The following is a 129143-nucleotide window of genomic DNA, read 5'->3' as shown; positions in this document are numbered from 1 at the left end:
TGGTTGTTTGGCACGAGGTGTCCAGCACTGGAGCCTGTCGGCAGTTGGGTGGAGCTGGGTCTTGGTGTTGAGATGGAGACCTCTGGTAGAGCTCACACCAATTAATATTCCCTGGGGTTGAGAATTCTCTGGAGGTCCAGCATCTTGGACTCCGTGCTCTTAACCTGGAGGTTCAGGCCCAACCTCTGGCTAGGGAACCAAGACCTGAAAAGCTGCATGGTGTGGCCAAAAAGAAAAGAAAAAAAGAAAGAAAGAAAACAAACAGGTAAACAAAACCCAAGACCTATGGTAACAGCAAAATCAAACAACAACAAAAACAACAAAAAACCCAAAGAAAACAAAAAACAAGAGAACAGCCAAACAAACAGAGGAACCCCATAACCAAAACAAGCAATAAAAACAAAATTAACAAAAACCAAAAACAAAACAAAAACAGGAAGCAAACTAAAATAAAGAAAACATAAAACAAACACAGAAAAATGAACAAAAAAGCAAAAAACAAAACAAAGACCGTAAACAAAAACAAGAATAAAACACAAAGCAACAAAAAAATAAAATAAAAATAGAAAAATAAAAATCTAATAAAAATATTAAAAAAGAAAAGAAAAATAAATAAATAAACCCAAAACCAACAACAGAACAAAATGAAACAAAACAAAACAAAATAATGATAGTAATAATAATATTTTCCTGAGGCCTCTGCTGTCAATATCCTTGCACCCACAGTGAGCCACAGCCAACCCTCGCATCCACTCACGGCCCTTAAATACCTCTAGGTCTCTGGAACTGTTATGAGCACTGTGGGCGCAGAACAGACTCTAACCTCGCCCAACTCCCATGTGTACTTGTCCACAGAGTCAGCTGCCAAAGCTAGTCCAGTGTCAGTTGTGGGAGCACTTGTTATCTATTCAAGTATTCCACAGACATAGGGTTTACCAAGCAGATCATGGGGATTTAATCCATGGCTTGTACAGCTGCACAGAGAGATTTCGGTTCCTCTTCCTTAGTTTCACAACCCCTGGGGCGCAGCTTTGGCTTTGGCCCCACCTCTGCATGTGCATCACCCTCAGGCCTCTGTTCCCCACCCAGGCAAGAGCTGTCAAAAGCAGCAGCTCATTGGGGCACGTACTCACTCAGGCTGGGTAGGGATAAGGTGGGCACGACTGGGGTGTGCGTGAAATGCCTGCGACAGAGACTGGCAGGAAGTTGCAACATACTGGGGAGCACTCGCTCTCTTGGGAGTACCTCTCAGTGCCCGTGAAGGCAGGGGCTGGTAGGTCAGGAAGGGGGTCGCAGTGGCGGCGCCGCCCCTTGAACACCACTCAACAATAGCACCTCATTTCCAAGGCAGACCATGCTTCCTCTAGGAACATTCCCAGCTGCAGAGCCCCTCACTCCCATCCCCTCAGGTTGTCTCTGCACAGCCAACAGTGGTCCTCTACTTGGATCTGCTCTCGTAACCCCACACTTTAGCACTCAGCCCCTGCCAGCACTGGCGGCTTCCCGTCTCAGACTGGGGTGCCCAGGTCTGATTCTGGAGGAGGCCTTGGCATGGGCAGCATGTGCAAGCCCGCTGGAGCCTGTACAGTCAGAGGAGGCCTTGGCTTGAGGGGTGCCCCTCCCCATGCCCATGGGGCTAGTGGGTGGAGGAGGGGGTTGCAATAGCGGCCCCACCCCTTATGCGCCACTCAACAATGGCACCTTGCTTCGATAGTGGCCCGGGCTTCTTCCAAAAACTTTCCTGGCTGTAGAACTCCTTACTCCTGTCCCTTCAGACCGTCTCTTCACAGCCAACAGTTGTCCCCTCCCTGGGGGAGTACTCCAAGTACTACTTTCCAGCACCCAGTACCCCTCCGCACCAGGAGACACATGACTCAGGCTGGGAGGTGTGCAGGGCTGTGGCATGGACCATATGTGCAGTTCTTACTTTGTCCTGCCTTCCACAGACTGATTGCTGCATTCCTCTCTGATCCCCTGAAGGTCCTTTGCTGTCCCAGCTGAATTCCCTGCTGTGAATGGGCTTTTCAGAGTGTGGGGACCTCTCCTCACCTTCACTTCCCCACCAGAGGTGCTGGTCCCTTCCCATTTCCTCTTTTCTTTTTTTTTTTCTTTCTTTCAGCCCACCCAGTTGTGTGGGAATTTTTCTTGCACTTTTAGGTGTCTAAGATCTTCCACTAGTGTTCAGCAGGTCCTCTGTGAGAACTGTTCCATCTGTAGATGTATTCTTGATGTACTTGTGAGGAGAGGCAAATTTGCCTCCTCCTATTCTGCCATCTTGACTCCTCCATCCAGAAAGTCTTAAAAAATTAAAAGATAAAAGAACACTTCCCAATTAGTTCTATGATGCCAGTGTTATCTTGATACTAAAGATGGACAATGACACAGCAAGAAAATTACAGAACAATATGCCTTATAAATATAGATGTAAAAAACCTCAATAAAATACTAGCAAACTGAATCTAGTAACTTATTCAAAGGAATCAAACACTATGAACAAATGGAATTTACCCCAGGAATACAATTTTCATTTGACACACAAAAATCAATCAATGTAATCCACCACAGTAATAGAATAAAACCAGGGCTTCCCTGGTGGTGCAGTGGTTGAGAGTCTGCCTGCCGATGCAGGGGACACGGGTTCGTGCCCCGGTCCGGGAAGATCCCACATGCCGCGGAGTGGCTAGGCCCGTGAGCCATGGCCGCTGAGCCTGCGCGTCTGGAGCTTGTGCTCCGCAACGGGAGAGGCCACAACAGTGAGAGGCCCGCGTACCGCAAAAAAAAAAAAAAAAAAAAAAAAAAAGAATAAAACCACATGATCATCTCAATAGATGAGAAAAAACATTTGACAAAATCCAACGCTCTGTTACAATAAAAACACTCAACAAACTAAGAGTTGAGGGACTTTCTTCAACCTAGTAAAGGGCATCTACAAAAAGTCCAGAACTAAGATCATACTTAAAGGTGAAAGATTGAAAACTTTTCCACCTAAGATCAGGAGCAAGATAAATAGATCTACTCTCACGATTTCTATTCAACATTGTACTGAAGTTTATAGCCACAACAATTGTTAGGAGAAATGAATAAAGGCACCTAGATTAGGAAGGAAAGAGTAAAATTGTATTTGTGGGTGACACAGTCTTCTAAATAGAAAATCTGCAGGAATCTGCAAAGCAGACAAACAAACAAAAATGTTAGAGCTAATAAATGAGGTCAGCAAGTTTGCAAGAAACAAGATCATTATACAAACTCAATTGTATTTTATACTCTGGCAATGAACAATGCAAATATTAAGTTAAGAAAATAATTCCATTTACTATAGCAACAAAAAGATAAACTACGTAGAAATAAATTGAATAAAATTAGTGTAAGACTTGTTCACTGAAAACTACAAAACAACTTTGAAAGTAATTAAAGACCTAAGTAGTTTGAAAGATATCCTTTGTTTATGGATTGAAAGACTTGACAGCAATATTTCCTAAACTGATCTGCAAATTCAAGGCAATTCCTATCAGAATCCCAGTTGCCTTTTTTCACAGAAATAGGCAAGTTAGTCCAAAAATTTATATAGAAATACAAGTGATCCAGAAAAAAAAGAAAAAAGTTGGAAGGCTCACACGTTCTGATTTCAAATCTTACTACAAAGCTACATTAGTCAAGACAATGTAGTATAAATATAAGGATAGACAAATTGAATAATGAAATAGGATTAAGAATTCAGAAATAAAACCACATATTTATTGTCAATTGGTTTAGACAAAATGATGAGACCATTCAATGGGGAAATTTCAACAAACGGTGCTGGGACAACTAGATATCCACATGCAAAAGAATAAATCTGGACATTTTCCTCACATCATATGCAAAACTTAATGCAAAATGGATCAAATGCCTACATTTTACAGCTAGAACTATAAAACTCTAAAAGAACCCATAGTCATAAGTCTCCATGACTTTTGATCATGCAATGGTTTCTTAGATGCCATATTCAAAACACAAAACGATAAAAGAAAATATAGATAAGTTGGACTTTATCCAAATAAAAACTTTTGTGCTTCAAAGGACACTATCAACAAAGTGAAAAGCCAATGGACAGAATACAAAATATGTTTACAAAGCATATATCTGATAAGGAACTAGTATCCAAAATATAAAGAAGTCTTACAATTTAACAATAAAAAGACAAATAACTCAATTTAAAATACTGTCAAGGTATTTGAATAGACATTTCTATTTAATTTTGACAAATAAAGCCCATTCTGCACTCTTAAAAAAAATCCATGCACTCACTTGTCAGAATGTCAGAGTCTCTGTTTTTGCCTTCTTCCTTCTGCCTGCTGTTTTCATTCACTCATTTAACTATATGTCAGGAATTTTTACCAAGAACTAACAGGGTCAGAGAGGTCAAAATGAAATTGTTCAATTTTTCTACTTACTGGAAAGAGAGCCCAAGACTTTAATACAGTCAGAAAGTAATTATTCAAATGTGTTTGAGTCACCATATGGACCCTGACTCTTCCCGTCGCTCATTATGTGAAATAGATAAAGTGTACGTAAATCTTAAAGCTTTCCGTAAATTATAACTTGACAATGTCTTTGCTGACAAAATAGAAATGTTATGTATACGCTATAATTGAGATACAGTTTAAGTGATGAAAAATTGCTCTTGAAAATGCAAAGTGAAAGTGTCACAAGTTTCTTACAATTGGGGTCTCTGTTATTGGCACAATCAATGACTTTTCATCTCTGTTTTTCCCCACTTGTGGGCAAGAGACAACTTGGGTTAAGAGTGTGGCTTTGCAGTGGGTAGGTCTAGGTTTTACTTTTGGCTCCACAACTTTCTCCCTTTGCTGGGAAAAGTGAAATATGACAGTTACATAATTATTGAAGGACTGTGGTGGGAATTAAATAAGATACTGTATGTGAAGTGCTTAGGACAGGGCCTGACATGGGATGATTGCTCAGTGAATGGCAGCAATAACCTTGCTGTGTTACTGTGCATACTAGTGGCTCCAGGAACAAATATGCTGACTTCATTTACCTGTTCAACACAATCAATAGCGAAAATTTGTTTTTCTTTGAACAATTAATTTGGCTCTACACTCATGAGAAGAATTTAGTAGAATAATTTAATTATTAGGGAGAGAGGGATGAACGATTTAATGAAAGGGCTTTGTAAGCTTTTTCCCACAGTGAATGGATGATCATGAAAAAGGAACTTATTTTTCATCACCTTGCCAACATCAACTAAGATATAACAGAAGAAAAGATTCAGATGATTGTATCAGATTTCCTGAAACAAACGTGGAACAAAAGTCATACATAAAAGTTTGTTTAGAAACAAGTCATCAGTACCCAACACTATCAGAGAAGGCAAGCCAATTATTTTGCCTCTTTTAAGAAGGCAAACCCCATAAGAAATGGGATTCCTTGTTCTATATAACAAAATTTTAAAAAATCAGAACAATCTTATTTACTTTTAAAAATATATATTTTTTTAAATTAAGGAACCATGAGCTAAACATGTCTTTAATATTGGCTCGCTCATATTTAACTTTCTCATTTCATTGAATAATTTATTCTCAGGTCTTTCTTCATTTTGGATTATTAAATTTATCAATATATTTTATATAAGATTTATCAGATTTATTATCTATATATTTAATATGTGATTTTTCTTTTTTCTTTACTATTTAACTTGTAACTATTTTTCATCACATTTGTATATTCTTTGTTCATCAAGTGATACTGATATACCATTTTCCATATTGATATAATCTTTAGAAAATAGTTCAAAAAGCTAATCTAAATAACTTACTGAATAAACTATGATAGATAACATCAAGGTATATTTGAATGACAGAAACATGATAAACTTTTAAAATCAGGTTTCAAAGACAATGTTTATTCTTAACTTTTTAAGCTCAAGAAAAAACAGACGTTTAAAGGGTCGCAAGTATTTTTTTCACTTATTTAGCTTTGTAACTAGCTATAACGTTGAAGAGCATTATCCCATTTTGCCTTTAAATTACCACACATTTCAGTTATTATTTATTCACACAGCAACTATGTTTTCACTGATTTTTCCTTTAAATCACTCTGATACTTGCAAATAGGAATAGAAATGACTATACCAATAACTGCTCTCAAAGTATTGACAATTTAATAGTGGAGGCAGACACACAAATGCATAACTGTAATAAAAAGAATGGATTTTTGAGTTGTGATAGATTTATCAACAAAGTGTTGCAGCAGTCCAAAGGAGGTTAAAAAAAAATATGTAGCAGGGGGAACTATACTCTGGTAATAACCTATAATGGAAAAGAATCTAAAAAATAATATATATGTATAACTGAATCACTTTGCTGTACACCTGAAACTAACACAACATTGTAAATAAACTATATTTCAATAAAAAAATTTTTAAAATGTTATGGCCATAAGGGAAAAAAAGAGAGAGATCCAGAAGACTAAACAGAGCTGGTGACATTTGATCAGAGGCTTGAGGACTGAGAAGGTAAAATGGTGGTGGGATGAAGAGTCCATGCATACAGAAATATATCAGCAAAGCTCTGGAGTGTAGAAAGTGCAGGATATGTTCAGGAATTAGAAGTCTAATATAGCTGTGCACAAAAACATGTAGTGGAAAATGAGTCTGTGAAGAAAAAACAGTCCTGCCTATCAAACTAAGTAGTTTAGACTTTATTCAGAAAATTTATTAAAACAGTGGGTGAAAAGTTTGGTTACTGCATCTGCTTAACATCATCATGTGCTGCAGTTCACATACGTGGAGCCAAGTCAGTTTTAGAGCAAATACACCTTAAGTCTCTTGGGAGAAGGAGTAAATGCCAAGGCCATTGGTCATTGTTGCATCTCCGAAGCCATAAAATTGGAACTACAGATATACTGAAAGACTTTGACTTAAAAAGAAAACTAACACAATTAAAGCAAGTATTAGAGAGAGTAATCGATGGGACATTTGCCAACTTTGAATTAATTAGATTCAGCCTTAATTTTTAAAAGTGCTGCTTGCAGCAAAATGAAACCATCCTTCTCCAACAGAGTGAGATATTAATGTACCCATTATGATTCATTTCAAATTTGAGCTCTTCCCAGCTCAAATCTATTTGGTTGGTTAAAAATGAAGTGGTGCTTGCAAATAACATTACTATCCGGAAGACCACATTTGGCTCTAAATTAGCCAAATGAAGGGCATTGTTCCCATTTCATTTTTATGAAAAGCTAACCCACAGGTCTCTAGTCCCAGTCTTTGCTTTATGCTATGCATGTGTTTGAGTGCGTGTGCATGCATAGGAATGCATGCTTTTAGTGAAATGGGCAAGTATGAGATATATTGATTCGGTTCTTCTTGTCATTGACTGAGTAGCAAACCTGTCACTTCTCCAAGTAAGTGAATCATGTTGACAGGGTGCACTACATTTTATAAGCTTTTTTTCTCTTTGTCCAGATCATTTGTAGTAGAAGCACATTTGCCACCTTTTAAACGTGGTCTCTGAAGCATTCCAGAGCCATTAAAATATTCGTCTTGACCTGGATAGTCAGTTTTTCTGCTAGCACAGAAGATTTTTAACATGAACAAGATCCTCTCAACCACTCTTTGTTTCGGACTCTTAACTTTATCTGTAATGTTCTTTTTAGAATCTGTGCATGGGCTGCCATATTTTATCCAAGGTATGTACATACGAATCTAAAATCCTACAGGTGGGTAAATAATCCTTATCTTCCTGTTTGCATTGCTTTGATTTTTCTACCACTATAGCAATAATGTTTTAAACATCAATATGATTTAACCAAACAGCCCTTCAGTAGTTGCTGTTTTAAATTACATGTAATCTGTGATGCTGTTCTTCTCAAGTAAATTAATTTCAACTGACACTGTACTAAATTAATTTCAACTACATTCTTTTTTTCTAATCCAGGGGCATCTGTTTCTTATTTCTATTCCATGACCAAAGATGGGAATGTGTAAATAGTGATAGTGCTATGCATATTTCAAAAATACATCTTGAGGAAAGAAAAATGAGATTTTCATCCAATGAGATTATTAATAAGTTACTTTTGAAAGGAGAGTGGTTCCTAGTAGAACACATCAAGAAATAAACCTGTGTGTGAAGAGATTTGGGGAGAGTAATGCATGGGGAAATTTACATAGTACTTTCAGGAGGACGATGCTAACAGCCACATTACGCATGGACTGTATCAGATTTCTAACATACTTAGGGTACTTATATTAAATGAAATAGTTTAATTTATGATGTCTACAAACATATGCCACGATAAAGTTAGAGAAAATAATTTTCTGCTCTTGTAATATGGTAACTTGATCTTTCTTTAAAATTTTCAGTGCATTCTGTAGTGGAAATAGCTTTTAATCTGGAAATCAGTGGAGCTAGATTAAATGCTGATTTATTAGGCAAACAACTTAACCTCATTGAAACTTTTATATATTTCTTTACATTTTAAAGATAGTAACTTAAAAATATTGCTCTTTAATATCTCTTCCAGTTTGAAACTCTGAGGTGATCTATCATCTAACTGATCTCCTTGTCAGGAAGAGGGAGATAGCCTTTTACTTTTGTCTTACTTGGGGGAACCAAGACAGAATGTAATAAATTTTGTTTACATGACACTGGGTTGAGAAAAGGGATTAAGTTTCCCCTTTCAGATCTAATTCAACTTTACTAGACCATTTTGCTTCAAATGTGTTTTAAAAGTCAATGAAAATTAGAGCAGTTCTTTTGACAGTGGAAATAAAATTGCATGCAGAAACCCTTATTATTTATTTATAGGGATTTTCCCTTTGAAAAACAAATACAAGCCTGAGACCTAAATACAAGCCTGGGAATGAAAGATTCTGGATTTTATCCATGACGCTCACATTTTGTCTTTGGCCAGTCAAAATCGTTGTACTTGGTAGGACTTCATTGTTTTTCCTGTGAAATAATGGGATTTTCAGTGTTCTTAACACAGTGTATATGTGTGAGGAGGGAAATATCTGGCCATTCATAAAGGACTTTGCAAAATTAGGATGTTAGTGTTAACTGTAACTTGTGATATCATGTGTATATGAAATACAGTAAAATCCAACTCAAACATTTTGCTAGGTTATAATTAGATAACAACTCTGATCCCAGAATAGCACATATTGGTATGTATATTTCATTGGCAACATACAGGAAAGGTTTCTTTCTGGGACCCCCTTTGACCTCAGTTTCATTATATATAAATGGAGAAGATTAGTTATTGGGAAGATTATTTTCTAATCTAAATTGTCGATGATTAGAGTGAGCTTCTCTCCATGTACACATTTTTCAAAGCAACTAAGTGTTTGACTTACTTTAGTCTTTTAACACATTGTTTTCAAATAAGCATTTGTCTGCTGACAGAACACCAAGGGGTCGCCATCCTCTGTGTTAGACGTCACGCAAGACCAATGGCACAATCTGTCAGCTTTTATTTGCTTGGGGCCATATGAAAGCCTGCCTCAGTGCATAAACTTGAAACTGGACAAACTGTCTACCACAAAAGGTGAAGGAGTGAATATTGTGACCAGAAAGACTACGGCAATTTAAGTTTTTTGGTATATTATCATTTGAGGGGTTTCCAGGCTCTTTCTGGTAAAGTTTCTTGTCTATATCCCTTAAAAATCTTCACATTCAAATGACAAGCAGGAGACAACTGTCTTTTAAGCTTCAGTATCTCAAGTAGTAATCAATCAGTTTTTTCCTGTGTATTTGCAAAAGTAATCACTCTCTCATGTCTGAGCAACTTTGCCATCATTTGTGCTAAAGAGGTATCTGCACTTGGGTATTTTTTTATTCAAACATCTCCTTTATCAACACTAACTTTTAGTTCAAAGAAAGATGAAAAGTACATTCATTTTTTTTTCTTTTAAAGCTGTATGTGTTTTAATACTAAAAATAAAAACAAGACTTATTTGCTATTTTTCTTAGGCAATATCTTACTTAACTTTAGAAATTAAAAAAAATTTAATTTCTTGAAAAAACTTTTTCCTCAGAGATTCCTACAAAAGGTGGTTTTCTTAAAAGTTAGTGACAAGAATTTTTGAGGACAGTCATTCAGGTGTAATTACTAGAAACCAAACTGGTAAAGAATGGTAAATACATTAATTGTCTTTTTAAAAAATGTTCCACTTAAATATGCAGAGAAGTGGGCTGTAAATTAAGCAAACAAAAGCTTCAGATCATCACTTTTCTAGTTACCTTCCTCCTAGTCTTATAAATTCCCTAAACTGAAGGCAATGAATCTGTCTCTTTAACACAGTTCTCTTTCTGAAACAAATAATCATTATCACCTGGCTACACAATGTTCCTTATTTTTTTCAATTAAAGCATTTTAAAGATTGTAATTTAACATTTTAGTGAACAGCTATAATAAAAAATTACTACACTATTGCATGGTCACGTCTTTCTCTTAAACTAAATTATCTCCGAGGGTCCTTGTTTAATTGATGTTAAGCAAAAATTCCATTGCTAGTCTATTATTTTAACTACTCAAAGAAAAAAATAACCTAGAATTTCACAAATACTTTCTATGTCTGTGAAGTAATGGAAATTGAGGAACTTTGAAATTGAGGAAATTGAGCAACAATAAGTGTTTTTGGTCAATGCAGAAAATTTTGACGCTGCCACCTACCCCAAGTCATTTATTTTCTTTCTCAGCAAAGCTTTCATTCCTTTAATTAGCCACTTAGTTTCTTGAGTTCATTAGTTGACATTTTGTAGACACAGGGAAAGAGAAACAATTTAAAGGAAGAATCTAGCTAAATTATGAGCCATTTCTCTAACTGAAACCACAATATTCCCACTCCTAAATTTTAAACTCACTAATCTACCTTTTGTCCACACAATATCAATTATTATGAGGAGATAGAGGAAGAATGATCCTATAGAAATTGTACCATAAAGGTTTGATTTTTTAGGCCACCTCACAAAGTTCATTTTGTTTATAACACACTAATTATTATTTTGTTTGCATTAAAATCTTGTTGACTCTTCATTTTTTTATAGCTTGAATAAAGTCTATTGTCCTGACTTCTACTCCAGAATTAAAGTATTTATGAAAATTTGGGTGATTTTTCTGTTTTTAGAGTGCTGAGATAGCTGGGCATCTGACCAATGAGTAGGCTGGGAGGTAAATGGGCAAAGATGGAAAGATATCAATATGCAAAAAGTAGGCACTGTCTTACCTCTTCCACAGGGTTGCCTTGGATGATTCAAAGGCAATTCCCAGAACACAAAAAGGCTCATATTTTAATGTGTATCAAATAAAATCTCAAAATCAAATGTTATTTTTTCTTTTAAAAACAACTTTTAATTCGTATTTTTATGTTAAACACAATAGTAGAAAATTTAAAAAAAACGCAGATGAAAAAACAGAAAGTAAAATTTACCTGCAATTCTACTAACCCAGAAATAATTACAGGTAAAATTTAGTCTGTAACCTTCCAGGTATATTCTCTATCTCTGCCTCCCTCTCTCTCTCACAATCTCTCTTTGAGTGTTCACGTACATTCAACGATTGTGAAAACAGCCCATCTTTTGGGATTACACACCTCTCTCTATACACATTTTATTGGTGAGTATACACATTGTTAGTGCATATAGTGATTGATAGTGATTATAGTTACCTGTAAAACATATTTAATCAGAAACATGTTCAGTGACACAGACTGAAAATGGAGGTTTCACTACATTGAGGTAATTATTACAGGAAATGAATTGTTTCCAGATAAAGGAGATACAGATCGCGAAGAGCTATTGCTGGCTCTACTGAATAAAAATTTTGATCTCCAAAGACCTTCCAACACTGGTGAGTTAAGAATAAAGTCAAACTTTATTTATTCCATCTTCTGACCTGTTCTTTCTACATGTTAATTTATATTAAATAAAATAATAATTACTAATTTTAATGCTGCATTGAAGGCTTAAATGTCTTTCTTATCTCGTATTCACGCTAAAAGCAATGGCGTTATTAAAAAATATTAAAATCTTATTTTGTTCAGTGTGAGAGTCCTAATGAGATCAGTAACTATCTAGTTACTCAATAGTAATCTTTAGTCATATTTTCCTCTCACCTAAGCAATTCCCACTGGTACAGTTAATATTATTTTTTACTAAATGCTTCAAGAGTATCACTAAATGTTTCAAAACAGGTTTCCACTAGAAATTTCACAAGTTAACTGTGGTTTTGTGGCAGTTAAGTTAGCACTTTTTTCGCAATCAAATTCTTTCAATTTGGGAAATGATTGGAGTAGAAACCATTGGGTAATTTAGGCTATACCAACTGAGAGTTTTTTTTCTTTGAAGAACAGGAGAATATGATTTACAATTATGCATCAGACTGGTCTCCAAGAAATGACAAATATTGTCAGAAACTTAGCAAGTCTAACCTGAGAGACAGTGTGACAATATGATAATGTGGTACCCTCTCAGAAAACATCTGTTCTTATAAAAAAATTGTCTATTCATGGGACAGTGTACCAGTTAAAACAATACCTTAATAAATACTTTAAAAATACAGGATTTTAAAATTAATAAGATATTTTCATTGAAGAAAATGAACACAATTATTTAAAAAAAAAAAGCTATACTCAAAGTGTAAAACCCAGAGGGAGTTGATATTAACATTTCTGGAAATTTCCTTCTTGATGGAACTATATAGATAAGATTTGTGTCCTGCTTTTTTTACTTAATATCATTTCATGAGAATTTCCCCATGTCAGTAAACTAGCTTATTTCTAAATACTAGTCCTTGTTAGAACTATGGTTTATTTAAAAAAACTCTGTGCTTATTGATAGAAATTAGGTATTTGCTCATTACATTACTGATTATATTTCAATATTACAGGCATTGAAAAAATGCTTGGACCTTTATATTAGGGACAGGTAGGTGATCTCAAATCATACAAAAAAGACCTTTGTCTTCCTTGAATGTATGACCTGAAATGAATTAAGTATTACTTGCAATGTACATTTTTCATATGATAAATGTGTCTTGCAGATATAGAGCTGGCTAACAAATTGGAAGAACTTAACCAGGTGAGAATGTGAAATACTTAAAATTTCAATTTTAATAATAACCAAAAGACACTTTCTTTTGACATAATAGTTGTTACAATTATTAATACTCTATTATAAAACCTTTATTCCTGCTAGAGGAAGAGTGAAGTAATTCGCTAGGGAAAAAATAATCAAATTCTACTAAAAAATAAAGAGAACAGAACAGAGCCATAACTGAAGTGATCATGGGATAAAATGTCTAGAAATCTGGATTCTAGACCCAGCTATCCAATTACCTATGAGACCATGGAAGAATTAAAATTCTCTGGACCTAAATCTCCTCATCTGTAAAATAGGAGGCTATAACTAGATTGGTGGTTTTCAAAAGTTATTATTATTTTTTAAAGTGGAAATTTTTTTTTCCAAACAAAATTGTATGTGGTCTCAGTAAATGAAATATACAAAAGTGGAGGGCTTCCCTGGTGGCGCAGTGGTTGAGAGTTCGCCTGCCGATGCAGGGGACACGGGTGCGTGCCCCGGTCCGGGAGGATCCCACATGCCGTGGAGCGGCTGGGCCCGTGAGCCATGGCTGCTGAGCCTGCGCGTCCGGGGCCTGTGCTCCGCAACGGGAGAGGCCACAGCAGTGAGAGGCCCGCGTACCGCAAAAAAAAAAAAAAAGTGGAGCTGCTCTGTTTGAAACAACTAGTTTGGTGAGGGAGGGGCCCAAAGTGCTGCTTTCTTGACCTGCATTTGGCTTCGGTACAGAAAGCCCCTTAGCAACCTTATCTCCTGACTCCTTGCTATGAAGAAAATTGGAAAATCATTGGATTAGATGATTTCTTAACTCTCTCAAACACAACTGCATGCAAATCCACTATTTTACAAACTGTATGGCTGTTTGTGAGAGAGAATTATGCCCCATCAATTCTTAGTATCTAGGACACAGACGCGTGCAGTAGCTCAGGCTGAGTTCTATTTTGATAGAGTTAGGTCTTTAGGGTTTAGGCAATCAGCGAGCTTGCAAAAAATTAACATGGCTTACACTCTGGGTGGAAACCCTAGGGCATCAAAATACTTCTCACTTACTGCTAGAAGGGACAAATATTTCAGGAAATCCAAACATTCACATAACTCTTCGGAACTCCTTGAAAAGGACTGGTTATTATAGGTGACTTAATATCAAGACCAGCTACACAGGTTGTGTTTACAGGCTCCCCATTAATGAACACTCAGACTTGACTTCCTTCACCATAAGCCTGTTTGTTCCTGATCACCTGTTAAGTCATGGACCTTTCCCAGCCAGTTTCTAAATGCAAGTTTCGTTTTATTTTTCTATTTAATTCTTTTTGTTTATTTTCATTTTTTACTTTTATTTCCTTTTATGTTCCTTTGTCTCCTTCCTTTCTTCCATCTTTCCTTCTCCCTTTCTTTGTCTATCTTTCTTCTTCTTCAATAGAAAAAAAAACATTGCTGTTATTAAAGATTAATACTTTTCATACTTGATTTTTAACAGCTGGAAAAACTGAAAGAGCAGCTCATGGAGGCAAAGGATGCTGAGATGTCTTATGCTATAGGTGGTCTATCTTCTTCCCATCCTAATAAGCGAGGTAAGTTTGGTGGTAGAAAAGAGTTGAAATAGAGATTTGCTGGACCTTTCCATAGTTAGTATAGCTTAGGCTGTGATGTGTTACCAATTATAATCTAAATCTCAGAGACCTAATATAATAAAATCCAATCATAAAGTTCAATGTACATAGTACAACCTTCTTCTATTTTGTGGCTATATCATCTAGATTATTGCTGTAGCTTGACTACCTCCAAGATTACCAAGACACAGGAAAGGATAGAGGATGCATCCCAGCTCTCAACTGCCTCAGTTCAGAGCTCAGTTTTGTGACATGCAGCACTTCTACTGAAGTCCATTGCCTAGAATTAATCACTTGGGCTGCCACCAAAATATTGGCAAGACAGACTAATAAATGTTAGAAAGCACGTACAGTACTTGGAGAGTACTGCCTCAACCACAGTCAATCCTTTGATCTTTTCTTAACCACAAAGGCTATATTCAACCGTCTCCCATTAGAGACAACTCCAAACTCCTTTCACTGCTGCACCCAGAACAAAGAATAAGCCCTCCAGGAGATACTAATCTGTGTCAAATACAATGTGGCTCCTCTTCATTCACAGACCTATCAGCTAAAAGGACAAAATTCAATAATTGGCAGAGGAACAGGGACTGGATTATCACAATCAATAATCTTATTCACAAAGGAAAAGAACAAGAGGCACACAACATCAAGAATGCTGGCCTCCACCAATTCTGAAATCTCACTGGGCAAATATTATAAAAGTTTCTTGATTAGGTTTCTTGATTAGGACCTGCTAGTGTGTAGGTGGAGTGCTTTTTCCACTGTGTTATTTCCTCTGGCTTCACCCTTTCTGAGGTTTTTGCTTTTTTGGCTTTTTCATGTTCATCCCTGGACACATCATATGGGCTCCTTGGGGAATATTCCCTTCTTGAGGATTGCACAGTTTTCTCAGGTCTCCTCCTACTCTCACAAAGTTGGAGGCCCAAGGTTTATTTGGTCTTAAAGTGTCAAAGACATTTTTTATTCTAGGGTTTATGGTTTCTTTGCCAATGGTGTTCTTGTAACAATTTAGAAAGCTTCTCAGCTATTTCCTACATACAACCTTTTTAAAACAATTTTAACTCCTTTGCATTCTCATCCGCAACTGAGTTGCCTTGAAGACATCTGGAACATACTTTGAAGGCTATACCTATAATCTGATTTGTGCCCTGAGCCCCTTATTCCAATTGATATTTACCTGGCGTCACTCACTTAGAGTCATTTTAAATCCCATTTTATAGTTTTGGGATCCAGAAACAGCTCTTGCAATATTTCAAGATCTTGTATTTCTGAACTCTTTTTATTTATTTGCAAAGACACCATTTTCTTCTTAAGCTCACTATTTCTTGCAATACCTGTCTAAGTGTATCCAACAGCAACCTAAAAATACTGCCAATATTTTGTTTCCCTAGTTTTTCTTCTAGAAATTCAAGAAGAACACAATCTGAACCTGAACTGTTGCAGACGTCAGTTTTACCACATACTATGCTACTTTGTAAAATGGTTCTTCGTGTTTCCAGCCTATGATATCAATTTCCTTGTCTGCCATTAATCAGCTGCTGAGACTGTGCCGTAACTTAGGTTCTTCTTAGAGTACCACCCTCCTTCAAGTTTTCAAAGTGTACTTTGGGACAAATTAGGCAAAGCACATCAAGAAAATAACCTTATAATCTCAGTGGTGTAACTTGGTTTAAGATTTATTTTGTATTTACATGAAGCCTTAGGTACCTTGGTTATTTTCCTTCACTTTGTCCCTGCACCGTGTGTCATTGTAGCAGGATAGGAAAAACATGGAGGTAAATGCACCCTTACCTACCAAAATTAGGCACATGATCTCAAGCTAACTTAGCGGGGTTGGGGAAGCCCCTGGAGAATGTGGAGAAATGCAAGGAACAGTTGGAGAATCTTACCTCTACCATAGATATTTTGAGCTTGTTATGACATGTATAACAAAATCTTCCCAGTAATGATTTAAGTAAACCACTGAGTATATAAATTTGAGTTTAGGGAAGTAACTCAGATTGGAGATCTAAATTTGACAGTTATCTGCATATCAATATTGCTTGGTATTGTGATGAGACTGTCTAGGGAATCACTCTAGACAGATATAAAACAGAAGACATCCAAGGCCAAGTCCCAGGCCACACCAAGGTTAGAGACTGGGCAGATGAGAGAGAATTAGCAAAGGAGGCTGAGAAGGAGCAGCTACCGAGGAAAAAGGCAACAAAGAAAAAGATGCCTCAGAAGTCAGATAAAAAACTGTTTCCAGGAAGACATAGTTCAGCTGTTCTAATGCTATAATAGGTCCAGTAAAATGAGAACTGAGATTTTCCATCTGACTAGCAATGGGAAGGGTTTTAATGGTTTTGACAAGAATTATCTGGTGGACTTATGGTTAAAGAGAATATGACCAAACAACAGGAATGACTAACAACAGACAACATTTTTGAGAAATTTTTTCTAAAGGGTAGTAAAAATTGGGATATTAGAGTAGCTTGAGGGGGTCAAGGAAGCTTTATGTTTGTTTGTTTTTAAGCAAGGAAATATTAAAACATATGTGTATGTAGTAGGAACAAAGTAAATATTTATGGTGATAAACATATGAATTAGATGCCCAGGTTAGGTGACAAAAACAACCCACATCATATCTGAAGTGTGGTGTTTATTGGCATAACTAGAAACAGTCCACCATAAATAGCAATGTATGATGGTAAAATGGACTCAGAGATTCAGCTTAAAGCAAGAGTATCTTACACTTACTGTGAATTATTGTAATTTGTTTAATTATTTAATATATAGTTGACCGACCGCTGCTAAATTCTTCCATTCGTTAAAAATATAACTGTCCAACACCTAGCATCATGCTAAAAATGGGGATTACAAGACTTAACCAGATAGACATCAAGAGACACCAGAATGCTGGCTAGGGTTTTCCTTCACATAAATGATAAATAAGCATTGAGGAGTTGGCTCTACTGGGGATACCATTCATGAAAGTTCCCTTCAACTGGTCCAGAAAATTTCCAAACTATGTTCCAGTGCATACTTAATTGAGCCGCTCTTGTGGTATAAATCTAGGATATGTGTAGATTTCTTTTTCCTTCCAGACTGAGATATTCAAAGATATCCAGAGGGCAGAAAGGGACTTTCCAAAATACTATAAAAAGAAGATTGGATTAGCAGGCCAAGTTCTTCCGTTTACTGTCTGAAAATAAACTTCTGCTTGCATAGGATTTGAATGTGGTTTTGTTTAAAGAAAACGCTGGCTCTTTTGGGAATGAAAAGTAGACTCTGAGTGCTATCATAACACTCTATGTGTTTGCACTGATGAGCGCTAGGTTCACAGTTTACAGAATGAGTGGAGGTAGGGAGAGAAACCTAGGCAGGAAGATAGATTTTTTTTTTTTTTTTTTTTTGCGATACGCGTGCCCCTCACTGTTGTGGCCTCTCCCGTTGCGGAGCACAGGCTCCGGACGCGCAGGCCCAGCGGCCATGGCTCACGGGCCCAGCCGATCTGCGGCATGTGGGATCCTCCCGGACCGGGGCACGAACCCGTGTCCCCTGCATTGGCAGGCAGACCCCCAACCACTGTGCCACCAGGGAAGCCCGAGAGACTTTTATCATTTATGGCAAAGAGTGTCTTTACTGAGTTTTTCAACTCATTTTTATTGTGCATCCTATTAATCAATAGTGAATTGAAGACCCATCTCCCCAAGGTCTTCATTTTATAAACTATTTAGATTGAAGGAAATTAGAGAAATTTGTAATTAATTAGATGAAGCTAACGTAAGTTGGACAATTGATTGGGAACAGCCCACAGAAGATTTAAAATGACTCATTCATTCATTTGAAGATTAAAATGCTGTTCAAATTGGTTTGATTTTTCTGAAACATCCCTTTATGATTAGAATGTGAAGACTCAATGTGATGATCAAATTATTTAAATATCATTTGGTGGTCTGCAAAGTAAACTTTAAATTTTCTTCCTTCTTTTTTCTCCAGTAAATAGAAGCATATTTGTCACTGATTTTACTTATGTGACTTCCCCTTTGGGACTTAACTTACCCCAACTCTTAAATAGAAGGGTGTGTCTTACTGTAGTCTCTGAACTGCGTTATATGCATTATAATGTGGAACAGTGCTGTCCAATAGAACTTTCTTTGATGATGTGACCATTCTCTAATTTGCACTGCCCATTACGGTAGTTACAGGCCACTATGCATTACTGAGCACTTGCAAGTTGGCTAGTGTGATAGAGAAGCTGAATTTTCACATTTGATTTAATTTTAATTAATTTAAAGATCCACATGAGGCTAATAACTACCATTTGAACATTCGTTTTAGAAAACTTTCTCTCATACTCAGGTGTACATAAACTATTTTATTCAAATGTACCATTTTATCAAAAATCTTCCTAATAAAGATTTTGTTTTGTTTATTTTTTAGCTTGCTTTTGGAAATACTGTGTCTAAAGTTTTTCCTCTGGATGCCAAAAAAGATAAGAACATTAGACAAAATTATATATCTACTCACTTTACTGCTTAAAGATTGTAGCTATTTCAAGCATAAAGAAACGGTGGCAGAATTTATTATTAAATAATATTACAGCATATTACATGCTTAAAACTTATGTTGTGAATAATGATGACAAATCAGTTGCACTTTTGAATGGCATGGGACGATCAGAATGGCTTTGTAGACCTGAAGTTGGGAGTGCTGTTATCTATTGTATGCTTTTCATAAATTCATTGTCTACATATAGTTTTGTCCAGAGATGACTAGGCTGTTGAGCTATCAATTAAAATATTTTAGACAGTGTCTTTGAAAATTAAATTATATTGTCCCAATTTATATGAGAAATTATATTTTATTAAATTTATTTAAAATATTTTAGAAAATGTCTTGGAAAATTAAATTATATTGTCTCAATTTATAGAAAATGTGCATCATTGTCTTTTCTCTTTTTTTGTGATTATGCTGGCTACTATCTCTTTTCTGTTCATCAGGACAATTGTCACTGAGACTACTACAACCAAATGAATACATTACTAAGAAGCAGAAATCTATTGTTTATCGAACTCTAGGAGAAAGATGTATTAGAAGTTTCAGAGATAGATATTAAGAAAATTTTTGTACAGAACAATTTGCTTTTGGGTCCTTTAATTCTCATCTCTGCCTCCTCCACAATATCAGAAATTATTTGAGGTTCTCAGCATGTCTGTGAGAGACTAGACTCAGTGTACCAAAAACGTCAAGTAAAACAAAACAAAAACTCATTGGATTTTCCTTCATTTTTTCCCCCACGTTTTCACATCAAACTGCTCTTGTTTACATCTCGTCTGAGCAAACTTATTTAATCAATTCAAGGCTGGGAATCCAATTTCATTCTTGTTTGCCACCTGTTGTGGCACAGAAGCATAGTCGAAGTAACTTTATAATTAAAGAACATCAATGACTAGCTGGCCAGATGAGCCTACTGGCATTCCCTTACGTCACAGAACAGGGGAAATGCAGTTTATCTACATGATGTTAATTGTGTGGTGCTTAAAGATAAGACTATCTCATGAGCTAGAATGAACAATATTGCTTAAGCTTAAAAAAAAATTAAAAAATACATGAAACTGACCAAGTTGAGTAACATGCCTGTAGTGCTTTAAATACACTTGTTAGGAGCCACTTAAATGTACATAAATATTCATTGCTCAATAATGCCTGAATGTTCCCACGTATTTACACCTGTTGTGAACATAAACATGATATTATCATAAAGAAAACAAAACTCCTGTTTTCATCATCTCACGTTTTTTAACTTTGGAGCAGTTGAACAATATTTATGCATTTGTAAACTTTAGGGGTAATGTCATTCAAAAAAGATTTTGATACTTCTTCCTTTTAGAGAAAGTCATCTGTTTATAATTTGTTTTCTTTTTATAATTTGCTTTAAGAAGTTTAATTCCCTAAAGATATCTGTAGATTAAAGGTAGAATTTGCTAGATATTTTTTTTGTGTATGTAACCAGGAATTAATATCCCCCATGAAAAACTGGTTATATAATTAACACCAGAACTCAGAAATCCATATTCACAGTTTGCTGTATGAAGCTTTTTACAGGAACAAAGAAAAATAAAAAGTAATCTATTTCTTTGAAACTAAATGAAAAGTCCCTTTAAGCTGGTGACTTTCAATGAAATATAGCTGGATTTAGTAATATACAATGGGTTATACAAATAGATGAGATGATTCGTCATGTTCTTAACAGAAATTATGTCTTAAATTTCCTGCTATGTTAAAAGGATGCCTTATTTTAAACTAGAATACCGCTGACTTATTTTCTATTCTGTATAAAGTAGTGGTAAAAGTTAAAATATGAAATAAAATAGTTATAAGTGGAGAAAACACTTTTCTTTTTTTCTTCATGTAAGTCTTGTGTATTCTTTTTCTCTTCATGTAAGTCTTGTGTATATGCTATGAGACAAATGCATTACACATTAGAATAGAGTATAAATCGATACACTGTGACTTCTTACTTTAGTTAAAATGGAGGCCATAGGCATAATTTTGAATTTAAAAATTATAGAAGATAGGAAATCAATTTGTTTAATCCAACTTTAAATCTTTATCATGAGAAATTTTTAGGTTAAAGTAGGTTTTAATACCTTTTGTCAAAGTGTGAACCAACAGTACCCAGTTGGATTAGCAGCTGACAAATATCCAAAGGGGAGAAAAAGGAAAGAAAGAGCTTCTAAGGAATTAGACATATTTCTATAATTCATCAGAAAGTTGGGAAAGGTGGGCAAGAGCAATTATAACTTAAATAATTCTTTCAAATAATGAGTCCTGCAGTATATCTGTCCATGTACCACTAACTTTCTAATGTAAGTTTATGAACAGAAATTGAAGAATCAGTGAGATTTCTCAAAATTCAGTTCTCTTTGCTAAGGCTCCTCTATTACAATTAAAAGAATCATTCATTTTCAGTTTTTTCCTAAGCTTAAAGTTTTTCAGCAGTTAGAACATTTCCCCCCTCAAGGAAAAGTTATATGCAAAACCACTTTGTATTCTAAGTGCATATGTTCATCTCTATGTCTGAGTTTATTTTGTTCTTTGGATCGTACATTAATTCATTTTTAGGTAAGATCAACAACAACCCATTTCTCTCCCCTTCTTCTAATATGACTATACCTTCTCATCACAGTCTTCCTTCTTAGGCTAAAATAAACCTTTGCTTTGCTGACCGAACTTTTTTTCTTCCCACATATCAGGTCTGTTTGACAGTGATTACTAGGGTTTAAAGAAGTGTTTTCAGAGGGTTTTTAAATTTCTGCTGACTTATGCTAAATCTCTGGTCCAAGGAATAAGTTATCTTTATGTTTTGAAAGCATATCCAATGCACAATGGGCTTATGCATCTAAATTACAAGAACAACACAGTTTTGCTGAGAGTTGAGCCTTCCAGAATACCAAAACTTATGCTTTCATAGGCCAATTAAAAATAATTTGCATCTTTTTAAAGAAATCATTCTCATATATTCTTCAATGCTTTATTAAACACAGTATATGAAACAAATTAAATGGATTCTTAGATGAGTGATTAACAACAAAAAGACTGTTTATTGTAATGTGCTAAAATATACTGTGCTACAATTAGGTGAACTTAATTGGCCCCAAGTGCTTTGGTGGTTTCCTACTTGGTGATTCTTTGACTTCCCCATACTTTCATCTGTTACTTCTGTGTGTAGTTGTTCTCATAATCAGCCAGTGCTACTCTTAATTAACTATAAGTTGTAATTTAGAGAAATGGAAAGTTGTTAGGGGACATGAGATAGCCAAACTTGGCAAATGAGTAATATCCTTCGTTTCCTAGTTCTAAGTCAATGTACTCCGACCTGCAGTGTTTCTCAGTTCATTGGGAGAATAAAGTTTATGGGCTTAATTACTGCTGTTTTTTTCTGCTCAGAGACATTTTTCTCTTGTTTCTGGAACTGGGACTGTGTTTTATTTGGTTGAACCGGATTGACATTTGAATATAAGAGAAGTCTAGTTTCATAATCATTACCCAAGAGCCTCACAGACAAAGGATACGAGAGAAGTAAAACTTCAAGAGAAACTATATAGCATTGTCTTTCCTTGATGAACAACTAGATTGTACCTAAATTTTACTGGATGAACAATGGTGAACAACTGGATTGTACCTAAATTTTACTGAAAGAAATCAGTCTTCAGTTACTATTCTTCAGTAATATATGTAAATGGTAAATGCACATAGAAAGCGTTTCACTGTATTCTGTTTCTTAGAAAAGTAAGGTTTGGGGCCAAGTAACCGTTCATGAGTAACTAAAATATATATTTAAAATATATCCATACATTGAAATTATCTGCACAATTTAATTGAAGTTACAACAATACTGTGATGTGATGAACTGAAGTTAAAGCTCTGGAAAGGATTACAGAAGGTTCCTTAGAAGTTTAATCATTGTGGAGTGTGAAGAACTTCACTGCAGCATCTTCCATATTTCTGTGACATTTCACCCAAGGAAGTTGTGTCTGCAAAAATGAAAGTTGAAAATGTTAAACTAATCTGAACTCTGTAGGTAAGGGGAAACTCATCAACTTCAGTGGAGAAGAGCTAAAACTCTAATTACATGAGGTTTCATTATAGGTTTTACTTATGCACCATATTTTTATTGCAGAGACAATAATGCAAAATGATAATTTCAGATCAAAATTTATTGAAAAAGGATATTTTTAATGTAACAGCTAGGCGCTTATGCTGAAACCACACTTCCATTCTTCCAGTACCTCTATTTATTTTGAGTTTTCAGTCTTGGTTCAAAGGATGTTGCCATGACAAGTGAAAGATAAAGAAAATCTGATTATTACTTCTATTGTTATATTAACATGTTAATAATTATCGTACATCTTGCTCTTTTTAAAGGGTCCAACCATATACTGGTATTTAAACACAATATTTCTGTTATTTGCGAGTTACGTTAATTTATCTGAATGATAGTGTCAATATTGTTCTAAAATAAAAATTGTCAGTATAATACAGCAACATTTGCCTCAAATTATTAAAAGTCTTAAGGCACGTGGCAGCCGGGGTAGCACAATTAATGGTCATATTTCTATCACATTTCATCAAGTGGGCACTCTGATTTCAACGGCAGCAACCTAGAACTTGCTAATTACATCTAGAGAAGTTATGAAACTTTACCACTCTTAATTCAAGTTGCTTAGAACTGAAGCCTATTAAAAACTCAAAACTTGGGTCCAAAACATTAATGATTTGAGGAGGACATTGTGTAAAAATCAGATTATCTTCCTTTCCAAAATGCCTATCAGGGAAGAGATTAGCATTTGTTCTGGAAACTAAGTAACACACAGCAGCTGTATCTAGACTTGATTTCAAACCAAGAAAAACTTCCATGATTACTATCAGTTTCATTTTTAGTGTGAAGACTTATATTGAAACCCAGAAGGTGAAAAGCCACAAATAAAATTGCTCCAAATGAGTGTATGTCAACTCCCACAGAAGTGAAACAAAGATTTTCATAAAGTCTGAGATACCGTTTCTGTTTCCTTAAGAAATGGTTAATCAGTGAAGTGGGCAATAACAATTTAGCACACAGGCCTTATGGGTCATGAAGAGAATGTTGGCTTAGAAGTCCAGAGACTGGGTCCTGGATCTTTCTTTGTCCAAAAGTCTGTAAAATTTTGGGCAAATCAATTTCCTCTCAAAGCCCGTGTTCTCATTCGTTAAAAAAAAAAAAAAAAAAAAAAAAAGATTTAGGTTAAATGAGACTTTATGTTCTTTTAACCTAAATGTTCAGAATATGTTCAAAAGATTTAGCTGCATGATTATGTGAACACTATTTAATGACTCAAGTTATCTATTAAATGATTCACATATTACATCTGTTTAATTCAAGGGAATATTGTGACAATAAGAAATAACATAGCAAAAATAATTTTGAAAAGTTGAATGGAAATCAGAAATATATTTTGATGGCCTTTATTATTCATAAATATAAAACATGAAATTTCACATGAGGGAGTCAAAAAATGTCTGAGAAATCTTGGTGATAGTAGCAGGAAGTAAGGAATAGAAACGATGGTTGAGCAGGTGAACACACAATGATTGAAAAAAGGAAGAGAAAATATGTGATGGTAAGTTCTTTGCTAAACATATTTTTTTGTGATATTACTCTCTTGAGGTTATAATAATAAGGACAGTGATTGTCATGATACTCTGTAAAGTCTGTTAAGTGAAGGACATAATATACTAATTTGGATTTCACTCAACAGTGATGCAGAAAACATTATGTTAATTCAACAGCCTTTTTGTAGTTTAGTAGCTCTCTGGAGTTTTCATGGTCTAAAACTTCATATAAAAATTTATAGAAAAAATGAGCTTCTTGTATGATTTTTTTTATCATAACCTGTTTTGGTTGAATTCAGAAATACTAAAATGGGTGATAATGAAGGGTTGCAAAGGTGATAGGATACATGTGGAAACCAATTGAACTTAATTATTTTAACCTCAGTGTCATAACGTTCTCAATACTTCAAGAAACTACAGGATTGTGGCCCTAATTTCAAGGAGTTACTTGATTTTTGATAGCAGTTAGTTCCTACTCAAATATAATGTGGTGATTGTTAACAGCCCCAAGAGTGACCATACTTGGTATATCTCTAGATATAAATACAGTTCAGTCTGAGTTTTGAAGATGGTGCTGCTGAAAAAGGCAGTGATGTTGGCTGTATTCAGTAAGTCCTCCCGTATTTATGGACATTCAGTAACTTCTTAACTGCATTGATCAACGACTCCACAGAGAAAAATATTTATTTTAATTAAGTCATTCTGAGAATGAGAAAGTAGAGGTAAAACATTGACTTTTCATTGTGGTTGAGAGTATTTGATGAGGAGAAAAAAATGACATGACAAATTAAAAGAGGATCAAGGCTAATGTGATGCTTTTGGGGCATCACTGGTCTGAGGATTCTTGAGAAAAGCAGAAAGCAGAGTCCTCTCTCTGTAGCCTGAAATTGTCAAAGCAGTTCTGGGTTGTCTTATCTATTTGCGAGGAAGAATGCACCCTCTGTAAGCCCTACTGGGAGAAAATACATTGCCTAGATTTTATATGCAACAAATATTCAGTGTTTAAAACATATAATATGTGTGATTAAATATATTGTTTAAAATATAAGCTTACAATTTAAGCTTTCTGGAATTGAATTATACTTGTATCAATTACTAGCTATGTAGCATTGTGGGTTAATTAATATATCTAAGCTTTCCACTTATTTGTATAATAATTATTGAGTGCTTAACACATGTCAGGCACAATTCTAAGTGCTTAATGTATATCAATTCATTTATCCTCAGGACAATGCAATGTGGTAGAAATTATTTTTGTCCTCATTTTATGAAAGAGGTTTTTAGACTTTAAGCAAGTTGCCACAGCTAACAGATAGATGACCTGGGATTTGACCCAAAAAGCCTGACCTCTCTACCTGGCACTTTTACCCCTTATACTGTACTGCTTCTCAAGATGTTGGGATAGTAACAGTACTTACTTTATGGAACATGATGAGTAAATTAAACAATGCATGTATAGCACTAGTATAGGACTCTGCACAGAGTTAATTTTCAGAACTGTAATATAAGCTGTTATCACTTGCACGTATTGTGTGTCCGATACATTCTAGGACTAGTACAAGAATCTAATTTAATGTCTACAATACCCTTATGTTATTATCTAAATGTACAACCTGTAGAGAAATAAGGTATCTTGATAGAAATGAGATAATGAATGACAGAACCAGGATTTGGATTATATGTCCTGATTCCTTGGCTAATACCCTTTCTGGGACACCATTCTCTCTCCTGTGTTCATGATGATAATTCTGGTAATGTAGTTATTAGCAACAAAATTGTGTGTGTCACTAGAATGTGTCTTCTTCATAGTAGAGGGATTGCTACACATTTATCTATATTTATGAAAGTGACTTATTGTTTATTAGAATTTTAATATTTGCATATTAATATTCAATAATTACATAGAAGTCTGTGAGAATAACTAAATCTTTTATTTTAGGGTGAAGTAGGTCTAGGAATTTTTTTTAATGTCATTTAAATTATTTAGCATCTATATACTAATCAAGTACAGAAATGTTTGAAAAAGTAAATTTATAAGCTAAGGAATCAAAAGGGGGATTTACAAACCAAGATGGATCAGTTAGCCCATTGTGAAATGTTAATCAAAGCCTGCAGGTATTATATTTCTTCAAATTGTACTCACGATTGGAATCAATTAGCCTCTGGAATTTGAAAGCCGGTTTCTACCAATCCGATCCATGGGGATACCAAATCTCCTTTTTGGATGATCTACTACTTTCCTGAAACAAGCGAAAAAGAACATTTTTAAGCTAAAGTCCAAGTTATCAATCATTAGTTTTGCTCTTTTATTTCATGCAAATCTGGGGGCTTTCTTCTGGAGTTGGAATAACTGTGATAGTTCTCATTCATCAGCACCCACTATGCATTAGACACCATCTCTTATCTATTCATCTGTTGAAGTAGGTTTGACTACCTCCATTTTACATCTGAGGATACTTAGGCTTAGAGAAATTAAATAACTTATCCAAAATCAAATAGCCCAGATGAAACAATCTGCTGAGTGTTTAGTTTGGGTAAATCCCTTTCCCGTCTTCAGATTTGAGTGTATTCCTCTGTTAATTGAGGAAGATTGCACTAGGTCAGCAGTTTTCCCCAACCTCTCCCTTAGAATGGTTCTCCTGGTGAAGGAGGGAGAGGAAAGGATGCTGATGCCAAGACTGAATGTGGGGTAAGTGTGCGTCTCAGGTCTTCACTCAGATTTTACCTAGAGAAGCTTTGTATGAGATGGTCTATGTTTGTTATATGTACTCAAATATTGTTTGGGAAAAAAATACTTCATTATTAAAATAAAGTTAAAAAAATCCTACAGGAGGCCTTACAGTTTGTATGTTCTATAAATTATCTCTTTAAAAAGCAACATTTTAATTTGATTTGTTATTGCCATCACTTGGTGCTATCAAGTCAAAATCCTAACAGAAGAGGTCCAAGAGCTGTGAATGCATAATATACACTGGCCTTGGAATTAAAAGATGTTTTCAGTCTTCTTAATGAAGATAGAAATAGGGAGAAGCTAAGAAGGCTATGTAAATAAGTGACTTATCTCACAGCTGAAGGGAGTTGACTTACAGGTTTGTTAGGCTTTTTATTGGCATAAGATGCACACAGAAAAGAGGATAAGTATTTTATAAGTGAACAATATGAGACATATACAGATTATAAGCACAAGTACCCAGATCAAGAAATAGAACATTACCAGTAGTCAAATAGTTTTGGAATAGGAAAGAGTCTTAAAGTTAATTCTCGCACCAAATGTAAGAATTTCTGCTTCAATTTTTGACCAGCAATGATAAATCTCATCACTTGAAAATCTCAGTGATGAACTAATTACCTCACAAGACAACTTTGTCAATATTCAACAGCTTAAAGAGTTAAAAAAGGTTTGCTTCAGAACATTTCCAATAGCTTCTTTTGTTCTTTCTAATTACTTGCATTATATTGTCAGTATTATACTAAATACTTTAAACACCAAAAATAAATAAAAACTACAAAAAAGTCTATGTTTTTTTCCCTATTATCATTTACTATGTACCTACTCTGTATGATTCCTTTTGTGGCTGTCTTGGGATCAATAAGTCAGAAGTAGTCTTTGCTTTCAAAAACCTATAATTAAGTACTGTCAGATTGACAAGGATTTTTTTTTATAAGTGACATTTCTTTTATTATATACTATAACTGTTTTTCATTTGTCCTTCTTTATAACACATTTTTAAGGAAGTATTATGACAACCCAACAAGGTACAATGTTAACTGGACTGGGGCTCTTATCACAGTGTTAAACTTGTTTGAATAACTCTCTCTCCTGTGTAAATTTTTATTATTTTTAATAACTCAGTACAGAACCACTGGTTTCAGAAGTGGTTTTGCAGAGTTTTCCACCTTTGCCATCCTGCGAAATTTTGGATATCAGTGATGAGCAGACTCTTCCCAGGCTGATTGAAGCACTAGAGAAACGACATTACCTTTGCTTAAGATTGTACTGTCGTTTGAAGGAATTCCCTGGCAGTCCGTGGTTAGGACTCTGCGCTCTCACTGCCGAGGGCCCAGGTTCGATCCCTTGTCCAGGAACTAAGATCCCACAACCTCTTATGCTGGATGAGGATTAAATGAATCCTTGCAGAGTGTGGCTCAGGGCTAGGTCACAGTAGGTGCTCAAATGTCTCTGCTACCATAACGCTGCAGGTTTCTCATTTTCTCCTATATTCACTTAGTATTTTATCTGAGAAACTGCACTAAGCACCGGGACCTCCAGGTTAAAACCTATTTCCTGCTCTTCAGCATGTCACTGCCTGCTTAAATAGTGTCACACGGGCTACAGCAGATGGGAGTGATGCCTATTTATCTAGGTAACTTTTTTCTAAAAATATTTTTACTGTTCACAAGCCCTGAGTTTTTACCCAAACCAAGGGAACAGGCATCTGCAAACGCCTAGCAACTTTTCGAACCCACAAACGAGCCAGTTACATAACAAGGATTTAATATTATACGAATAGTAGAGGACAAAGTTCTCTCATTTTTCTTGATGCCAAGTTTTTGCCTTAACTACCAGGTCTTATCAATGTTCCTCATGTCATTATTAGGTAAATAATTCATTTAAAAAGCTCTGAAAAGTATAGAGAACAATGGAAACATGAGGGACTTTTATTACTGTATCTTACACATAAAAAAATTTATAAATATTGTTTAATTCTAATTAAAACAATTAATTTGAAGATAGTTAATATTTATTTAATGTGTTCAATATGCCAGGTACTGTGCTTAGTGCTGTGTATACAAGGATGTTAAAAATAGGAAGTGAACCTCATGGGGAGCTTACCCTCCAATGATATTGGTAGGAATAGACACATGTTATTATTATTCTTTTTTTTTTTTTAAATCTAATTCAGCCTTCTTTTCTGCTGATTCACATCTATCTTCCTTCTCGGGTTGGCCCTTCGTTTTGCTAGTCAATATAGATAGCATTGTATGTATGATCTTACAGGACTGTCTTTTAGACAACAGTATGACCAATACGGGAAAATCTGGAAAAAAAAAAAAACAAACTTAGTGGGCTTCCTTGATGGCGCAGTGGTTGAGAGTCCGCCTGCCGATGCAGGGGACACGGGTTCATGCCCCGGTCCAGGAAGATCCCACATGCCGCGGAGCGGCTGGGCCCGTGAGCCATGGCCGCTGAGCCTGCGCGTCCGGAGCCTGAGCTCCGCAACGGGAAAGGCCACAACAGTGAGAGGCCCGCATACTGCAAAAAAGCAAAACCAAAAACAAACAAACAAAATACTTAGTGCTTATTCTTCACCTATCCATACCTCTGCCTCCGTTCTTCAAGTTTCTGAAAATCACACCCTCCTAAGTGGTGCCTATTGTTTTCACTTCTGGATTTCATGATAATAAACTGACTACATATTTTTCAACTTGACATTCAATTGGGAAACATATTGGGCTATAAAATTAGCATAGAGTGAATGGTCAAGAGTCATAGGAAACTTTGCATATCAGTTGTGCTTTAAGTCTTCTGATGTAATTATAAATAATGACTGTTGGGAAAAAAAGAAAAATGTCTTCATGATATTTTAAAATAATTTTTATTCACATAAGTAGATTTACAGACTCCTCACTTAAGCAGTTATTTTCCTTGTGGTCAAAATAATGGTCACTCCTCCTCTGCCACCATAAAGGATGTCCTTGTCATAATCTATAGAATCTGTAAATCATTTACCTTACATAGCAAAAGGGACTGTGCAGATGGGATTAATAAAAACCTTGAGATGAGAAGATTATCCTAGATTATCTGGGTGGGCTCAGTGTAGTCAGAGGAGTCCTAAAAGTGGAAGATGACTGAAGAAAAGTGGGTCAGAGAGCTGCAATCAGAGAAGGACCTAACCCACCATTGCTAGTCTGGAAGATGGAGGAGAAAGTCACAAATCAAGCAACGCTGTGGCCTCTAGACATTCTTAAAAGAAAATGAGGACCTACATCCTACAATCAAAAGGAACCGAATTTTGCCAACATCTAAAATGAGCAGGAAATGAATTCTTCCCTAGAGCCTCCAAGGAGCACAGCCTGCTAATCTCTTGACTTCCTCTGTATCCTGCTGATAGACTAGGTGAAAGGGAAATCCCACAGCAGCTTACAGAAGGAATTTTAGGAGCCACCCACTAGCTAGCCATCAATCATATCAAAGTTGTCTGCAACAGGGGCCCCCAACCCCCAGGCCATGGACCAGTATCCGTCCATTCGGGACTTGCTAGGAACTGGGCCGCATGGCAGGAGGTGAGTGGAGGGCCAGCTAGCGAAGCCTCATCTGCCGCTCTCCATCGCTTGCATTACTCCCTGAACCATCTCCACTGTGGGACAATTGTCTTCCATGAAACTGGTCCCTGGTGCCAAAAATGTTGGGGACCGCTGGTCTAGAATGGTATTTGGTGACTGGTGAGGATATCCTGGACTTCTGACCTATACAATTGTAAGATAATATAATTTGTGTTGGTTTAAGTCCAGGAGTTTGTGGTAATTTATTACCATAGAAATTAAAAAAAAAAAAACTGAATACATTTGTCTGTATGATTTAGGGCTGATGTCTGAGTATAAATGGTTAATACATAAAAACATTAAACTGTTGTGATTTTTATTCCTTGAGCCCTTAAATTCCTTCATGGACCACTCCCTGTTATAACTCCAGGGAAGGGGTAAGGTAGAAGCCATCCCGGGATGGAGGAAAATGCTCAGGGAAAGTCCCAGACAAGCAGAAGAAGTGAGAAACCAGCCCCTTCCAGGTGTTCAAAGGACTGATAAAAAGAGGAAGAAAATGGCACCTGGGGAAATAGTAGTGCCTCACATGTGAACTGACCTCCCAAAGCTTCTGCAGAATGGATAGTGTCACAAAAAATAATCCTTTTACTTTCTTAAAGAGAAGTATGATGGTTTCATGCATCATTATAAATTAGAACAGAACATTTATTGGTCCATACTACCAATGTATATTTTCAAAAGTCAAGGTAAAATAAATGAAAATAACATTTTTTTCTTTCTTTACTATGGTTAATCTACTTTTCCTGGTCAAGTAAACTAGAGGGAGTTGTGGTATGGTAAAAAGCAAAAATAAACTCTTTTTCTCCTTCCTTCTTCCCTACTCTTTCCTTCCCTTCTTTCACCCAGATTTGATCCAAAAAGTATTAGCAACCAGGGGATGTTGACTTGGATTCTATTTATTACTTCTACTTACCGAAAAACAACAATACCTTAATAAGTTAAATAATTTCTACACAGTTTCTATCTATTCAGAAGTGAAATGGTAAACTAGTATTTCTCTTACATTTTTGCTGATATGAAATATATATAACCATACTACAATCTACAACACATACACTGACAGTAATACACAGTGTATAAAACATACATGTTAACATAGAAAGATATTTTTAAGACCAAAAGGGAAAAACGTACTTTTTGACTATCTAGTCCCTCTTGTGACAAAATAACAGTATGACATGGCTTATATTATATATCCATTTAAAACAATCCACCTTTTCCATTCTAAAATATTCTGAAAGTAGTTTAAGGATACAGAATAACTATTAAAATAATATAAGAAGGATGGATTATTTTAAATATAATTTTAAACTTCAGACTAAAATACAGACTTCCTGAGCCAAATAGGATTTTCTTTAAAATTTATATTCTTTGGGCTTCCCTGGTGGTGCAGTGGTTGAGAGTCCGCCTGCCGATGCAGGGGACACGGGTTCATGCCCTGGTCCGGGAAGATCCCACATGCCGCGGAGCGGCTGGGCCCGTGAGCCATGGCCGCTGAGCTGCGCGTCCGGAGCCTGTGCTCCGCAATGGGAGAGGCCACAACAGTGAGTGGCCCGCGTACCACAAAAAAAAAATAATAATTTGATAATTCAATTTCTAAAGATGTTCACCATTCTAAAATAACTGTTATAAAACTTATATTTAAACTTTTTATTTAGAATCACTTCGTACATACCAAAGAGTCTATAAATTCACATATGTTCAGTTTAAAAAAATAAAATAAACGTCCCTATTGGTAGCACAAAGTTAAGAAATAAAATATTACCAGTACTTTAGAAGTCCTCAGTTTTCTTCCTCCCAAGTTGAATCCCTCCCATGACTTTGTCCCAGAGGTAATCTGTAGGATGAATTTTGATCTAATATCTCCCTTCATTTTCTTTATAATCTATATGTTTTGTTCAAAAGTCTCTTGGTTAGTTTAGATGGCTCTAGAATTTTATTTGAAAGAAATGTGCGAATACTTCTTGACTTCTTTCAGCAAATATTGTGTTTTGAGATTTGTCCGTGTTGTCATGTGTAGATGTAGTTCTTTTATGTTCAGTGTTGTATGGTATTTCATTGTATGAATAATGAATAATGAATATACAACAGCTTATTAATACATTTTACCATGGATGGGAATTTGAGGTATTTCTTTTTCTTTATTGTTATGTGCTGTTCAGCTAGAAATTTTCTTACACATGTTTGCAATGCACATTTAAGGATTTCTCTACAGTATATTTTTAGAAGTAGAATTGCTAGTTATGCCTATACTTAATTTTATTACATAGTTCCAGACTGTTTTCCAAAGTTGTTGTACCAGTTTACACACCCAAGAGCAGTGTATGACAGTTCCTATTGTTTCAAATCTATGCCAACCCTCCCACTGTGGACTTTGAATTTTGCCAATCTAGTGCATTTGTTGTTGTATCTCATTGTGTTCTTAGTTTGCTTTCCGTGAATACTAATGAAGTTGCTCACCTTTCCCTTTGCTTATTGGCCACTTGGATTTCTTCTTTTGGAAGTACATAAGTCTGCTGCCTGTTTTTCTATTGGTTTGTTTTTCTTTTCAATATTGATTTGTAGGAGAATTTCTTATACTCTGAATATTAGACCTTGTCAGTTATGAGCAAATATCCTTTCCCATTTGTAGTTAATCTTCTTTATTGTGTCTTTTATGAAAATCTTTAATTTTGTTTTGAAATTTATCAATAGTTTTACATTTTGTTCATTAAATCACCTCTAATGTTACAAAAATATTATCCTATGTTGTCCTAAAACCTCTTGCAGTTTTGCTTTTCACATTTATATTTTTAAACCTTTTAAAATTATTTGTTATTTATGGAGTGACATAGGGGTCATATTTCTCCTTTTTATTCTATATTCACACCTAAGTATTCATAAATTTTAGATTCACCTTGTCAAGTTTCATGGGAAATCCTTTTGCAGTTTTACCTGGAATTGTATTGAATCTAAGGTATAAATCAAGTTGGAGAAAATTGAAATCTTCATAGTATTAAATCTTACTATCCAAGATCAGTTATTTAGTTTATCTTTAATGCCTTTTCGTATATTTTTATAATGTTCTCCATAAAGACCTTCAATAATTTATTGGATTTGTTGTTGCTTATCATTTAAGAATATATGTTGTAGGATTTTTTAATAGGAGTCCCTTATTTGGTTAAAAAAGGTCCCTTCTGTTATTAGTCCACTGGTGATTTAGATCATGAATAGATGTTTAATTTTATTGAATGCTATTTCTGCATCTTTTGAGATGATATGGTTTTATTTCTTCAATTTATTAGTTCTATTATTTGACTTTCTAAAGCAAATCAACATTGTACTGTATTTTTGTGATAAACCCAACATGATATTGGTGTATTATCTTTTTGATATATTTTTGGAATTGTTTTGTTGATTTTTTTGTTAGGAATTCTTATCTATAATTATTAATGAAGTTGTCCTGTAATTTTCTTTTCTTGTTCTCTCCACACATGGTTTTGGTGTCCAGATAATGCTATTCTCATGAAATGAGTTGAGAACTGTAGCTTCTTTTTTAGTTATCCTTTTGTTACTTATTTAATTACGTCATGGTCTGAGAATATGTTCTGTATGATAACCAAGCCTTAAAAATTTTAAGGCTTATTTTGTGAACAGATACTTCGTTAATTTTTTTTTTTTTTTTTTTTTTTTTGCGGTACGCGGGCCCCTCACTGCTGTGGCCTCTCCCGTTGCGGCCTCTCACGTTGCGGAGCACAGGCTCCGGACCCGCAGGCTCAGCGGCCATGGCTCACGGGCCTAGCCGCTCTGCGGCATGTGGGATCTTCCCAGACCGGGGCATGAACCCGCGTCACCTGCATCGGCAGGCGGACCCTCAACCACTGCGTCACCAGGGAAGCCCCTTCGTTAATTTTAATAGTCGTTTCATGTGAACTTAAACATTTTTTCCCCCAATTGTAGGATACACAACAATTTTTATTGATCCAGCTTACTGTTTTGAGTCCCAAGGAAAGAAACTTAGGAATCAGAGTGTGGAGGGTGTTCCCTAAAAACAATAGTCTGATTTGCTGTTACATCTTAAAGGGACAATAAAATGCTTGGCCCCTTTCAAGAAGGGCATGCAGCTCTACCAACACTGAGTAACAGCAAAAAGGGAAAGTATAGTAATGGCTAACAGAGAATGTTCATTTAAATAGTTCAGTAATTTAGATGAGTAAAACACAGAATTAAATAAATATACTTTAAAGCTTAGGTGAGTATAGTAGCCAGGCTCCAAGATAAACCCCAATAATTCTACTATAATGCAGTCTGCTTCCACATTGAACAGGGCTGACCTCTGTAACCAATAGCATATTGTGGAAATGACTTCTAAAGCTAAGTAATGAAAAATATTGCAGCTTCTGCCTTGCTTTGTTGGATCACCCCCTCTAGGGGAAGTCAGTTGCCATTTCCTAAGTTCATCTCACAGCCCTATAGAGAGGTTTACATGGCAATGAACTAAGGCCTTCTGCCAACAGCTAGTGAGGGACTGAGACTTCCTGTTATCAGCCTTACGAGTGGGCCATTTTGGAAATGGATATCCCCAGGCCCCATGTAGCCTTCAGATGACTGCAGCCCTGGCCAACTTCTTCACTGTAACCTTGGGAGAGACCCTGAACCAGAATCACCCAGGTAAACTTTTCCTAGATTTTTGATGCACAGAAACTGAGTGAGAACATAAATGTTTATTATTGTCTTAAGCTGCTACGTTTTGGGTAACTTGTTTGCATAGCAATAGAGATCTAATATGGTAAGATTCAAAGTGCTTTGGGATTCCACAAGAGAAGAGATCACAGCCAAGTTTGGAGGTTCCAGGAAGAACTGATAGGGCATATGAAAACAATAAAACAAATGGTGACCCCTGAGTCCTGCAATGTTGGTTACCACAATTTAAAATTACAGAATTAATAACTGACTATAGCAAGTTAGATATAAATATATGAGCTTGGAAAAACTAATGTATGAGACAGAGTAAAATGAAGGAGACTCAGCAAGGCCCTGTAAATAATGAAAAGAGAAATCATTGAAGTCCACAGTCATGTTTAAATTTAAAAGAGACAATTAGGCTTTCAAATTCAAATTCCAGAATGTTCTGATGAAGGTCCACATTAAGTCTGAGTGATGATGTAGTTTTTAGGGGCCAGTACATAATACCTTTTTTCCTGAGTCCACCTTCAGAAACTACAGAAATAAGATAGGAATGATCAATGCGGAGAAATCAAAATGTCATTTTGATCAAGCTGAATGTAGAATATGACTTAATTTGCATTTAAATGACTTTCTTACGTCTCCTCTGAGGATTAGACAGATTTACACAGTCATAATTATCAAATAAAAACAGAAAGAAAAGGGATGAGCTGAACATGCTCAACTACTCCTCGCAAACTGACCTATCAAGTACGTGATTACTTCTCCTTTGAGAGGGAGTGAATAAAGTGGTGGGGCTTGGGGCCAGTCTTTCCTTAACTGGAGTTTCTCTACGTGAAAACACGAGGCTGAGAAATATGACTAAATAAATGGGATATGTTTAGAATGATGGAAGAAACTGCTACTTCATTAGCACACAGTTGACTTATGACTTTTGGAGTTCTGTCTCAAAAGTGGTAATTCAATGTTAAATAGATTCTATTAAACTTATGATGATGGTGCTGACTAGGCATAATATCAGCTTCTGAAGTATTATCCCAAGGAAAGGGCCATATGAACAAGCATTCAGAAACAAACCAGGAACACTGGAATCAAAACATGAGATTTAAAGGGTTCACTGTAAAGTAACCCAGGCATGCTTGATTTGGAAACTACTGTAGAGCCGTAGGATTGAGCAGAAAGGATTTTCATTTGCTTGGCTCATGAGCCTCTTTGAGGGTCTGATGACACTCAAAACTTCTATCCAGCAAATGAATTTACACAAAAATGTCTTCTAGAATTTTCTTTTTGGGGGAGTAGGTAATGTACATTTCAAAGCCCATATATGGAATCAAGTATTATCCCTTTTAGGAGAAAGTTTTAAACCTTCATATATGTGTTAGAGTAGAGAGAAAAGGTAAAGGAACTTTACCATGGAGTTGAGCTGGGGTATAAGAGGCAAGCAGTAAAGAACAATTATTGGGAAAAATGACCCAAGGTCAATGCTCAAGGGCATTTCCTATAGTACAGACAGGCTTTTAAATATGAGGAAGGAAACATGGAAATAGGGCACCACATTCTGAATCCTTTCTCTGTGTTCTTCACTATGAAATGGAGCCCATTTTGAACTACCTCCTTTGGGTATTAACAGTTAAGTGCTGGAAAAAAGTAGCAAAAATCATGAGATACCTAGGTTGGCCTCAGCCTGCAACCTTGCTTCACAATGAAGTAGAAAGGTGAAATGTTAGGATTTTCACCTTTAATCTCTGGCATGGTCATCAAGAAGTGCAATCATATCTGACAAATTGAAGTTGGAATTGCTATTCTCAACTTTAGTCTGAACCTTATGTCTGGCTTTGGATAGACACACATATACCGTTGGTACAGTTTTTCAAAATGATTTATTTAATGCATGCATTCTAGGTGAATCTCACTTTTCCTGGCCTTGGACAAGTGCCTTATTCACATATAACTTTAATTTCTTTATCATAAGCAGCTTATTTCAGTGGAAAGTCATTGAACTTGGAGTTCAACAACTTGATATTCTAGCTACATTATGCCAAGGAAATCATTTTATATCTGTGAAAATATACTAATAAAATGGGACTAATATCTTCTTAGGGTGTTAGGAATAAAAAAAAAACCCCAGTGTATCAGAATGTTAAAATGGGATTCTTTCTATCTCAGTTTTGGCTGTGGCCTAGAAAAGTTGAAGAGGAAAAAAAAAAAAAAAAAAAAAACAGTGGTATTTTCTCTTGCATTCCAAAGTAAGGTGCTAGAGTTATGCACTATTTGTAAAGGAGGTTGTTACAAACTAATTTTCTCAACCTTCATCCAATAAAAAGATTGATACTGAATAGGTAAAGAAGGAGAATTTCTCTGGAGCAAGTTTTTGGAGAACAGTAACATTTCCCTCTTCTTTCATATAGAGAAAGGACTTCAAGAAAATCTTGACATATACCCATTGAAGCAGGGTAGACCTCACAGAACAGACTATGAAATCTAAAGGGCAGGATGCTGTAAGAATTGGCTCGATGCCAGAGTGAAGAAATGGTTATATAAGCGACAGCTTTACTTTCAGTGACCAGAGTCCAGGATGTGGGTTTTCTGTGGAACAGATGTAGAGCGGGCGTGTGGGTAGAGTTGGCCTAGGCTAATGATAAAAGGAAACTTCCCCGAAGGGCTTTTGGTCAGGGGTTATGGGTGAGGCACCAGGATGCTGCTGGTGGTGTCAAATGAAGAAACTGAGCGGGTAGGATAAAGGTGAGGAGTAAAACTGACCTGCTGAAAGAGAAGCGCTGCTGGAGGCAAGATATTTACGTCAATGTTCCCTACGGGGGGTTATGCAGTGACCCCATAAAACGGCCCATGGTGAGGAATCATCTTTGAGCATTTACTGAGGCCAGAGAGCACAAAAGTCAAGTCATGATAGCATCAGTCAAGTAAGACTTTTCTTTACTTCTCTGCACCCACATCCCCAGTACTGGAGGAGACATAAAGCAGCCCAGTGTGGTAGAGGAAGGGGTGAGGACAAACTGACCACACACCTCTTCCCAGTGCAGCTTTCCAGCTTGAAAAGGAGAAACATTATTAATATTCATAGTTTGGGCTAAAACATATTATTTTTATTATTTTAATTACTGAAATATGATTGTTTTTCTAATAAAAGCGATGAGACAAATTTTTATTATTTCAGTGTGACCTGTAGAGTCATAGTACCTGCCTGTGTTTTTACGCAAGAGATAGGAAACAACTCCTACTGAATGGGTTTGAATGCATGTGGGTGAGGGATAAAGTTGCTTCTCTAATTATGTTCTATGGAGTCTTCTCTTTCATTTAAGTGGTTATAATAACAATGTTAGAGAGCAAAGTGTTTATTGACCTGAATCTATAGAATGTATATAACTGTGCTGGGTGTCTTCCATCTGTTCTCCAGATACACTCTCTGACTTTTCTCACCCTACTTTCAGTCCCGGAAACTAACCTCTCTGGATCCCGGAAAAGTGCCTGTGCTCCCTGGCTTTGGTTTGGGACAGGCCTAATGGGCAGCCTTGGCAGGAGAGAGTGGAAGGAGAGAGGAAGTGAAGTCAGGATAATTTTCCCTCGCTGCCTCCTTGCAAGATCACTTCCTCCTAACTGAAGGTCACGGCTTCTCCCAAGGCATCTGACTCTTCAGACCAGGGTCCTGGGCTGTTGTGCCATCCATTATGATTTGCTTCTACCCAGCCTTTTGTAAATAGTCTTCCTGTGTCTAAATCCTTCTCAAATTTTCCTATTTCAAATGTTTCCTGTTTCCTGCCTGTTTCCTGCAGGAACCCCGACTGACACAATGATATTACTTGCTTTGCTGACCTCAAAATATTAATGGGAGAATTAAAACAATAATAGTTGTGAAAATGATTATCCTAATTAAATTCAGATATAAAGTATTATTATTTTTGTTAATATTTTACAAGGCATTTTTAGGGTTGTGTGAAGAAGTGAGAGAAACCACCCTTTAGAAAAATTCCAATACCTTCCAATATTAAAGTCAATTAAATTATCATTCAAATAGTAGATACGATTTTGCTAGGGATATGGTCATAGCTGCTTCCTTTTATTTTTCATAAGCTGAATGACCATTAACTTCAGGCTTTAAACAAGTGAACCGAATGAAGGAATATTTTGAACTTCAAAGCATAGTTGAGATAACCCTGCCCTGAGAATTAAAGTAACTTGCACATCCAATTGAAAATGAAGCTAGTGTCATATTCAGGTGAAAAAAATGTTAAATATGATATAAAATAGGAAACAACAGATGGTTATTTGCTTCATATTATGAAGATCTGACATAGACTTTGCCCTGGTATTTTTTATGTTTGTTTGTTTTCTTTTTTCTTTCTCCTTAGCTGTTCATTCATTCTTCACATTTCCATCTCTTATGGACCTTTTCAAAAGCAGAGTTTAAAATTTTTCTTTTCTGAATATCTTATAGTAATAGAAAATAAAATAATGCATTTCATATGCGTGAGACAGAGTTTTAAAATCCGGAGTCATGTAATTCAAGGATCCATAAACATGGATGGGAAATGTTACACCTTTAGTCTCATTATCCTCTAATTGAAATATAGCATTTGTTTCACTTATGAATGTAGAGAACAAATCACAAGGGTGTTAGTAGTAACTAACCCTTGCCACAGTAGAAATCACAGATACATTTGGATCACATTTTTGTCATTACAGATACTTTGAAATTGTTTTTATGTTCAGCACTACTTGAATTTATTGTTATTTAGACATGTCTTTTAGATCTTATTTTATGCATTAATAAAGAAGCATATATGTTGTCATATTACAAATTCATTTTAAGTATTATGATAATTCTGTTTCTATATATTAGTAACCTTTGAACTCATGACATTTGTCCATTTAAAAACAATATTCTGAGAAGGGGTCCACAGTGGCCCACGACACAGAAAGAGCTTATGAATTCCTAGATTTAGTTATGGGTGAAATCTTTGGGCTACAGTATGGAAAATGGATCTCAGACAGATAACCTTCTCTCGGTGAGTATCAGAAAATAGAAAATGCACGCCCTGAGAAGGAGAAAAATTGATGGCATATACATGAGCATCACGTGTTTGTAAGCAACAAAGAAATTGTTTTGTATACGTTCATGCATAGTAAGGTAACAAGATAATCCTGGCCTTGTGAATAATTCAAAAGCAAGTAAAGAAGTAGTAAAGCTATCTGGACTAAAGGACCAAAGGTCTTATCTCATATAATGTAATCAAAGAACAGCAAATAACATTATGTACAGCTCTCCCAAGCAAAATTACTATAATTTTTAGAAATCTTTTAATAAAATAGTTGCAAAACTCTAAACTGTATATTCTTGCTACTAAATGTAGGAAAACATTCATTTTAGTCCTGTGACTTTATCATATACATTTAAATGATTCTCAAATATCTTTGCAACAGATGATAGAAAAATTTAACATTTAATGTTTTTTGAGTTAGCATTATACTTCGAAAGAAATCTAAAATTATTTTTCAATTAAAACTCAAGAATGTGTATAGAAATATATTATGCAATATCTATTACTTATCTCCCATTGTTTTCCAAATCTCTAATAGACAAATTTAATGTTTGCTTTAAGACCAAGAACAGGAATTCCTGAATAAAAAATGAATCCTGAAGGAAAATCTCACAAGAAGTGTCCTTGGAATCTAATTCAAAGGGGTAAAACATCCACTATCAAAAATAAAAGTATAAAAGACATAAATTATATGTAAAAAAGAAAACTATTAATTTGTATATGTCATTCTAAATAAATGCTAAATAAAACAATCCTGATATAGGAGGTCACCTTTGTTGTTAAGCCATAGAGTACAAAGGAGCAGAGTCTCTGTATTCTAACTGTAGCCATGAAACAAAATATAGAGTCTTGATTAGGGGAAATCCTCAAATTTTCAAGCTCATGCGTAAACTTCTGTGCAAATGCATTAGCTGTCCTTAACACTTCCAACCTTCTGGAAGTAGCTGGAGGTGAAGGGAAAGGTAGAGAAAAAGGCAAAAGAAAATTGACCAGTTTTGACCTCTGAAGATCATTAATTACTAATATCTTTTCTTTATACAACACTCAATGGGACCATCACAATCTGGTTCCAGAGACACTGACTAAGATTATAGAGGTTTTGTACTGCACAGTCCAGAGGGTAACAATATGAATGATTGCTGAATACAGCATCCCTGTTTGGTCCTAACTCTCCTTCCCAATTTTATTTTTAACCCTGCTTCTTAGGTTGTAGGTTGATACTGAACCTACACCATGCTATTTAGTCATGCCAAGAACATGCCCTGAATGTTCATGCTTTTAAGCCATCTCTTACCTGACTTCCTTTTAACAGAATAATTTTTCTTAATCCAATTAACCTTTCAAAAATAGTAGTAGTTATTTGGGTCAAAATTTGCTGTTATTACAGAATTCAGCAAATCATCTTTTTTCACCATTTTTGGAAAATTATTGAAAAAATACCCATAATTTCTTTAAATAGTGATTATCTTCTACTTATCACCATTAAACTCTAATTAGATTAAATTGTATGTTATAATTTCTCTTTGTGTTCTGCATACCTTTGTGATATATTCTGAGTCATTTTCTTAGCGTTATCATTTGGTGAATGTATTTACTCTTCTGCCAGGTCTAATCTCTTGTTTATCTTATTGTTTCATTTCATTTCTTTAATTTGTTATGAAACATTTCAAACACAGGTGAAAATAGAATAGTATAATAGACTCCCATGTATGCATCATTCTAAGTCAACAATTACTGATTATGGTAGGTCTTGTTTCATTTATTCCATTCCCACTCCTGTATTATTTTGAAGCAAATCCCAGACAAATACTTACAACTAAATATTTAAATAACAATAAATCTAATTTTTAATGTAACCACACTACCATTTTCATATTTAAAAGAGACAGTAGGGCTTCCCTGGTGGCGCAGTGGTTAAGAATCTGCCTGCCAATGCAGGGGACACGGGTTCGATCCCTGGTGGGGGAAGATCTCACATGCCGCGGAGCAACTAAGCCCGTGCGCCACAACTACTGAGCCTGTGCTCTAGAGCCTGAAAGCCACAACTACTGAGCCCACGTGTTGCAACCACTGAAGCCCACGTGCCTAGGGCCCAAGCTCCGCAACAAGAGAAGCCACCGCAATGAGAAGCCCGAGTACCGCAACGAGAGTAGCCCCCGCTCGCCGCAACTAGAGAAAGCCGCGCGCAGCAACAAACACCCAACACAGCCAAAAAAAAAAAAAAAATAAATAAAAAAGAGACAATAATTACTTAAAATCATTAAGTAGCCACAGTGCACATTCACAATTGTCTCTTACACATGTTAATTTTTAAACAGACAATTGCTTGAATTAGAACCCCCCAAAACTGTGACTAGTTAATAAGTCCCTTAAATCTACTTTGATCTTTTGGATCCCTTCCCTCCTCCATCTCTTGTTTTTCTTCAAATCTTTGTAAATTATTTATTGAAGAAACTAGGTTATTTATTCTGCTGTTTTCTACAGTCTGAATTGCTGTTTGCTTCCCTATAATGTTTCTGAAGTCATTTCTTTGTCTTCTATATTTCCTGGACATTGGCAGGTAGAACTAGAGGCAAGAAAATTTTTTTTTTTTCCTCAGTTCTGTTACATAGGTAGTGTTGAGTTCTTCCACCAGGGAGCATATAATGACTCACTGTTTTTCCTTTTATGATGCTAGCAGAAACTGACAATCACTGCCTAGAGCCATCATTTCATTAGATTTTGCAAAATAGAGACATTCTAATACTACCACTCCTTCTTCATTTATTAGCTGGAATAATTCTATAAAGGAGAATTTCTACATCTACTAATTCTATTGTTTCTTCATTGCTTTAGCTGTACAATTTCTATAAAGAGAAAATTCCACGTTTTCCTTCTTCTCCATGTCTGCAAGCAACTATTTGTTGTAATATCCTTTTATGCTCAGTTAATAGCCGTGAAGCAATCAAAAACTCATTCTAAATTTCATATGCTCCCCCTACTGTCCCTGAATTGCTTGATACTTTGCTGTTTCTATATTGTCAGACTGCATAACTATAACACATGGCACTCTTTTTCTTTTTGTAACCGTCATCACACTTTAAGTCTAAAGTTATGTTCACACCAATTCTTATGATGTTACCTCTCCAGTCATTTTGATTGTTTGAAGAATTTCATCCAGTAGCTTCCTCGAGAAGTACTCATGAGAACAATATTCCCTAAATTTTTACACACTTATAATAGTTTATTTTTAGCCTTTATATGTGAAAATCTGTTCAAATGAATAAGTGCTTGCCAATTTCCTTTTCTTACAAGCCAAGCTATGTTAGATAGATTATATCTGCTAATATAGTATCTCTTTGTGACACTTCCTAAAGAAATTGTTATGATGGAATCTCAATGTAGATTATATATATTTATAAGATTTATGTAATAAATATTTGGTGTATATGCTATGTATGCTATCATAAATTCATATATAAATATTTACATAAATGTTTACATGTTGACTTTCAAATTATTTTGTAGACTGTACTGCAAGATCCAGGAATCTAAGAAATACTGTTTATTAGAAGGCACAATATTTTCTCCACTTAACCTTTGGCTTTCTATAACCTTTAAAAATTGCCTCTCTTCTTGCTTTGTGTTATAATTTGTTATAAATATTTCTATGTTTCTTACTGGTATGTGATCTCTTTGAGGGACAAAGACTGTATTTTCCTTCTTTTTTCCACCGTAGCCCAACACAGTGTCTAGAACATAAGTGGAACTAACTTACATTTGTTTAATTAGAATACGATCTGAATTTCAAAACAGATGTGTGGTATTTTTTTCAAGTACATGTTGGATAAATTATAGTCCCAAAGTGATGATTTTATTTACTAGTGTAACTCTGAGAATCTTTCAGAAGTCTAGCAAATTGCATCCTGTATTGATGAGAATCATCGAGCAAAAGCAAAGTCACGGACCAGGAACAAATGTGATGTGTCCTAGAACTCCAAGTAACCAAGTGAAACTGGACTAAAGGATGTGGAAATGAGTGCAGGAAGAAAAGAGGTGCCAGATTATGAACATTTTCATAGAATTTCCTTAAGGAGTTTGCTTTTATCTTGTAAGCAATGGGAACTTTTCATGGAAAGATTTTTTTGCGGTACGCGGGCCTCTCACTGCTGTGGCTTCTTCCGTTGCGGAGCACAGGCTCCGGACGCGCAGGCTCAGCGGCCATGGCTCACGGGCCCAGCGCTCCGCGGCATGTGGGATCTTCCTGGAACCCGTGTCCCCTGCATCAGCAGGCGGACTCTCAACCACTGCACCACCAGGGAAGCCCTCAGGAAAAGATTTTTGTGTTAGATGATCCCCCTGGTAGCAGAGTAAAGGATGCATTCACCAATAAAGGGGTGAGGATGGTGGTGGAAGTGGAGATGGGGAAAGACTGGAAATGGGGAAAGACTGGAGAAAGAAAACATGTCAAAAAGATGATTTAGGCCAGAATTAGGAAAGCCTTAATGTAAAAGGATATTCTGGAGATATTAAACATATAAAACAAATAGGATTTAGAGAATTTAGTGAATAATGGAACGTTTAATGTAAGCAAATGGAATCCTGGTGAGCAAAAGGGATCCTAGTAAATTCCCCAAATTCCAGACTTTGGGGAATTGGGTGATCTTTTGTGTCACTGCTGCTGTGAAATGTACAGCGTGAGGAACAGATACTGAGGGGGTAGAAAATGAATTAAGTTTGGAATGACTGCTTTAAAGTACTGACACTTACTCAATGATTAAAGAGAGATTTAATTATTCTAATTCTGTTATAATAGTTAACAGTTTACAAAGTACTCATTTGATTTTTATAGAGGTAAGTAATTATCCCCATTTTCCAGATAAATAAGCTGAAGATCACAGAGAATAAGATTCTTATACAAGTCACATGGCTAGAAATGCTTAGAAATTTGATTTAAACATATGTGTCCTGACTCCAGGTCCTGAGAGCTCTTCACTGCCTTCTTGGTATAGGAAAGGGGACTTAGTCACATCATTTGGAATGCTGTGTAACAAGGGTAAAAATAAAATGGTATTGTGGTTACCTTTATTAACTAGAAAATGCAACTGACCAGAACATTTATCTCATAGGACACACGTTTCCCCTTGCTTCCCAAATGCTGTTATGTCTTGTAAGAACTACTTTATATTTACATGCAACAGAATCTTCTTCAGAAAACATTTTGACAAAAATATTTGTGCATACCATAGCAGTTATTTTGCTCCCTAAACGTTATTTCTAAGATGATGCCATTAAACTCAGAAATTAGCTAAGACACTTTTAAATCTGTTTACCTACAAGGTTTTCATTGTATTTTTTTAATGTGGACTTCTCTGTTTCTGAACCCAGAGTGGAAGAATTAGAAAATGAAAATGTTCCTTCTCTAAGAGGTCACTTACCTCTGTTTACTTTTATGATCTACAGAGCCAGCTGAGAGTCTGTCCAGGGGAGAACCAAAACCAGAGAAGCTTCTTTTCTTCTTTGTTTCAATCACATCATTCTCCAGAGACACAAGTTCATCAAGAAGTAAGAGTTTTGCTGCCAGATCAGTGGCTGATTTCTCTTCCTTGACTGTGGGTGGTGACTGAACATCTAAGACTCTAGAATCAAAGGCCTATAGGGCAGGAAAGGTGATTCCATTCATTAACGAGAAGAAAATACATACAATCATCTGCATTTGGCTTCTGCTATTTTTAGCTGACATGCCTGTCATGAACCTTGATTTCTCATGAGTTGTGATCCAGAGAGAAAGACTTTTGGGGACAAAAACACATAGAGATGAGGTTTATCCAAAAGGAATGAAAGGGAAACTAAACACACACACACACATACACATACACACAAAGAAAAAAAAGGGTAAACTCCTCTAAAGGAGGCCTGCCTCTAAAATTTAGTATAACTGATTATTCTTTCAGATTCTTTCCCAGTAACAACTGCATCCTTCCTTATTACTCCAAAAGCACTTTATCTATACTTCTTTCATCACTGCCATCATTACATTTTCCCTTGTATTAGATTAGCTACAATATATTTGTATTGCCTATTAGATTGTGAGTAACTTGAGGGCAAAGACTATGTCTAATTAGTCTTTTATCTGCTCTATTCAATGCCTATCTCAGTATTTTGCTCATAGTTAGTATTCAGTAAATTTCTGCTGAATATTTATTGAATGAATTCTGAAAAAATCTGAACCTCATGTTATTTTCTTTTCACCACTCATTCATTCCTTACTGATTCAAACCACTAAACATCCACTGTGCAGGTCCTGCGTTAGACCCAAGAGATACAAAAATGAGTAAAATCCAGTCTGTGCCCTGAAGGAGCTTACCATCTCCACCCATGTGATTTACTAACACATATTAATGAGTGTCTACGATGAGTCAGAGCTATCCCAAGGACTTTATTGTCCCATGTCAGATTTCTTGTTTATTTGTTTGTTTACACATATTGCCACTTGGCATGTCATCCAAACCATAGAAGTGTAAGCTTCCGGTTTGTGAAGTCTGTCTTCCTTTCTCAGGCGCAGTCACAGCATTTCAGAAAATGCTCCTGCTAGCAACCTGAAGTCATTTTGTTGTGCAGGGGATGCTACTTCTTTCCCAAGAGCCTGAGACTATTCCCCTGTGGGAAGAAGGGTTAATAACTACAGGGGTCTCTTCCCTTTCCTCCTTTAGTCACATTCTTGCCAGACTCTTGGTCTGGGAAAGACTCTTTTCCTTCACTTCCTGTCTTTATTTTTGAGTTACTTCTCTTATTCTTTTTCTATTCCCTTCATTTTTTTCTCAATAAAATGAAACAGTAGTACTTTCCAAGCCTTTTCATCATTGACTCACACAATTCTCTTTTGCAATACTTAGAGTCCACCTCAAAGCTCTGAGACCTAAAGTCATTGAGCTCCTTCTTTCCTAAACCAGTGAAATCTGCTCTAAGTCTGGCCAGTTCTTTCTGGAAAACCCCTCTTGCCCTGCGTTTTCTGATTCCCATGAGGAGAGATTTATATCAGGTCCTCTTCACTGCTTAGTGCACACTCTCAATCACCATATAATTTATTTATCTCCTCTCTCCCTCTCTCTTTTTTCTATTCTGTCCTGAATACTGCCATGAAGTTAATTATCCCCAAACCCTACTTTCATCATATAAAAACATTAAAAATCTCTATAGCTCTTTGTAACTCATAGTTCACAGTCCACAACTTTAAAGAAAACCTCAACTTCTGTTACTTCCCTACCTAAGCCTGGCAGCATAGAAACTAAAGAGGGGAAGGATGTTATAATCATGAGAAAGAAACTCTTAAGATCAGGAGGCAAACCTCCAAAGGGCAAATTTAGGAGATCTTTTATTATCTCTCAGAGCTTCTTCCAAAAACTATGTGTTCATTCTTCCAACTGACGTATATACAAAGTAGATTTTTGTTTCTTTTTAAAGATATTCTTAATCATCAGGAAAAATTCACAAAACTTGTATAAAACTTGTCCTTCAGTAAAACACATTTCAGATTCTCACTTTATGTTATTTAAGAAGCACAGGGGCTTCCCTAGTGGCGCAGTGGTTGAGAGTCCGCCTGCCGATGCAGGGGACACGGGTTCGTGCTTCGGTCCGGGAAGATCCCACATGCCGCGGAGCGGCTGGGCCCGTGAGCCATGGCCGCTGAGGCTGCGCGTCCGGAGCCTATGCTCCGCAATGGGAGAGGCCACAACAGTGAGAGGCTCGCGTATGGCAAAAAAAAAAAAAAAAAAGAAGCACAAAGAATGTATGTTTCTATTAAGATCAAATGAGCCAAATTAACTTTTCTCTGTGTGGCGATGTCCTCACATTTCTTTTCCTTTGTAGTTTAGTCTTGGCAGCAAGAAAACATCTGTAGAGTGATAAAATTTTGGCCCAACTACTCAAATCTTGACATGTAAATGACTTCAAATTTCACATAAAAGCACTTTATCTTCATGTAATTGATTCAATTATAAATATGGCTGAAATTATAATGAATTTTCTCCTATAGTTTTTGTTCTATGGAATACAAATCTTTGTTGTTACTTACAGATTTTTTTTTTTTTTTTTAACATTTAGATACCTGGTTTTCTCTGAATCCACGGTGAGGACAAGGTATAGAAAGAAATGCCTATTTACTTGATTTTTGTGTTATCAAACCTTCTCCCTACTTGTCAGCAACACCTGCTTCTGACATTAGTAAAAATGGCTTATGTTCATAAAAGAAGTATGGTCCCTTAAGCTAGTTTCCATTACCTCTGCTGTGACATCCACTGAGAGCACTTTTCCTGAGCTCCAGACCACCAACGTCGCAGCCAGGATAAAATGTGCACTTGCCAATCTCCAGTCCAGCATCTAAGGGTCATACACATCATGGTTAACATTGATTAGTCTGGCAAGATAGAAAACAAAAATGTCTATAAAGTTTGTTATAGGCAGGTAATAAACCAAATTATTCAGCTTCTATGTGTTGGAGTGCACCTCTGCAAAACTTATATAATACTTAATAGAAGCTGTAGATCTCCCAGAATGAATTCTATCAAGGCTTCATTTCCATGGAAACCTAGACTGGGGTTGTAGAGCTATAATCATAATTTAATTCTAAGCCAAGTCTGAAAAATCTAGTTTGTGTAACTTTATTCTTTGACTCTCTAATCCACAGACTACAACCTCATGTACCTAAGGGGAAATGTATTAAATTGACTACGTATGAGAGACTAAGGCCTGGTGGGATTTGTGGTGAGCAAGAGAGAATGTGCTGTGTCTAAAAGTAATTCAATTCAAAATTTCAGAAACACCACAGTTCCAACAGGAGACTATCTTTATGTCCTGTGATATGTAAGGATTTCTAGAGCAAGATTCAAAAGGTAGATCTCATGGAAAAAATTAATGAATTACACTATATCAAAATTGAAAAATTCTACATGATAAATACAATAAACAAATTACAATAAAAACCAAATTAAAAATGGAATATATTTTCAACAGACATAAAAAAGAAAGATTAGCATTTGGAACATCTAAATAACTCTGATAAATAAAATTTTAAAAACAGACTCACAAGTAAAACTGGGCCAAAGTTTATAAGGAGACATGTATCTGAAAGTTCATAGCTTCATTTTATATAGTAGTAAAAAAATGAATCAACTCAAGTACTCTACTCAAGAGGAAATGGATTGATCAAATGAGGTAAATTCATACTATGGACTTTACTCAAGTAAATTAAATATGGGTGTTATCTACTGTTCAAAACAAATGACCTGAATGTTATGTGTAATTATATGCAAGGATTTAAAAAAACAGATTTGAGGGGAGATTAGAAGTTCTAGAACAATACATATGCCAAGCTACCATTTACCTAAATTGGAAATACGTAAAGCAATTTCATATATTTTGAAATCTGTACATATAATTAAAATATAAACCAATGGAACTTGATTCATGACTATGATTACTTCTGGGGAGGGTGGGGAGTACATGAGATTATGGAGAAAACATAAGGGACTCAGTTTTTATCTCTCTCTATATACATAGTAAAGCAAACATGTTAAAAGATTACATTTGTTAATTCTGTGTAGTAAGCACAAAGGTATATCATTTATGAATTTTTACATTAAAAAAACCTATAAATCCAATTAAAGCTTATCTACAACCGAGACCAGGCCTGTGGGATGCCAGTTTTGCCACTGGTTAAAGCAGAAGGCCTTGCCCTGCTGGGAGAAGCTCACGGGCTGTGAGCTACCAACAGAACGGGCTTGACTTCACCACTTAGCACGTGACATTGGGAAGTCCCCCAGGCCATCCTTCATGAATGAGAAGTTTCAGTAAACTTCTGTTGCCTTAAAAAAATCATTTGGAAACCTACAGGGAGCAAAAAGAAAGGGATCCTAGGATCGATCTGAAGAACTGGATTTGACTCATATTTACTTTAGAAATAGTGTGACCTTGAGTGTGTGTCATTTAACCTACTTGAGCTTTATTTTCCATATTTGTGAAATGAGGAGTAATTCTGACCTCAGAAGAACTTTTTGAGAGGATTGGATTAATTCATGTATAACCTCTTTATCCCATATAGAATTTATAATTTGTAAGTGAAAGAACATTTATGAGATATTACTAAATATTTCTTTAATAACTACATTCTCTTTGGTGTGATCCAAGATTTTCTTTATGACATTTCCTTAAAATGTTGTTACTGTGAAACCTCAGTGTGGATTTTAGTAATAAATGTATCTGCTAGAATACAGACAAATAAGACCTAGACAGAGTAACATCTGTATTAAATGTGTATTAATACTTAAAATGGAGATAAAATATTTTAGTATTGTCTATAACATTTATTTATCAAATGTAATCTTAATTTTCATGTAATGCAGCCTAAACTAGTTCTTCATTATGTCATCAATTACTCTACTTTGCAATCTAGTCATACAATGTTGTTCACTAGCTGTTTATCTTTATTCCACAATTTCTGGAAGGGAGCAGTAAATTCTGTGTCCTCTTTCTGACAAACTTATATTTAATATTTGAGTTTTTCGATAAGTATCTAAAATCAGCTAATCATGATTATTTCTCTAAATTGAGACAGGAGAAAAATAACAAGCATGAATGTAAAAGTTATCTGGTAAAAATACCAACAAAACACTGCATTACTTATTTCTTTAGAAAATCAGCCATTGAATCATTCTTCCTTCTGATTTTGCTGCTGTCTCTGACTTCCCTCAGCAAAAGGGAAGACATATCAAAAACATAAGTGTATTTTTACAATGAGCTCATATTTCTGGCATATCTTTTTTTTAAAATAGCTCTTTCATTCAATCAAAGATAAACTATGGTTGTGATGTTTTTCTTCCACTTTTTTTTATCATGCTAAAAACAGGTTACAAAGTGTGAAATTGCTCAATTTTATGAGCTTCCCCATGTGGATTTCCTTCAACTATTTTTATGCACATTTTACTAACCAGTTTTCTCTTCATCTCTGCAATCTTATAAAAGGCACAGGATGATGAGTGTTTGTAATATTGATGATTATGTCTGAGGCATATATTTTTGTGCTTGGGTGTATATAGGAAAAAAGTCATCATGTATCATCTTACAGATAACCACATCCTGATTATTCGGATAGGGAGATATAAAAATAAATGCTGAGTTTAAATACACCCATTTAATGGTTTAAAGCCATGCTTGCAGCCAGTTAACGAAAAGGCCAAGTTCCTAAATATGGCATTTGGTACACTAATGAAAACAAACACCCTGGCACCTGCCACACAAAAGACATTTGATTAACTAGTTGAAACTTGATTGCTACAAAATTAGAAACAGAGGAAATTATAGGGAGGGAAGGAAAAGACCAGGTTCAGCTCCGTTTTCCTATTTTGTTGATAGTGGATAAATATAGCCCATGACTAAAAATCTACCCAGCCCCATGTACACTCCAGATCACAGAAAGAACACTCAAAGGATGTTCATTGTGTGAATACATGATAGGGGAGGTGTTTGCAATTTTTTTTAGTACAACTATACTTTTCATTGAGTAATTTTTGAATAACATTTCTCTAATGTGAGGAGCTTCAAAAGAGACAGTGGGCATGGGATCTGCCTTATAAGAAGATTAAGCTCTGAAAGTCCAGCAGTAAAGTACCTGGTTTAATTATATTTAAACTAGGATTAAATGAGCAGTCTGTTAAAATGAAGAAAGATGTTTGCATTATTGAGAATCAGTGCTGCAATGAGTCATTGTTACTGTGAAAAATGATCTCTCAAGTGGGCTCTGTGGGAAAAAGATTGGTTGCCACTGATCCAAACTATCTGCCTTTGAGGGCTGGTGTTGAAGAAAAACACATCACTCAGGTGACGAAGGAAATTTCTCTTCAACAACGTCTGACTTAGGGATAGTAGATCTAACCATTAGAAATTCACAAAAGGACTGAGTTTTGGGGTTGATTCTTGATAACTTCTGGGATAATTTCTTGATTAGAACTATTCCATATAGACTCTATCCACCCTATTTTCAACAGAAATTAAAAATAAAGCCTTAATTAAAGATAAAGGACTTTTAAAAAGTAATTATTATTATTTTTAATCCTCTTCTTCTGCTTTGGCATTGCAGACATTTAAGTGAGATTTAACAGGACGTGTTTTGAAGGGTCTCTAGTTCTGACATTGGGAAATGACCGTGTGTACCTGCACACAACACTCCCCAAATCTTCTTTCTCTGAAAACGGGGGTGGTCTTCTAGGCAAGTGGTGGATCAGCTTGGTCCCGCAGTAAATCTGTAAAACGGAGTAAGTTCTTCTTCAATGTACCCTTTACCCTGCCCCATAAAGTCATGGTCACCCAGGTCTTTTTGATAATAGAGGAAAGCTTCCAGGATAGTAGATAGCAGAATAACTATCATTTTTTATTTTAAAGACGGGCCTAAAAGGGACAGTGGTTAACACAGTCTGTGTGGCTCGCTGTGATACAAAGAGACCTGATCTAGAGGTTCTGAGACTCAGGCCCTGCCTTGGCTCAGCTGCTAATTCACTGTATGATTTTGGACAAACCCTTTCCTCTCTAGACTGAGTAAACTGAGGTTAGTCTCCCTGACCTCTAAAGTTGCTTCTAGCTTTTGTAAAGTCCGTTTCTGAATCCAGCAGTTTTCTGGTGGAAGCACAGACTCTGTATGTAGGTAATGATAATAGTTGGTGTAGGTTTGGCTGGGAAAACCTTTCTGCTGTCCCTCAAATCAGCTAGGTCTATGCATAAGATTTTGCATCTAGGTTTTCACATAAATATGCTTCTCTTGAATTTTAAGTATTTCTAGCTGAAAAGACAGGGCCTTCAAATCTTTGATTTTAAGATTTCATTTATGGTAAGCAATCCCATTTTATAAATGTATTTTGAGAAAGAAAAAATGCTACCGATTACATTATGCCATGCTATCAAGTGTAAGACATTCCAACTTCAGAGATGTTAAATGTGCACAGAATGGATGAAATATGCTATATCTATTTTTTTAATATTTCAGACAAAATTTATAAAATTATAAATCATATTTATCATGCTATATCTATTTACTTTCAAATGTTTACTTGGATTTTTTTTTCATCATGCTTAAGATAGTATACTCAATTCCCCCATACTTTCAAAACAAACACTGTTAGAGCTGAGGGAGGATCCAGATTCCCTAGCATGCAGCAGTTATATCTGCTCTTTTGGGGTCAGAGAAAGAAAGCATTGTACAATATTTAATGCATTATCAGTTATAAATTTTAAAAATCACAGAATGTTAAAAAATTTAAAGATTTGATTGATTCCTTATTTCTCTGCATTTGTAGTTAACAGTCTATCAAAGGAAAATAATCATTTGAATATTTTCAGAGTACTCACAAGTCTTAGTATTAGTGGATACAAAATCACTATTATCAAAAGCTCCTATTTTGGTTACAAAATAGGAATTTTTGAAAATATAAATTTTCAGATATCACCACCAGTTTCACATACACACATATTTTTTCACATATGTACATATATTTTTCACACAATGTTTTTCTAAAAATCTTTAGATAAACTAATGAGTATTTTAAAAATAAAAATTTTCAGTCAATAAATAGACATTCATCATCAGAAAAATATTTCTATGATGGTGAGGAAAAACTCAGAATTAGACTTGAAGGATAGGGATAAGTATCCTTGCTGTGCTTGGTAACCTTGAGCAAGATGCTTAAACTGTCAAAATTGTCAAATAAAACTCATTTTATGAACTCACATTTTAATTAATTAATTTTGTTTAATTTAAAATTATTTAATTAATTTACAAATAGCACAAATCATTATGGATTTGCCTTGTTTGCCAAATAAGAGCAATAAAAACATTTACTTTCATATTTCATATTATTTATTAAAACATATAAAGATATACATTTATCTGTGAAAAAACACTGCATTATTTTTATTCTTATTTTGTCATAGGTGAACTTTTCAAGGGAGACTCTAAATTTTGCATGAAAACATTTTGAAAACTATAAGATAATATGGAAAGATTAACTACATAGTATAAAAATGATTATTTCTGAGCTGAAGGCAAGTGTTTGACGACAAGTCCTTCCAAGGAAAGTAAAGCTTATACTCAACAACCACCTAGGGAATCTGGGGCCGTTCATAGAGACGATCAGCAAAGCTTATGTTAAACAATCAAGAGGATACATAACAGTTTGACATGATACAGATAACCTTGATATTTCACTGAGTGACATTTGAACAGGGTATTAAGTTTGTGTCTAGTTTTCATTGATGAGAGAAGCAACCAGATGCTTGAGACACTTTCCTGCTAGAAAGCAGAGACTTGGACGCTGGAGTCTCTTCTTCATTGGTGCTGCAATTCCACTGCCTATGGTGCAATCGGCTCCACAAACAAGAGAACTAAGTGTGGCTTTGGCACTTAGAACTTCAGAAGTGGGGATTAGTTTTGGATCCTCATAAAGTCAAATACTAGATTCAAAATCACTGAGGATTTTCACCCAAGAGCAACTGAATTACAACTGGTAGTTTCTGTCACTAGCATACATATCATCTATATCATTCTCACAGAAATACATCTGAGAAATACTCATGGTGTTTAGCCGTTTGTTTAAAATTCTCTTTATGAAATTTGCTATTTTCAGTACATTGTGTGATGGGTATTTGCTTTATATTTTGAGTGTGATTCTGAAAGGAAGGTGCAAATTGATACTGAGAAATTTAACATTTCCTTTTTTTTAAGAAATGAAAATGTCAGGAATGTATTCTTTCTCATTTCTCATTGCTCTTCCGTTGGCAGTAGTTAATTTTCCGAAGCCACATAGCCAGTTAGAAGAAGAGCCAGAACAACAATATAATGCTTTCAGACTCTCAGTTTCATGCTCCTTCAAGTATAACTTATTCGTAGAAGTATAAACATTTTCCCATCTCCAAAACAGATTGCTTATAAAGTCAAATGTTTATGGATGAGGTGTTCTTAATGTGACAGACACCTGCATTTTAAAAAGACTTTCCCTGGGAGGCTTCCCTGGTGGTGCAGTGGTTAAGAATCTGCCTGCCAATGCAGGGGACACGGGTTCGAGCCGTAGTCCGGGAAGATCCCACATGCCGCAGAGCAACTAAGCCCGCGAGCCACAACTACTGAGCCCGAGTGCCACAACTACTGAAGTCCGTGCACCTAGAGCCTGTGCTCCAAATGAGAGAAGCCACCACGATGAGAAGCCCACGCACTGCAACAAAGAGTAGCCCCCGCTCACCGCAACTAGAGAAAGACTGCATGCAGCAACGAAGACCCAACACAGCCAAAAAAAAAAAAAAAAAAAAAAAATTCTTTGAAATGAATTTCCCTGAATGCTAAAAATCAGGAAGAATGATTATTTACTGGTATACATGTGTTAACTGATTTTATTCTGTCTGGCAACATTTTTGTTCTTTTTCAGACACTACTGCCATAAATCATAAAATTTTGTTGTTAAATGTCTCAATTTTTTTTTCTATTTGGAATTTTCAATCATATTACTAGTATCTTTCTTGCACAAAGTTAAGAAGGCAGAAACCTACAATAACACTAGTAAGATCCCACTATTAAAAAGCCCAGGTATGTATGTTTAACAAACTATTTAAATGTTACTGTAAACTCCTTGACGGTAGGAACTATGACATGTTCACTATTGTATCTCAGCACGCAACATAATGCCTGGCAGAGAGTCAACATTATGTGTTGAATGAATGAATGAATGAAGCAGCCCTATGTAGTAGGTAAACAGAAATGTGGGACAGATATTAACTTCCCAGTTTTATTGATATGGAAACTAAGGCTTAGAGATGGGAAGAGATTTGCCCAAGTTTTACACCTACAGTAATATATGATGAAGTTCATGCCAGAATCCCAGTATGTCCATTAATGTTTCACATCACAGATTCTCATTCTAATGAAAGAGACATGCATCATTATTCCCTAATCATTGTGCCAGTAAAGTTTCAGATTTCTCCTTATCAAATGCTAATTTGTGCTCAGATCCCTGAATTATTATAAGTTTCTTCATATAAAACTATGTTATCTAGAAAGACAAGAGAACTTGGTGTATGATTGCGTGCAATTCTGGTAAGGGAATTTGTTCTTTAATTCTAATAATGAATAATGGGAAAAATAAGAATCTTCAAAACTAGAGATAGGGAAAAGCTGGTAGAGTTGCACATAAACATTCTGTTTAGCCATTTGATACGGAGGTCATTTTTATGTGGTATAAAAAGGCTTTCAAAGGGTAAAGTTGGATAACTGCAGTTAAACATAGCATATATTAGCATCAGGGTAATGTGGAATACTACCACCTCCTTCACCCTTTACCCCACTTTGTACTTATATATACTATTTAATAAAATAGAATTATAGCAGGGTGATAGAAAATAAAATGTAATAAAGAAAGTAATATTGATTGGGGGAAGGAAATTTTACTAAAGAGAATTATAAATGGCAATCGCTTTTAACATTTAATGTTACAGTATATTATGCATTATTATTAATTTCAGCCACAATATTTTATGAAAATATTAGCATACAACTACAAAGAATATTATAATGAGAAGAAAACAAAGGGAAGAAATCTGTTATACTTAAAACATAATTATTCTTCAAACTCTAGTTATATTAACAAAACTAAATTTTAATTGAATTTTAATATGATTTTATATGATTTATATTTTGTTTTATAGTTCATAAAATATCTCTATTAAATATTTTTTTTTAAATCACTAATTATATTGTTACAGTCATGATTTTCCCATAGTTTTTGTAATATTGACAGTGTAGCATACTCAGGCTGTGTCATGGAAGCAGAGCCAGCCTGAGTGTTACAGGAATTGAGCTTGTTACAGGAACTAGACCTTACACAAGCATGGGAGCAGTCAGGGAGGGATGGACTGCCAAGGAGGTAGAGGAGGAGATGTCACTTCCTAAACCTCTTAGTGCCCCAGCATCGATGGACAAGTCAGAGTTTGCAAGGAAATGCAACCACCAAAGTGGGACCACAGGGAAGCCATGGAGAGGTCCATGGAAAGCCACAGCTATTACTTGGTGGGTCAGCAGCCAAGTTCTCAGTGGTGGCCCAGGTGATATTTTAAACGTGCATTTTTCACATGTTTAGAGTCTTATGTGTCATAGGAGCATAGGGTTTTAGAAAGGAAGGAGGCTCTCATTAGAAACTGTGGAATTTACCATCCTCAATAGATGGAAAGAGCCAGACTCAGAGGTAATTAACTTGTCCGAGAGAGAGGAAATGAAGGAGAGATGTAAAATGGATTAAGAGGAGGAGGCATGGCAGAGGGCTTGTTTCTGCAGGGAGTGGGTGCTTTGTTCTGAGACCAGAGCTGATGAGGCATTGATAAGGGAGAAGAGGCAAGGCTGAGCAACAGCCAGTTCAAACCAGCCAAGGCACCAGCAATTACTGGCTGGTGATGCTAACCATTGCTCCAGAGAGGTACCCTGAAAATTATTTGCAGAAAGAAGGAGGACTCAGCTAAAAATATCTCTAGTCAGAGAGATCTTTAGGCACATGGGAGTTGGCCTGTGTAGAGCCATGCCTAGGGTTAGGAGGGAACTTGTGACTCATCATTTGTACCCACACAGACTCTAGTTTTACTGAGGAGAGAAAAATGCCCCTAGGAAGCTGAGTAAAAGCTGTTGAAGACAGGACTGGGATTAAAAAGCTGGTTTCCTGACTCCAAAGCATGTGTTCCTCCGATAACACCATTGAACCTAAGCAAACTTTGTCTGATGTGTAGAGATCACAGTGGATGAAATATTGGCAAGGAGGTTAAGTTAGATGATGTCTAAGGATTAGCCCCAAGATTCTGTGATACTGAGTCCTCATTCTCTAATATAGGGAAAAGTGACTGATATGGGAGCTTCCCCAGGTCATTCTCACATTCAGTATCACTGGCACTTTTAGTTCTTTCATCTCTTTCAATAATAACAAATGTTGTCGAGCCCTACTGTGTGCTTAAGCTTGCATGAAGTTGCACAACTACATAGTGACACAGTTGGGGTAATATTTTGAGACTGCTTACTTTGAGTTCTGTTCATTTGAGACAAGCTCAACCAATCTAATTTTATTAATTAATGTTCAAATCATTGAAAGTATTTGAATAAGAAGTTAAAATTATAACCCTGAGGTCCCCATACCTAGTCTACTAAACATATCTGCTTCTTTACTGCCCATGATTCATTGTATCGGAATCAGTTTAAAACCCTGAGAAATAAAGGGTGAAAGCAAATAACCTTAAATACCTTAAATAACTTATTGAATGAAGCCACAGTACAATTCACTTATAAAGAGGAGACGAATACATATCTGCAGGAAGCTCTTCTTAGAAAAGTTCTATTAAGAGTGATGAAGAGTAGTACCAAAGTAAAGAGAAGACACAAAATGTGCTGATGCTTGTGGGAGACCATTAAATATAGTGCTATCAATTCCATAGCTTACATGAGCACTAAAATCATCATAAATCATTGTTTAAATTATCTAATTTCTAGAAAGATAACTCAGAAAGAAATAATAATCTCATTCCTAAACCTATAATATGTATAATTGTAATTCAAAGGAGCTATATTTTGTTTTGCTAGAACTGAATTTATTGAGTGTACACTATTTCCACAGGTCAAAACCTGAAACAAAATTTTAAATTTCTTCTTAAACAGAGCTCAAATGTATGTTTCAGATTAACTCTTATTTCAATAACTTAATAGCAAGAGCACTTCAAATACTGAAGAATAGACATTGATCTAAGTCTACTCTAAGCTATGTTATTAATATTATACTTGCCTATTTGAGTTTTGTAAGCATAAAATCAGATGATAATATGGGTTTGAAGAATATCGAATACAGAATTTTATTAGTTTAGGGATGTTTCCTAAGTTCCAATTGTAATAGAAATACAGATAAGAGAAAAACTTTCTTTTCTAGCTAGGTTTTTAAAATTAGGCTACTTTGTACATGTAAGAATTTCCTAACACTGGATATATTTGATGAAAGCAAAATTAATACATCTAACACACTTATAGGATTATTATCTTGAGTTCCCTTTCTCTCTGTTTTAAAATAGAATATAAAAGCAAAAGTAATATAATAAATATAAAATGCCTGAGCAAACAATTATCTCCACCCTAAGTTTGCATTACAAAAATACCTTAGATTTTTTACTCATTTTTAGAGAGGAAAGTATTTCCAAAAACATTTCTGACTTTAGCTAAATCAAGATAAAATCAAAACATTTAAAAAGTATATGAAATTTTTAAAAAAAGTTAAAAGGAAAAAGCCTAACTCTTCATCAGCTTTTATATTTAACTTACCTTGTGAAAAATCAGGAGATTCTCACTTTAGAGTCCTGTCTGTGCAGTTTCTCCCAAACTCAGCTCTGATGGTGAGTTTTTGCTCTGAGTTTTTATAGTCTCAGTTATACACCCCTTACTCCAATCCCTGCCTTTGCTTTCTCTTACATCATTTCTACAGATTTTCCACTGAACATTTTCCCAAGCTTCTCCTCAATCTCTCTCTCTCTCTCTCTCATCCTTTTTCCTCTGTCTTTCCCAGTCTCTATCTCTCTTTCTCTGTTTCCTTCTCCTGTTCTTCCTCTCCATATTTATTCTATCTACTGCTTTGACCATGGAATTTAAGTAGCAACAGGAGCATGGGCTCCGGAAAATTTAAGTATACATTTAGTATTGTGTTCAGCCTTAGACCCATCACTTCTTCCTGAGGTTTTAGTCCAGCTCTGATAATTACAAATCACATTTGGGAAATAAAATGCACTAAGATTTATTAAAAAGAAAGTCACTAGGATATTTCAAACTAAGATTTAGGGAAACAAAATCAGAAATGCAAACTGATTTATTGATGTATATTTTGGATGCTTAAATAAATGATCATGTATGGAAATGGTGAGTAGTTTCAGCCTCAGTCAGGTGCGGCAGCCCTGTCAGTGAAACTGACAGCTACTTTGTAATTAACATTGCTATACTGGGAAGGCTGTCACTAACAAACCTATAAATACTGAACTGGACATGTGGGCTATAAATGCAGTCGTTGTAATCATTTTTATCTTGCTCTTGTTCTCCAGTATTTTAATTTCCTTTTAACCAAAACATCCTTGCTTGTGTCTGAAATTTTCCTTCATTCCCATTTCCTACTAATCACATTTGTAACTTTACATACACGAATTATAAAAAATAAGTTATTATAAGTTATTAAGTCCTAAAGGTAATATGTTGTCAGATGATTATTAGCTCATTTAATTCACCAGTAGATCCCCATTTAACAGATAAAGAGATTGAGTCTCGTGAGTTAATGAGATCACACAGCTAGGAAGTAGCAGCAGAGCCAGTTTTCTAACACAGATCGTAATTCCATATCCAGTTTTCTTCCCACGACTTCACTCTGTCTCACTATTTAAAAAGCTGGAAAAGAGAATCCAAATCAGATTACGTTTTTGCACAAATAGAAATAAATTTGGTTTTGCTTTAAAAGGCATTTAAAATGCTACTCGCTTGTATAGGAACTAGCACACGGTTAATTTAGATCTAGATGGAGAACTGACCGGAGCACACTGAATTGGTGGGACAGTAAAATGCTTCATTTTTGTGAAGGGCTTCCAGGGATAACATATGTCTCAACAAGCTTGAAATTTGAGTAGTTGGCAGTGATAGTTCACAAGTCAAGATAAAAATACAGCCTAATCGTGTCCTTGTTTAGACATTACTGCCATAAAACAATTACGTTAACTTGAATCCACATGCTGGAAACTCTCAATATAGATTTAACGGATTCATCATAATGCTACTAGAAGCCAATATTCTTGACGTACCTTCTACCCTTATTTGAAATGCCTCCCTTAGCATGCTGACAAGTGATATCTGTGGCTGATTTATTCCAGATCTGTCCCTGCTTAGACAGTCCAAAGATTCCACCCTATTTGTGGATTTTGTTGACCTAATTCAAAAGTTTGACTTAACTGTTCTTTAGCAACAGTTTATTCCAGGAACAAAACCATGGTACATTTAAGCCATTCATATGGGCTTCTGCACATTATAAAGCCCTATGTAAATGACTTATGCATTTATACATGATAAAGAAATTCTGTTACTTAAAAGAGAGACTAAAATAGAAGCATATGAATAAATAGAAAGAGAATAAACACCCAATAATAGATGAAGAGATTAACATGAAAAAGAGAAAAACAATTACTGAAAACTTATATCATTATTTAATTCTCATAATAACCTTGCTAATGAGGTATTATTATTCATATATAACAGATGAGGAAACTCAAGCTCAAATATGTGAAAGGGATAGCCCAAGTGCTCACAGCTTAAAATTGATGATGAGAACAGGAGCTGAATCTCGCTTTCTTTATCAGTCAGGATTCTGGCAAGAAAGAGGTGGCACACTCAAATTGAGAAATTTGAGAATAATTTAATGTGGGCAGGTGTGGAGGAACCAGAAAATATCATGCAGTATACTGAACCCCCATTAATAGCCAGGTATTCCTAAACCTGAAGGAATAAAAGTGAGATTACAGGGACCCAGAACAGAGGGATCTTAGTGGAGAAAGTTGCCTGGCAGAAGTGGAACATTTCATCAAGGGACACAGGTAGTCAAGAGTGATCTACAGGGGAGGGAACCTAGGAAACAAACACTGACATTTCACTTTGCTTCCTGGATACAATCTCCTGTTGTGTTTACCGCTGGTCAAACCCTGAGAGATAAAGGACCCAGCACATTGTTTAACCTCAAAATTGTGCTAAGAGACATACAAATGGGTTCCTTTGTAAAGATCAACATGACTGCAAATGCCACCATTACCCACACTATTACCCACATTATGCCATACTTCCTAATGCTTTTTTTCAAGTCAGGTTTATTGAGGGATAATTTACATACACAAAATTCATCCTTTTAAAGTGCACAGTCTGATGAGTTTTGACAAATGTAGACAGTATGTAGCCTCCACTACAATCAAAATAAAGACCATGTCTATAACCCCCCCCCCAAATTTCCCTCCTGCCCTTTACAGTCAATCTTCTACCCCACCCCCAGGTCCTGATAACCACCAATCTGATTTCTGTCCCTATAATTTTGCTTTTTCCAGAAGGCTGTGAGAAATTATACAGTATATAGTCTTTGGTGTCTCGCTTCTTTCACTTAGAATAATGCTTCTGACTGAGATTTATCCATATTGTTAAATGTATCAGCACTTGGTTTCTTTTTAATAATGAGAGTGTTCTATTGGATGGATGTGCCACAATTTGCTTAGTCATTTACCAGTTGGTGAAAATTTGAGTTGCTTCCAGCTTTTGGTGATTATGAATAAAGCTGCCATAAACATTAATATAGCGGTCTTTGAGTGGATACATGTTTTCATTTCACCTGGGCAAATACATAGAAATGGGATTCCTAGATCACGTGGCAAGTGTATGTTTAACTTGATAGGGTATAGTCAAACTGATTGCCATAGTGGCTCTACCATTTTGCATTTGCACCAGAAATGTATGAGAGATCCAATCACTCAGCATCCTTGCTAGCATTGGACAGTCATTGCCATTTTCAAAACTTTAGCCATTCTAATAAATGTATACTGGTATCTTATTGTGTTTAATTTGTATTTTCATAAAAACTAATGATGTTGAGAATCTTTTCACGTACTTACTTCCCCTTTGTATATCTTCTTTGGTGTAGCGTCTGTTTAAAACTTTTGCTTAATATTCAGTTGTGAGAGTTCGCTATATATTCTAGATACAAGAATTTTTATGATTTATGTTTTGCAATTTTTTTCCCCATTCTGTAGCATGTCATTTCATTCTCATAGTTTCGTTTCACAGAGCAGGCATTTATAATTTTTTTTTTTTTTTTTTTTTTTGCGGTACGCGGGCCTCTCACTGTTGTGGCCTCTCCCGCTGCGGAGCACAGGCTCCGGACGCGCAGGCTCAGCGGCCATGGCTCACGGGCCCAGCCGCTCCGCGGCATGTGGGATCCTCCCGGACCGGGGCACGAACCCGTGTCCCCTGCATCTGCAGGTGGACTCTCAACCACTGTGCCACCAGGGAAGCCCTGGCATTTATAATTTTGATGAAGTACAATTAGCCATCTTTTAAAAATGGAGCATGCTTTATGTACCCTAAGAAATCTTTCCCTCACTCAGGTTTGTAGTGATTTTTTCTTGTGTTTCCTTCTAGAAGTTTTCAAAATTCTTTTGGCTATTCTAGGTCCTTTACATTTCCGTATAGATTTTAAGATCAGCTTATCAATGTACAAAAAAGAACTATCTGGGATTTTATTGGGATTTCATTGAATCTATAGATCAATTGGAGGAAAAATGACATCTTAAAAGTATTCTGGGGCTTCCCTGGTGGTGCAGTGGTTGAGAGTCCTCCTGCCGATGCAGGGAACACGGGTTCGTGCCCCGGTCCGGGAAGATCCCACATGCCGCGGAGCGGCTAGGCCCGTGAGCCATGGCCGCTGAGCCTGCGCGTCCAGAGCCTGTGCTCCGCAACGGGAGAGGCCACAGCAGTGAGAGGCCCGCATACGGCAAAAAAAAAAAGTGTTCTGATGTGTGAACATAGTATGTTTCTCTTTCATTTAGATCTTTGATTTCTCTTTACAATGTTTTTAAATTTCAAAACTGTACAAATCTTGTATGTATTTTGTTAAATGTATCACTAATTATTTGATGTTTTTTGATGCTATTATAAATGTAGTTTCTAAAATTTCAATTTCCAAGTGGACATTCCTAGTTTACAAAAATACAATTGATTATTGTATATTGATCTTTTATTCTGTGATCTTGGTAAACTTATTTATCAGTTCTAGTAGGTTTTTATAGATTAAACAGGATTTTCTATGTATATAAAATTCTCTTATTTGGGAAGAAAACCTGTTTTGTATCTTCTGTTTCAACCTGTATGTAATTTTTTATTGCCTCAGCCAGCTCTGCCAGTGCAATACTAAATAGAAGTGGAGGGTGAACATCCACGCCTTGTTCCTGATCTTGGGGTGAAGAAGGCTTTCATTTTTCACCGTTAAATATGATAATGTAGGGTTTTTATAGCTGCCCTTTATCAGGTTGCAGAAGTTCCCTTCTGTTATTAGTTTTCTGAAAGTGAATTGTAACTTTGCTTTTCTGAGATAAACTCTATTTGATCACAACGTATTATTCTTTTTCTACATTGCTGGATTTGGAGTGCTAAAACTTTTTAAGGATGTTTATTCATGAGGGAGATAGGAGATAGGCTTTTCACTTCCTTAAAATATATTTTTTTAGGTGTTGGTATGAGAGTTATGGTGGTCTCATAAAATGATTGGGAAGAATTATACCCTTGTCTTAGTCCGTTCAGGTTGTTAAAACAAAAATACCATAGACTGGAAAGCTTAAAAAACAAGCATCTATTTCTCATGTTCTGGAAGCTGGGAAATCCAAGAATAAGGTGTCTGACCATTTGGAGTCTACTGGGGGTCTACTTCCTGGTTCATAGATGATGAACTTCTCAATGTGTCCTCACATGACAGAAAGTATGAGAGAGGTCTCTGGGGTGTCTTTTATAAGAGCACTAATTCCATTCATGAGGGTTCCACCATCATGACCTAATCACCTCTCAAATACCCCCACCTCCTAATACTATCCCATTGGGGGTTAGGATATCAACATATAAATTTGGTGGGGGGTGGGGAACTAATATTCAGCCCATAACAACTTTCATCTATTTCCTGGAGGAGTTTGTATGGAATTTGTGTTATTTTCTCCTGAAATGTTTGGTAGAATTTGCCAATGAAGTCATCTGTGACATTAGTTGCCTTTGTGGGAAGGTTTTTAACTAAAATTTCAAATTCTTTAATAGGTGTAAGGCTAATCATTTTATCTTTTTCTCCTGAGTGTACTCTTATAGTTTGCATTTTTCAAATCATATGTCCATTTCATTAAATTATTAAATTAAAATGAGTTATATTATTCTTTTTTTGCTTTTGTTATTTGTACAATCTGTGATGATACCCTCTATTTTATTCTTAATTCTGGCATTCTTTTTCTTCAGTCTTTTTTTCTTGATCAGTCATTCTAGAATTTTATCAATTTTGTTTGTCTTTTTAAAGAATCAGCATTTGTTTTCATTGATTTTCTCAATTTTCATCCTTTTATTTCACTAATTTTGGCTATGTTTTGTGTCCGTCCTTTTTTTCTGATGGGGGTTTACTTTGTTCACCTTTTTCAATTTTCTTAACATGGATACTTAGATTATTGATTATAGACATTTCTTTTCTTCTAATATAGGCATTTAGTGCTACAAATTTTCCTCTAAGCACTGCTCTAGCTAAATTTTATACATTTTGATATGCTCTGTTTTCAGGTTTTATTTGATTTGGAACTTTTTCTGATTTTCTTTAAAATTGTGACTATTGGTTATTTAGATATTTGTCATTTAATTTCCAAACATTTGGTGATTTCCATATATTTTTCTGTTATTGATTTCTAATTTAATTGTTTTGTACTCAGGGACCACACTTTGTTTTATTTCAATTCTTTTAAATTTGTCAAGATTTATTTTATGGCTGACAATATAGCTGTCTACTTTGGTGACGTTTCATGTGGGCTTAAAAAGAACGTGCGTTCTATTATTATTGAGTGGAGTGTTCTATAATTCTCAGCTAAGTTAAGTTGGCTGATGATGTTTAAATCTATCTTTTTAATGATTTTTGTCTACTTGTTCTTTCAATTACTGAGGAAGACTTGCTGACGTCTTCAAGTACATTGAGAAATTTCTCTGTTTCTGTTTTCAGTTCTATCGGCTTTTGCTTTATGAATGCTTAAGCTCTTTATTAGGTGCATATCTCTTTATCATTATGTAATTTATCTTTTTAACCCTAATAAAATTCTTTGTTTTGAAGTTTACCTTGTGTGATATTAATATGTTCATATAGCTTTCTTTTGATTATTTTTGGCATGGTATATCTTTCCCCACATCATATTCCTTTCAGTCAATCTATACCATTACATTTAAAATGTGTTCCTATAAACGGAATAGAATTGGTTTCTGCTAATTTTTTCCCAATCTGACAATCTCTAAATTGCAATTGGTGTGTTTTGATCATTTGCATTTACTGCAATTATTGATATACTTTATTTTTTTTACATGATATACTTATTTTTAAAACTACCGTCTTAAAAACTGGGATGTTTTGTCTCATCTATTTCCTCTCGTTCTACTTTATTTTGGATTATAGTTTATACCTGTGTTTTATTTTTAAGTTGTTGCTATAGATTTATAGTATGCATCATTATATTGCCACAGCCTTCCTTCAAATCATACTTTTCCACTTCACATATTGTGTAACAATCTTTCAATAGTATACTTCCATGTTATCCCTCTCATCCTTTATGGTATTATCGTACACATTTTAATTTTCTGTTTTATAAACCCAATTCTTTTTTCTATATTTGTTTTACACAGTTAATAATTTTTAGTGATTTAAAAAAATTTTTAAACTTATATTTACCATTGTTGATGCTGCTTTTTGTGTGTTTGTGTGTGTGTATGTGTGTGTGTTTAGATTCACATTTCCAAGTAGTACTACTTTCCTTTTGCTTGAAGAACTTTCCTTAACATTTCTCATAGTATTTTTGTCCAAGACAGTGTTTAACTTATCTTCATTTTAAAATTTTATTTTAGCTCACGGTAGAATTCTGAGGTGATAGCTTTTCTTCTTTAGTATTGTGTAGTCTGACTGGAAGCCTCTTCACCTGTGATATGCTTTATGATGTGCTTAGTTGTATTTTTCTTTATATTTATCCTGAGGGCTTCTGAGTTTCCTGGTTGTTTTCTTTCATTAATTTTGAGAAAAAAATGGCCATTATCTCTTCAGATATTTTTTGTTTCATTCTTTCTTTTTTCTTCTGTTATTCTAATTACATGTATGTTAGATCATTTGATATTGTCCTATACCTCTTGGAAGGTCTGATTTTTTTTATATCTTTTCTCCCTATAATTCAGTTGAAATAGTTTCTATTGACCTAGCTTTAAATTCATTTACTGTTTCCTATTCTTATTCTAATCTCTGGTAGTGTGTGTGTGTGTGTGTGTGTGTGTGTGTGTGTGTGTGTTTAATTTTAATATATTATAGGCCTAGCAAATGAATGAGGATTTCACTTACATCTTGGGCCTCTGGGAACTCTAAACTCTCATGCCACTGACACATTTACTTTAAAAATTTGTTAAAATTTCAACGGTTCTTTTGTTCTTCACCACTCTTATGTTGGCTTCCTTTTCTTCAAATGTTCTACCAAGGGTGAAACTATTTGTATGCCCTCTCTCCCCTCAGAGGAACTGCAAGTATTTGAAATTTATTAACCCTGGTTATCTACTGACCTCAAATCCCTGATGGTCTCAAAAACAGTTAAAAGTTTTGCATGATTTTGTGAAAGTGACGTTGTCTTGTGGCTTCCTATATACTAAAAGGTAACATAAGTCTTCTTCCTTATATTGTTATTCTTGTTTTGCTGTATAACAATATTTCAATAATTCCTTTACATTTTTTGGACAATATTATATTTATTATCATCCCAATTTTTTAGATGTGAAAACAGCTTATAAAGTACTCATATTATAGAAATAATTTGCAAAGCCTGTCTCTTAGCTATATCCTACCTTTTTTTTGCGGTACACAGGCCTCTCACTGCTGTGGCCCCTCCCGCTGTGGAGCACAGGCTCCGGACGCACAGGCCCAGCGGCCATGGCTCACGGGCCCATCCACTCCACGGCACGCGGGATCCTCCCGGACCGAGGCACGAAGCCGTGTCCCCTGCATTGGCAGGTGGACTCTCAACCACTGCGCCCCTAGGGAAGCCCTGTCCTACCTTTTCCACTGCACTTTTCATCTGTATAAATCATCCCTTTAATGATGAAATTCAGAGGTGTAAGAACTGCATTCACAAGCCTCCTCATATTTCCCTTGTATTTATCCTGAAGTGAACTCCAAAAGGCTACATTTCCATATTCTAATCTCCCAGGTCAGAAGACTTATTTCTACCTCTAGACTCTATAGAACTCCTCATGTTACTCTGGTCTGCATTGATTTTTTTAAAAAAATATTTATTTATTTATCTGGCTGCACTGGTCTCAGTTGCAGCATGTGGGATCTTCATTGTGGTGTGAGGGATCTTTAGCTGCGGCATGCGAGATCTTTAGCTGTGGCATGCGGAATCTAGTTCCCTGACCAGGGATCGAACCTGGGCCCCCTGCAGTGAGAGTGAGGAGTCTTAACCACTGGACCACCAGGGAAGTCCCTGCATTGATTTTGGATGTATCCCATGTCTAGGGCACACTGTATTTATGTAGTTGCAGTTGTGGGAGATTTTAAAACAAACTGAAGGTTTACAGATCACCTTTAAGCCAAAGTGCATTGGCTTTCACCTTTATTTTATGGGCCTAGAGCCTCGATTGGACTCGTTGGCCTTATTTCAAGAACTGTTTTTACCGCGCAACATTGGCTGACCCTGATGGAATGCCCTTGCCATTTGATACCTCCACCCTTTACACCCTTCCTTTATTAAGATCACCCCTACTGGTTACCTTAGCTACAGGATTCTATCTGCTAAATTGTAACAGTTCAAATTACTGACTTGATCAGTTTAAGGACATGGAAAGGTAGGAAACACCAGAAGCTACACTAGAAGACCAAACTGTCATTTTATCACACACACACACACTCCAGGAGAAAATTATTTGATTATCATTATATCAGTACAATGATGTACTGATATAATGATAATAACCTATCAGCAAATAGCACATCAAAATTTACAAATCTGTTTATAAGTTATATTACTGCTGTAGTAATTGTTTTCTTGGTGATACAATACTCTTAGATAATAGGGCAACTACTATTAACACCATTATACAGATGAAAACTCTGAATATTAAAGAATTGTATTTACCTGTCCCATTGGATGTGCAAGGAATTCTGCTGTGTCTGTGACGTTGTGACTCTGCTCTCTAGGAACATATATTCTAATAGGCAAGGCAAAGTTGAAATGCAAATAACTCCAGGATGGACTCCATACTATACTGTGAGGAATTCAACCCTTGATTAGCTCTTGTTTGCATCTTTGTTTTTAGGGCTTCTTTTCCTAATGGCTTACCTGATATTCTAGAAAGTTTTTCACCAATTATCATATCAAGTGTGTTTGTCTCTCATGTTGAGTCAGGAACTATTATTTTAAGTTAAAGTTATAGGAAATTATAGGGGTGGACACTGTATAATAAGAATAACCATTTTTGATGACCTTCTATGAGACAGGTACTGTATTACAGTTTTTTAAACAGTCATTGTAATAATCAGCATAACTCATTGAGAACTTACCATGTGACTGTGTTACTGTTAAATTTTCACTTCTACACGGTGAAGGAGAAATTACTATTCTCTTTTTACCAAAGAAACCGAAACGTAGCTAAAGCGAATAAACTAGTTAGTGGTAAAGCCAAGATTTAAATCAAATTTTTCTGACCTTAAAGCTTATGCTTTTAACAACTACACTATATTGTCTCTCCGTCTAATTCTAGACACATCTTACAAGGTAGGAATTATCCAAAATTAAATCATGGGGAAACGAGGTTTAGAATATGTTCAAAGTCATGCATGTATAAATGCGAGAGCTGGGATTTGTGTTCATGAGTGACTCCTCCAAAACCTCTTCTTGAAAACTTCCTCAACACTGTTTTCCACTGTGTTACACCAATGATGTTGAGAAGTCAGTATGACAGTCCTGGGTATCCCTGCCATTCCTGGAATGCATCTATTTAGGCCATCAACTTCCATCATTGTGGAGAAGTCATGTCTCTGAATTATACATCCCTTAAATTCATCTCTGTGAGTTCACACTGGGAAGAAGCCTCAGGCATCACAAAATAAATAAATTTTGTTTAATATACTGTAGTAACTAAGATAAGTAAGCTGGAACCTCTTAAGTAAGTAGGAAATGCCACTGTTGGGCTGCACCCTGCAGGTCTACAGGCCCTGTGCTTGCCCAGCTTCAAGGCTGAAGTAAGAGCCTGGTGTCAGAGACAGAGATATCAATGGTTTAATGGATGGGGGAGCTTACATGTCTGAAGCAAGGTCCTGGAGCAACACCCCACTGGTGCTGCGGATGCAGGTCAGGACATGGCGGCAAGCTTTGCTCCGGGGGCAGGGAGATGTTACCAGCTATGGGGGAATTGATGTCAGGTGGGCTCATTGGTTACCGGGAAACTAGCAGAAGGGTATGCCCCTCACCACCCCTTTGATAAGAACAGTCACTAGCTGGGGCCTGGGGCAAGTATGTAGGAAGGCTAGTCATGTAAGTAGGGTGTAGGTGAAGCAGGCACTGACTGGTTGAGCAGGGGATGTACAGAAAGCAAGAGAAGAGCCATTTTGGGTGGCCTGACCATACAGCCACTAACAGGATTATTAAATTCTCTTAGGCATCTGATACAGCAAAGCTTTACTCTAAGTAAAACACCCAGTGCAAATTAACTACAATAGGGATGCCTAAAACCTTTTGACATCAACATGATGATATCCAAAGGATGAAGGTAATCATCCTACTCTACTCTATGCTTGTCAGAGTGTATCATACTTTGAGAGAGATACAGGTAAACTAGAGTGTCCCAAAATGGGGACCCAGATCAGGGTGGCACCTGGAAAACAGTTACTCTAAAAACCATTTAGAAGAATGGATATGTTTAATTTGAAGGACAAAAAAATTATACAGAGTCCTCATCCTTATCTTGGGTCATAAAGTACAGGAAGAGAGATTTGAATTCAATAGGAGCGAAAAGACTGTCAATAACATTTTATTTAGATGTTTTGACGATAGAATTATTTCCCTCAAAGAAGATCCTCCACATCAAAATGTACTTAAGAAAAAGCAGATCTATTACAGGTGTTGAAGAAATGATTATCACTTCTAATCTCAGATTAGAGAACTAGTTATGTTCTCCTAAGCCTTTTGATTCTATTAACAACAAATTGAAAAGTATATACAGACTTACTTTCAAATAGATAAAGAGGTGGCTTGCTTATATAACCTGTCATCTATTGATCAAAGTTATTACCGTATGAAAGTTTTAAAACATAAAACATATACCCTAGTGAGGTTGACAGACATATTGGGCAAGTCAAACTAAGTTTTCATTTGATAATGCTCATCTTTGCCCTATAATCAATTCACATCTTGTTACCTAAGCAGATACACTGGTCAAATAAAACATACATGTAATATGTGATACAATCGTTCATCTCTTTTGGTTCAGAATTAGTTCTCTTATTAAACTATATTTGCTCACAAACTTATATTTTCATTCCAAATGGGGGTAGACAGGTGTAGGTATAAATGCAAGCCCTAGGCAAGAATATTTGTTGTCAGATTTCACTCATCTCTCTGATGACTACTTCCATATATTAAATAACAGTGCTTTGTTCAAACCACAAGCAGATGGCTCTACAGTAATAATTTTTTGCGTTTGATTTCATTGTTTTCTCAAGCTAGAATAAATGTTTCATGGTAGTTCTCTCTGTCTTTTTAATAATGAACTCAAACTGAGGACAAAGGAAGGAATGACGTACAAATGATTTGGAAGTTCTTTAAACTCCGAATTTCCTTTCCTTTCAAGTTTCAAGTTAGGAGGTATATGGAAGGGTTTATAACTCAATGTTTAGGAACTGGAAATACATTTTAAGATACATATTTTATTTATTTAAATACATGTTAAATACATATCTAACATTTACTGAGCACTCACCACGGACCATATACTGCTCTAAGGCGCTTTACATGTACCAGTTTATTTAAAATCATCACAATAATCTTATGAGGTTAATCCTTTTACTATATTCATTTTGAAAATAAGGAAACTGAGGTATACTGAGGTGAGTCAACAGGTTCATTATGGTTCAGAGGCCAGATTCCTAGCCATTACTTTTTATTGATATAGAAAGTGCATAGTGCCAAGAAAGTGACAAGTGTCAATTTTAGCTGGAATAGCAATAGGTTTCAGTCATAAAAAAATAGTCAGGAATTAGTAAAGGTAATATTTTCCTTTTTATTTTTGTAAAGTTAACGTTTATGTCTAATCTAAATGCTATTAATTTATTTTCATACAGTTAGTTAATATAATTTGAGGGAAATATTTTCTTATCCTAATCTTTTTCTCTTTCATTCATTTTCTCTCTCTGTCTCAAACACACAAACACACACACTAGCATTTTTAATGTTTTTATGACTTTGTGCACTGGAAGTGAGTAGATATTTAGCAGAGGCAAGTTACCTTTTTCTTCATGAAGAATCTTCATATCCCGTGGTCTTCTGCAAAACTGGACTTTTGGCTGCCAGCATGATTTAATTTAGGAGTATCCCACAGGTTTTCCCTTTGCAGATTAGAAGTAAGATACTTACTGGAACAATGACCTCCCCCTGCCTCCATTTGGTCCTCCACAGACTGATGTAATTGGGACTGGGGAGACTGGCTCTTCCCTGTCCTGTGCAGGTCCTGGACAAGTCCTACATTTTCTGGGCTTCCAGATCCTCATCTGGAAGGAATTTTCCAATTGTCAAATGTCCTTGACTTACCAACTCAGGTAACTGCTTATTTGCAAATATGCCTACATTGACTACATGATTGAGTGTTCATTTCCACAGAGGAACACTCCTTCGAGTTTTTGTGTGCCAGGTCCTGAGAAAGTCAAGGTATAGGGTAAAGAGTTTGTACAGGATAGTCCACATCCTCATGTAATTTAAGGTCTTGCCGAGGAGAGGGTTAATTTGAAAAATAATGACATTTCCATGTGATTGGTGCTATCCAAATGGTATAACAAAAGAAGCATATTTTAAACACGATATTTTTTTTAAACACATGTTTTAAACACGATTTGAGAGATTTACCTTCTGTCATATTATTTTAGTTGCCAGGCTGCCTGAAGAGTGGCTGACAGATCTCACCCTAACATTCGGTGTGTGCACACATGTTTTTTGAATAAGGATGTATCTTATCATCCACAGGCCAAGACTAAAAGAAGCCCTTAAGGTCCACACGATTACAATCATAAAGGAAAAAAAGTAACTTTTTTTTTAATATTCAAGATTCACATCATCTTTCAGCTTCCATGCATGTAAAAAAAAATGAAGCTATAAAGTCTAACCCTAAAATTATCTTACCTACAATTATCACCACTAACTATTTACTTGAATAGAAATCACATGTGCTTAGCCTTGTTCCTTTATATTTCTTAGAATATTAAAAAAAATACTGTTTCTTACTTTTCACATTGAACTTCTGTTTCAGCACTTGTGAACCTTGCTCATTATCTGAAATAAACTCTCACTCACTTGCCTGCCAAGGTATTAGAATTCACTGACCTGCCAAAGTGAAGCAGAACTATCTACATTTCATTACAATGTAGGCTTTAGCCTTAAATCTAATTATAAATGTGGACATGGTAATGAAGCTGAATGTAAAGTTGGAGTTTAACTGTGCAGAGAGTTGGCAATGAAAGTCAAATCTGGGAGAAAAACCATCCTCTTCCCAGTCTGTCCCATAATACTTCCCAGTTTTGTCCAGTCCTCTCTGAGCAGCACCGGGGAACTATCATCTCATCTTTGTTTTTTACTCATACTTAAAGTCTAGCATGAAATAACAACAAAAATAGGTTAAATTATTGGAAGAATATTAATTTCATTATTTACATAAAACAAACAGAAGGAAGTAAAAATCAGTCAAGATAATAAATGTTGAAGTTTTCAAAGATTCTGAGTTCACTAAGCAATGAAACTCCCAATAACATATTTCCCTTCATTATTTTATTCATGGATCTTTGAGCATAACACTATTAAATAATCATGATTTATTGAACCTTGTCTTATTGAGGAAAAATTATCTATGTATTTAATTATCTATTTGGTTATGATTATCTAATCTAAACAGCTTCATGACCCCCCTGTTCCTGTGTACAGAAGGGTGATATTTAGACTAAGGCAAAAGAAATTGAAACAAAGAATAGCTCATTTCCATATTACCAAAATATGATATCTGGTAATAATAGTAATAACAATTAACATCTATTCAGTTCTTCCTCAGAGCCAGTACTCTGCTAATAGTGTTACATTCCGTATCAGGTTTAATCTTCAAAGTAGATTTAAGAGGCGGGTATTACTATTAGTCATAAGTTTGAAAAGAAGTAACTCTGGCATGGAATGCTTAAATGCCTTAGTAGAGTTCACCAGCTAGTAAGTGGTAGGGGCTGAGATTCAAACCTGATGTGTTCACAGCCCATATTCTAACTACATATCATAAACCTCCCAAATATAAGTCATGTCTACTCACCCTTTAAACTAGAGCAAGTTACCTAGAATTACACATGTATCTTTTCATTCTTTCTTTTCTTTTCTTCCAGAAAACTTCTGCTAGGATGAAGAAAGTATTTGGGAAAATTAGGAGAAAGTGTATGGAAGAGGATCACATATGTGTATAAACGTCTCTTTTTAGAAACAAGGCAGGCTAGATTAAGGAAGGAAAAATTAGACGTAGAGATATAGAATCTGGCCCAGTATCTGTTTACCTTGGTCCAAAGAATTCAAGATCTCAGATAGGAAGCTCTCTGTAGAACTGGAGATTTGGAATGGAAGGGCTATTAGTATATCGAACTACTCTGAAATAAGTGTCTGTTGGAAATGTTTTTCTATATTTAATGTCTTACAATGAAAGCTTTATTGATTGATTGATTGAATTAACTCAGTAAGCAAAAATTGATTTATTTAATTTAGTATTTTCTTAGTTGATTTAAAAATACTGATTCTAGGTTCAAAATATAGCATTTTATGCTTAAATTCAAAAGCATTAAAAGGGAGTATAAACATGATAATCAGTATAATTCATTTATTATTACCTCATCTTATTTAGACAACCTTAAAAAATTAGCTTTTACTTTCTCAGAAGCCTTGTTTTCTCTACCACCCTTATTGGGGCAGAGAAAAAACTTTGATTCTCCAAATATTTCTTTTAAAAAACAGGCTTGCATCTGCTTCAAGAAGAGGTTTGCTTCTAAGGAGCCTGTAGACAGACCAAGTAGACAAGCTAATACATGGAAACTGAAATTGAAAAGGTGGCTTTATTTTTGGCATACACTGTTCATATCTCCTGATATGAAGGATGAGTATGCCTTCTGTTCTTCTCAGGCTCAATCAAACATTCCTGACCTACAAAACCCTTACCTGTCTTGTGTTTGGCTACTGGAACCATGCTTGCTCCATTTCAGGAACATTTCCAGATAACTTCCGTTTTGTCTACTCCACAACTTTTTATCCTTAGTTCTTCTGGTTTCTCAAATCACAAGTTGGTTTTGTTACTGATTCCCACTGGTTACCTTACTACTTGGATTGACTATTTGATTTTTTACTTGCCATTGTATTTTAATCTTTGGTGCATGAATTCTGGAATCTTTCCCCTATTTTCAAGTTATCAAGGTAAAAGTTTCCCATTCTGAGCTCTATGTTAGTCATAGGGAACATGTCCTACCTGGAATCACCTTTCACGCATACTTTATCTGACAAGGGGATAGAAATTATTATTTTCCTTTACCAGGTGGAGTAAGATATGTGAAGAAAGTAGGGGATGGTGCTTGGAAAGAAAAGTATCCAAAGAACTGGCATGAAAAACCAGATTATTTGCTAACATATTCTTAGATTTTACATTATTTTGTTAAAAAAAAAACAGCTCCCAATTGAAAGCTGATTGCTGGTTTATTGTCTTAACAGCCTTATTATTACACTTGATAAAAATCCATATTAGTTGAGGGGTCTTATCTCCCTACTCCAACCTGTCATATTTCAATTAACTGTGACCAGATTACTATACTAGATATAGTCTCCTACACACACACACACACACACACATTTCTGTAGAAAGTGGATACCAATACTAATTCTGTAATTAATTAGTGGATACCAATGTAATTCTGTAGGGATGATTAAATTTAATAATGTATGTAAAGCAAATGTAAATGCTTAATATGTATTCAATAAATGGTGACTATCATCGCAGTTTCACATTCAATCGAATTTTATAAAATAGGTAGTATTTTGAGGTGGTTACTTTCAGTATCATAATTTTTCAGCTGACGACTTGAGACAAAGTGAAGTTAAGTTGCCGGCTCCAAATCACATACCCAATACAGTGTAGAGATTGTCTTGAACTTTGAGCAAATTGTGGTCTCACTCTCAGGTAATATGCATATTGGAAAGTATCAGCATGCTAACATGCAGGGAAATGAATGGTTGGTCTTTCTCAGAAGTAATTGCAAGTTACCGTAGGACTGGGCAGTGATGGAAATGAAGACGCTTGATGGAAGAAGCTCTGGCAACCGAGGCAGTTCTCTAGAGTTCCTTAAAGACGACAGAGAACAGGTGTCCTGTACTGTCTATCAACGAATGTCTTCTGTCTCAGTCAAGAGATGGGCCATGCAGACTGAAACAACTCTTTGAACCAAACTATTGTAACAAAAAGTGTGAAAGGTTTTAAAATGGTAAATATTCCTCTGTGTCTGAAGCATAATGAAATGCATACATGGTACTGGTGTGAGGTATTATGGGAGATAAGATCCAGAAGGCAGATTGGCTCATTTAACAAATTATTATTTTTCTCAACTGTGTTCCAGAGCTAGGCTAAACAAACCACTTCTACACTTGAGAAACTCATTCCAAAAGAAGAGAAAAATAAGCACACGATTATAACAAGTGCTACGGCTGCTGTAAATTCAGTGGTAACGTAAAGGAAGTAGCCTAACTTCCTCTGCCTGGGGGAGTGGACGATGGTTTCATAAAGTAGGAGATACATGAGTTGAGTTAAGATTTGAAGGATGTGTACAAGTGCTCAGTGATGAGAAACACATACAGAGGTGTTTGTGGATTAAAGTGCATGTTCTAGAAGAAGAGGGTATTATATTTGGTCCAGAATATACAATAATTGTATAATTTCTTAATATCAGAAATGGAAAATAAAAAAATATCTTAACAAATAACAAGATGGTTGCCTTATACTTAAGATAAATTTAATGCAATTATCCTACCAAGTCCAGATTTATTGCACATTTGCCTCACTCCTATTATTAGAGCATTTTATCATAGACTTGGGTTTTCAAACCAACATATGAATTAGTTAATAATCACAACTTGCTGATTTTCATTGAGCTATTCAATACACTCTATTCTGAAGTAAGGAGATCAGAGAAGTATGAGCTATATATAGTCAGAAAGACTAAAAACCTCAGTAACTAGAACAGACATTTGCTTATTGGCATAGGTACACTGAAGGATGTTCTCTCCTCACATTACCAACATGTCAGGATTTTTAACAGATGTTATTAAGATACCACAGTAATGCAGAGATGTATGTAAGCTGAGAGCGTAATCACTATGAAGATTGAAGGCTGATGATTTGACTGTGTTGAAATTACTCTGGTGTCCCTCTAATTTGTCACATGACTTAATAATGTTTAACTCCATTATATGGTTTTAAAATCTGGGTTCTTGACAATTTCTTTTTCTTTTCATGAAGTGCATAATGATTTGTAAACTGACTCTTCATGTTCCTAAACCACTGAGCATGTTAAAAATTAGTTTCCATGAAATGGAAGTGGTTTCAAAGGAAGTCTTGGCTCAAGTTGCTTCTGTTTATGGACTTTGACTGCCAGGATATCCATTCAACGAAAGATGGTGATTTCTAACCATCTATTTTTACTTTGTATTCTATTTTTACTTTGATATCCTCCCTTAACGCTATGGTTTTCTCCAAGCTACTTCCCAGGATCTCCCTCCTGTTTGTCCTCAGGATATGTTACCATTAGCAACTGTTATTACTGGCCCTCCTTGTTCCATCAACTACCAATTCTTAGGGTAAAAGTGGAAAAACCTTGCAAATATAATTGCTTAAGGAAATATTTCTACACATATTACTAGGGGTGATTTTTAGCATCCTTTTTAAATATGTTGACACATGAAAAGCAGGTGAGAATGAAAGAAAATGACCTTGATTATTTAGCATAAACTAAGCCAAAAAAATTAACCTTAATAATAAAGACACAACAGTGGATTTTCCTGTTGCTCTTTTGACTTAATTCTTTTCATTTCTATGAAAACTTGAGCAAAAAACATTAACTGAATGTTTATTTGTACTAGGCACTGTTTTAAGTGCTTTGAAAATGATTAGAAAAATCAGAACAAACATTCTTCTCTTGAGAAATTCACCAGCTAGAGGGAGAACAGACATAGATGAAAAGATGAGTTTTTAATAACGATACTAGAATAATTCACATGATACAAAGTTAAATTTCTATTTTGGGGGTAGAAAAACAAACGTCATTTTTATGTATTAGGGACTCAGTTTATATTTTAGCATAAACTAGAGAATTTAGACATGTTTGGGATGTCTGGAGGATCAATGGTAGGGACTCATCTGGAATTTCTTTGCATGGCAAACCAAAGAGTTTTATAGCAAAGAACTCTGAGTCGCAGAGTGGGTTGAGATGTGTAAAAAAATTAGTTCAAATCTCTTTGGAAGAGGAAATTTTTCTTGTCCTTTCTCTTGTGAACATGTTCTTGAGTCTTAATGAGAGGACTAAGAAAAAAAAGTTCTGAGTCTAACTTTCTGTTTAGGGAGGGTACAGAACTTGGAAGACAGAACCTAAGCTGTGGAGTCAGACTTTGAATATGAACTCTGCCATTTTCTACCTGTGTGCTCATGGGTAGTTTATCTCTTGAAATTTTATTTTCCTCTTATTCAACATGTAGATATTAATACTTTACCTTAAAAATCATATGACAATGGTTAATACAAAAATTTGATGAATGCCTAGTCTGTAGAGTAAATTATTTTAGGCAAAAGAATCAAAAATAAAAGGAACGTTAGATATGAAACCTGCACTTAAAGGAAATAATATTGGTTTTGGGACTAGAATAGGTACATTCAGATAGTTTATATATAGCCTCAACCAAGTCATGTAGGTGTATTATGAAGCCTACTATTTTAGCACTGGTTAAATATTATAGCCTTTAAATATGTGTTCAATATTAATTTAGAGGAGATGCTGACTACAGTGTGAGGGGAGGGATCTGGGCCAAAGAAGAGAGGACAGCTGGTGCTATATCTAGTCTAACTACCCAAAATAGACTATTTTTATAAAGAAGAGCTTGAGACACCTTTATTTGTCAAGGTCAAGTGCTGTCCATTATCAGTTGTCAGAGACTTGATAGTATGTTGACTTTAATTAGAGAAAGTAATGTCATCTCTTACTCCATTATATGTATATACATATATGCATATATTTTTTCTTTATATATACATATATAGTTATACATTCCCATACATAATTGTAATGTATAACACATACATGAAAAAAACACAGAGAAAACATATTTGCAGAGTTCAATTAACTATGACAAAGAGAACATCTGTGTAATCATCACCCAGTTCAAGAAATGGAATATTGCCAGCACCCACTCTCCCTTCATTCACTATTTTTTCCCTCTGAATAAACATAATGATAATACTGATTTCTAATATTACCTTTAGTTTAGCTTTTACTAAACCCTTTAGTTTTTGAGTTTCGTACCAGTGGAAACATGCAGTATATATTATCCTTGACTGAATTCTTTTGATAAATATTAGGTTAGTGATATTCGAATACGTTGTTGCCTTTGGCTGTAGTTTATTTTCATTACCATATACTATTACAGTGTATAAATGTGCTGTCAGTTAAATAGCCATTCTTCTGCTATTGGGTATTTCCGAGTTCTTGACCATTATGAATACTGCTGCTATGAATAATTTTGTATGTGTCTTTTGATGCCTCTATGTATGATTTTTTTTTTAATATACTAGTGGAATTCCTCTGTCATAAGGTAGGGCATGTTATTTCAACTTTAGAAGAAAATGCCAATAGTGTGTTCTCAAATTATTTTGTTTAGTCATTTTCTGTGGATATTCCAAGTGTTTTTGAAAGAAGGTGTATTCTGCAGGTGTTGGGTGCAATGTTCCATATATTTCAATAGGGTCAAGTTTGCTAATCACATTGTTCAAATTTTCTCTATATTTACTGATTTTCTTTTTCCTGTTTGTTCTATCAGCTAGTGAATAAGCTGCATTAAAATATCCCCTGTCACTTATTTGTCTGTTTCTTTTTGTACATTTGTTATTTTTTTCTCACATATTTTGAGACAATGACACTGTGCAAAATGTATATTTTATGTCTTTATTTTCTATGATCCTAGTGGGTAACCTTTTACCATTTGATGCGTCTTGTTTTTATTTCTAAATTTTCTTTTTTTGTACTAAAGTCTACTTTGATACAGATAGAACTTAGAAGATTTCTTTTGGTTAGTGTTTGTAGTCTATATCTTTTTCCAAATTTTTAACTTCAACCTTGCAGTACTCATATTTTAGAGATGTTTTTTGCAGTTAGTATATTATTATTTTTTGATTTTTATATCTTTCCTTTAATTAGAGCACTTATCTACTTATAAGTAATATAACTATTGATATAGTTGTATTAAAATCTGTCAGCTTCCTATTTGCTTTCTATTTATCTCTCTTCTCTTCCTCTCTCTTTTCTTGTTTCCACCTTCTGCTTCTTTTGGGGAGATTACATATTTATCTGGTTCCATTTTTTTTCTGTTAGGTGAAAATTATTTGTAGTTATTCTTTTTGTGAATGCTTTAGGAATACAATGTCCTTGACTTAATCTAAATTAATTGTCACTTTTACCTTAAAAAAATCCAAGGGACTTAAAACACTTTAACTCCTTTTACCACTACATTTCATCTCAATGCAATTGTTACATATTTTAATTCTCTTTCTCGCTCTCTCTCTATGTACCCTAAGACATTATTATTATTTGATATAGTCAATGTTTACTAGATTCAGCCTGATATTGACCACTTTTATTGCTCTTCATTCCTTCCTGTATCTTTGATCTTCCATCTGAAATTATTTTCTTTCTGCTTGAAAATTACTCCTTGTAATTCATTTTGTCTGTTAAGAAAAATTCTCATAATTTTTATTTATATGAGGGTAATTTTATTTCACATTAATTTTTGAAAATGTTTGTTTTATTTTGTTTTTCTGGGTATAGCAATCTAGAGTTTTATTTTAGTACTGTAAAAGTATACTTCACTGTTTTTTATTTTATTTTATTTTATTACTTTTGTTGAGGATTCAGCTCTCAGTCCAATTGTTGCTCCTTTGAAAATTTTTGTGTGTGTGCTTTTAGCTTCTTTTACACACTGTTATTGTTTCCAGTTTTCAGGAATATCAGTAAAATATAGTTAGGTCAGAATTGCTTAGATCACACATACCTTCCTAAATTTTATCACCGGATAATTCTCATCTATTATCTCTTCACATATGGCTGCTGCTATATCTAAATTATTAAATTATATTATTAACTGTGTCTAAATTATTAAATTCTATTGTTAAATTATTAATTTTGTTTTAAAATCTTTTAATTGCAGAATTTCTACTCTATAGATTTTCATCTTTTATTTATTTGAATATATTAAGAATAATTAAAATGGTCTAGCAACTCCAATATCTGGAGCTCCATTGAATAGGCTTCTATTACATTTTGTTTGTGCTGGATGCAATTCATGCATTCTGTGGCCATGTGTTCCTGATTATTTTGACCACGTATATTTGAAAATTTTTGAGTTGATTTGAAGTCGGACTACAGTCCCTGAAAGTGCCAGTTTATATTGAGTGCACATTCTCTTCCAGGGTATAGCTCTTTCAAATTTCAACCAAAAATATGCAGAAGTTTAACAGAGACCTGCCACCTTAGCAGGTCCTCAACTCCAATTTTTATCCACCCAGCCCTGTAAGGTTGTCAAAATGTGATTCAAATTGTTTTCTTCTTCATAGTCTTTAAAACAATCAATAGATATTTCCAGGGGCAAAGTGTCTAAAATGCTAGACTCATTTTTCCAGAGCCTCATTTCCTTCCTTCTTACATAGTTACACTGAATAGGCAATTCTTTACTGTCTTAGTAGCTCTGCAAGGACACTCTAATGGATTATTCATCTATCTATCTTTCTCTTTATATATCATCTGTCTGTCTGTCTACCTTTTTTTCTATCCATTTATCTATCTGTCTCTGTTTATCTATCATCTATCCCAGTTTCTTTAGTTATCCTTAGTAGAAGGGTTGGTCTAAATTAACTAAGTTTCCTTAATCAGAAATGGGCTCCTAATTGCCAAAAGGCCTTTATTTATTGTTTTGCTTTAAATGATCAATATAAATAGTGTTCTACTCTGCTATCATACTGTTTTGCTGAAAAATTACTTTTAAAAAGACTCATTCTTGTTTCAGTTTTTTATTCTAAGAATTACCATGTATTATAGCTTAAATTAAGTTTGAAATGAAATTAATTCAAATTGATTTTAGTTAAAATTGATTTTTTTTTATTTATTAGGATATGTTTCCCCTTCTAAGAAGATTTATTTTAAGTGTCTTTGGATAATGAGGACTTTCTACAATTTGAAGCCCACAGTATCTTTTTAGACATAAAATTTGCAAAAGACTTGTTTAAATATTACTTTAAATATCTGTTTAAATTTAAAGTTACTAAATTACTACATATGACAAAATTACTAAAATGTCACTAAATTAAATATTACTAAGACGTTTTCCTAAAAACCACCAGTGTTAAGCAATGTTAGGCAGAATAATGACCACTCAACGATGCCTATTTTCTAATCTTAAAGATGCTGAAAACCTGTAAATATGTTAGTTACATGACAAAAGGGAATTGCAACTATAATTAAGTGTACAAACCTAGAGAAGAAATTAATCTGGATTATTTGAGAGGGTTCACATTAATTATATGAGTTCTTAAAAGTGAAGAGTTTTTCCCAGCTGTAGCTAGTAAGAGAGATGTAACTTTAGATGTATCAACTTGCTATTGCTGCCTTTGAAGGAGGCCATGAGCCAAGGAATGCAGGTGGCCTCTAGAGACTGGAAAAGGCAAGGAAATGGATTTTCCCCCAGAGCCTCTATAAAGGAAGGCACCCCTACCAAACACCTTGATTTTAGCCCAGTGTGACCTATGTCTGACTTCTGACCCACAGTAGTGAAAGATGATAAATTTGTGTTGTTTTAAGCCACTAAGTCTGTGGTAGTTTGTTATGCCAGCCATAAAAACTAACACAGCCTCTAAATGAGCTCACAATTTCTAATTTCTTCATGTAATTATTTTATCATGCTACCACGGTGTGATCTTTTTTTTTTTTTAACATCTTTATTGGAATATAATTGCTTTACAATGGTGTGGTAGTTTCTGCTTTATAACAAACTGAATCAGTTATACATATACATATGTTCCCATATCTCTTCCCTCTTGCATCTCCCTCCCTCCCACCCTCCCTATCCCACCCCTCTAGGTGGTCACAAAGCACCAAGCTGATTTCCCTGTGCCATGCGGCTGCTTTCCACTAGCTATCTATTTTACATTTGGTAGTGTATATATGTCCATGCCACTCTCTCACTTTGTCATAGCTTACCCTTCCCCCTCCCCATATCCTCAAGTCCATTCTCTAGTAGGTCTGTGTTTTATGGTTTTCTCAGGGTATATGCCCAGGAGTGGGATGACTGGGTCGTATGGTAGTTCTATTTTTAGTTCTTTAAGGAACCTCCATACTGTTCTCCATAGTGGCTGTATCAATTTACATTCCCACCAACAGTGCAAGAGGGTTCCCTTTTCTCCACACCCTCTCCAGCATTTATTGTTTCTAAATTTTTTGATGATGGCCATTATGACCGGTGTGGATGATATCTCATTGTAGTTCTGATTTGCATTTCTCTAATGATTAATGATGATGAGCATTCTTTCATGTGTTTGTTGGCAATCTGTATAGCTTCTTTGGAGAAATGTCTATTTAGGTCTTCTGCCCATTTTTGGATTGGGTTGTTTGGTTTTTTGATATTGAGCTTCATGAGCTGCTTGTAAATTTTTGAGATTAATCCTTTGTCAGTTGCTTCATTTGCAAATATTTTCTCCCATTCTGAGGGTTGTCTTTTGGTCTTGTTTATGGTTTCCTTTGTTGTGCAAAAGCTTTTATGTTTCATTAGGTGCCATTTGTTTATTTTTGTTTTTATTTCCATTTCTGTAGGAGGTGGGTCAAAAAGGATCTTGCTGTGATTTATGTCATAGAGTGTTCTGCCTATGTTTTCCTCTAAGAGTTTGATAGTGTCTGGCCTTACATTTAGGTCTTTAATCCATTTTGAGTTTATTTTCGTGTATGGTGTTAGGGAGTGTTCTGATATCATACTTTTACTTGTCCAGTTTTCCAAGCACCACTTATTGAAGAGGCTGTCTTTTCTCCACTCTATATTCTTGCCCACTTTATCAAAGATAAGGTGACCATATGTTCATGGGTTTATCTCTGGGCTTTCTATCCTGTTCCATAGATCTATATTTCTGTTTTTTGTGCCAGTACCATACTTTCTTGATTACTGTAGCTTTATAGTATAGTCTGAAGTCAGGGAGCCTGATTTCTCCAGGTCCATTTTTCGTTCTCAAGATTGCTTTGGCTATTCGGGGTCATTTGTGTTTCCATGTAAATTGTGAAATTTTTTGTTCTAGTTCTGTGAAAAATGCCAGTGGTAGTTTGACAGAGATTGTATTGAATCTGTAGATTGCTTTGGGTAGTAGAGTCATTTTCACAATGTTGATTCTTCCAATCCAAGAACATGATATATCTCTCCATTTATTTGTATTATCTTTAATTTCTTTCATCAGTGTCTTATAATTTTCTGCATACAGGTCTTTTGTCTCCCTAGGTAGGTTTTTTTTTTTTTTTTTCCACAGTATGTGGGCCTATCACTGTTGTGGCCTCTTCTGTTGTGGAGTACAGGCTCCGGACGCGCAGGCTCAGTGGCCATGGCTCATGGGCCCAGCCGCTCCGCGGCATGTGGGATCTTCCCGGACCAGGGCACGAACCTGTGTCCCCTGCATTGGCAGGCGGACTCTCAACCACTGCACCACCAGGGAAGCCCCTCCCTAGGTAGGTTTATTCCTAGATATTTTATTCTTTTTGTTGCAATGGTAAATGCGAGTGTTTTCTTAATTTCACTTTCAGATTTTTCATCATTAGTGTATAGGAATGCAAGAGATTTCTGTGCATTAATTTTGTATCCTGCTACTTTACCAAATTCATTGATAAGCTCTAGTAGTTTTCTGGTGGCATCTTTAGGATTCTCTATGTATGGTGTCATGTCATCTGTAAACAGTGACAGCTTTACTTCTTCTTTTCCAATTTGGGTTCCTTTTATTTCTTTTTCTTGTCTGATTGCTGTGGCTAATACTTCCAAAACTATGTTGAATAATAGTCGTGAGAGTGGGCAACTTTGTCTTGTTCCTGATCTTAGTGGAAATGGTTTCAGTTTTTCACCATTGAGGATGATGTTGGCTGTGGGTTTGTCATATATGGCCTTTATTATGTTGAGGAAATTCCCTCTATGCCTAGTTTCTGGAGGGTTTTTATCATAAATGGGTGTTGAATTTTGTCAAAAGCTTTCTCTGCATCAATTGAGATGATCATATGGTTTTTCTCCTTCAATTTGTTCATATGGTGTATCACATTGATTGATTTGCATATATTGAAGAATCCTTGCATTTCTGGAATAAACCCCACTTGATCATGGTGTATGATCCTTTTAATGTGCTGTTGGATTCTGTTTGCTAGTATTTTGTTGAGGATTTTTCCATGTATGTTCATCAGTGACATTGGCCTGTAGTTTTCTTTCTTTGTGACATCTTTGTCTCGTTTTGGTATCAGGGTGATGGTGGCCTTGTTGAATGAAGTTGGGAGTGTTCCTCCCTCTGCTATATTTTGGAAGAGTTTGAGAAGGATAGGTATCAGCTCTTCTCTAAATGTTTGATAGATTTCACCTGTGAAGCCATCTGGTCCTGGGCTTTTGTTTGTTGGAAGTGGTTTTTTTTTTTTTTTGCGGTACACGGGCCTCTCACTGTTGTGGCCTCTTCCGTTGCGGAGCACAGGCTCCAGACGCGCAGGCTCAGCGGCCATGACTCACGGGCCCAGCCGCCCCACGGCATGTGGGATCTTCCCGGACCGGGGCACGAACCCGTGTCCCCTGCATCGGCAGGCGGACTCTCAACCACTGCGCCACCAGGGAAGCCCCAGGCTGCCTCTTTTTAACATGAGACCTAAAATTCAATTCTTTGGTAAGAATATCTTCTACGTTATACTCTCTGCCTGTCTTGAGCCCAGTTGAAAAGTTTCTGCAGTGCTCAGATTTAACCAGCTAAGAGGGACCAAGAAAGTATTTCAATTCATTTGACAGAAATCTTCTAACAAAAAGTATGCATCCTAAAATAAATGCCTCTGGATGAAAAAAAACATTACAGTACAGTGGAAGTTTGATCCTGTCTTTTAAGGTCAGGAGCATATTTTGGCTTTTGTGTGATTCTCAATTCAAAACATCTGTCCTCATTAATAATGTGGTAAAAAGGGTCATGTAAGATTTGGCACCAAAATAGTGGTTACCCTTATAACCAACAGAGAGGATACTCTTTAGGTGCTTCTTTGGATCTGCTTTGCAGAGAAAGAAATATATCTTTGCTGTACTGAGAATTGCACAGTCAGAACATTTTTACTGAATAGAGAACTAGCTCAGTCACTCATGACTTATTTTTTATTGACCAGAAACTAGATCATAGACCCAATTTTCTAACCCAGGGAAAACAAAATAAGACCTGTGGCTGAGAACTCTCTCTGAGTGAATAGAATGCAGTTTTCCCATTTTATTTGAGAATATATTAGATACACAGAAGATAGAGATTGTAATTATGGGTCAAATAGAAGCTCAAATCCAACACATGGTATTTATGAATAAATATTTACCTGCCTACCATGGAAAACAGTTGACATAGACCTTGTTCTTACAGTTTTGGGAAGTAGAGTCTGTGCCATATAGCTTCTGTTTGCCCCTCCAGAACCTCTACTCACCTTTCTCTATTTGCACTTTGCTCAGGGAGGCTGAACTCTAAGCTGTATCAGCTGGCTCCTTGTTCTCTAGAGTTCAGTTGATTTTGAGGGGTAGGAGGCACTCTAGGAGATTCGGTGAGTGGGAAAGAAGTATATTCGGGGTTTTATTGCCCTGGTCAGTCTTCCTCAGGGCTTGTAATGGGCCGGCTCCCTATATGGCGGGTCACAGCTCCAGAAAGGTAGCTTTCCTGCTCTCAAAACTCACTTTCCCCCAGGACTCAGGATGGTGTCAGAACTCCACTGTTATTAGTCCTAGGATACTGTGATATTTCTTTTTTTTTTTAATAAATGTATTTATTTTATTTTTTGGCTGCATTGGGTCTTCATTGCTGTGCATGGGCTTTTCTTTCATTGCAGTGAGCGGGGGCTACTCTTCGTTGCGGTGCACGGGCTCTAGGCGTGTGAGCTTCAGTAGCTGTGGCACGCAGGCTCAGTAGTTGTGGCTCACTACTCTAGAGCGTAGGCTCAGTAGTTGTGGCGCACGGGCTTAGTTGCTCTGTGGCATGTGGGATCTTCCCAGACCAGGGCTGGATCCCGTGTCCCCTGCATTGGCAGGCAGATTCTTAACCACTGTACCACCAAGGAAGTCTCTGTGACCTTTCTTATTGCTTCCCTACATCAGACCCATAACTTTTCCAAGAATACATTTTGAAACCCTCCTCCAATTACTCAATTTAAGTGTGCCATTTTTTTTTCCTGCTAAGACAGTAGACTGAACCACTCAGACAAGGGTTAATACATTTCTTAATTGTTCTTCAAACCTCCTTAAAATATTGTCATCAGAAGTAGGATTTAATCAACCTTGAATACTATGTTTAAAGTATTTTGCAGCCCTTTAACTAGGCTTCTAAATACAATTGACCCTTCAATAACAAGGGTTTGAACTGTTTGGGTCCACTTTTACATGGATTTTTTTCCTGGGGTAATTGCTACAGGACTACATCGTTCATCTGCATCTGTGGTTGGTTGAATTGCAGATGTGAAACCATGGATAAGAAGGAACCGCTAAGGAAGGTTCCTTTCGCTATAAATTACATGTGGATTTTTGACTGTGCAGAGGTAGGGCACCTCTAATCCCAACATTATTCAAGGGTGAACTCTATATACATTCATTATAAATCAAGAATTTATTTTTTAGTGCCTACTAGTGTGCATGGAACTGGGCAAGAAGGTGAATCAGTCATTAAACCGGCTCTCAAGATGCTGACAGTAAGGTAGCAAACATGGAGCATATTAAATATTGTAGATGATAGGCTTTGGAAATTGAGCACATGTTCCATATTTCTGATTTCTAAAGTTATATTTGATTTTGTTTTCAGTGTTTCTTTTGATCTCATTTACTTTTAGTCTATGTTAGCTTTGTTTTATGTGCTTTTGTTTTCATATTTTGCTGGTAATTTGGGCAGCTATATTCTGATTATAATTGTTTCTTAAAACTGTTCCCTAGTTTATTAACTTTGAACATTATCTATTGTTTCTCTGCTTTAAAAGGATGAGACGTTTGTGTACATATGTCTTCCTTCCTCCTCTGTTTACTTCCAGCATCTAAATTTTTATTGAGTGATATTTTTACAGGGTAAAGATTTACAACTTTACATCCTCTTCAATAGCCATAATTTTCAAAGCTGTTTAATATTATTTATATTTAAAAGAATTCAGTGCTTACAGAGTTTTATTTTGTAGTATAACTTCTTCCATTTACAGTTATTTTGGGTCATTGTTTATTTTGGTGGATTTTGATATTAATAAATTTTATGTGCTCCTTTTATAGTCTAGAGATTGTTATTAGTATTAAAGCCTGCAAATATCTCCTCCTGTTCTTTTCCCCTTCTATTAATTCTGTCTATGGCATCAGTCATGAACACAAATTCTGAAATTTAAGGTAGTCAAGTTTATCAAGTGCATATCTTATAACTTATATTTTTAAAATTAAAAAAGAAATTCTCTTCATTAACTTTATAATTTTATCTTTCATACTTAACTTAAAAAATTCACCTGGGGTTCTTAGTGTCTTTTTTACCAGATATCGAGCCAGTATCCACAACACCATCTGCTAAAGGGGTGCTCATTTTCCTTTCTGATATGTATTAATAATAACTAATCTTTACTGAGCTCACTCTATGCCCACTAGTGTTCTAAGTGCATTACTCAACTAATCCTTATAAACACCCTATAAAGAAGACATTATTTTTTGTTTATATTATATATATATTTAAAAATTTCAGCTTTATTGAGGTATAATTGATATAAAAATTTATAAAATATTTAAAAGATACATCGTGGTGATTTGTAATATATACACATCGTGAAAGGATTCCTCTCATCTAGTTATTTATCCATATCCATCACTTTACATATTTACCTTGAGGAAATTATGCCAAGTGAAATAAGCCAGACACAGAAAGACAAATACTGCATGGTATCACTTTTCTGTGGAATCTACAATTTTTTAAAAAGTTAAATTCAGAGAAAACAGAGAGTGGAAAAGTGATTGCTGGGGACTGAGGTGGAGGTGGGAGAAACAGGGACATGTTGGTAAAAGGGCACAAGCTTTCAGGTATAAGATGAATAAGGTCAGAGGATCTAGTGTAAAATATGGTAACTGTAGTTGATAACACTGTATTGTATAATTGAAATTTCCTGAGAGTAGAACTTAAATGTTCTCACCAAAATAATAATAGTAATAATAATAATAAAATAATAAAGAAGACACTATTTTTACTTCCTATTTTACAGAAGAGGAAATGGAGGCACAGAGTGGTGAATAGTTAGGTTAAGGTCACAGAACTATTAAGTTCCAGAAACATGTTTTGGATTCAAGCAGTGGGGCTCCAGTATTCATACTTTTAACCTCTACATTCTACTCACCTTCATTCCATGTGTGCATGGATATTTTTCTAAGTCCACTGTTGTTTTGTTTTTTCGGTCTGGTTATTTATTCCTGAATTAGTTGCACGATGTACTTTATTTTGTAATATATCTTAATACCTGGTAGGATAAATTTTCGTTCTTCTCTTTCCAAATTGAAATAACCCTCTGTAGACCTTTATTCTTCAAGGTAAATTTTTGAATAATTTTTCTGAGTTCCTCAATAAAGCCCTGTTGGATGTTGATTCAAATTTGTGTTGAATTTATAGGTTAATCTGGAGCATTGATATCTTTATAGTGTTAAAAATTCCATCCATAAACATGAAAGTAATGTTTAGCCTGTGTTTATGCCCTTTATGGCCTTTAATATAATTAAATTTTTTTCTCCATAAATTGCTGTGCAAGGTAAATTCTTTGTTAATTCCTATTTATTTTTCCTATTATGAATGGTATCTAATATATACTCCAGTTGGATGTTACCAATAAAAAGTAATGTTTTTAATTTAAAAAATGCTCTTACACTTTTTAAGTTCATTTTTTTATTTAGAAGGCCAATGCAACTCTCTAATTCTAAAACATTTTTCATTCTGTTGAGTTTTCAATGTAGTTAATTCTATCATCTGTAGATACTGACAGTTTTGTCTCTTCCCTTCTTATCATTCTCTCACCTATTGATTTTTTTTTTTCCCCCTATCATAGGCCTGAGCTACCAGGCTTTTTCATCCTATTTCTGATCTTAAAGGTATATGGCTAACTAAAGATTTTCCATAATCATAAGATTTCCTGAGTTTTTGATCAAATTAAGAAAGTTTTGGACTATTCCTAGCTTTAAGTTCTTTTTCTAAACATAAATACTTGTTAATATTTATCAAATACTTTTTCTGTATCTATTGAAAAATTCTTTGATTTTCTCCTTTTCTTCACTAATGTGATAATCTGAATTTCAAAGGTAAGTCTACTGAACTAAATATATTATTTTAAAGCATTTTGTGTCTGATTATCAGACATTTTGTTTAGGATTTTTACAACTATTTTCATAGGTGAACTAGACCTATGATTTTTGTGCTATTCTTATTCCACTTTTGGGCTTAGGTTGACATGGCCTTACAAGATAAATCACACAGCTCCTCCCACCCCCCATTTTTTCTTTAATAACAATGTGGTTAAAGCAAATTTGTGAGAATTGATCATACAGCTGTGTTAATTGGGGGATTTTTTTCAGAACGTGGAGGAGTTGTTCTCTGATTGCCATTTCGGTTTTTCAAAATGATTATTTGATATGTCAACTGTCCAATTTTTTTATAGCTTTCTATCTTGTCCATGTAGGTTTTCAAATTTTGCAAGTTTCCATTGAAACCTATTTATCATGTTCTTGATGACATTCCTTTACCATCTTGTATAAAATAATAAAATTATAAGGAATGTTTTACTTTTATGTTTTCAGTATTAATTATCAAATTATTTATGTAAGTTTACATTTATATTATTAGATTTAGATGTATTATATTTATTAATTGATAATTTTTTTTAATTTAGAAATCTTTGTTATATTATGTTACATTTATTATCCTTTTATAATGCTCTGTTTTATTTAATCATTTGGGATTTATAAATTTTCTTACCCCCTTCTCTGGTATCTAAGCTTTAGCATGGTAGACGGAGTCAGGGTTGCTTGTTATTTTGCCATATTATCCTGCACTTGAGTAGCATCTCTCTTAACATATGTATTTTCCATTCCATTTATGTATTTTTCTCTTCTTCAGAAATACCATTTATGTCTAGATTGGGTCTATTTTGTTTGCTTTCTATAGCTGTTGTCTTTCAGCATTTTTGTCACTATTTTTTTCCATTTGGTTTTGCATGTTCACTCATCTGTCTTCTACCTCATTGCTACTGTTCTAATGATATCTATTCCATGTCTTGAAAATCTTAGTGTATTTTCAAATTTTAATATTTTTTCATTGTTATTTTCAATATTCTTCCTGATTTCTTCTAGTTTACCATTTATATTCTGCTGTCTTATTTTTTTCTATTTCTTGTACTTATTCTTTGAAGTTTCTTTGCAAATAATTCACATTCTCTTTTATTATAATAATTAAGAAATTGACTTTACAACATTTCATATTCCACGAGTGTTCTTTACTTCAGGTTGTTTACTTGTTTTATTGCTTTTGTCTGAACTGAAAGGATTCAGATTTGTGTTAATTAAATCAGTTCTATGTATAAGTTTATTTTTTGAAATATCTCCCACATCCCCACTCCTATTCAAAAAGGAGTGTAGAGGTTGATCAGTATTCTTAAGATTAGGTAGAATGTTTCACTTTAACTTATGCTTAAACCCTTAAGTTAATTAATTATGTTAATGTTATTTAGCACTTATAATATGCTACATATTACATTAATGTTGTATCACACATTAGCCCATTTCATTTTAATAACTATCTTATAAGGTGTATAGTATAATTAATTCCACTTTGCAATTGATGAAATAGAGTCATAGGAAGGTGAAGCTACTCCATTAATGTCACACAATTAGTTAAATGGAGGATTTGGGTGGTAGTATTTACTAATCAAAAAGGATTTTTGCAAGTTATTGCCATTTATAGTTATAATTTATGAAAATTAAATTTGTAAAATTATATTATTATTTTTGATATTTTAGAGTTACAGATGAGGATTTATTTTTTCAAATTACAATATTCAGTTTGTAGGACAATAAACCACATGGGTCTTAGAGAACATTAGGTCCAGTTCCTCGATTTTGCAAATGAGGGAAACAGGCCAGAGAGCCCTGTCTTCATTGCTGGGTCATCTATCCTTATTATTCCATTTGTAGCTATTTGAAATAATCAAAGAGGTTCAGCTATTTTATGATTCACTTTGAAATATGTAAGTATTCAGAAATAAAATCTATCTATCTATCATTCCTCCTCCTTTAAACACTAGCAAAAGCAAAAATATAGGCTAGAATATGCTTTCATAAACTTATTTGCTGTCTCCTAAACATCTTTATACTCCAACGCTTTATTCAATCTGATTTAAAATGAACAAGTGTGCCTGACCAGACCTAAAAAATGATTTTGTAATAATTCAAGATTATAAAATTTATTTTCTAACATACAGCTAATGAATGCTTACTGTCAGGCATTGTCAGAGCAATGAACACACAGCTGTCACCAGTTGCTGCTCTTAAGTCTCTGCCCCCATGGAACTTATAGATAAAAAAGTAAACTATCATGTCGTATAAGCAGGTAGTGAAAACCATGAAGGGAATTGAGTGATGAGGTTGGGGGTGGTTTTTTAAAAATTCCCGAGGGAAAACCTCTCTAAGGAGATACCATATGTGGAGATCTGAATTAAATGATGAATTGAGCCATTTAATAATCTGAGGTTGAAGATCTTTTCATGGAGAGCAAGAATTGGGCATATTTTAGGAAGAGCGATGATTCTAGTGTTTGGAAGGTAAGGTGACTAAGGAGGAAATGGATAGAGATTATTACAGATAGGCAAGGGCTAACTCGTATAGGGCCTTGCGGAGCCTAGTAAAGAGTGGGATTTATTCTAAACGTGACTGAAGCCACTAGAGGATTTAAATCTGGAAATGGGATGATTTGATTTATTTTTTTAAAAGATCATTCTGTTGATGTTTGGAAAAGAGACTACAAGGGCAAGAAAGGAAAGCAAAATGTCAGACAGAACTCTGTGGATCGTAAGTTCACAAATTATAAATTGATAAAGTCAAGCTGAACAAAAGAATTGTTTTAACTAGACATTGCTTATTGCTTTTTAATTCTCTTTAAATCATCTTTGGAATACAGCTTGGTATATGCTTTATATACCTTTTAAGCCTATGTAAGAGAACTCAAAATTTTACATAAAGGGCATTTACTTCAGGCTGCCATGTCCGTCTTCACCATTCCTAAATAGATCGATTCCTCCAACCTAAAAAATAATCTGATAATGTCTAGCCTAGGGCACTGGAATTGTACTATTTAAGTTTAAATTCCATATTTGCTGCTAACTAGCTATGCTCCTTGATAACTCTGTAATATATGTCAAGTTACTTAAGCTCTCTCAGTTTCATTATGGATATATTTAATAATACCCACTTACTAAGGTCGTTTTGATGATTAAATAAAATAATCTAGGAAAGGATTTTTTTTCCTTTTTTTTTCTATGAAAGAATTTTAACAAAGAACTTGATGCAGAATAAATTTGCAATGAACACTGGTTGTTGTTATCCACTCTGACCCTGGTAAAGAATTTTTACATATTACTTAGAGACGATAATAATAAAAATACTATTAGTGATACTTTCATCAAACATTTTCTCCAAGATTAAACTTGAATATATATGAGTTCATTCATTCATTCATTCATTCAAAAAAAACCCCAAAACACTTATTTCAGCAACAGTAATGTTTCAGGTTTTACATGAGTTGCACAGGCTGGAGGAAAGATTCAGAGAACAAAGGAAAAAACAGTATTACCTTAAAATTGTTTTCTGACCTCCATAAATTAATATGCAAATAATATACAAATATCTTAACATTTAGATATAGTTCCCTCTATAAAAGAGAAAGTTTGATAAGTCAGATGAAGCTATATAATTCTGAATATGAATGACCTTCAGTTAGTAGAAAAGTTCAAAATGAATGAAAATAAAGGAATTTGAAACACTCTGGATATATTTTCTTTTTTTATTTTTCCCTTTAATACTATCTATTGCAAAAAATTTGGTCTACAAAATTTACACCTCAATCTAAGTCCACAGAGCCAAGGGTCAGAAACCTCAATCATCTTTAAGGGATTGTTTTAAGAAATCCCTTCCCTGTGGTGTCACTACCCTGAAGCAACATTTTCTTAAACAGTCACAATTTCCTCTGAATATTTCCATAAAACTTTGTGTTTTATGTTAAAAACAACTTTTTCAGTCTCATTATCTTTAAAAACAAAAGTCAAAAAAAAAAAGGGTAGAAAAAAGATTAAATTTATAAGTATTTACCATTTCAGGTTGGCAATTTTTTCATTTCATTGAATAAGAGCAAATAAAATATAGGCTTATACTCTAATTCGTATAAAATAACATCCTCTGTGGTATTTATCACTGTTGCTTCCTCCCCACCACATGCCCTTGCTATAGAAGGAACTGATTTGACTTTGAATAAGTTTGAATCCAAATCAAGATGGATGATTTATGATGAATGATTGAATAAACCTAAAATTTATTTAACTATAAAATGTCAGAAAAATTATTGGCCCTATACATTGCTCAGCATGGCATTTTAAACCATAATGCAACAGAGTATAATCTAGGAAACTGGAAGACACGGTGAGGAAGCCGTTTTCTTCCAAGTTTTTTTCTCTATCATTTCTAGTTCCAGCTCCATAGATATGGCATGTTAAAAGGGTGCTTGTTTACATTTGAATAAATATCCCTAGAAGGCTACCTGTTTCCTCTTTTTTTTTTGTTATTTTCCTTTCATACTTAAAATTCATTATTTTAAAAATCTGATTTTTATTAGAATTCAAAGATAAATTCGTTGTTTTTTCTTAATCAGTGAGACTATTAATGATTATATATGTTGGAAATTGTTGTTTTCTTTCAAAACTTTATTTAATTTACCCTATTTGAGTGAAAAAAGAATCTGTCTCATTTTAGTAGTTAATATATCAGAACTAGAGGTTGAAACTTTGCATTCTTGGACATAACCACATTTATGTACAATTAGCTTAGTATAATCTGGAGTGCCTTGAAAGAACACTGGGTGTAGGAAAGCTGTGTTCTATTCGTAGATCTGCAGTAATTGTCTGTAAAACCAAATTAGCCACTTCTCCCCTCTAAGCCTCCATTTTCTAATATAAAAAAAAGAGAGTGGGTCAGATGGTATCTGAATCCATTCTTCTTATTAATTCCATGAGCTAAGAGTATAAATATACTGTGAAATTACAAGAAGAAAATTTTTTAAAACTTTTTCATTTTTTTTCTTGAAAATTCAGTGGCCATAATTTTTATATTGAGTGTACAAGGTTTCAAGTTAGCAGGCAATTGCCTGGAACATTTACCACACTGTTTTAGTTATCAAACTTACATGATGAGATTTTCCTGGAATAAAGTCTACCTAAATAAATTTCCAAAGCACTCCATGGTATTCTAACCTGTATCTATAAATTATTATACAGACCTAAGTGTTTGAGTACAAGATTTTTTACAAGTTGAGTTGACATTCAGAAGTATGCCATGCTCGCAAGTCAGTCAGCTCAATGGACCACTGCATACACATGATTGTTATTAACCCCTTTTTTTCACTGTCAGTTAAATGGGCTTCCTCATAAAATCACATTCCAGGGTTGACATGGTCTTCTGGCACCCAGAGACCTATCATATAAACTGACAAGCAAGACTAACTAGGCGTGAGGGATTGTTCCAAAAAGATTTCCAGCCCCAAACATTCTAGCTAATTGAAGAACAAGAATAGGGTAACTTCACTGCTATTCCTAAAATTACAGCTTTATTGTTTGAATTATGGGGGACCCAGAAGTTGTGTCTGGTGCAATCATTTCAAAGTCACTTGAGGGGAAAAGGAAAGAGTGAGTACTGTACCAGGTACTTTTCTGGCTTCTCAAATATGGGATAAAACAATAACCAGGTGAAACAAACCTAGAATAGCCTAAAACTGGCCTCTTTTCTAAAGGAATTTCCAATTCATGTTGTCCTAAGTGATAAACAAAAGCAGCATAGTCTGAGAAAAGAAGTTTTCTTAAGAATTTGAGTTGGGCCTCTCACTGTTGCGGAGCACAGGCTCCAGACGCGCAGGCTCCAGACGCGCAGGCTCAGCGGCCATGGCTCACGGGCCCAGCCGCTCCGCGGCATGTGGGATCTTCCCGGACCGGGGCATGAACCCGCGTCCCCTACATCAGCAGGCGGACTCTCAACCACTACGCCACCAGGGAAACCCAAGAATTTGAGGTTTGAAGAGGTTCTAGTTAATTATAAAATCATTATCACTTTAAGTTATGATGTTTAAAAGGATAAAGGGAGGCATCCAAGGTCAAACACTAAGTTGAATAATCAGAGTTGTAACTATAATTTTATCTTGCATTTGATGAGACATTCTTGGGCTGGAGTTATTGCCCAATAGCTGCATGGACCTGGGCAATTGTATGCTGTCCTGTTATTTCCTTCAGCCCTTTGTCCTGATGCTTGCATGTCACTGGCTGATCTCTGAGTTGCTCTTTGGATGGGACTCGGATATCCAAATTTGGGATCTGGTACTATTTATCCATGTTCTTTCCCCAAACTCCTGCAGGTTCACCCTCTCATTTAAGTCCTTACAGACAAAAGAGATCTTTCAGCTTATTTTCTGCCATCAGGGAGGGGCTCAGCACTTAACACCTCACAAAAACTATTTGCTTTCACACTAAAATAAGGAGGCCCCAGGCTAGATATATAAATATATCACAATGATGTAAATATATCATGAGAGGTACACATGTTGAAGAAAAATTTCTATAAATTTCAACAAAATATATGAAAGGAAGAAACAAAAAAACACAATCCCTTTTCCATATTTTCATATACTTACAGAAAAAACAAGTGAGAGAAATAGGATCAACAGATAAGGATTACAATGAATATAAAAGGATTAATTATCCCCTTCCAAAGATAGATACTTTTGAATTGGGTAAAGTCAAGCTAACGAGTTAATAAAAAACTAACAAAAATGATCAGTTAAACACTATTCTGAAGAGACACTTACAACTTTTAAAACAGTTGAAAATGAAGTTAAAATATAACATATGTCAGGCAAATTCTAATCTATATTTAACAAATTCTAACAAAATACAGAAACATCAAATGAGGGGAAGAAGATGTACTCTTGGGAAATTTTTTAATTTTACAAAATATATTGCACATTTAGTTCACTACTTGTCAGATTTTTAAAAATACATTATTTAGGAGATTTTGAATGTAAGTATAAAAATGGGACTTTGTTTAGAGTGTTTGTGTGCGTGTGTGTGCACGCACGTGTGCATGCGCATGTTGGTGGTTTTGGTATCTAGTATCTTATAATGATTGAGCAGTTTTCTATCTACAGTGAATACTTTAGAAGAGTTTATATAACATAGAACATATTAGTTCCTCTGGGTCAGAATATATCTTTAAATATACTTTCTTGTTCCCTCTGTAGTATTGGATTTTCAGTTTTACAGCCTTTTTTTTGCTATAAACATTACTCATTTATATTTGTATGTTTAAGTGTATGTTAGATATTTAAGTACATATAGATATATAGATATATAGTTATAAATGAGCAAAGTTTATATATTTTAAGCATCTATTTTGCTAGATTTTTAAATATATTATAATAAAGGAGCAGTGCTTCATTTGCCCATTTGTAATTTCATAAAGAATCAATATTGTAAAGAACAAATTGTACCCCTCTTTTCTTTGGAGATATGAAAGGATGAAAATTTATGTATTTTCATTTGTGTTTTCACCTGCTAGACTTGGGATTTTATATAAATAAACTAATTTATGAATATATTTTATATATTCATATTTATATAACAATTTTATATAAATAAACTAACAAAGTCTTTATTCAGGAGGCATTTGATCTCTGCAACCAAATGTTTGCCTTGTAGAAGTAAGGTGTTACTTTTTTTTTTTTTTGCTGCTTCTCTTACTTATAAGTTAATAAATGAACGTTGTAATTTGCTGCTTCGGTCTTCTCTGTTTTCTGAAATTGCTCTCATGCAAACCTCTCAAAGAAAATCACTCTTTTCACTTTTATATTCTCAGAGCCTAGCATAGTACATGACATATATTAGGTGATCAATATATGTTTACTATTTGAACTATAAACTGACAAAAGTATAGAATGCAGGTCCGATTCCATGTTTTTTGAATAATAGTCAATGTAAGTGATGATAATGGTATCTACTAAAATTATAAATTCAGAGAATGGAACTGCAGAAGAGATGAGAAGCCAATTTACTGGAATATTAATCCCTGCTCCTTAAGACCTCATATGCTGTTACTATTATTACCTTAAATCCCTATATCCTTGACCATTGCCAACTTTGGTGTTTACTTAAATTAGCCAGTTTATTGAAGGATTATGTATTGGAGGCCATTACCCTTAGGGGAAGTCAGGAAATCAAACACTCACTTGGGAGCTCTTTATAAGTTTGGGTTAGAGAGTGTTTGAGACCTCAACAACATCCTGAATATATCACACCATAGATCCAGGATGTAAAAAGGCTTTACTTATCTACAGATATTTGGGTGCTGTTTAGGTGTCCTAATTTCATGCCATGTGTTGTAAGCCCTTTACATTTTTCAGAGGAGGAAACAAATATTTTGTCTGTCTTTTCAGAAGATTACCAATTACAATCTTAAAAGGAATTAATCACCACTGTAGAGAGGAGCTTTATGAGATAGTGGGGTGATCTTATATAATTTTTTTTTTTTTACTTTTCTGAGTTTTAGTTTATATGATATGTGAGGTTACATATATATATATATATATAATGTATTATATATATATATATGACAATTTTACGCTACTGTGTTATTTTCTCTCCTAGGTCACTACTTGATTCCAAGTGACTTGACATTACCTATTTTGAAAACTTTGCTCATGTCAAGTGAACAGTAAAATTTATCTTGCTACTCTTCTCTAGTTGAATAATTGATGAGAAGGAATTAGAAACCTCAGGGAGTTTGAATACTACAGGAATAAAAATACCTTATGGTGCAATAGTAGAGGACCTGTAAAACTAAAGTGCTAGTTTCAGACTTTGAAACCCCTTAAAGACATTAAAAAGAGTGCTGCTCTCCCCATATTTCTGGAACTACGAAGAAAGCATCAATGTAGACAACAGATTGTAGCATTCAGGGGATATTTCTCACATCTTAGAATTTTTAATAGGTAGCTCCCCCAATGTTCAATGTGGGATTATATTGTTCACAAATTGAATGTTCATAAACTGGGAGGTACCCTTCTCTAGTTATGGCAAATATATTTTATGTTATAGATAATTAAAGCTGTAGAAATTTAGAGGAATTATAACTCTCCAATAAAGAGTATGACTTTACCAAACCTTTATATATGTAATATATCTTTATATAATCAAATATTTATATATAATAATGTAATAAATATCTCTGAAACATAGATTCCCATTTATAAAGTAAGGGGATTCAATGATTTCTAGTGAAAGAATGGAGTCTTCATGGCAAGTGTTATTTCATAAATGAATTTGAGCTGGACCATTAGTGATTAGTAATGAGACTGAAGAGGAAAAAAAAGAGGAAAGTAGTCTCACTTGGGGATACAAAGAAGCAGAATATTAAAATGGGTATGAATATGTTTTTTGTACAATAGAACAGAGAAAATACCTCCATATGATTAATTATCAGGCTCCATGGGTTTGGTCAACAATTAGCAGTTTCCTCTGAAATCTATGGTTCAAATATTTCACCCAGATCCCTTGATGATTTTATTCTTTGCTGGTTTTGAATTAAGTCCTAATTCCCAATGAAGACAAATTTCATTCAGACCTTTGCTGGTCCTTGAAACACATCATTTTGGTGCTTAGCAGAGACGAAGACAGTGAACGGTGGTTTTGTTTTGGTTTTGCAATATGACATTTGGTCACTTCACCAGTCCTCACATCTGGTTCCAGTTTGAGATGAAACCACTTAAACCTCATGCACCCACTGAAAGCTGTGGGTTTGTCACAAAATTTTGTCACAAAATTTACATAAACATATAAACACAGGAAAAACTTGCTGGCTCTGTTTTAAAGTTTTGGTTTATTTCTCTGAATTCAAATGAAATAAATTCAGTAAGAACTGAACATCAACAAAATTATGCTAACCGGGCTTCCCTGGTGGCGCAGTGGTTGAGAGTCCGCCTGCCGATGCAGGGGACGCGGGTTCGTGCCCCGGTCCGGGAAGATCCCACGTGCTGCGGAGCGGCTGGGCCCGTGAGCCATGGCCGCTGAGCCTGCGCGTCCAGAGCCTGTGCTCCGCAACGGGAGAGACCACAACAGTGAGAGGCCCACGTACAGCAAAAAAAAAAAAAAAAAAAAAAAAAATTATGCTAACCAGACTAGACAGCAACATTCCACACTATCCTTGAAAATCAATATAGATGTACTAGCATTCAATATGATTGTGTACTTATTCAATGTTGGCCTAATAGTATATTAACCAACTTCTATTTTGGACAACTGTATTTTACATTTTATTCTTTATTTGGAAAAAGAAGATGGCTACTTTGATTTTTATTTTCTCTGATATGTGGATATTCATAGTGAAATTTTAGGTATAGTTTGCCTTTTTTCTTCTTAGCATGGAGTAATCACACTTTTAGACGTGGAACAAACCTTAGAGTTATCAAATATGTCCATCTCCCATCTGCTACTTTACAGACGTGGAACTGGATTCAAAGAGAATCTAAACCCCAGATGATATTGGTCAGGCTCTGGTTTTGCTCCTATCATATAACTGTTTATCAGTTTCATTTGTTAAAGTGTAATAGTGATGAGGTCAATGTTTCCAATTGGATTACTGGAAAGGAAGGCTAATTTTACACTCTTTAATTGTAACCACAATCCAAGTTTAGGTTGTCACTCATTTCATGGGAGATCAAAGTGTGACCAAATAAGTTCAGACTTATGCAAAAAAAGGAACGCCATGCACTGTCTTAAACAGACACGTGCACATGTTCACTGCACACACACACACACACACACACACACACATACAACCTCTGAAAGTACACAATTAAAACTTTTAGTGAATCCTCATTACCTGCAGGAAAAAAGACCAAATCCAAAGTCACTCACAACTGGCTTCAACTTCTAAGTCTAGCCTTATTTCCCATGATGTCTCCTCTAGCATCCATGCTCAAACTAATCCCAAACAGCACTACATACTTGACACGTCGTATTCTTTACACTCCTTAGATATTAAGCTTCCTCTTCTCTCTACTTAGCACACCCAGTTCTACCTACTCTACCTGGAAAATTACCACTCAGCTTTCAGCTAACAATTTATGTCTTCAATTAAGTTTTTCCTTTATCCCTCAATTTTGCTCATAGCAGGATCATCAGAATGGTTCAATTTCTTTCTGGCATCTACATAACATTTTGTGCATACCTATGGCATAGCATTCATCACATCTGGTCAAAATTCTTTATTTACATGCCTATCTACCTGGTTTGAATGCCAAATTCTTGAGACAATGCATCCAGTCCATATGTTTCTTTACACTAAGAGCAGAACACAACCCAACTTCGCCTCAGTTTTTTCCTTCGTCTTTTTGCTATTCATGGTGCCATGAGACTGCTAATTTTTTTCTCCTGCTTTCAGTCTCTGCCTACATATATTCCCCTTCCATGCTCCCTTCTGATTACCTGTTTCGAAGTAATGATCATGTCACTTTTCTTCTTAAGAATTTCAGAGCATCTTACATACTCTAAGATTAAGTCTGTGGTCCTTATTCCTTATACTGGCAATTAATCATTTTATCCGATTTCTTTACTGCTTTGTAAATAATCTATTTTTTGTCCGTCTTTGACTATTCACTTTAATGAAAACAACTAGACTTTATCAAATGCGAGTAACTGTAACATCTTCAAACCCACCAGCTCTAAATCAGTCTACCTTGTATCTAAACTCCAATACTCCAGGGACTATGCCTTTTAGATCTTATCACCTTTTCACTGTACTTATACCCCTTTTGTCTTCATATAGCTTAGAATCCATCCATGCATCATACTGCCCCTCACATCATACTAATTTTACAAAATTAAAGTTGATCAAAATCATCACTCACCCTGCAATCGTAATGAGTAAAACCTACATGCTCTGCTTAATTATATCACTTTTAAATGCAGCCTGCTAATCTCAGACAGACATTTTATCCTGACCTATAGTCCATTTAGGGAAATGTACTTTTTTCTTCCTACTTCCTTAGAGGACTCCTCTAAATCTTCTCTCTTCTCTAACCACTCTTCTCTAACCACCTCCTTCCTGGCCTCACTCTCAGCTCATAAAATTGCCTTCTATTTCACCAAGCAGAAGAAAGCAATTATAAAAAAAATTGTCTACAAACTTCTGCTACCCCATCTACTCACCTGTAAATATTAGTACCAATATACTCTGCTTTCCCTCCTATTAGTATGGGTAAACCACTGGTGTGCTAGAAAGCAACTTCCTTGACCACTCAAATACATTACTGATGTAGTTCTCCTTTTCTGTTTTCTCTCATTAGTTTTTCTCTCTCTCTCAACTGGACCATTCCAGCAGCATTCAATTTAGACTAACCTATGTCTCATCTCAGGCAATCTTTTTTTTTAATCGGTCTTTATTGGAGTATAATTGCTTCACAATACTTCGTTAGTTTCTGTTGCACAACAAGGCACATCAGCCATATGCATACACATGTCCCCCTATTCCCTCCCTCTTGAGCCTCCCTCCCACCCTCCCTATCCCACCCCTCTAGGTCATCGCAAAGCACCGAGCTGATCTCCTGGTGCCATGCTGCTGCTTCTCACCAGCCAACTATTTTACATTTGGTAGTGTATATAGTCGATGCAACTTTCACTTTGCCACAGCTTTCCCCTCCCACCCCATGTCCTCAAGTCCATTCTCTACGTCTGCATCTTTATTCCCGTCCTGCCCTTAGGTTCTTCAGAACCATTTTTTTTTTTTTTTAGATTCCATATATATGTGTTAGCATATGGTATTTGTTTTTCTGTTTCTGACTTACTTCACTCTGTATGACAGATTCTAGGTCCATCCACCCCACTACAAATAACTCAATTTCGTTTCTTTTTATGGCTGAGTAATATTCCATTGTATATATGTGCCACATCTTCTTTATCCATTCATCTGTCGATGGACATTTAGGTTGCTTCCATATCCTGGCTATTGTAAATTGTGGTACATGACTCTTTTTGAATTATGGTTTTCTCAGGGTATATGCCCAGTAGTGGGATTGCTGGGTCATATGGTGGTTCTATTTTCCTCCATACTGTTCTCCATAGTGGCTGTATCAGTTTACATTCCCACCAGCAGTGCAGGAGGCAAAACTTTTCTTGACTGTATCTCTTCCTCTAGCTACTGTTCAATTTCTTTGGCACATTTTACAACAAAACTTCTCAGAGGAGTTAACTTTCACTATTTCTTCTTTATCTTTTCTCTCTTAATCCTACTTTGGTGAGGTTTTAATTATTACCAGTCTACTCTAACAGCTCTTGTCAAGGTCACTAATTACTTCCCCAATACCAAATCCAATGGTCAGTTTTCAAATTACTTAAACATATTTGTCACTGTTGATTACTCTCTTTTTGCTTCATTAAGTTATTGCGGCACTGATTCCTTTTGACTCCCCTATTACTTCTTTCTTCATTAGCACTCCTTTCTTTGCTGATTCTTCCTCCTCTCCCTGGCCTCTAGATCTGTAGTACCTCAGGACTCAATGCCAAGCCTTCTTTTCTCAGTTAGATTTATTCCATGGTTTATATAATCCAGTCACAAGGTGTTAAAGACCATGTATCTCCTGATGACTCCCAAATTTTTATTTCTAGCCCAGTCTTTTGCCCTGAACTCTAGACCCATACATTCAACTGCCTATCAAAATCTCTGCTTAGTTATAAATAGACATCTCAAACTATGGCTACAGCTGACCTGTAGATTGCCTAACAAATCCCTGTTCTTCTGGGGTTTTTCTCATCTGAGTGAATGTCAACTCTATTCTTCCAGTTACTTGTGCTAAAAAACTTGGTGTCAATCTGACTCCTCTTTTATCAGTATTTGACCCATTGTCAAATTTTATCCGTTCAAAGTATTTCCAGGATTTGACCATTCTCATCACTTCCTCCATAAAAATCCAGATCTGTGTCACAAACACCTCTCACCTGGATAATATCCATAGCCTTCTGCTTCTGTTCCATCCTCTTTGGGCCTTCTCACCACACTAGTCATAGCATCTCTTGACAACGAAAGTCAGAACATTCCACCATTTTGTTCACTGTGCTCCAATGGCTTCCCAACTTGCTATCACCTAGGTGCTTCATGTCTAAATCCCCTTGTTACAAAGCACTTCTGCAAACTCATTTCCTATCACTCTCCAGCTCATCCCCAATATTGCAGTTACACCTGTCTCTATACTTTTTCTTGAACATTCCAAGCATGTTCCCACTTCAGGGCATTTCTACCTATTGCTTCTTCTGCTTTGATACTCTTCCTCAGATGTTTGTATGAGTCACTCTCCCATGTCCTTCAGGTCTCTGCTATAATGTCAATTATTAGAGAAGTCTTTCTCGATCAATTTTGTAAAAGCTTAAGTACGTACAAACTGCTTTCCCTTACTCTCTGCTTTATTTTTCTCCATAGCATTTACTGTCTTCTTGTACTCTATATTAACTTATTTGTTTATTGTCTGTCTCCCCCTACTGGAGTGCTCCATAAGAACAAGGACTTTATCTCATTCACTACTGTTCTCTAGCAACTAGTATGACACCTCCTACATCGTACTTGCTCAATAAATATTCACTGAATAAATGAGAGAATTAATTAATGTCCATTCATTGCCTGACATATATGGCCAGTATCAGCAACACTTGGTTAAATGCCCTGCATTCCATAAAAGGTCTTGTATTTTTCCTTCTATCTTAATGCATTTTCCAGAACTTACCCATGCCCCCATTTCCGTACACTCAATTCATACCTATATTTCAAGGCTTAATATATATGCCATATTATATGAAAAGATCTTACCATCTGGAAGTTATATCATTTTTTAGACTATCCAAAATACTTTATAAATGTAATATAATATATTGGGACTTTTAGCACTTTTTCTTCGATCACTCTATAAATTCTTAGAGAGTAAGTACTGTCTATCCTCCTGTCTATTTTCTACTCCAATTCCACACTGTAGCACATAGGAGCTCCTCAGTAATTGCTTTTTGAATAAATATAAACATCAAAATTTCCTTTCACTAGTGTATGCAAAAGTATACAGAAATCCTTACCATGGCTTCAAATCAGAGCTTTAAGAAAATAAAATCCAAACTGCTTCTATATGCTTACATCATCTTACCTGATCTTGCCAAACCCTACAATTTCACTTTGGAGCATCTACACCTCAGTCACCATGCTTCTGTTATACTAGTCTTTTTTTTTTTTTCTGGAATCTTCCAAGCTGTGTTCCACCATAGGACCTTTGCCCTTACTGCTTTTGTGCTTGGATTGTTACCTGGCTTGTTGTTTTGTAAATTGATAACTCAGGTATCAGTTCCAATATCACCTTCTTATATATGACTCCCTTCCTTGCCCACCTAACCTAAGGTCTCTGCCAACTCCCTCTTTATCAGATCTCCCTCAGTTATCGTCTTCATAGCACTTGCCACTATTTGAAATTACATTTTGAAATTTCTTTACTTGTTAAGTGCATGTATTTTACCTCCTCTCCTCTCCAATCTCTTGCCTCTGTTCTTCCTGTAACCCACATTTCATACACCTGCAAAATGTCTTGCATGGAGAGCATGGGCCATTTGCCTTTTCACTACAAGGTCCCCTATGCCTAAAACTGTGGCACCTTATAGGAACTAAATAAATGTTTGTTATTTTTAAAAACTCCATTGCTTTTCTTGACATTTCAAATGAACGACTATAGAGGTTTATTTATCCTTCATTAATGGCAATGTTCCAGCATGTATTAATTGAGCAGGATTTCTTTGTTGCTTCTCCCTTCATCACAGGAATGCATATACTTATTTAAAGAAGGAAAGCACATCTTCTGGAGAATATCTCTTCAGAGATACACTAAAGGCAAGAGGAGTCCTGAAATGAACTGTAATTGGCCCATAAAGCCACCTCTAGCCCTTCCCATTTGTGAAAGTCAAAACAGAGCTCCTGAAGTAAGCGCTTACCTTCCTACTCATGGACCTAATTTGTGCTGCTGAAGTCATACAACATCAATAGTTTCTGAAGACAGATAGTCTGAAACTAATTCCCCAAATCTCAAAAAGAGAACTAATCCAGGATGGGAATATACACAGTAATATTCCAAATCACTAATATTTAAGAACTTTGGTATCTTGTGGCAAGTATGGTTTTCAATGCTTTTGTGTTTATAGATTTATTAAAATCTTTTTCATGAGACCAAGAAAATAGTCTATATAAACATACAGAATTGACACCATGGAAACAGAGTCATGATGAAGTATTTTATACTTAGCTGTCTTAATGTTTTTCCATTGTGGTTGACATTTGCTGAAGACAAATGGAAACATCTTGTTTTAACGTGATGCTTTCTGGGATCCTCCCAAGCACATACAATCTCTCTTCTTTTTCTTTCTCTCTCATTTTACAATGTGTTGCTTTCTACCTTGTATTCTAATGTCTCATTACTCCAAAGAATGTATTTTTCCAATCATTTGGCATTGCCTTCTATAATTTGAAGTACACGGAAGGTATTGAATAAATGCTTGTGGAATATACAAATAACAATATTTTGTATACAGTTTTTTTTTAACATCTTCATTGGATATAATTATTTACAGTGTTGTGTTAGTTTCTGCTGTATAAAAAAGTGAATCAGCTATATGCATACATATATCCCCATATCCCCTCCCTCTTTCATCTCCCTCTCACCCTCCTTATCCCACTCCTCTATGTGGTCGCAGCACTGAGCTGATCTCACTGTGCCATGCAGCTGCTTCCCTCTAGCTATCTATTTTACATTTGGTAGTGTATATATGTCCATGCCACTCTCTCACTTTGTGCCAGCTTACCCTTCCCCCTCGCCGTGTCCTCAAGTCCATTCTCTACGCCTGCGTCTTTATTCCTGTCCTGCCCCTAGGTTCTTCAGAACCATTTTTTTTTTTTTTTTAGATTCCATATATATGTGTTAGCATACCGTGTTTGTTTTCCTCTTTCTGACTTACTTCACTCTGTATGACAGACTCTAGGTCCGTCCACCTCACTACAAATAACTCAATTTTGTTTCTTTTTATTCACCCCCATTTTATGCACCGATTTCAATACACTAAAAAACATAAGGAAAAGGAGAAACTCATACTTTTATGGCTCTATTTGACACAGGTACCACAAATCAGCATCTTACCCAGTCCCATGGCAGGAGGGGGTGTCTAGATTCACCTTATGCAAGTTTGAGCAGAGTTCACAATGTGGAAGGGAAACTTAGGTGACCTTGTAGAAGGGTATCTTTGGACAAACTCGATGAACTTTTGTTATTTCTTATACACCTGAATATATAATAGGAATTGATATTTATATGCTTTTATTTCTCAATTCCATCTGTGGCCAAGTGGATTCTCTCAATTGGACAGAGTCACATGTAGAGAAGTGATAGTATCTTTGGGGCCCCACAATCCCAATGACAACTTTGAGCTACAAGTTTCTGTGCCAGATGATTTTGCCAGTTGGAGACTCAAGCAAATGAAGCAGCCTCCATTTGGAGGTTCCCCTTGAGATTCTGGACTGATTGCCTCTCTTCCATGTCTAACAGTTATATCAACTTTGAAAAGCAGCTATTAACTTTCCATAGAAACACCTGACTCATGGGTTCCTGTTACTCTTCAGCCTGATAGTCTGATAAAGATATGTCGACTTGAATACAGTAAATAATATAGTAGGAAGGCCTCAAAAGATCTTGCTCATCAAATGGAAATGGTATATCCAAGAATGCAGCTAACTTCATCCCAGAGGCATCTCAGCTTTACCTTGTGCACTTGGGAGAAAGTTTATTTTACACTCCACTGCCTCAAGCAAAGTCGCCACCTCAATGGAGCCCTTGATTCACAGAGGTCTCCTAAACACCTAGTCCTGGTACGCTGGCGGTTGAGCTAAACTGCTATTCACCAGTGTGTTCTGGGCTGCTGCAACTGTTCAACCGTAGTACTAGTAATGTAGAAGCAAAATTGATTGTGGTTGTTCCTCTCTGTGGGCAGAATTCAAGTCCATTCTCATAGCTCTGGCCATACTCCGCTGAAGGAACTTTGTTATATTTGATTCTGTTGCCCTTGGTCTAGCTTTTGGATCTTCCCCTTGGAAAACCACAGATTAGCAGATCTAGGATACTCTTATTTGGATCCATGAACTGTTGAAACAAATTGCAGCTGCTGATTGAACTATCTGGGTCACTTATATAGATGCCCATGGTATGGGCCCAGTCTTAGAGACTGGATGGATCTAGCTGTTGAAGAAGATTTCACTGCCTAGACTGCCATTGCTTTGGACACAGAAACACGTCCATCACGTGGACTGAGCACACATTATAGGACCCAATATTTCTAATGCAGAGGTTACCACTGAATGTCTGATGTGTTAGTTCTGTTCAAAGTTGACTCATTTGACCCGTGGTAAGAGAGGCCACACTGCAGGAGGAGGGGACTCGATGGACGTATAGTCAAGGGAACTGAAATATCTTCCACGATCCCTATGATCCATTCACAGGTATTTGGAACAGCCTCCTCAGATATGGACTTAAGAATATTTCTGACTCATCTTTCTCAGCTCCTCATGAGCTACACAGTTTAGTAAGGCAATGTGGTCACTAAATATGGCTGTTTCTCAGAAAAGGATCTCCTAGGGCTTCCCTGGTGGCGCAATGGTTGAGAGTCCGCCTGCCGATGCAGGGGACACGGGTTCGTGCCCCGGTCCAGGAAGATCCCACATGCCGCGGAGCGGCTGCGCCCGTGAGCCATGGCCGCTGAGCCTGCGCGTCCGGAGCCTGTGCTCCGCAACAGGAGAGGCCACAACAGTGAGAGGCCCGCGTACCGCAAAAAAAAAAAAAAAAAAAAAGAAGAGAAAAGGATCTCCTATATTGAAAACTGGTCACTCCTATTTTGAAAAATCTGGATTGCACCCTCTTTATTCTTGAACATGCTTCTTTCTTTCCCCTAACGGCAACCCAGGCTGGACTGTTTGGTTCGCCCTTCAAGTGGCCACCCGGACAAAAGTGTTCAAACTTAATTGTGGTTCAGCCACCTGTATCCTTTAGTTGGATGGACATGGGAATAATTTACTACTTGGTTGCATATGCTGCTCACTTAACACCCCTAAGTAGCACACAAGAGCCAAAGTGGGTGACATACTGAACCTCTGTACGTTTTATGAAAACGCCTTTGTCCCTCTTGCACTTGAACTTTCTAGACCACAGGTATGGCACGAACAGGGGATTGCTGAAAAAAATGTTACAGATATAGCAATGGGATACACCAACTTTGTGGCAATGGAGGTGAAATAATAACCCAGGTACTTGTGGAAGGAACAATAGAATCCCGCAGAAAGAGATACATTAATGATCTTTTTCTTTAAGATCCACCACTGGCATCTTCCTCACGAAGGAAGATACCCTGACATGGCTCTTCCAAACTGTTGCAGGCACCTAACTTCAACTGGAAAAGATGATAAGAAATGTGTCCTTGGCTTTAGCTGAAGTGATTGATGATACCTTTAGAGGTTCATTATTTTCCCCATCCCAGTGAGTGAAGGGAGCCAGACACGCACAGGACACACTGTATGATTTCATTTATATGAAGTTCAAGGACAAGCAAAACGAATCTATAATGCTAGAAGCCAAAAGAATAGTTACCCCAGGGATAGGGACTGTATTGACTGGGAAGGGGCATGAGGTTATTTTCTGCAGTGATGGAAATGTTCTGTATTCTCATCTCTGCTGTGGTTAAATGTAAAATTCAAACATCTGTATAGTTTAGACTTGTGAACTTTAATATATGCATGTTATCCTCGTTAAAAATGTTTTAAAAAAAGATTTCTAGGGGGATATCACGTTTTTCTCCCTTTCCATCTAGTGTCAGAGGTAAGAAATTCAAATTCTCATTGTCTGTGTCATGTGTTTGATTCACCCTTACTTCCTGTAGAGCCCTTTGGGGGTCCCAGTTTTATCTGAGAGATGTCAACTTGAGAGTTTGCTGAACTTCACCTTATGCTCCCATATCACGTGTAGTCATCAAAGTGTTTTCTCCGTGGTTTGGCAGACATTCTCAGAGTAAATGGGTATAAAACCCTACACATCCCAGGGTTTCTGTTTTATTTGTTTATTCTGCTCAACATATCTCTATTTTCACGTCACTTTAAAATGAGTTTTAAAAGATGCGTGTGTATGTGCATATGTGTGAGTACATGGGCATTTCAAACACCCTTTATTCAGCATTATACGGTTTTAGTCAAAAGGGTCATTCTGGTTAGTGCAGAGTTTGTACCAAGTACTAACGAGGGGTCCACATATGGCTGGCTTTATTTTCCATCGCTTTTCTTTATGGAAGATGTTCAGCTGCCATAAACGGAAGTTGGCCAAAATATTGCCTGTACTGTTAACTTCCAGTATAATTCACTTAAATAAAACAGGCTAACCTCAGTGATAACAGTTGACAGTTAAAATGTTCCATCTTAGGTTTCTTTTAAGTATTACCATTATGGTGCTACTGAGTGTTTTCTTTTGATAAAAAGAAAAATGCCATGGGCTGCAGTGTTCTTTCATCACTTTTCTCACCAGGCCCATTAATATGCTTATAATACTAGTGCCAATTATTTTATTTGATAATGCTTATTATGGTATTTGTATATTTGTCTGCATTCTAATTTTGTTCATTAGTGAGTGTCTAAACTGCATCCATGAAATAAATACTAATGTAAAAAAAAAGGACTTTTAAGAGTTGCTCTCTCAATTTTAGTTTTCCTTCTGTGCTTTAGACCTTTTGTTTTCAGGCTTAGTTTGAGTGGGAGGTTTTTGTTTGTTGTTTGTTATAATGCTCTTGATATCTGTAGTCCTTGGATCCAATATAGCTATTTTGCAGAGGCACTCCTGTATCCTCATCCCCCAATCCAGAACCAGGTCTTATATTTACAACTGAGTGCTACTCTCCTGTGACAAAACTATGAAAAGACTTATTCATTCACTGAACCCCAGATGGCTTGACACAGGTCCTTTGTGTATGGCTTTGTATTCTTTCTCTCAGCAACTCAGATATACACTTTCTACTTAAGTAATCACTACAAGTGGTCACAGTGTTTTAGCCTTTCTCTTGTTGATTGGAACAGCCAATCCTGGCTTCTCATTTAATAGAATAAACATGGCTTGCGTCACTTGACATACATACATACCCTGTAGTCAGAGAAATTAATTACCTCACTCTGATTCTGGTACCAGGGTGTAGAAAACATTGGCTGAAGTCCACAATTGTCCCTGCAAATTTTTGTTTCGGTCAAACACAAACTTGTTTCTGTTTAAAATTTTATTTTTAGAAGTATATTTTATTAGTCGTTGTGATATTTAAAGAGAAGGGAGCAACAAAATTTACCTGACAGTGTGCCATCTGAATTAAAATACCTGCCTCTGGATTTTTGTAGTTGCTGATCCCTCCATGAGAAATGCACAGTAAACCATTACTTGGTCTTAACACTTTGACCAACTGAAACCTATTTTGCGAAGCCTTTCTACTCTCATTTTCCTAGGAAGATTGAATAAGCCTTAACCTTAAATCCTCATTGCATTTTAAACATGCCCCTTTTATAGCTCTTATCATACTGTATTGCCTTGTTTTCATGCATTTTTTTCCATGTGAAATTCTGAGCTCCTTGAGAGCAGGTATCATATCATGTTCAAATCTGAATCATCAGCACATAACAATGTGCCTTCTGAATTCAGTACTCAAAGTATTATTAAAATTAATTAACTAATTAATTAAACACCTCAATTTAATTTCCAGGATTTTATCATTTGACTCCATACAAGTTCTGCTTTTTTTCTTTCTACTCATTTTAACAATCACCCACTGCACCCGCTAAGCTTATTGCCTCATGTTTCCCAAACATGCTGTGACACACTTATCCTTTTCTTTGGGCTTTTCTCGTACTCGGAATGTTGTCTCCCTGCTTTGAAAGTTGGTGGTGTATGTGTGGTATATTTAGCAACTCTCTATTTACAGCAGTATTTTTAAATCATGAAATGAAATGAGCAATGTATATATTTTTAAAAGACATACAAATGGAAAGCCTCAGGGAAATTGTAGGGACACTAAGGGAAGTGATTCAAACCTAGGTGACATTAAACACAAGTTCAAGTTTCATTCTGCTTGCATTGGTCTGAATTTCACCGAACTGTCTGATATATGCCAGCGTTTTAATGGACAACAGAGAAATATAACTTATAATGTCTGATGTGCATCATGCTGTAGTTTGCTTTCCAGAGGTTAGAAGGCTAAGGAGCTTATTTGGACTTTGCTGTTGCAAAACCATGCAAATATTATGCTGATGTTAGAACATGCAATTTGACTAAAATGTGTGTTTATAAAACCATGTGTATGTTCCCTCCAAACATGATATTAGATAAAACAAGTACCACTAGAGCAATTTTGCATGTGTTTAAAGAGGATACCAATGTAGTGTTTGGATTCATCCCACACAGTTTTCAATTCACATTTTAAGAGTGTGGCAGGATACAACCAAAAAATGGAATTTTGAAAGCTAAATCTGTTACTGATATGTATTTTTTTGAGTGACAGTCTTCAGATAAAGGAGGAATATTCTCCTTTAAAAAAAATACATCACAAACACACAAAAAAGAAAGCATGCCCTAAGTAAACTCAAAAAAAAAAAAAATACATAACATAGGAAACTCAAAGTGATTGATCAAATTTATTTCTCCTATTAATTTTAGCAGCTGCATTTATGAAAGCCACATGAGAAATGAGATTTCTTTTAATTTAAGCTTAGTTAGTAAGACATGTCTCAAAACATAGGAAAATAGGTAAATTAGCTGTTGGGTTAAACGTCTGTTAACTATAGATGCTTAATAATATTTATCAATTCACTAGTAACTAATCTGACTGAAAAAATTGTCTATGGATGAATACAGCATAGAAGTTTAAGCCTAGAGATTTTGAATGTCTGCCTGGATTTAAACCCCAGCTTTACCACTCTTGGCCAAATTACTTATGTACTCTCTGCCTAAGGTACTTCTTGCATAAAATCAATATATATGGCATAGTATATTTTGAAGTGAATATGGTATAGAATATATAGCTAATTTCATGTATACATATATTTTTCTAAAAATACTGTGCATGTACATAAAAATACGTGTATCTGTGTACATATGTACATAGTGTTGTTACAAATTAAAATTCGTATATTTATATAAATATATATATATGAGTTCATATATATTTACACATAAAAAAATATACCTACAGGGCTTCCCTGGTGGCTCAGTGGTTGGGAGTCTGCTTGCCAATGCAGGGGACGCGGGTTCGCGCCCTGGTCTGGGAAGAACCCACATGCCGCGGAGCAACTGGGCCCGTGAGCCACAATTACTGAGCCTGCGCATCTGGAATCCATGCTCCGCAACCAGAGGCCGCGATAGTGGGAGGCCCACGCACTGCGATGAAGAGTGGCCCCCGCTTGCCACAACTAGAGAAAGCCCTCGCACAGAAATGAAGACCCAACACAGCCATAAATAAATAAATTAATTAATTTTTTAAAAAGTTTAAAAAAGAAAAAATAGATTAAAAACATATTTATACCTACATATATATGAATTCATATGTATATATGTGTGTGCGTGGAGTACTTTGAACAGTAAGTACCTGGTTCATGGTAAATAATATAAGTGTTATTGATTATCATCACTAATATTGCCATTATTAATGACTGCCTATGCTTTTAGCTAAGGTCAGCATCTCCATTTGTACTTTTTTTTTTTTTTTTTTTTTTTTGCGGTACGCGGGCCTCTCACCGTTGTGGCCTCTCCCGCTGCGGAGCAGAGGCTCCGGACGCGCAGGCTCAGCAGCCATGGCTCACAGGCCCAGCCACTCCGCGGCATGTGGGATCCTCCCGGACCGGGGCACGAACCCGTGTCCCCTGCGGGATCCTCCCGGACCAGGGCACGAACCCGTGTCCCCTGCATCGGCAGGAGGACTCTCAACCACTGCGCCACCAGGGAAGCCCTCCATTTGCACTTTAACGCACATCCACAGTAGCCTACTCCAGTTTATTCTGTTTTCCCTTTCCCACATCATCAGTTTTCCCTTCTCTACTTGATTTTCCTATCAATATTCAAACTTACCAAAATTTGTCCCACTTTACACAAAGTGCCATAGCAATGGAGGACAAGGTGTTTTTATTATTCCAATAAGTGATGTTGGGACAGTTGGAAATCTATATTAAAGTAATTTTGCCCTGTACCTCACACTTACCAATTCCAGAAGGATTGTAGACATACATGTGAAAGATAAAACAATATATGTCATATAGGAAAACAGGAGAATACCTTCATTACTCTGGGATGGGCAAAGATTTTTTAAGTAGAACTCAGTAAGACTCTAATCATAAAAATAAAAACTTGAAAAATGGGTCTTTATTAAAATGTAGGCCTTCTGCTCATGAAGAGACATTGACAGAACGAAAAGGAAAGCCACAGAGTTCAATAAGATGTAACTCATATAACAAAAAATTTATATTCAAATATATGATGAATTCCTACAATTCAGTAAGAAGAAAACAATAGAATTACTGGTTAAGCACTTCAGAGGAGGATATTCAAACAGACAATAAAGCTCTCAAATGGTGATCAGATAAAAGGAAATTAAAATCAACATAAAATACTACTTCAGAAAGAGTCATGTACCACAATGTTCATTGCAGCTCTATTTACAATAGCCAGGACATGGAAGCAACCTAAGTGTCCATCGACAGATGAATGGATAAAGAAGATGTGGCACATATATAAAATGGAATATTACTCAGCCATAAAAAGAAACGAAATTGAGTTATTTGTAGTGGGGTGGATGGACCTAGAATCTGTCATACAGAGTGAAGTAAGTCAGAAAGAGAAAAACAAATACCATAAGCTAACACATATATATGGAATCTAAAAAACAGGTTCTGAAGAACCTAGGGGCAGGACAGGAATAAAGACACAGACATAGAGAATGGACTTGAGGACATGGGGAGTGGGAAGGGTAAGCTGTGAGGAAGTGAGAGAGTGGCATGGCCATATATATACTACCAAATGTAAAATAGATAGCTAGTGGCAAGCAGCCATATAGCACAGGGACATCAGCTAGGTGCTTTGTGACCACTTAGAGGGGTGGGTTAGGGAGGGTGGAAGGGAGACGCAAAAGGGAAGAGATGTGGGGATATATGTATAGCTGATTCACTTTGCTATAAAGCAGAAACTAACACACCATTGTAAAGCAATTATACTACAATAAAGATGTTAAAAAAATTTTTTAATTAAAAAAAATAATACTTCACACTGACCAACATAGGTAAAAATAAAAAGATAGATGATGCCAACTGTTGGTAAAAATGTGGAGCAACTGGAATTCCCATACACTACCAATGGGAGTATATAGATACAACTACTTAAATAACTCTTTGTTAGTATTGATTAAAGCTGAACTTACATATAACTTATATCCAGTGATTCTAACATACTATCTGATTTACATTTTTATTTTGTTAATGTCTATTTTCTCCAATAGAACCATGAGGACAGGGGATTTTATCTGTTATGTTTGCTGCTGAAACCTAAGTGTCTAGAACATAGCCTGGTCCATTGTATATGCTTAAAAAATGACTTTCACTTCCTTTAGTAGCATCTGAATGGGAAGCTTTTTATTTGCTACACATTACCTTTTGCCCTTATGATTATTCTTCTGTGATTTTTCAGGACAAAGAATTTGGTTCTAGCTAAAAATGTGATAAAATGAATAACTATATAGTATATAATAACAGTATAAAATGAATAACTATTACAATCTATAATAATTCTGATTTAAATAACCTCAGTCTCTCAAAACAAAAATGATAAAACATAGCATTTTTAATCTCTCAAGTCTTTTAAAGTAACTCTGGGTCATAATATTATTTTTATAGCACCTCAGTAATGTGAAGTGGACAGTGAAATATTTTTATTATCATTTAATCCAACTGTGACCTAGGTAATTGATTCTGGAGAAATTTAAAACTGAGTGGATTAAAAGTATCATGAGAATGGTATTGGGTAGATTGATTGATTGATTTAACTTTGCAGCCTCAGAGAGAAGATGCTAAAACTATAGAAGGAGAGATTTATATCAGAAATTAGAAAGCCTAAAGCAATTAAGCCCTAAGATAGACTTTTGTTATGGTTATGAAAATTTCCCTGAGAGCTTTTAAGAAAACAGCAAACAACAAATATTTGTAGAACAGCTGCAATGTAGATAAATTAAATTTAAGCTCCTTCCCCCCCAAGTTTGGGGCTAGAAAATATAGCAGGCTTTCCATTTCCTAGGGAATAAGACATGAGTCTATCATAAGTAAAACTGATGGATACAGTCACAGTTCCTTAGCAATTAGTGGGGATGGGCACAGGGAGGGGAATAATTTGCCCCAAAATCAAATTTAGTTTTCAAACCTGTATTTATGATTTTGAAAAGAGCCAAGAACAGAAAAAATTTAAATAGTTATTAGGGGTTTTATGGAAACGGAATAAATGAATGGTTTCAATGGTAAGCCAAATATAAGTATAAAAAAAGATAACTTCGCACTAGCAGGAAACCCTTAGATCTTAAAATAATACATTTCAAAATGAAGATACCCATTCTTGAAAAACAATAACAAAGCCAATCAAAAATGATTTTCCCTTTCTAAGGCCTCTCCAGAGTTTTAAGGCATTGCTTCTATATTGGCTTTTTTTTTTTTGAATCTTTAATTTGACATTCAACTTTATAGGAGGTATAGAAGAATGTTCTACTTTTATTATTAAAGTATGGTTTAAAATCTTAAATATCCAGGCAGCTCCTTCTCTCTGTAAATTATTCTAATAGTATATAACAATTTTATTTTGCTTGATTTATTTAAATAACATGAATTATTTATTCAGTGTCTATGCGACAGTCACTATATTAGGTGCTGTGGAAAAATAGACGAATTAGATATAGTCATTGGCCTGAAGGAAACTCACAACAAAGGGGGAAGAAATGAATATAAAAATAAATTATATACATATAAATATCTGAATATATACGTACGTAAATACATGATGAGACAGAGATGAAAGAAAAGAGGAAAACAGTGAAGTTGAAAAGAAGTTTATTAAGAAATAATACTTCAGTGTCCTATAAAATATAGAAAGAAACTGAAGGAAGCAGTTAGAATTCTGGGGGATTTGGCCAATTCTAGAGATGAGAGATCTTATCACTAAGTTGGGACATTAAAAGGTGTGAGAAGTGAGGGGAAGGTCAGGACTGGTTGAAAATTATTTAAAGGATGCATACTATTCACTAGGGAACAAGAGAGGAAAAAAAATTCTGGTAAATAAAATAGCATAAGAAAAACATGATTTCCTTAAAGAAAATGAAGGCATATAAAAATCCTAGTACCATACATTTTTTTTTTTTGCATTCTAAAAACTTCAAAAAAAAAAAAAAACAAGCAAATGCTATTAGAAGAATAGGGATTGAACATTTTTAAAAGTTGCATGTTTTTTAAAATCCCTTTGATTTTTTTTCAAAGTGATGCCCATAGGCTGGAAGGAGTCTTTCCCTAACATTTTCAGGGCTGGGGCAAGAGTACAGTGGAGCTCTACATATCATACAGGGAAATGTTCTACACTGAACTAGAAGACCAGGTAGAAACTTAGAATTAGCTACTTGCTGGAAAAGTGGCAATGCATGAAGAGCTGGCCCTGGCCCCTGAAGAGTCGACCACTCCCTTCCTCCTCACTCCAAATTCCATTGACCTGTCCTGTGAGCATCTGTGCACGAAGGTGGAAACTCCAACCCACACAACCAACTTCTCTTTATGTAGCTACAAAAAGGCACTTAGTAGTGTGATTCATCTTTGGGAAAAAGGACATGAGGAGGAGGCCCAAATAACCTTAGACAGTTTGGACAAAGAATTCCAAGGTCTTGTGTGCCCAGATCACGGTTTAGAAGTTGGAGTGTGTTTCTGGTTAGTTGTGTCTCCCAGGTCCCTCAGATTCCTCACACTGTGGGAGGGGCATGGCTGGAGGAGGGGCAGAGTGGATGATCTCTAAAGCAGTACTACTTATAGAACAGTACTCTAACTGACACCATGAACTACTTGTTACTGTTCCATGATGAGATAATTTGCTTCACCAGAATGTAAAAGAACTACATCACTAAGCATGTTATTTATTTTTGCTAACATTTTTCTTTAGAACGGCTAGGTAAAGAAACCAATATTAATTTACATTCTGATACAAGTTTCTTATTCTGTCATGGATCCACTCATGAAGTGGTACTGCTCTAAAGTATGAGGCTAAAACTGGGGCCACTCCTGACCAAGTCTAGAGAGTTACAAGAGATCAATACAAGCAAACAAGCTGATTTTTTGATGCACAACATATTCTAATGTAGGAATAACTATCTCCACTGTCCAAGACAGTTCTGTCAGAGGCGAAGTCACTAATGAACTCATATTATATTCTTCCCAGTAACAGCATCAATTTAATTGGATTTAAAATATAAAACATGAATATTTTGGACACTACATTTTTATTCCATAAAGTCAGTCCTAACTTTGTATTCTGTCTTCTTCCAAGATTAGTGCTACTAGTTATAATTAAATGCAATGATTATATGAAAAGGATTTTGGTAATCTAATGTAAAACCATAGATGTGAAGAAATGAAAGTTTTCAACACAATCTAATTACTTATAGCCAAATAACAAAAGTGATGAATTATAAGACTACTGTAGACAACCTGAACTCTGTAACTAGAAGTTTTTATTTCTGTATTATAGAAAAGATCAGATTGGAGGTATAATAGTTGGTCCGATATCTTCTAATTTAAAGAGATCAGGACTATTAGCATTCAAATTTATAGAGTTGATTAATTAGGACTTATCTCCCAATAACTAGAGTTCTTCCCTTAGGAATCACTCTAAGAGAAGACATTTAATATATTTGTTTCTTTGTTTTAAAGATGTAAGTAAATATATCACAGAGAGGCTGGCTATCAAAGAAATTTAACCTCAAAAATCGTTCCCTTGATAATTAATCAAAAAATGTATTTAATCTCAGAAATTGCAAGTTCCATCAGAAAATGGATTTAATTTACGCACATTTATTTCACACACTTTTTAGAATACAGTGTTTTACAATAACAATACTATTGAAATGTTAGATTTAATAGATTATTATTTTAAAAAGGGAATTCCATCAGCAGAGTGAATGTAAGGAGATAATTTTGAAAGAAGTAATTTGAGCTCAACAGCTGTAGAGTACAATTCATTCTTACATGGGCTCAAGTGTACAGATCCGGGAAAGAACAACTAGGACCTCTTTAAATCTAATTTCTAGCTCCTGGCCCTAAAACTCATTTGGCTCCAGGGATGATCCAGATGTTCAGGTTCATTTTAGCTCAAGACTGAATGAAATCTAAGAATAGAATTCAAGAATGCCCAGACTACAAGAGGTCATGAAGATTGGCTTGTTGATCACTTTCTTTTCATGGATATGGAAACTGAGTTCTGGCAAGAGTAAGTGACTTTTTCAAGACTCACAGAAAAATGAGGTCATGATTTTCTTTCCTAAATCAGGATTCACCCTCTACCACTGCTGCCCCTAAAACTAATTTTATTAATTACCTTCCTTTAGACACCCAAGCTCACTAAGAATAATAACTTGTGATTGAGTAAGAAGCTCATTCTGTCTAGGATGGACCATCTAGTCTTGGATACATAGCTACATCATTTATTCATTCATTCAGCCAAATACATGCTGAATAACTTCTACATTCAAAGCAGAGCTGGGCATGATGAATCACACAGAGAGGATTAAAGCATGTACAGTACCCCTACTATCATCAAAAGTAGTAATGACTGCTACTAGATGATAAGCTTTTGATAACAGTAAGGGTACTGAACATGCTTTAATCCTCTCTCAGCTATTGGCAACAACATGGATGGGCCTAGAGGGTGTTATGCTTAGTGAAATCAGTCAGACAAAGTAAGACAAATACTCTATGTTATCATCACTTATACTTGAAATTTAAAAAATAAAACAAACAAATATATATAACAAAACAGAAACAGACTCATATATAGATAGAACAAACTAGTGGTTACCAGTAGGGAGAAGGAAGGGGAGAGGGGCAAGATATGGGTATGGGGTTAAGAGATATAAACTACTATGTATAAAATAAATAAGTCACAGGGATATATTGCACAGTACAGGGAAATATAGCCATTATTTTATAATAACTTTAAAGGTAGTATAATCTATAAAAATCTTGAATCCGTGTGTGGTATAACTGAAACTAATATTCAGTATAATATTGTAAATCAATTATACTTCAATTTAAAGAAAGAGAAATAGATACAAATATCCAATGTGATTTTTATTTTAATACAAAAAATGCTATCTTCTTTGAAGGATGAGTTCATAGGTTATTAGAGGAAGTAAAGAACATATCCAATGGCAGGGTGGTGAGGATAAAGCTTCAAAGTGTAATTGGTGACTGGGACTCAAAGGGTTTCCCTGGGAAAGAGTGGAGATGGAGGCGAGTTGCCAAGGAAAGCTGGCAGCTGAAAGACCGAGCGGAGCTGAGTATAGGATGAAGATATCAAGCCCAGCTGAGAAGCAAAGTTGATTAAAACCTAACCAAGAGAAGGAAGAGGAAAGGAACAGGCTCACCACAGCTACAACCCAGGAGTGTCAGAGCTGAAATAATGTCAGAGTGAAAGAGCTTCTTGGTCCAAACCATGTTTATTTGGGAAAGACTGGCAGGGTCAATATTCTATTCTGGGTATATATGTTTAGAGTGGGGAGGCAGTGTTCAATGACTGCTGTAAAGACCTATACTTCTATTTTCTATCTGACAGGGTCACACTGTACAGTGCTTATCAAATCCAACTGATAATGAATGTAGACAGGTCCCACTTGAGTTCTATTCTATTGAGATTTTTTTATGAGGTTTTCAAAGAATTTCATTGTAATATCTCAAAGATGGAACTCTAGGGATGGCAACAATCTATTAAATGCTTTTATCTATTCATCTTAATCATAGAGAATTTTTGAAAATATATAGAAAAAAGTAACAATTACCCATAATGCAACAAAAAGGACCCAAAGTGACTATTTCTAAAATTTTGGTTTCATGTGTGAATGTGTGTGCATGTAGATACATATTTTTTATATATATATATATATATATATACATATATATATAGGTGGTGATTAAATGATCCCTTTTAGAAAATGATACTGTTATATTGTATGCCTTGGAAACTCAAGAAGATAAACTTCACTAGTAGTCAAAGAAATACACGTAAAAGAATAAGAAACTATATTTCATTTAATAAATTAGAAATGTCTAACAATTAATGACAATATCCAGTGTCGGCAAAGGTTTAAGGATATGGGCAAACATTGGTAGAAGTGTAATCGTTTTAACATCTGGTAGTGCAATCAGTCTATATCCATCAAAAGCTTTTGAGATAGCTTTTACTGTGACCTAGGAATGTATGAAAAGGAAGAGCAATGAATATATACAAAGTTTTATAAATAAGCATATTCACTAAAGTAATATTTCAAATACTAAATGATTTGAAACAACATAATTTTCAATATTAATTATGTAAATGATGATGTGGCTCCATGACGTAAGATACAGCTATGGACCATCATGAAGTGCAGTATGATGCAATTATGGTGGAAAATGTTAATGAAGTGTGTTGAACTTTAAAGGTTCTAGAACTGCTGTGTGTGTGTGTTTGTGTTACATCAAATCTTTTAGGACATACATATGTATTCTTTGGTTGTGAAACAATTTTATTAAAATGATAAGAATCAAAATGTTATCTCAGAGATAAAGATGAAACTTTTAGTAATGTGGATAAGTAATGTGGATAAACTACAGTTTAATGTGAAACTACTCTTTAAGGGTAAGAAGAGAAACCATGTGTGCAATACTCTCGTGCATTTTTGTCTACTGGTTCTTCGTGTGTGTGTGTGTATTTATACTAGTTTCTATATTGGTGGATGAGTTTTTTAAGAGTACTTTTATTTTGGAGGCAGAATCAAAGCTGAACTCGGCTTCGCTTTTGCCAACTGCAAAGCAAATAGCAGACAAAAAGATTTGCTGTATGGGGTTTCCATCTTTGTTCACATAAATTGTACTTCTATTGAAAAGTATATTTTATATTCCGAAACTTAGAATCTGGGTTGGACTTGCCACTTGCATTGATCAATAGAATATAACGGAATTGACCCTTTGGGACTTCTGAGCCCAGGCCTTAATAGTAGTTGTTGGATCTTCTGCTTTTGCTCAGGGAGAACCCAGACACAATATAAGATGTCCAGGTTATACATGTGAATTGAGAGAAAGGCCACATGAAGAAGAACTGAGGGCTCAGACATGTGTGGGAGCCTGGCTGATACCACAAGAAAAGAGAAGCCTAGTCCTCCCAACCATCCCAGCTGAGTGAGGCAATCTGGAACATTCTAGCTGACCTGATGTTCTAGCCGAATGTAACTGAAGAGGGACCTGTCACTACGCAGAAGAGATAAGCTATCCTTAATGAGGATGTTCGAATATCTGACTGGCAGAGAAAAATGATTGTCATTTTAAGCCACTAAGCTTTAAGTTGTTAATTACGCAGCATAGTTAACTGAACAGTTAACTATGGGTAGTTAAGTAAATTAGTGTGCTGTAAGAAACATAAGCAGTATCTAGTAAACTAACTCTAAACTAGGAAACTAGCATCCAGAAACATAATTCAGCAGCTAGAATTTGTCATTGAAGAGCTCTTTCAAAGACAGATTCTCTTGACATGGAAATGAATCAACATTTTCTATATGTGTTATTTCTATATATGCTATTTCTTATAAGAGGATTTTACCTGTAAACGAATGTCTTATATGCTATTTCTTGTAACATTTTGCTTATATGGTTTTGTCATGTTTATTAATAACATAAAACATGTCCTATGGTTATGTTATATTCTCTGCACGGATATAGAGTAAGTCATTTAACAAACTAAGGTGACATTTGGCTCTAATTGCAATTTATGGCAAGCTGAACATACAGGGTTCATGAGAAAGAGGTTTGGATTGGAGAAAGAATCCTGCTTCTCCCCGTGATTTGAGGGTGTAAGCAAGTACTTGGGCAAGATACTTACTCTTTCCTAGTCTCGGATTCCTCATCTCTAAACAGAGGGGAGAAACCTGTTGGCATCTAAATTCCTATCTAATCAAACATTAAGAGTCTGGATTTAAAGTACTAAGGCACACATTTTAGATTGAACGTGTATTTTACTTTCTTCTCTTAAACATGTTTCATAATGTAATGAAGGATTACAAATATAGTCCTTAGATTTCTAAAAAATTAATTTGCATGATTTTTTTGGGTAACAGTGGGAAAGAAGACTGTCATGACTGAGATTTGGTGATTAATATTAATTCTTTTTATCTAGAAATTATTTCTAAAAGCCAGAATTATATGAGTAAACCCACTTTATAGGGCATCAAGATTCTTCTTTATTTTGTAGGAGTATTTCAGTGCAATCCAGACAAAATATTTTTTAAAATTACCAGAATCACTTTTAAAAGATGAAAATTAAGCTGGGCACATGCAGGAAAGAATGGTTAGGATGGCAAAGTACTTGAAATTATTAGGTGAAAGAATTGGAATATTTAATCTGGAAAAGAGATTGGTGAAGGGTTGATTATTCTTTGTAGCTCTTAGAGGATGGGTGGAATTAAAGGGAGACAAATTTGACTCTTTTATGTGGAAGAACTTCTTAAGAATTCCCTCATAAAGAAGTCGATTAAGCAGAGATTATACAATCATTTGAGAGTCTTCCAGGTAACTTCAAGAACTGGTTTCTGGTTATTCTAAGACTCTAGGAGACTAGTCTGTATGCATAAAGATACTTCTGATTTTAAAAAGAAGTTTAGGTAGAAATTTCTCCTCCTGGGCCTGGAGCAGTGAAAGGACAAAGGCTCAGGCTGCACTGTAGCGATGGTTTATAAGACAAATCTCTTCAGAGACGGTAGCACCAACTCCCAGGCAAAGAGTTCCATTACAGGTCTGAAGCATTCACAAGGTTAGCCAACCTTCAAAGACAAGAACACATTTCTCTAAATGCTCCTGCACCAAAATGACATCAACGTGTTCTTTAACTCTTGTATTTTAAAACCCATGATTTTCTTGCGGTGGGTGTCTCCAAGCCATTGGAGACCTTGAGGATGAAGACTTGCCAAAGCCAATTGTGGCCCGGGCACATGTGCCAGCTGGATGGCCATGCTTAACTTTGGGTTTCTTATTTCCCTTCTTCTTGCAGCTTTGAGTAACGAACACTTTCTTGGTTTTCTTGAGTCACAAATACAGGACTCTGAAATGAAGTCATCTTCAGAACTCGGCTGTCATAGGGAAACTAAATTTGTTTTCCTTTCTAAGCTATTTGACCAAAATTATTTTCCATCTCAGAGCCTCTGTTAAGAAAGTCAGAGATCCCTTTCTGATCCCTCAAAGTTCTAAAAAAGAATAAAAGCTTTTCTTTGCCTACTTTGTAGCTTGGATGTATGTCCTTATTAATGTTATAAATGCCTGCCATGTCCATGTACTTTCAGATTCCTGGATAAACTGCTGATGCACTGAAACACAAGCTATAATTATACATAAGAGGGCTTCCCTGGTGGAGCAGGGGTTGGGAGTCCGCCTGCCGATGCGGGGGACGCCGGTTCGTGCCCCAGTCCGGGAGGATCCCACGTGCCGCAGAGCGGCTGGGCCCGTGAGCCGTGGCCGCTGAGCCTGCGTGTTTGGAGCCTGTGCTCCGCGGCCGGAGAGGCCACAGCAGTGAGAGGCCCGCGTGCCGCAAAAAAAAAAAAAAAAAAAAAAAATTGGAATCTCTATGAGTAGCACCAGGTCATGGTTTAAAAAAAAAAAAAATACGTAAGAAATGACCAGTATCAAAATTTTATTAACATTCTGGCTTTTCAGACTGGAATTTTAGTCCTTTTAATTTTCCTATATTCCCTGTCAAACAATAGCAGAGACAAGAGCTGAAGAAGTTAGCTTTGTAAAATTTTCCCCACTTGACCTAGAATCATAGATCCTAAGGTAAGAAGGACAAACCTTTGAAATCATTTATTACAAATCCCCCAATTAATTGTTGAGAAGATATTTGCCTGGAGGTGTTGAATGACTGAACATAGAAGGCAAGTATAATTATTCCTTTCCCGGGGCTCTTCCAACCACACCCTATGTATTCATAAGACATGTACTCAGCCTCCGCAGAACTCCTAAAGCTGTGACTAAGTGCTTGGCTACTATAATGAGAAAGTCTCCTCTTACAGCAGAAAGAGCCCAGAAATCAGACTTACTGGTTGAACTAGATACCAAATATAGTGTTATATGTAAAATATCCAAATTTAAGCTTCTTTCTCTCCCCAAATTTCAAATGGGAAAAATATCAAAAAATAAAATTATGGTGTATCCATAGCATGTAAGACAGGAAGAATGTTGTTTATAACACCTTTAAATATAGGAAAAAAGGGCTTCCCTGGTGGCGCAGTGGTTGAGAGTCCACCTGCTGATGCAGGGGACGCGGGTTCGTGTCCTGGTCGGGGAAGATCCCACATGCCACGGAGCGGCTGGGCCCGTGAGCCATGGCCGCTGAGCCTGCGTGTCCGGAGCCTGTGCTCCGCAGCGGGAGAGGCCACAACAGTGAGACGCCCGAACACCACAAAAAAATAAAAAAATAATAAAATAAATATAGGAAAAAATACAAGAAAATCTTGTTATATATATCATGAGTAATGGTAGCATGACAACTGTGAATATAAGACAGACATGAGGTTCATTTCTATGTGTGGATTTAAGAAATCAGTTTTACATTTAAAGACACTTACATAATTAACAGCTTCATTTTTTGTTTTCTGAATATTCTACATAATATAAATTGCTTTCTAATATGCAAGTTTTTATTTAATAATATTCTGGTAGTTTTCTTTCTACTGATTGAGATACAAATCATTGTTTTGATACACTTTTATGGCAAAGTTGAAACACTAATAGGGATTTTCAGTTGTTTACCTTAGGCCACCAATATGTGCATTTAAGGAAATATGTATTTCTTATCTTTGGAGGACCAGTTCAATTCACCACACATTTATTTAGTGCTACTTTATAATGGGCTATCTATGTTTAAGGGCTTAGACCTTCATAATTAAGATTATGAAAAGAAAAAGGATGTAGGGACTTCCCTGGTGGTGCAGTGGTTAAGAATCCTCCTGCCAGTGCAGGACACAGGTTCGAGCCCTGGTCTGGGAGGATCTCACATGCCATAGAGCAACTAAGCCGGTGCGCCACAACTACTGAGCCTGCGCTCTAGAGTGTGCGAGCCACAATTACTGAAGCCCGCGTGCCTAGAGCCCGTGCTCCACAACAAGAGAAGCCACTGCAATGAGAAGCCCACGCACCGCAACGAAGAGTACCCCCTGCTCACCACAACTAGAGAAAGCCCACGTGCAGCAATGAAGACCCAATGCAGCCAAATATAAATAAATAAAATAAATAAAATAAACTTATTAAAAAAAAGAAAAAGGATGTAGTAATGTATATGCAGAATGTGTGCACACAGACTGAATGTGATCATGTGCACATAGACTGAAAACTGCAGGAGTCAGGGATTTGTGAGTGGTATCTTGTGCCGAAAGTCTGGAGAGTGTCACAGGGAGGCCATATGGTGGTGAAAAATCTAGAAAAGTGAGTGAAGGGCTTGGATTTTATCCTGTCCTATGAAGTCTACTTCCTATCTTCCATCATTTTTCAAAAAAATTGAGATTACAATATTAATACATTAAAAGACTGTTAGGAAAAATAAACTTCTGAGGTAGATAGCCTGGGTTCAAAGCTCAGCTCCTGTACTTCATATGTAAGTTTGTACAAATGCTTTATCTTTCCATGTCTCAGGTTAGATATTTGTCAAATGGGGATCATAATATTATAGACTTCAATCAGTTTTTATGGGGCATAAATGAATGAATGAGTATAAAGTATTCATATTGAGTAAGTGCTCAATACATCTTGGGTATTATTATTAACATTGCATCTACTAGTATTTGGTATAACAAAAACCCATAATTTATATTTTATTTCAGTGAATCTTTGTCTTATCTCTGGAAGCATATTCCTTAAGGTGAAATATTTGTTTGATTTCAATACTATCCTCTTTTGAGACATAT

General features: G+C 35.6%; 2 protein-coding genes across 6 annotated transcripts; one reads left to right on the top strand and one right to left on the bottom strand.

The window, feature by feature from the left end:
* Positions 1-7589: 7589 nt before the first annotated feature.
* Positions 7590-22127, top strand: UTS2B (urotensin 2B). The gene is made up of 5 exons (XM_067738423.1): positions 7590-7689; positions 11752-11850; positions 13042-13079; positions 14554-14647; positions 19115-22127. The coding sequence occupies exons 1-5, from the start codon at positions 7590-7592 to the stop codon at positions 19138-19140; spliced, it is 357 nt and encodes a 118-aa protein (XP_067594524.1). The 3' UTR covers positions 19141-22127.
* A 124-nt stretch (positions 22128-22251) lies between these two features.
* Positions 22252-60458, bottom strand: OSTN (osteocrin). Of its 5 annotated transcripts, none has more exons than XM_067738419.1 (5): positions 60224-60439; positions 49132-49230; positions 46290-46504; positions 26970-27066; positions 22252-23211 (listed from the first exon to the last, which is right to left on the bottom strand). In XM_067738419.1, exons 2-4 carry the CDS (start codon positions 49228-49230, stop codon positions 26982-26984), a joined length of 399 nt encoding a protein of 132 aa, XP_067594520.1. In that variant the 5' UTR covers positions 60224-60439; the 3' UTR covers positions 22252-23211; positions 26970-26981. The 5 variants fall into 5 exon arrangements, with proteins under 5 accessions (XP_067594520.1, XP_067594522.1, XP_067594521.1 ...); XM_067738418.1 differs by lacking the exons at positions 22252-23211; positions 26970-27066 and adding exons at positions 45746-45894; positions 53059-53147 and having other exon boundaries at positions 60224-60458; XM_067738421.1 differs by lacking the exons at positions 22252-23211; positions 26970-27066 and adding an exon at positions 29732-29865 and having other exon boundaries at positions 60224-60451.
* Between the last annotated feature and the right edge of the window lie 68685 nt (positions 60459-129143).

Source organism: Pseudorca crassidens, chromosome 5 (assembly GCF_039906515.1).
Source record: "Pseudorca crassidens isolate mPseCra1 chromosome 5, mPseCra1.hap1, whole genome shotgun sequence".
NCBI classification, from domain to species: Eukaryota; Metazoa; Chordata; class Mammalia; order Artiodactyla; family Delphinidae; genus Pseudorca; species Pseudorca crassidens.
This window is presented reverse-complemented; position numbering and strand designations above follow the sequence as displayed.

Excerpts from the sequence above, each read along its gene's own strand:
- UTS2B (XM_067738423.1), top strand. The coding sequence starts at position 7,590 with ATGAACAAGATCCTCTCAACCACTCTTTGTTTCGGACTCTTAACTTTA. Across the intron at positions 13,080-14,553 it reads AATTGGAAGAACTTAACCAG|CTGGAAAAACTGAAAGAGCA; the intron begins GTGAGAATGTGA and ends GATTTTTAACAG. Across the intron at positions 14,648-19,114 it reads TTCCCATCCTAATAAGCGAG|CTTGCTTTTGGAAATACTGT; the intron begins GTAAGTTTGGTG and ends TTTATTTTTTAG.
- OSTN (XM_067738418.1), bottom strand. The coding sequence starts at position 49,230 with ATGCTGGACTGGAGATTGGCAAGTGCACATTTTATCCTGGCTGCGACG. Across the intron at positions 46,505-49,131 it reads CAGTGGATGTCACAGCAGAG|GCCTTTGATTCTAGAGTCTT; the intron begins GTAATGGAAACT and ends CCTGCCCTATAG. Across the intron at positions 45,895-46,289 it reads GATCATAAAAGTAAACAGAG|CATTCCAAATGATGTGACTA; the intron begins GTAAGTGACCTC and ends CTTGTTACACAG.